Raw genomic sequence first — 103,743 nt, forward strand, 5'->3', positions numbered from 1 at the left:
ATGGTGGCTGTGTTCCAAGAGTGAGTGTCCTGAGAGAGAGAGCGCCAGGTGGAAGCCATATTGCCTTGATGACCTTGCCCTGGACATCTTCCAGCATTGCTCCCACTGCATGCCACTGGCCAGTGCACTCACAAGCCCCCATCCCTAAATTCAAGGCAGGAAGCATAGCCTCCATCTCCCAGTGGGAAGAAGGTGAGTCACATTGTAAGAGCACGTGGTGAGACAAATACATAGGTATGGCCATCTCTGGAAAATACAATCTCTCACACTACATCATCCCTTAAAGTGAATTAGACTATTAATGGCTCAATGGATTATCACTTTCAGAGAGATTTGCTTTCAACCAAGGACCCCATACCTTAACCTAAATAAGTTACTAAAAGTGGGGAGGCTACATCATTAAAGGTGGGAAGCATGATTTGAGGAAGAGTGCTTTAGTCTTTAATATAAAAAGACGTAATATAAAAAAGAGGGGGGGCTGGCCCAGTGGCACAGCAGTTAAGTTTGCACGCTCTGCTTTGGTGGCCTGGGGTTCAATGTTTCGGATCCCAGGCACGGACCTAGGCACTGCTTGTCAAGCCATGCTGTGGCAGGTGTCCCACATATAAAATAGAGGAAGATGAGCATGGATGTTAGCTCAGGGCCAATCTTCCTCAAAAAGTAAAAAAGACTCAAAGGTCTTTAATGTGGCATGCGAGGATGTCTCTGATCTGGCTCTTGGGTTTAATTCTTGGTTTAATTTTCCCAATTCTTGGGAAATTCCTTAAAATTCCCAAATTCTTGGGCTTAATTTTCCAATTATTCCTTAACTCACACCTTAAATACAAGGTATGCCAAATACAAAGCATGCCAAATTTCTAGAAGTTTTACCCAACATATTATCTTAAGTTCCCTAGAAGCAGAGCCAGAGACAAGGATCTGGGTCCTTGTAATTTACTGAGGGAGAGCTCTCAGAAAGAAGGGAGGGAGGGAAGAAGGAGAGGGCACAGAAGGGAGCTAAGCCATGATATTATCTCATTTAGAGTCCAGCTTTCGCCAGATCGCTAAAGCTGTGAAGTACGAATGACACCACAAGGTGATCCCCCTCTGAGGCCAGGGGGCTGTGTCAGTCAGTCATTGGCTGCAGGTTGGGGGAGGGGAGGCGGGCAGGCTGCCCACTTGGCATGGTGCCTAACCTTCGGGCCAAGGCAGCTCGCACTCCTGAGGGCAATTTTCCAGAGAAGGGGGAGCAGCTGCGAGCCTTTAGCAGCCCACATTAGCAGCAGCTGTGGGACGGGTGCCCTGGCCACCTAAAGGGGACCTGGGCCAGCCAGCAGCAGGGGCCGTCATGCACCTTAATCTGTTTCAAGGCCTCAGAGCCTGGCTCGCACTAGTCCTTTATCCTGGGATACAGCTGCCTTGCCTTTTCCTTGCTGCTCTCACCTCCTCCAGGAGGCTTTCCCTAACTAGCCGGCTACAGCCTCCCTTGCTGTGCTGGCAGACAACCTTGTGCAACTCTCTCCCGGCTCAGCATTAACCACATTGTCCTGGAAGTAACTGTTTATTTACCCGGCCTTCATCCGCGGAATAGAAGCTCACCAACGCAGGAACCATGCCCTGTTCAGCTTTTTCGCCCCAGGCACTTAGCAGAGTGCCAAGCAGAGCAAGCCTAAGTAAATATCTGGTGACCTGAACACCAGGTAAGTGACTGAGCTGGCAGTGCACGGCCAGCCAGCTCTGCTGTGAAGAGCTCTTCCTTTCCCGTGTGGTAGGAGGGAAAATGGGAAAACTAGCAACATATTTGGGACAAATTAAGTGATTTAGAACAAACTAGCTGGGGGGGGTGGTTCTTGCTACACCTAAGTATAAACATGGTTCTACCATTGTTACATTTTAAAGGACATGTTCTAACATGGTTTAAATATTGTCAATTTTTTAAAAAAATAGCCTTAAGAAGAGGGAAGAGGGGCTGGCCTGGTGGCGCAGCGGTTAAGTGCATACATTCCACTTCAGCGGCCCGGGGTTCGCCGGTTCGGATCCCAGGTGCGGACATGGCACCGCTTGGCACACCATGCTGTGGTAGGCATCCTACATATAAAGTAGAGGAAGATGGGCATGGATGTTAGCTCAGGGCCAGTCTTCCTCAGGAAAAAGAGGAGGATTGGCAGCAGTTAGCTCTGGGCTAATCTTCCTCAAAAAAAAAAAAAGAAGAAGAAGAAGAGGGAAGAATTATGCCATCTATGCATTAGTAGGACTAGAAATGTTTCTCTTTGGGTTATTAGAAATGGCTCGGTGTAAGAGCTGTGGAAGAATTTTTCACAGCACTAATACTCCCCAGAAGTCAAAAGGGAATCTAAAGGTAGTCAGTAGTATGGGCTACCTAAGAGGCAAAAGGCCTAAACCCAAGGGAAAGGAGTGAGATGAATTTGAGTAATAACTGCAAGGTGAAGCCTCCCCAGCGCTTGATGGCCTGGTGGATGTGGGGGAGGAGAGGCGGAGGGCTCCAGGTTGCCAGAGGCAGGAGAGGCCGAGGCTGGCCGTGGCAGGCACTGCCTTCCCCATCGCTGTGCTGGGAATCGCTCTCTGTGTATGACGTGCACCCCAGGAGCTCCACAGACAGAGTGAGGATGCTCTTGCCTTGTGAGTTCCTGACTGAAGTTCCTTACCACAGGGGCCATGGGGCGCTGGCCTCAGGGTGGTGAGGTGCAAGGAGAACAAGACAGAAGATGTGAAGGAGAAAGACCTAGATTCCGGGACCTCAGCCCAGAAGCTCCTACACCCTCGCTGGTGACAGGAAGTTACCCAAGTGGCAAAACTCACTGGGGAGCTTGCCTGGGGGCTGCCCTGGGCCAAGTTTCATTACCAGCTATTTTTATTTTTAGCCTTCATCATCTCTCAGAGTAACCAGGTCTATAAATGTCCATACAATTCGCTGCGCCTGGGCCTAGGGCAGAAGGGAGAAGCTAAAAAGGATTGTGCTAGGCCTTGTGCTGGGCACTTTGCTGCCCTTGATTGGCAGATGCCTGGATCTCGGGTGTCCCCGGTTACCTCCTAGGTTACTCACCTTGATTCTCGGGGCATCCCACCATTGCCACCACCCCTCATCAGCTCTCCTCCCACTAGGTTTTAGAAAGAGGGTCCCTGAGCACAGGTCAGTCAATAGGTGTCAGCAGGCAGATCCTAGCCAACCCATGTCCCACACAAGCCCACAGGATGGGTTATCTGAGGCCAATGTTTTGGGGAATGAGAGGGCAGTCTCAGGCCTGGGGCTGGCTGGGGCTGGTGGACTCACTCATGTGCTCCTCTCTCTTCTGGCTCCTCTGCGCTCTGCCGGGCAGCTGCTTCCAGGCTGGGCTGCTTCTAACGTGTGTCTGGGCTCCCAAGCACCCAGCACACACCCTCTCGTTCTGCTATTGTTCCTGTAGAGTGGGGAAAGAGAGCTTGGGCTCTGCAGTCAGGCAGCTGAGCAACTGAGGGACCTCAGTTTCCTCCCCTGGAAAAATGGGAAGAAAAACAATAGGCCTTACTCCCAGGGTGGCTGCCCTGAGATGAGGTATACAAAGCTGAGGACCTTGCCTTGCACATAGTACTTAAGAAATGAAGTCCTCACAACTCTAGTGTAGGCCCCCAAAACCTGCTGGAGGGAAGCAGCTTCTCCCCACTCTGAGGCTTATTTTTATACCCTACTCAGCCAGCTTGTCCCCTTGCAGGCAGACTGATTCTTTACCCTACTCTATTTCTCTCTGTGGCATTTATCGCCGTCTGACTTACTAGATATTGTTTGCTCATCCTCTGTCCCCAAGAGCAGGAATTTGGGCCTGTCCTATTCACTGATGTATATCTGGCTCCTGGAACAATGCCTGGTGCATAGTAGGTGTTTAATAAGCGTTTGTTGAATGAACTCCCCCTCGAAATATGCATCTCTTCCTTTGTCCCCTGTCTCAGCAAGTGGCCCCCTAATTTCCCTATTGCTCAAGCCAGAATACTGGTTCTCCTCTCTCCTCCCTTTTCCTCACACCCCATATTCAATCAATGATTGAGACCTGACTATCCTACCACCTAAGGGTACCTGGCATCCATTGCTTCTCTCCATCCCCTTGTCACCACTACAACTTGGCCTGTTTAGGTTAAGGAAATAGATTCCTAACTTGTCTTCTGGATTCCATTTTTGCCATCATCTAGCCCATTCTCCATGCTGAAGATAGGATGATATTACCAAAATAACACCTGCTGAGAAGCCTTCAATGGTTCCTCATTGTCCCAGGATAAAATTACAACTCCTTAGCAGGGCCTACTAGGCTCTGCCTGACCTGGCTCCTGTTCACCTCTCCAAGCTTACCGCTAGCCACCTCTCCCTCCATCCCATGCCCCCACCCCCAACTCCCCTACACTCCAGAAATACAGAACTTTCCTTTTTTCTTAATGAGTCTCTTTCAACATCTCTTAGCATCTCACCCACCTCACCATTCCCTGTCTAGAACACTCTCCCTCCTCCCCTGTACCATTCATCACCTCCGCCAGCCCTCCTTCACCAGGCTACTTCCTACATTTCCTGAGAGTGGCGGCTTCAAAGTCATATCCTTCAGGAAATCTTCTCTGTATGCCCCCCTGACCTCTCCATCCCTCTAGATTAAATGCTCCTTCTCAGTGCTCCCCAAACACCATGCATTTCTTCTCTTGTAGCATGTCATATAACATTGCATCTACTCTTTTACTTTCCCCACTAGAATGTAATCTACAAGGGCATGGACTATATCTATTGTTTTTATTTAACCCTTGTATAGAGCTTACTCTGTGCTAAGCACTTCTATAAACTCCTTACAAATATTAATGCTTTCAATCCTCCTAACAATCCTATGAGGTACTATTGTTATTACCGTTATACAGATAACGAAGCTGGGGCAGAGAGAGGTTAAGTAACTTGCCCAAGGTCACATAGCTAGTAAGTGGCAGAGCTAGGATTTGAACCTGCAAATCCAAGCTCTTGACCACTACAATATGCTGTTTCCCTTGTTCACCAATGTGTTCTCGTTGCCTGTCATAGAGAGGGTCTACCCAAGAAATATTTGAATAAAAGAAAGAATGACTAAACGAATAAAGAGAGTGGAAATAATAAAGTCCTTTGTGGGAGCAGCGTGAGGAAAAGAGGTAGCCACAGACTGAGACAGAGATTAGGTTCAGGAGTCAGAGAAGTTGAAAGCAAATAGTCCAAGGGGTAAAGAAGACGCCAGGGGAAGTGGCAGGTGATGAAAGGCAAGGCAGCGGGGGCAGGGGGAGCTCAGAAAGGCAAGTGACAAATCGCTCTGCAGTCGACAGAGGAAAATATAGAACAGACCATTGGATTTGGCCAGGAGCTGGCCTCTAGGGACCTCAGAACCGTTTCCAAAGAGTGCTGGGGAGAGAAACCAGATTGCGTGGACTTGAGGAGGGGGTGGGTGGTGGAGAAAGCAGACAGTGAGAGTTTACTCCCCTCGAAGCCATGAAAGGCGGGATTTGGAAGGGGGTGGTAGTCGGTTAAGCAAGTCATTTTGTCAAGATGTGGTCGTTAGGGCCTGCTTAAAGGCAAGAGGGAACAAATCTTTGGAGACTGAGAAGCCAGACCAGCCCTCACCAAAACAAAGGGTCTGCTGTATGGTGGTGGACCACACCACAGCCAACTACATAAAATGTAAACATGGGGCCAAGTATGCTAACTTTTGTTGTGAAGGGAATGAAGGCCAAGAGAGCAGTGCTTGGTAGGAATTCCTTCCTGAGAGATGTCTGGTAACTCCAGACATGAAGTAGAAAGGTCTGGAATGGGGGAGTGTGGTGCGGTATTCAAGTGAATTGATTTAGAGGCTACCAGTGAAAGAAAAGCAGATAAAGAGCAGAGACATGAAGAAGCAAGAGGCTACTATTTTCAAGAGCTCACGAGTTCAAAAAACATGAGAAAGCCAGAGAGAGGACAGGATGGCTAGTGCAGGTCATGGAGCTGCAATGCAAAAAAGAACTCTGTTAACTGGCCAGAGGCCTGACAGTGAAGATGGGCCTGAAATTTGGAAGCAGTTGGGAAGGGGATTTGGCCCAGAGAGCCAAACAGTGAGCAGTGGCCCGAAAAAGAGCCGTTTCATAAGGAAGCATGAGCAGAACAAAAGGGAGGCTGCAGAGGTGTCAGCTCAAGGGCTTGGCCTGGAGGGGTCTACTGGGGCCCAAATCCAAAAGGCCCTGCATCCGCAGGGACAGGGAACTGGGCCAGCCACTCTGCTCAGGTGGGGGATGGCAGGCAGGGCTAGGAGTCCCGAGGAGAGGAGCACTGAGAAGACAGTGAAAGAGTGGCAGCCACGGCTTAGTCAACACTTCTTTCACCAACCATTTTTGAGCATGTACTTCGCACCAGGCATTGGTTAGAGGCTCTGCTCACTCTCCAGGGATTTCCATTCCAGTAGCAGACAAAGGCAAAGCACAAATTAACCTACAACACGAGGGGCTGATGTTCTGTAGCGGAGAAAGATGTAGAAAGGGCCCTGAGGGTTTTAGTGTTGATGTGTGCCCAAAAACGCAATGAAGAGGTCTACACACACACTCTAGCATGATGCAGGGTCTCCTTTCCTCCAGGAAGTGAAGAAGAGAGGCTCATGCTGCGGGCTTGGGGTTGGTTTAATCTGAATAAGCCCATAAACGCACCAGTTGGTTATTTTTTGTATATTGTCACTTTTGTAGTTTTATAATGAGACACGGGTATTTTTCAGATTCTATATTTGCATCATTTCAATTCCATCTGAGCTTATGCCAAAAAAGATCAATAACATGTTAGGAAAAAAATACATTAAAAGGCATTCACCTGCATGGGGAGCACATCCCGCCGGTGGGCCGTGGGGTCTGCGTGCCCGGCCTCTGCGGCACTGGGACTGAGACCGTGTGTGCTTCCCCAACACGGGTAAATCATTTCCATAGTATTCACCTTGGAGGAACGCTTTTCGATTACTTTGTATGTAATTTTTTAACATAAACGCTTTTCTGATTATAAAGTAAAGTACACTCATTGTAGAAAGGCTGTGGGAAAAGCATAAAGAAGATTTTTTTATGTCATCTTAAAATACCATTTGTGAACTGGGGCATATCACAGTCCATATATATATATTTATTATATATAATATATGTTTACCATATATATTAATACAATATTTATAACTAAATTGATTTTATTTAAACAAATATATATGTTTATATATATAAATATACAAATAAGGACTATGATATGCCCCAGTTCACAAATGGTATTTTATATACATAAATATTTATTATAAATATTTATTCAATGTTTTATTTAATATTTAATTTACCATATTTGTTTATACATCTATACATAAATATTTATACATTCATAAATATTCATATATTCATAAACAAATTTCTACATTCACAAATATATATTTATTAAAATATATTTTAATATTCAATATAGTAAATGTATATTAAAATACTGTTATGTTTAATATTTAATTTATTTACTATTTTATATATAGATATTTGTAGATAACCATATATATTTTTATATTAATATTTATATTACATATTTATGTATTTATATTATATACTTATATTTATATTAATATATAATGTGTTATATATTAATATATAATATGCTTTTATTTTTATATATTATACATTTATATTTATTATATATATCATACATATATATGTAATAAAATATAAACTCCTAATCGGAAACCTTGTCCTTCTTCAACCAAAGGAGAACCTAAGCAACCGATCAACTCCTGCATTTCTCTGGTGGGCTGAAAGGGGTATATTATTACTTGGAGTCGACTCGAACAACTGAACTAGGCAAAGTTTGTTTCCAGGTAATAATCCCATCCCCACCTAGTGTTAGGCAGAATTCTTAGATGGCCCCCATGATTTTCACCCCATGGTGTTACCTATTGTGTAATCTTCTCTCCTTGAGTGTGGGTGAGACCTGTGACTCGCTTCTAGTCAACAGACGATGGCTAAGATGATGGATGGACTCTCATGAGCAAGTTACATTATATTAGGCTCCATCTTAGCTGACTGGGGTCAGTGATGTCCCTGCTGACCCTGAAGAAGCAAACAGCCATGCTGTGGACAGCCTATGGAGAGGGCCACGTGGCAGGGACCTGCACCTGCAGGCAGACCTGAGGGTGGCCTCCAGCCAGCAGACAGCCAAAAGAAATTAATTCTCCCCACATCCTGAATGAGCTTAGAAGTTGATTCTTTGCCAGTGGAGCCTCCTGATGAACACACAGCCTGGCTGACACCTTGACTGCAGCCTTGTAAGACTCAGCAGAGAATCCAGCTACACTACGCCCAGACCCCTGACTCATGGCAACTGTGAGGTAATAAATGTGTATGTTGTTTTAAACTGCTGAATTTGTGGTAATTTGTTACACAGCAATAGGAAACTAACACGTTGGCCCTGACCAGTCCTGAACTTTTAGCACCCTAGCCCACGTAGGCATTGCCCTTTTCCAATAATATTTGTATCAGAATGGAAATGGGAACTTCTAGTGTCTTTTTCATCCTCATTTCTCCATTAATTCCCACCAGGTGTATCCCACCAGACTGTCCTGATACGTGCCATGCATACTGCTATCTCTGGCTGAACTTTTTGTTCACACCATTCCTTCCAACCCAGAATCCTTCCCTTCCAACTTTGTGTCTCATCCAAGAAACCTTCTGAACTTCTAGAACCATTGCTTCCATTGCACTTTTTATTTGTATCATTTGTTCATCCCTGATTCATATACTGCCATGTGGCCTCTTGTGAAATCTTATTTTTCTGAAAATGTTATTGAATGTGTGTGTCTATAGTGTGTATATATAAAATACAAAGAATATATTAAAGATTATATCTATATCTATTTATATATATCTTCTGTTCTCAATGAAATTGTAAACTCACTGAAGCTCAGGATTCCACATTGTGCGGAGCATACTACTAGGAATACAGGAATATAGACCTCCCTATTTTAAAGGAAAACAGTATGGAGATTTCTCAAAAACTTAAAAATACAAATACCATATGATCCAGCTATGCCACTACTGGATATTTATCCAAAGAACATAAAATCAACAACACAAAGAGATTTATGCACCCCTATGTTCATCGCAGCATTATTCACAATAATCAAGACATAGAAGCAACTCAAGTGCCCATCAAGTGATGAATGGATAGAAAAGATTTCATATTTACATATATGTATATATATATAGTGGAATACTATTCAGCCATGAAAAAGACAAAATCATCCCATTTGCAACAACATGATGGAGCTGGAGGGTATTATGCTAACTGAAATAAGCCAGACAGAGAAAAATAAACATCGTACAATTTCATTCATATGTGGAAGATAAACAAACACATAGATAAGGAGAACAGATTAGTGGTTACCAGAGGGGAAGGGGGTGGGGGGAGAGTGAAAGGGGTAAAGGGGCACATATGTATGGTAACAGATAAAAACTAGACTGCTGGTGAGCACAATGCAGTCTATACAGAAACTGATATATAATGATGTACACCTGAAATTACACAGTTATAAGCTATATGACCTCAATAAAATAATTTTTTTTAATTGTTACATGAAGTAGTCAGCCAAGCGTGGTTGGCCACTTACTGAGCCCCTCCATAGAGCCAGACCTAAGAGCGTCCTTCATCGTTGCCCTAATCTCGCTGAGCCACACTTTACTGAAAACTGAATATGTCATCTCCCATAATTATTTCAAAGATTAAATGAAGCTAACATGGGCACTTGGCACTTCCTAGGTGCTTAATAAATGTGAGTTTACTCAGAACCTAGGTTGGCAACCCTCCCATGTGTAAAGGTAGACACAACAGTGGGTGGAATTTTCACAGGTAAGCCAATGCTTCAAAGAGCTCAATAAACTGAAGAAGCTTGTACATTACAAAAGGCCAGTTTAGGTAACTGTGTTTAAGCCTTAGTTTCCTTTCTAAGTAGGTAGATAGAAGTGGAATACAAAGCCAGCAACTGACTTAGAAATACTGATCAAGAGTGGGGAGAGTAGGTCTTGCCAGGAAAGAAGTGTGCTACTTCTGAAATGTCTTGGTCTTAGCCACTGGCAGGACTGATGGATTGCAGTTAGCAAAGCGTTTTCTGTGCAGCCTGTCCAAGCATCTGCTTCTGTACTTCTATACAACTGTTGCTCAAATTCACAATTCCTTTCAAATCATCTTTGAGAAGCAAGAGAAAATCCATCCAAACCACCCTAACTAAATATCCTAACAGCTTCCAAGTCCTTTAAAGGAGGGTCCCTAACATTTCCCTTTACCCCTTGCCTAGGTTCAAACTTCAACTCCCAGGGTTCGCCCAAGTCCCTCCCCTTGCCCTGTCATCTAATGAATATGCAAATACAACATAATTGGCAGCCAATGGCGTGGGTCCTGGTCACATGGTGCCGATGGTAGGTGAGCGGACAGAAGTTGTGTGTCGGTGAACAGAGACAGCTCTCAGTCTGGGGCGAGCGCTTGAGTGAGCGCGGACGGATGCTTGGGCAGTAGTCCCGGAGGCGGCGGCGCAGCGGTGGTGGCAGGAGAGGAAGGGGGAGGGCAGGGGAGGGACCCGAGGGCTACACACGCTCACACTTTCAAGTTCCCTTGGAGGGAGAGGAGGTGGGGCTGCAGAAAGGGGACGGGAGCAGTTCCATCCGTCCCGTCCCGTCTCCCCTCTTCCTCTTGCTCCCTGCACCCTGGCTCTGCGAGAGTTGAGGGTTCGGGTGGCAGTACGCGGCAGTGAGGGCAAGAGGGCCGGGAGAGTGGGGAGCGGAGCCAGAGGTGCGGGGGAAGATGCCCATCCTGCTGTTCCTCATAGACACGTCCGCCTCTATGAACCAACGCACTGATCTGGGCACCTCCTATTTGGACATTGCCAAAGGCGCTGTGGAGTTATTCTTGAAGGTAAAGGGAGGGGAGCGGAGAGATGGGGAGAGCTCCCGAGGGATGGGGGCGGTGGCGGATTTAGGTGCTTCTGTAACGTTTGTATCGCCCCCTCCTCCCTCCTTCCCTTCGCGGCCCCCTCCGTCATCCCTCGTCCCGCAGCTGCGCGCCCGGGACCCGGCCAGCCGCGGAGACAGGTACATGCTGGTCACCTACGACGAACCCCCGTACTGCATCAAGGTAAAGAGGCCATCACGGGGGTGGGGCGGGCGGGAAGCGGGAGCAAGTCGGCCGGAGCTGCTTGCCCCCCTTGCCACCGCCCGAGGCGGTCCTGCGTCGCCCAGCGGGGCGTGCGGGGCGAGGGGGGGCGCGCAGAGGGCGGGCGGAGTGGTGCAGTCGGCGGCTTCCGAGTAGCTGCTGCGCCCGGGGTCGGGGAGAGGGGACGGGGGAGGGGCAGCCCCGGGGAGAAACCGCAGGAGGGCCGAGCCGGTGGCGGCGACGACCGCAGCCGCCTCGGAAGATGGCGGACATTTTGCTTTTGTATGAGCCAGAGAGGGAGACTGAGGGCGCTGCTGAGATGGAAAGGAGGGAAGGGAGGGAGGCGAGGGGAAGGAGGGCCCGAGCCCCGGAGGGAGGCTGCGGGGCGGGCCCGCCCCTTCGGGGCGCACCACGCGCGGCTGCGGCCCGGGGGCCGGCGGAGCGTGCGACTCCGCCCCGGGTCCTCTGCGCCCGGCGCGCGGGCTTTCCTGGAGGCCGGGCTCCGCCTCCGACCCCTCCCTCCGCCCCTCCGCCCGCTCCCCGCAGCTTCTCCGTCGCCCCCTCTTCCTCCTGCCCCCCTCCCCTTCCTGCCGAGAGCGTGGCAGAGCCAGCCGCCGGCCTTCAAAGATTAGACGAGTGCTTTTGCGCTCCTGTGGTCTCTAACCCACCCCCGCCCAATGGAAAATGTGTCCGCTGAGCAAGCCTCCCAACCCCGAGACCCGGGGAAACTGTTTCAGTTCTCCTCCAGATTCGGTCCGGATAAGCCAGGCTCTCAGTGACCTTAGCTACTGTTAGTGTTTCATTGGAGACTCCATCGAAGCCGCGACGGGGTGGGGCGGGGAGATGCCCAGTCGCAACCCACACGGGGGCAGAGCTTTTTAGAGACCTGGCCTACCTATTTACATCGTAAATTAGGTTTGTGTTGGCCACGTTGGGATTTGTCCTGGGAAAAGAAAGGAAGGAAGGGGAGGACTCGACTGCGCGTAGTTATAATAGGCAACTTCGATGATCTGATGCACAGGATTCTGACCTACGGGAGGAAAGTACGGAGGACTTAACCTCCGTGGGATAGTTAATTTCTGTTCCTAATGGTGAGGAGATAAAGACCTGCTTTGCCTGCAGTGGCCCGATAAAATAGAACTCAGGCTGTTAAATCAGCCTGCATAAGTCCTGCTTGCGTACTGAAATTCAAAAAATATATTACCATAATCCTTGACGTCTTTTGCCAGACGCCCTCTTTTTCTCAGAATTGTCTTAATAGTGCTGGGGAGGCGCAGTCTGCCTGTGTTGTAAGCCGTTTCAGCCGAGTGAGGTGTTTTAAAAGAATGGAACCTACCCAACTGAATCGTTGGCCAAAGGGAGTGTTCCTTCGGAAATAAAACCAAAGGGAGCCTTTAATTTTGTAACTCGAAGCTTCGATTAGCCGTTTGACTAGGAGGTTCCTCTTAAAACTGTTTTGGTTTCCATGGTTTGTTTTCAGTTTTTGATTTATCTGTTTAGAAAAATGGAGCAAGTAGACATCTTCAAAATGCCATAAGCCTTTAAAAATGTCAGTTTCTCGAAAGGGCGTGACCATTTTTTCCACATAGAAAAGCAGATGTTTGTGCATCCCAAGCCTGAAAGTCTACACCCTCGGAGTACTGATACGGATAAGAACCCACCATTTGTAGTGTGGCCATTTGAATCCTCCTTAATTTGAAATAGTAAACAGGATAAATTGCGAAGCAATGTGCCTGTTTTTTCTTTGAAGGACTAACTTAACAGTTTTCTGAATGCCAAGACTCCAAGTTTAAAAATGGTTTTTGCTCTATGAAACTTTCATGGCAATATTTACGGATCTTTGGAAAGGAAGAAGAAAGTCTCACCCCCTCTAACAACCGTCCTACGTCTTTTGACCTAGCGTTGTAATCACAGTGTACATATGACTGCCTTCTGCTCGTTCCACCTATTTTGTCTCATGAATTTTTCCGGATTTCACATAGTCCTCATACTTAAACTTTTTAGTGGCTGTGTAACTTCTCCATGGCATTTTAGAGGCTCCAGATAGCTCTATGAACAGAGGGGAAATTTGGATTTTGTTTTTAGTGGAAGTTTCATCCATTGGTTCTTTTTATCCTGCCATCTTATATACTACATTTTCCCCTAAATGTAGTAAACTAGAGACATGAACGTTCTTCCAGGTTGAACTTGATCTTTTTGTCTTATGTAGGTCAGGTATGGGAAGATCCTTTCTGTAATACTTTTAATTACTAACCATTCCTTATCTTCTTATTTAGTCTTTATGCCTTTCCAAGGTTCTTCATGTTAATCTTAGGTGTTAACTCCATGTGCTAGGAAATGGTTCGTAACTTCAGTGATGGTCTTGGCGTTTTACTCCCTCTACCTGAATTACTAATGATATGCCAGATTTGGGTAGCCTTTTCTTTTTCTGAGTCTCTTGGCCACTCCCTCTTGCCCGCCTCCAGCTCTCCCTCAGCATGTGGTAACTATTTGTTCTTTTACTTTTAGGATCTAGCCATTTTGGAAGGTCTGAAATTTTAGAACATGTGGTGAATTTTCCTTAAAATTTAGTCTAGTCCTGCACTTGCTAATAGCTGGGCGCCGTAAACGTCTATTTTCTGTCACACTGCTTCTCAAATAGGTCTTTCTTTGATTGTCAGCAGGCATCTTAGTTCCTACTTAAAACTTCACTCTTCATTAGGAGCCTGGGGTTCTTTCAGCAAAGTGAGTTAGATGCTAGGATTTGTAGCTTATTTTTCTGAAGAATAAGTTGAAGTGTATTTTTCAATTTCTCTGTGGTTGGAGGCCCATTGTTTATCTCTTATCAAAATAACTGCTTACTTCTCAGGTCTTGCAAACAGTTTTTGCAAAAAAAAAAAAAAAAAAAAAAGCAAAACTTTTTTTTCCTGCTGGAAGATTTGATTCTATTGGTGTTGTAACAGGCATGAGTTGTGCATTTGGTTCGGAGAGGTTTTTTTTCCTAACAGGCATAGAACTGTTCCCAGTATATCCACTTACAAGCTCTGACAGTAAATCTTGTAGTGAAAAGTTACTGAGACTGGAATTTTTCACTAATATATACTGTTGAGAATGCGAATATAGTATTTCACCTGGGACTTACTAACTTCTTACTGCACACCCCTTAGGACATGGCTGTGTGCTCTTTTAAAATTAGTCATACCTGTTCCTTGCAGTCAGCTTTGCATGGATGGAATTAAGTTCGATTTGAGGACCAAATAAAAAGCATATGAAGTGCAAGCATTTTGTGCTACATCTGTTTCAAGTGTTGCTTCGTAGACAAGTTTTATAACTAGTGTCACAAGTGCTAACATTACATTTATATGATGGGATCTTTCGTGTGCGTAGCTAGGGTGAAACCCTGTTTAATATTTTATAATTTCCCTTGTATCCTTATAAGACTAATACACAGTTTTTAAAAGTGGAGTTTTTGTGTATGATAGTTCTTAATAGTTTGGCTGAGGTTCCGCTGTCTTCTATGTTTTGTTTTGCGATGAATCATAATTTCCTTTCATCCAGTGAATAGCAGAGGTAAGCTTGTCGCTGCTACTAACTCCACAGCAATTTGAGGGCAACAAGAAGAAAGCGAGCAATGAGACTGGGGTGTAGAATAATATAACTATTCAAAATAGTTTGATGTTTGAAGGCACTTTCTTAAAATGATTGCTTTTTTTAATGAAGGAAATGCTTTTTCACATACACCAAGTCACTTTTCTAGAAATAGCTGAAACACATGTATAAACAGTGGACAGAAATTTTTTTTTTATAAATAGGAAGAGATGTTTCAAAGGAATATCCCAAGCCTGTAATTTGAAAACATAGAGCATGTGAAAAAGTGAAATTTTCCCCTGAGTGTTGCCTTTTCACATCCTGTAGCTAGCTCTGCTTACTGGTATCCACATGCCTTTGTCAACATGTATCAGTGAAAGGCAGCATCTTGCCTTACAGATTTAGGAGGTAAACTTAAGCTTTTTATGATCTGTGTTCCAAACATTTATTGGTATTTTAAGTAAGAAAGAACTGTTTCATATGCCCATAAGTATACTTTATGGGCTTTATTTGGAAAAGGAGCGACTTTTAGAGGAGCTTTTCATTGTGATTGGAAGCTAAGGAAGTGCTTTTGGGTGAAACAGTAGCAACCTGGCCTGTGAGAACAACCTGAGACAGTGGAAGGTGCATTTAAAACTCAAAATGCTGGAGCTGGCTCAGTGATGGAGTGGTTAGGTGTTTGCGCACTCTGCTTCGGTGGCCCAGGGTTCGTGAATTTGGATCCCGGGTGCAGACCTACATACCACTCATCAAGCCATGCTTTGGTGGTGTCCCTCATACAAAATAGTGGAAGATTGGCCACAGATGTGAGCTCAGGGCCCATCTTCCTCACCAAAAAGAAAAAAAAAAAAAACAAAAAAAACCCCTCAAAGTGCCACAAAGGCAGTGCATTGACCTTTATGATGAGTTGTTTCTCCCCTGATCTTGCTTCCTCTTCACCTTCCCTATTGACCATTTGAAGCATGTGATGTTAAGTATTTTAAAATGAGAAAAGGGGAGAGAAAACCTCAATAAAATAAATAGGCAACCTACTGAATGGGAAAAGATATTTGTAAATCATATACGATAAGGGATTAATATCTAAATATATAAAGAACTCATACAACTCAATAGCAAAAAAGCAAACAATCCTATTAAAAAATGGACAAAGGATCTGAATAGAGATTTTTCCAAAGAAAATGTATAGATGGCAAATAGGCACATGAAAAGATACTCAATATCACCAGTCTTTAGGGAAATGCAAATCAAAACCATAATGACTTACCACCTCACACCTGTTAGAATGACTGTTATCAAAAAGACAAGAAATAACAAGTGTTGGAGAGGATGTGGAGAAAAGGGAGCCCTCATGCACTCTATGCATGAGCCACTATGGAAAACAGCATGGGGTTTCCTCAAAAAATTAAAAATAGAACTACCGTATGACCCTGCAATTCCACTTCTGGGTATTTACAGTCATGTGTTGCTTAACAACTGACATACATTCTGAGAAATGCGTCATTAGGTGATTTTTCACTGTGCAAACATCACAGAGTGTACTTACACAAACCTAGATGGTATAGCCTACTACACACCTAGGCTATATGGTACTCATATAATGGGACCACCGTTGTATATGTGGTCCGTGATTGAACAAAACGTCATTATGCAGCGCATGACTGTATCTGAAGAAAACAAAAACACTGACTCAAAAAGATAAACACACCACTATGTTCATTGCAGCATTATTTACAATAGCCAGGATATGGAAACAACCTAAGTGTCCATTGCTGAATGAATGGATAAAGAAACTGTGGTATATATACACAATGGAATATTATTCAGGCATAAAAAAGAAGGAAATCTTGCCATTTGGGACAACAAGGATGGACCTTGAGGGCATTATGCTAAGTGAGATAAGTCAGACAGAGAAAGACAAACATTATAGGATCTGTCTTATATGTGGAATCTAAAAAAACACAACCAAAAAACCAAGTTCATAGATGTTCTCTGTTCACAGAGAACAGATTGGTGGTTGCCAGAGGTGTGCATGGGGAAAGTGGTCAAAAGGTACAAACTTCCATTCATAAAATAATTAAGTCATGGGGATTGTAATGTACAGCACGGTGACCATAGTTAATAGTGCTGTGTTTCATATTTGAAAGTTGCTAAGAGAATGGATCTTAAAAGTTCTCATCATAAGAAAAAAGAAAAAAATTCTGCAACTGTGTGCGGTGACAGTTGTTAACTAGACTTACTGTGGCGATCATTTGGCAGTAAATACAAATATCGAAATTTGTCGTACACCTGAAACTAAAATAATGCTATATGTCAATTATACCTAAATAAATAAATAGCGAACGCTTACAGAGTTTTATCCAACCTATGAATTAAATATAGTTTGCTGGAAAGAATTTTAGGAGTGAGGTACCCTGACTGGTAGCTCTTTTCCTTTATACAAAGAAGATGGGGGGAATTAAAACTTTACTGAAAGCTTGTACAAATAACCCTATATCACTTACGTATATACCACTCTTTATCTGTACTTTTGTTTATTTGTTGTTTTGTTTTGCAGTGAATAAAATTCTCCTTTTAGAAAAGAAAGAAAAGGGGAGAGTTCTTGGTAGAAGACTAGATCTGTGGGCGAGGGAGTAATGCTATGTTCAGACTAGGCACCAGCTGGAAGATGACTGGGGAGTGCTGACGAAATACCGGAGCCCTGTCTGCCCTGTATGCCGAACCTCGCTTGTATCCATTCAGTCTTACTTGCCCTTCCCTTGTTTCAACCTTCATCATTCCTCATCTGGACCACTGTTACCGCAGCCACTCAGTTGGTCTCCCTACTTCTGGTCTTGCTCTCCGCTGATTCTTCTCCCCTCATCTCCACTAGATTGGTCATTCTTAAAATAAAATAAAATAAAAAGTCATTCCCTCCCTGAAAATTCTTCGGTGGTTCCCTATTACATTTCAGAATGAAATCCAAACTCCTCAGCCTGACCTCCAAGGCCTTCATGATCTTCTATCTTACTTTGCCAACAGTGTCTCTCCACTCTCGTCTCTTCCCCTGGGCCTCAGGCTCCAGCCAAAATGAGAAATTAGGCTGTCTTCTCCAAACTCCCTATGCGTCCTGCTTCTGTGCCATTGCTAATGTTGTTCCCTCTGCCTGGGACACACTGCTTGGCCTGACATGCCTCAATTCTGCATCCTCTTAATTCTACATCCTCAAAAGTCATCCTGCCCCTCTGCCCCACCCCTACTCCAGTGTAACAGCTTCCGCTATGATCCCGTAATACTGTCCAGACCTTCCCTATAGCAATAAGCATATTATGTAGTGATTGTTGGTGTTCACATTGGCCTCCCTAATGTGAGGTCTTTGAGGGCACTGTTTGAATTTCTCTGTGTTTGTACCTCGAGTACCTAAGGCAGTGCCTAGATTTTGGTAGGTACTCAATAAACGAAAAAAAGATTTCAAGCAATATGTAAGCATGAAAGCTGCCCAGTCTCCCTCTCCCTCCTGTTTCCACTGCTCTTTCCCCAGAGGGTGATCACTGTTAACAATCTGATATGTTTAATGTTTATTACAGCGAGCACTTTCACTTAGGTTCCAGTTTATAATATGGTAGAATTGTGTTTTTTATAAGACCAATGTACATATGTCACCTTTCTTTTGTTTATTGAAGTATAACTTAACATACAGCAAAATACATCAATCTTAATGACTTGATGCATTTTTACATATTTATACATTCATGCAACCACCACCCCAGGCCAAGATATAGAACATTTCAACCCAGAAAATGCCTCTTCTTCCTGCAATCCATTCCTCCCCTGCAGTTAGCTGTTGGTCTGACTTTTATCGCCACTGTAGGGATGTGATCAAAATGGTGTTTCTGGAAGATTACTCTGACAGTGGATTGCTACTACAGCAGTGTAGGCATTCATTTACCGTGTGTTCATTGAGTACCTTCTCTGGACCAGGCTTTGTTATAGGGGCCTAAGGTGACACCAAGAAAGACCTGGCCCAAGGAGAGATCAGAATAGTAAAAGACATGGTCTTAGTCATTGGAAAAAGGTGACTAGACTAAGGTGGGAGAGGTGTTGAGAACAGTAGACTCTTAACCAATGGATTGGAGGTGACGGAGGGAGGATGGGCAGGACATAGTGAGAATTCCTTTTATCTGGTCAAGATTGTAACTAGCTAAGACTGGATCATAAGAGAGCTTTGAAACCTGCAAGCTAGAGTTTGTACATTTCTCCTGTGGTGAAGAGCCGTGAGGTGGAATTGAAGAGAAACAGGGCGAAGCTTGCTGTCTGTGTGCTTGTTTGGTTATTATTACACAGAAACATACATTGAGGTGGGCTGGGGAGAGGGGAGAATGAAAGGTAGGGAAGACCCAAAAGATGTAGTTGAAATTGCCTAGTTTTGCTTTAGTACTGCCACTTGAGAGCTTTTGGCCTTGAAGTTGGGATTGGGGGGGAAGGATGGCAGAAAGGCAGGGCACCTGTAAGGAAAGGGCAAGTACTGTCCTTTTCAGTTTGCCTTTGCTTCAGGAAAATAATTAGAGCTGCTCAGGAGACAGGGCTCTTAGTTTCACAGAGTGGCCAAACATGGCTGCTGTTCCAGATCTCAGGGAGAAATTGCTTTCCAGAGAAGGGCAGGATTGAAGGCCCTGCTGCATGCCGGGAGGGCAGGGATGAAGAAGGGAACCCACTGGTTTAAGTCGTTAAATGAAAAACCCTGTGTAAACATAGCTTCCAGTTCGAGTGTAAATGAGAGATCCAGGCAGTCCATTTGTGTGCGTATTGGCAGCTTGGAACAGGCTATCTCCTGGATACAATGTTCTAAATGGTGATTAGGTTCCCAGACCTTCCTCCCCAGGAAAGCCTTTTTAACCCTTAATGTCACTTAGCCAAAGAACTATTGTGTTTGTTATTGTTTCTACTGGGAAGTGGATTTGGTGATTAGTTAAAAACACATCCTTCCTCCCTCCTTCCTCACAACTCCTGGTGGACTTGTGGTCCCGGTGAGGGGTGGGGATGCTGTAAGAGCTCCAGCAGATGGGGTGAAAGGCTGAGGTGGCAGTGAGGGTAGGCATGGCTCTTCAGATTTGCCAGTCATTAGTATTTAGATTGGCTGGCTTTATGCTGTTCAGTACAGCGTTCACTAGGCATGTGTGGTTGTTGAGCACTTGAGAGGTGGCTGCACTGAATCAAGATGTGCTGTAAATGTAACCACTCGATTTTGAAGACTTAGTACAAAATCATATAAAATATCTCATTAACAGTTTTATTGATTACAAGTTTAAATAATAGTATTTTGATATATTGGGTAAAATAAAAAATATTATTAATTTCACCTGTTTCTATTTTTTTTTCTTTTTTTCTTTTGGTGAGGAAAATTGGCCCTGAGCTAACATCTGTTGCCGATCTTCATTTTTTTTTCTCCACAAAGCCCCAGTACATGGCTGTATATCCTAGTTGTAAGTCCTTCTAGTTCTTCTATGTGGGATGCTGCCACAGTATGGCTTGATGAGCAGTGTGTAGGTCCACACCTGGGATCCAAACCGGCAAACCCCAGGCTACCGAAGCGGAGCACACAAACTTAACCACTACACCACCAGGCCGGCCCCATGTTTCTATTTTTTTTAATGTGGCTACTTGAAAATATAAAATTACCTATGTGGCTTGCACTGTATTTCTATTAGACAGCAGTCCTGGTCTATATTCTTTCTCAAAATATTTATGGTCTTCATGTCTTAGAAAATGTTTCTGAAGGATGATCCTTTCTCTCCATGTTCTGTTTAAAATGAACACCGCCGTGATGGACTCACTTGTGCATGAAAGGTTATCACACAGTTCAGAGTTGATGGGTTGATAACCCTTGGCCCTGGGCCAAAATATGAAAGCATCCCATTCTTGTTTGTATTGACAGCCAGTTTGGTTGCTTAGACCTTTGGATGCAGTTGGTAATCTAACTGGGTGGGTTAGAAGTTTTTTCCTGAGCTGAGTACAATAGAATATATATGTGAACTCCTACTGTAACTATGGGAACTCAGAATTCTGTGTGTAATATGTGTTCACCAGTGGCACTAAATGTTCCATGCTTTTAGTGTTATTAGAAATATGTAACGTGTCCCTTATTAGATTTACATAGTTACTTAGCCCAAGAATTCCCAGGAACGGTATTCATCAAGAAAAGTAGGATAAAGGAAAAGTTCTCTAGCTTGGCATAGTGTAAAACCCAAGAAACAAAGGGGGGTTTGTCCCCCTGCTTTTGTGGAGGGCTTTCCTGATGTTCCCTCCCTGGCAGAGCTCTTGTCTTGTATCCTGGGAAGTCATCAGTGGCAATAAAGGAGGGGGAAGGTCCAGGTCCCCACCACAGGAAGGCTCCCTGGGTTAGTACTTTCTCTAAACTCAATCCTCTTAACAGGGATTACAGAAGCGACTATGTTATTTGTTTGTTCCTGTGATGGCTCCCATTCAGGGAATAAATACGATGTTTAATTCGGAGGCTGGGTGAAAGTGCAGATATGCTGATGAATGGCATGTATACAAGGTGGAACCATTTTAAATAGCCTTAGTTTTGGATCCTGCTAAAACACATCTTGTAGTCACAGGTGTTATCTGGGTTTTGCAGATATGATTTGACTTGTATCTACTTCCTTGTAATAATGAACAATAATATAATAGCTTTCTAATAATAGCAGCTGACATTTACTGAGTAATGCTTATGTCCACAGCAGTGTGCCAATGAATGTAAAGTGCTTATTTCATTTATCTCCCTAACCAACCTAAGTCATGGATACTATAATTATCCCCATTTAACAGATAAGGAAACTGGGACCCAGAGAGGTTAAGTAACACAGCTGAATAGTAACCCAGGTCTGTCTCTATTCCAGAGTCTTCAGTAATGATCCACTTCACTCTCCTATCAATCATGGTAGAACATTCCTTTGAATAACTTCTCACTGGTATTTTCTCCTTATCATATATGTCCCGGAGCCATATTTTTTAGAAAGAATCATCGTGCTATTATTTCTAGTTGTTTGTGATATGAGTGCTTGGTATTATAGCAGACACTCAATGAATGACAATTATTACTGCCAGTGTTACCATTTTTATTATTTCTCTATTTCTAGGTTAATATCATGGTGTATTTGTTTGTGAAATACTTTGGCCTTTGATGTCCCATGGCCCCTGCTCAGGGACAGAATGGAGCTTGAGATAGCATGTATATGTTGGGGATGGTGTTGAGGCCTGCTGGCTGACACTGAGTGGGCCTTGTAGGAAGAGTGGTAGGCTTGACCAAGCAACTGGGGAGTCTTTGGCTGTCTAGTGACCTCCAGAAAGTGATTTGCCATCTTCACTTTCTCTCCTGATAAATGTTTTTCTTATAGGGAAAAGAAAGACATTCAGTTACTCCACAGTAACCATTTAGTTTCTTCTAATGCGCGAGCTTTCAGGGAGGCAGAAGTGGTTTTGTAAAAGGCCTGCATGCACCCTACCACCTTTGCCGAGTTTTATGTATCAGCCTGGGCCTCACCTAGTGGTGCAGTCCTCATTTCATCCATCTCTCCCATACTCCTCAAGCCATGCCCCTGCCATGGCCAGATAGCTTTTTTTGCTTCCTGCTTAATTAGGGTGGTATGGGGTGGATTTCAGAGAAGAAATGGAGATGCTACCAAGTCAGCCACTGGAGTCTTAACCAGAGAAAAGTTATATGAAGACTTTTGTGATGATGTGCCAAATGTTCATAGAAAAAATAGAGTTCTGTATCTTTTTTTTTCCCTTTTTTTTTTGAGGAAGATTGGCCCTGAGCTAACATCCATGCCCATCTTCCTCTACTTTACATGTGGCATGCCTGCCACAGCATGGCTTAACAAGCAGTTTGTAGGTCCATGCCTGGGATCCGAACCGGCGAACCCCGGACCACCGAAGCCGAATGTGTGAACTTAACCACTGCACCACTGGGCCGGTCCTAGAGTTCTGTATCTTAAACCATGTTCAGCTGATTATACTATTCATTAATGATAGTTGCTCTTTCATTATTTATATCCTGTAGGTCAAATATTCAGTAAACATAGTACCAAGAGCCAAACTCTGGATTTGAATGTTATTGAACAAAAGACTCAAAACATTTATGTTTGTGCAAGTAAGGAATAGTACTAGTGAGAAAAGTATATATGATTTATTAAGGTCTTAGGATTTACTATATAGCTAGTTGGGCCAATATTCTAATGTTTATTCTCTTTGGTCTTGACTACATTTGAAACTGTTAATATTCCTTCCTTCCAGAAATTTATCACCTCCTCTGTGTTGTTTCCTCACCCCTCTCTCTCATGATTCTTTCCCTATCTTCCAAATTCTTTCCCTTGGGGAATGCATCCTCCTCATTCATGGTTTCAGACATTCCTTCTACACTGATGCCTTTCCATCTTCAGTTTCTTGCCCAGGCATCTCTAGCTGACTATAGAACATCTCTACTTGGCTATCTGCCCTGCCATCAGCTCATAGTTAGCATGTCAGAAAGACCTCCTTATGGCTCTAAGGACCGTCCCCTCTTCCATCTTCCCCACCTTTTAGTCACCCAGGATTGACAGCTAGGCATTATTCGGCTTTGATCCTGTCCTTCTGTCTTTTTCTAAGGCCCATCTATCATCCCTTTGAAATGTCTCTTACATACGTTCCTTCAACTCAATTTCTGCTGCCATTACTTGAATCCAGGTCCTGACCTTTTATGCTTTGACCATGATAACAGCCTCCTATGAGGTCTCCCAAGTACCTCCCAAATTCCTACTCTCTACCCACACCAACTACCAACTTTCTAAAAAAGCTGGTTTCATCATATCACTCCCCCTCCCAAGCCTTCAGACTCACTATGCCTGTGGATGCCATTCTGAGCCCTCTGGCATCTTCTCCCTGGGGCTATATAAACGTATTTCCCATCATTTCCCCACAGGAGGCTTGCGCGTCAGCCAGACCTGTCTCTCCCACCCCCTGAGTCTGTTTCTCCATTTCTGATGCCAGCCCTTAGAACATGGGTTAACTAGAGGAAGGGGAGTTCCAGAGCCAGGAGAGCTGGAAGCGAACTGAAAGCATTCCATTAAGGGTGTGACTTGAGGGGAGGATGTGACAGAGGTGCTTTAAAGTGCTATTATAACGATGAGAAGATGCAGAAGGAAGGAGGAGGGAGCTGGAGGATGACCTTTAGTGGCTGATTAGCCTGAACTAGACCAAGATGTTTTGATTTAAATTGGCCTGGAGTTGCCTGGAGGCGCTGCTGTTTAATCAGAAGCCCCAGTCTCTGCGTTTTTCTCTGCAAAAGGGAGCCCACGTAACTAGACAGTAGACAATAGAATTCGAGGGAGAAGGTGTGGGCTTAAATGCAGCCATGGCTTTAGAAAGTTGGGAGTCCTTCTGTTTTGTTTCCTGTAAGAGAATGCTGAGGATGTGCAGAGAAAAGTTCTCTATTTTTCTCAAAAGCTTACATATGTTTATAGACGTTGTAAAGTCCATTTCGTAGCGATGTTTTTGGGCTGTCTGTTGGAAGTCAAAGCGTTGGTACTTTTATAAAAATCAAGTTTTAAAAAGTGATCATAGAACAGCCTGTCTGGTAGATCACACCATCCACTGTCATGTAATCTGGCAAATGGTGTCACTTTAGCAGCTCCATAAAGAATGCTGGACTAGGAGGCTGGAGACCCCGGTTCCTAGCCGCGGTCTGCTACTGGTTAGATAGATGCATGACCCCACGCAGGTCACTTAACCTTTTATGGTTTTGCTTTTCTTGTCTGTAAAATAAAGTGATTAGACTAGATTATTCCCACCGTTCCTTCCAAAAAAGTACAGGAGAGAATTGTGTAAGTGAAAGGCAGGAAGTGGAATAATTGACGCATGAATTCAGGGTGATTTCAAAATTGCTTTAAATTTTAGAAAACAGTCCTTGTATGGGTTTAATGTGCTATATCACACACTTACTGGTTACATCGGTAAGTGTCACTCCATTGTATTGGTAAATGTCACCCCATCTTATTGGTGCCCTTTCCGTTTGCTGCTAAGGGTTTAAGGTTCAGGACAGATTCCTATCACGGGTTACCTCTGAAGAGTGGAACGGAGAGTTTGGTGAAGAGATAGACTAACCTTGTATTTCTGTTGAGATTTTTAATAATGAATGTGTGTATATTAATGTTTATAATGTAAAAAACAGCTCATGAAATGTTTTTGAAAGAATGATTTTTAAAGATTGCTATATAATCTTTAGAAAGTAATGAATGGCTGTTCTGCTATCTCCTGTGTTCAACACTTTCTGCAGTGTTGCAGTGGCTTAGTCTCAGTCCTGTCTTTGTGTATTTTTACAAGGCACCTTTGTTAATTTTTATTTTGTGTATGTGTTCTCAAAAAATGTCTCCTATCGAACTCGAAGTCTAAACAATTGAACATGTGATCTGCACAGCAGCTTTTTTCCCTAATAATAGTTATTGGTCAGTAGCTGCCATTGAAATGGTCTGAGAGTGAGAGAGGGGACTTTTAACATTTCTATCTGGCTGAGTTTGGCAAATTCTTTGCAACTCAAGGGTATTTTTCCTCCAGAAACAGTGCATTTAGCTCTCAGACAAAGGAGAAAAGTTTCTAAAATTTGGTTTCTACATTTTAGCATCCTCTGGTGAAGATCCAGTTTCTTTTGATCTTCTTGTGCTTTCAAGTGAACTCTGAGAGGTGTGCTACTTCATAAGTTTATCCGAATTCCCTGGGGGAAGAATGGAAAACTCATAAATGCATTTTGCAGATATTTTAAACTAATCCTTATAATTGTTTATCCACTAAAAAAACCTCATACTAGGTATTTTAAAGAGACTGGCAATGCAAAATGGTGAACTTGGGATCAGCAGAATCAAACTGTGAATTATTCCTTTGCCCAGTTTACTTAAAAATATGTCGTCATGAGAGTCTGTAACTATCTGCTAAGAAAACAATTCAGCAGGCCGCAGACTGTCTAATAAGTTTCTGCAATATATTAGGGGGTCAGTTTCTTAAGAACTTTTTTAAAAAGTAGAAGACTCAGAGAAGCTAGAATTCTTTTCTGTGGGCTTGACTGGTAGTATTTCCTGAAGCATGTGGATGAAAATTGGTGGACTGGAGCACAGAATGATAGCGTTCAGTGTTCTCAGAGAGAGACGTGATATGATCAAATAAAATGGGCTTTGAGCATTCTAGCAAGTTCAGGACACTAAGAAGTGCCCCTGGGGAAGTAACTTTGACCACAAGGAATCCAAGAAAACTGGATATTCTTTTTTTTTTTTTTTTTTTTTGAGGAGGATTAGCCCTGAGCTAACTGCTGCCAATCCTCCTCTTTTTGCTGAGGAAAACTGGCCCTGAGCTAACATCCATGCCCATCTTCCTCTACTTTACATATGGGACGCCTACCACAGCATGCCTTGCCAAGCGGTGCCCTGTCCACACCCGGGATCCGAACCAGCAAACCCCGGGCCGCCGAAGGGGAGCGTGTGCACTTAACCGCTGTGCCACCGGGCCGGCCCCTGGATATTCTTAAAGCAAGTAATTTCATAAGAAAAAACTGTATTAGTACTCGTAAAGCACAGATAATAGAATTCCTCCTTTGAACCTAGAAGTGTATCAGTACCTTGAGTCAAGTGAGAAAATCACAAAAAGAGCAGAATCACACCAAATTGCTAGAGTATTAAGGGAAAAAAATTGCACCAGATAGGGTCAGAAAATATAATGCAAGAAGAGTTTTAAAAGGAGATACAAGAAGCAAGACAACTCCATTCTTTTCATGGTAGAGCGTCCTCCTAATGTGTACTTCACAATTTTGACGACTTCCTTTATAGGTGTACTAGCTATAAACAGTTTAAAAAGACATTTGAACAATCCAAGGTGATTCAGCTGTCACAGTGTTCTGTTTACCTAAGAGGGCAAGTAAACCTTGTCTTATATCTGTCAGAATTGGAGTCCATTTTAGTTGTGAGAAGAAAATTCTTGAAGCTGAACAGTTTTCACTTGCACAAATATTCCGTGTAAGGCTAAAGGGCAAAGGCCAAAGGGACAGTCGTTTGTTTCTTCAGGAGACGGAGTTGATTGGAAGAGCAGGGCTTCTTATTTTTCATGTCGTTCTGTCCCACCGGTCTGTTTAGCAACACAAGAACAGTTTGGGATGACAAAGATGGTAGAACGTGAAATTGGAGACGAAAGTCTGTGTGGGTTGAAAACTGCTGTTGCAATTGATTTATTCAAATTGTCTGGGTTGTTGCAGAGCAAGTTTCCCCTAAACTTGTGGAGAGCAGATGGAAAAAGGAAAATAGTTTATCTTTCAACAAGAGAAATGATGGCCCTGCTAAATTTAGACTCTTTGGCTTTAACTTGCAACATCTGGGAAAATACTCAAATCTGTTAATCATCTAGTTTGTAACCACCTAGAAGAAGAACCCAAGGTCCAGGATAGCCCTCTACATGGTATTAGTAAGAGCAAATATTAGTGATTCCATTTCCTTTAATAAAAGATTAAAAGTCTTGTCAAGGAGAGGGAAGCAACATATATTGTCTCTGGATTCCAGCGAGGCTTTTTATTCTCGTGAAGGGCTTGCTAACAGGCTAGGAAGCCCTGGACTAGGAAGAACTGAACTGCTGTTGGGGGAGTGTCCGAATGGGCTTCCGGGTGCAGGTGCCCAAATCGGGTCAGTACAGTGGCTCAGCACCAAGGCAGAGGGACATAGCGTGGGGTGCCCTTCCAGTCAGAGGTTCTGTCATTGCTGTGTGAGAGAGCCTGGCTTGTGGCAATCTGTAATATGGAAGGATTATTTTGCTCTTTGAAAAGATTCACTGCCATTCCCTTTCAAGAGCTATCACCCTAGAGAATTTTAGTGATTTGTTGATTGACAAATATCCGATTTTCATAGTTTTTAAGGGGTACTTCTCTTGTGGAAAGTTAGATGCAGCTGCCCTAAATATGTCTTTTGGTTACCTTGGATGGGGATAGGAATAGCATGTTCATTAAATTTACACGTTATACAAATCTAACAAGGTCATTTGTATTTTGGGAAAAGATCACAGAGGCAGAGCAGACGTTTGCAGAAAGGGCTCCAGCGCCACTCCCACATGCCCTTCAAGGACGGTTGATCTGCTTTTATCTCTTTTACTTGTTTTTCCTTCCTGGCAAGATTTCAATGGAGAAAAGGGTTCTTCGATTTTAAAAAATAAAAATAAATAAAAATCAACGAATCAGAGAGATGGTCTGGCCACAACGGGCTGAAGTCCAGGAAGGACAAGTATGAGGATGCTGAGATTTAGGGGAGCCACTGAGGGACACCCCCATCTTTCCCTTCTCCATTGAAACCAATGGAGAAATAAGACACAGGAGCCAGCCGGAGTTCTACATAACAGCTTTATTCCTGATAAAAGCTAGACTGGAGCTTGTAGCCTAGATGTGTGTTCACAAAAAGCTTCCAAACAGTTCACACGTTGACAGACCTCCCCTATAGGTGTTGGGCCAGAGTCTACCCCTTAAGCACCATATGTCAAAGAACATACCAGAAAATTAGAAAGAGCTTCAGCAACAGGCCTAGAGGGAGCATGCCAGTTTCTTGTTGCCAAACCCACTAGTCAGATAAAAAGATGCGAATAAGTGTGCAGAGGGTAGTAGAAAATATTTCTTTTAGGCTTTGCCCTTCTGAGGAAGGAGGTCCAAATTCTCTCCTTTCTGTGGTGATTTGAGTGGGGAGTAAATGGCTAGTGGCTAGTCAGTAGAGCTGGGACAAGAACCCAAGTCGTCGATAGACTGAAAGGCCCATACTTTTTCTGTTGGTATTCAAAGACGTTTCCAGTTGACTATACAAATTGAAACCAGACCTGAATGAACATATTTATTAAGACATGAGGTGTTTTCCTTCTGTAAATCAGAGTTATATAAAGGATTGGTACGAGGTATGGAATTACAGGATATGAAAATTGGAAGGGACCTTTGAGTTGGTTTTTCAGCATTTTCATTGCTTAGATGAGGAAACAGCCCCAGTAAGGGGACCACAACTTACTCGAGACCACTTGCTTTGCTACTTAGTTACAGCCAGGGATAGACCAGGCTCTTCCAAGTCCTAATTCAATGTTCCCCTCACTCAACTGCTTTGCAGTTAGACATCAGGGAAAGTAGGCTTAAATTAAATGAAATGGGGGCATTCCATTCAGCTTATGAACTTTTCAGCTAATATAGCAAGACGTGTCTCTGAGATGAATATGTGGAATAGGCAGAAGAATCTCTCGCAGAGTGGTTTAAATTGGTGGGCTCTAAAACCAAGCTACCTGGGTTCAAATCCTGGCTGTGTCATTTACTAGTTGTTTGACCCGGGCAAGTTGCTTATCCTCTCTGAGCCTCAGTGTGCTCATCTGTAAAATGGAAGTAATAATAGCACCTACTTCATGGGATGGTCATGAGGCTCAGGTGAGAAGGATACGTATAAAATGCTCTGCTTAGCGTAAGTGAGATCCTGACACATAGGCACTAATAAATATTACCCATGATTATTATTGATCATCATCATCATCATCATCATCATCATCATCGTTTTACTTCTGGAAGATTTTTAAAACTTGACCTGTGAAGACAATAAACTCTTAGTTTAGAATTTCACCCATTCTCGGTTACTTCTTTGTCCTAAACCTCTATTCTTCAGGTCGCCCAGGCTAGAAGTTTCGTAATCATCTTTTACTCTCTCTCCTTTAGGCCCATTGTCTGTCTGTCACCAAGTCCTGTCTTGTTTGTTTAAAACGTTTCTCGATTAACCCCTTCTTCTGCATTCCAATCCTAATTCAGGCCCTGATTTCCTCGGCCCTGGATTACTATTCAAGCACCCTAGCTTCTTTTTCCTGACAACAGTTTCTCCTTCTCTAGTCTATCCTATATGTCACTGCCAGACTGACCCCCCTGAGACAGTGCTTTGATCCTGTTTGCCCTGCCTTAGAATGGGTAATGAGTCTGTTGTCTGCCAGGCTCTCCTGCCTGACAGTCAGGTCCCTCTCCAGCATCTCTGTCCAATGGATCTATAATGCCAGCCATATGCAACATTTAACATTTGCTAGTAGCCACATTAAAAAGTAAAAAGAAACAGATGAAACTTTTAGTGATATATTTTGTTTCACTGAAAGTATCCAAAACATTATTTCAACAATGTAATCAATATAAAAATAAATGAGATTTTTTTTTTTTTGGTTCCAAGTCCTCAGAATCCCATGTGTATTTTACACTTAGACCATATCTCAAGTCACACTAGCCATGTTCCAAGTGCTCAGTAGTCACATGTGACTAAGGATTACTGTATTAGTACCACTCCAGAGTGTGGCTCGCAACCACTGTCACCCCCACAAACAAGACATACTAAGTCTTACTTCTTCCTGGTTTGTTAAAACAAAATAGGCTTGGTAATCCCAGGCCTATTTGATAGGGTTTGATCCCTTAAGCAAATGTGAAGTGTGCCAGTGCTTTGTAAGCTGTCGAGCTCCATTAGAACGTATGAGGGGGCCAGCCCCGTGGCCAAGTGGTTAGGTTCGCGCTCCGTTTAGGTGGCGCAGGGTTTTGCCGGTTCGGATCCTGGGCATGGACATGGCACCGCTCGTCAGGCCACGTTGAGGTGGCGTCCCACATGCCACAGCTAGAAGGACCCACAACTGAAAATACACAACCGTGTACCAGGGGGCTTTCGGGAGAAAAAGGAAAAATAAAATCTTAAAATAAAAAGAACGTATGGGAGTTGTTACCAGGAGTAAAGATTGTCCTGAGACAAGAGTAGGATATCTTTGGAGTAATTTGAAAGAAAAGGCTGTATTAAAAATGCAAATGGGCTGTCCTGAATTCATTTATGAAAAAATCAACTCCAGGCAACGAATGAAGAATGTAATTATCTTTTTGGAAGAAAGTTGTCGTAAGAATAAGTTTCTCTAAATATTGCAATTAATCTGTAGGCCTTTTTTTCTCTTCAGCATTCTGAGGAATGGATTTAGGGCCATTTAGCTCCTCTCTTGAAGGAGCTAGACTGCGCCCAGGCAGGTTATTGCTTTGGGTCGTCATTGTAGTCCATATACTTTGTAGTGCTGAGGTAGGAGTAGCATTCACATTTCTCGTCTCATCCAATTTATTGCAAAGAATTGGAATTGACCTAAAAACAGAATGCCAGTGACTCAGGTGCAGAAACGATTTGTAAAATGCTCTCAATCCACATTAGAAAGGAAATTTTAAAGAGCAATTATTCTGACAGATAGATTAGTAAGACTACTGCCAATCAGGACACATTATTTCCAATATTGATGAATTCTAGGGAGTTTGCTGAAGTGGTACCCAAGTCTTGTCCCAGCCCTTTACCAAATCAAGTAGTCCACTAATTTTTCTTTAGTCATGGCTTGAACTATCCTGTGGCTCTCAGGAGTTCAACGTTTGCTGTAGATGGAACTCTTAAGTTTATAGCTTAGAAGTAAGATTGCTAAATGAACTAGCTCTGAAAAAAAAAGTCAACTTTGTAAAGTGGCTTCCGGGTGAAGGACCCATTCATAGGTTTGCCCAGGCCAGAATCGTCAGCCCAATGTGTGACCCTTTCTCCCTCACCCATCCCTCTCATTAGCTGCTAAATCCTTGACTCCACCCCTGAAATACTTCTTTAATCTGCAGCCTCCTCTCCATCCCCACTGCCCTTGCTGAGGCTTGCATCACTTGTCTCATAAGCTGGTGCAGCAGTCTCCAAACCAGTTTCCCTGCCTCAAGCTTCAGCCTCCCCTCCACCCCACAATTTATTCTCCGACTCCCAGCAGCATGATCTTGCTAAAGTACAGATCTGATCATGCCACTCCCCTAATTAAAAACCTCAAGTTATTCTCAGGGCCAACAGATAAAATTCAAAATACTGACCATAATGTACGAGGCACTTTACAGTCAGAGCCCAACTTATCAGCCTTGCCTCCTGCCGTGTACCCAGAGCAATGATAATCAAATTACTTGCGGTTCCCCCGGAAGCCTATCCTTTTATGAACTCTCTGTTCTCTTCCCTTGGCCTGCCTCCTCCACTCCTCACATCAGAGTTGGGGAGCCCCATGGTCTTCTCTTCCTGCCGTTAGTGTTCCTCAATTGCCCCGTCTTCTGTAAGAAGCCTTCCCTGACTCTCTGGTCATTTGTTTTTTTCAGTGTCCATAACTGCATTCCTTAGTCCTTTGTGGCAGGACCTCCTCAAGGGCTCGTTTCTCTCTATGTCGCTCGAATGGAGCATTCTGCCCAACATCCATAGTTGGTCCATAAAAGTTTGTTGAATAAAGAATTGACGCTATCCCTCCCAAGTGTACACCTTTCTCTTCTACCCCAAAGAAGAAAGCTAATTTTTGATTTCAGTGTGATTTGTAATCACCTGCTGATATTTCTAGGTGTTTGGTGAGAACAATTTAAATTACAATCCTTCCTTTTAACTAAAGTTTAGTTTGTCTAGTCTAGGTAAGATTTTCCTTGGACCACAAAGAATTATTCTCATGCCCTACTTTCTCCAAGTACTAAAAGTCGTGTATATACAATCTGACCACAGGAACACATGGAAAGATTTTACCTTTAGATACTTTGACCTATAGGATATGTCAGGAATTTTTTTTTAAAAAAAAAAACTAAGCACATCTTTAATTTCACAGAGTCCCAGACTGTTGGACTGGAATGGATCTTAACCAGGACCACCTTCACCTTGTATGGTTATGCAGGTTGTGTACTGTTCAAACTTAGGGCACGCCGTTCTCATGGATTACAATGTGAATGACTCTCCTCCAGGCTTGTATCATGCACAGCCTTATACAGTATCTCTCTTTATCGAATCATTTTCAGATAATGAAATTTAGGTCCTAAGAGCCAACAGGTTTGCTCAAGATATTTCACGGTGGGGCGCAGGCAATGATCTGCCCCTTTTCAGCCTCTCAGTCATTCTGATGCAGACTGCTTCAGGAGACTATGAAACTAGAAAAGATAATTTTTAGTTGTATGGATAATAGACAATACGCCTTCAGCTAAACGTGAAGTGTAAATCATGTAGTTGATCTCTGTATTATTTGCTCTTGCTTCCCACCTCCAGCTTACTGGCCCGGCTAGCATGACTTCAGCATTCAGTGTATCACACTGCTGCCCTCAGGGCTACCAAGACTCAAGTGGTTGTCCCACGGAGTCGCCAAGCTCTGCTGTCTGCTCTCTCCCGTGCTGGCCTACTCCATGACCTGCTGTTATCTGCCGTCTTCTTCTTTTGGCTTCTCTTCTTGGCAACTTGTGCTGCTTTGTTTTTAGAGCCATCACTGAATAGTCAACGTGATCCTTTCCTTCTAGTCTACAAACCATTCAATCACAGCATGTGGGCTGTTGACCTTGAGTTTTTGGCTCTTTGCTGCTGATCACAGCTGCTGGGGGTGCCTAGGGGATGCTGCTTCTTTGCCAAAACTTTCTGGTTTCTTTTCCTTCTCCCTTGTTCTAGATTTGGGGCTTTCTGAATGCTTGACGATGCCAGAAGGGTTGTCTCCAAATAGTTGTGGCTCTATTCCTGTAATTCCCCCTTTGCTCTTGTTTAAAGTGAAAATGTTGTTTGGAAAGAAGAATCTTGGTTAGAAAAGTTCATGTAGATTAGACACTCAATATCTAATTGTCTCTATAAAGACAATGCATTTAAATAATTACTCCTTCCTCTCCCACTTACTCCAGCTCATCATCCGTATCAAACTCAGGTAAATATTGAGGTGTTTTCGTAGATTTGATTGAGTCTGAATAGAAAACTGGACTTCTTGAGCCAAAACCCTCTGACCATAACGGATGATTGCATTGTTTGTATCTTTGCTCTTGATCAGTAATGCTGATCTTTCTGCAACTGATTGCTTGCTTTAGTTCCACTTGATCAGTCAAGGTATAGAATAGAATTAGATTAAGGAGCTATTAATTTGTTAGAGGTTTGATACTTGCTGTTTAGTGGTTGTTTGTACTTTATATATTGTTCATTGTATAATCGGGAATTTCTTTGTAAATGTTTGGTTTTCAGGCTGGTTGGAAGGAAAATCACGCAACATTCATGAGTGAACTAAAAAATCTTCAGGCTTCTGGACTGACTACTCTTGGTCAGGCTCTAAGATCCTCATTTGATTTATTAAATCTCAATAGATTAATATCTGGAATAGACAATTATGGACAGGTAAAAAAATTTTTGAGTGAGTACAGCTAATTTCTTTTGGTGACTTGGGGTAAGAATTTAAATTTGGGCATGGTTACCAAGTTTTCTGCTACTTTTCATAACTTCCAAAAGGAGGTCCATATATCTTTTAAACACATACTTTAAAACAGTCCCTCTTTTGGGGGGGCTTGTATGTGGCTTGATCATAAAATAGTTAAAATTGCCTACTGATCAGATCGTCAGATATCTGAGAATGGGATGAATGCATTGCAGAGAAATATTGGAACAAGACAATTGAACAGAAACTTTGTGTCCTTAACTCCCTTGTCCCTCCCAATTCAATGAAAAAGCTCTAGAATAAGAGGAAGGCAGAATAGCATTTGCTGCTGCTACTGTTGTCCTTTCCTACTGTAAAAACTCTGCTCACAGTAACTAGAGTCACTCTCCAGGTTGCAGAGCATACGTCACTAATGTCCCCCCCCCCCCACCCCATGGCAGGATTGTGACTCAGGTGAATGGATTGAGGGGTGTGGATGATGCTGCCATTACAACCTCTTTAATATCTTTTGTGGTTACTTGGAAAGCAGAGGGAGAGGGGTATTCAGATGTTATAGTTTGGGTAGTTCCTGAATTATAAAAATTCTTCAGTTTATTCTGAATGTTACCTTTTCAGGGATTGTTATTTTGATACCTACCCACTTCAGTCCCTAATCTTTTCCTTCTCATTTATCCAGGCAAATTTTATCACACATTTGAGAGATCACTGGCAAGACAAATGTAAAAGTGTAAATACAATTTTATTACTTTGCATGGCTCTAATACTTTTTAAATGTATTTTAGGGGAGAAATCCATTTTTTTTAGAACCATCTATTTTAATTACCATCACAGATGGAAACAAGTTAACAAGTACTGCTGGTATTCAAGAAGAGGTGAGATTTCATTTTTTTAACTTTCGTTTAAATGGCAGAGAACATGCAGCTATTTCTGTGGGAGGCATAAATTTCCAGTTACGAATAAATTTGATCAAACCTTCCATCTTGGTAATCCTTGAAAGATTGCTTCATTTTCTTGAGTACATGAAAGAAAAGTGAACCCTTTAACTCTTTAACTTTCTTCAGTTTGGTACGGGTTGTTATGATGAAACTTTTCGAATTTTGCCTCATCAGCTTCATCTGCCTTTGAATTCTCCTCTGCCTGGAAGTGAACTAACCAAAGAACCTTTTCGTTGGGATCAAAGGTTATTTGCCCTGGTGTTGCGTTTGCCTGGATTGGCTTCTACTGAACCAGAGCAGCTAGGGAGCGTACCCACTGACGAATCTGCCATCACACAGATGTGTGAAGTCACAGGAGGTACTGGCAATATTTAATATTTCTAAAAGAAGAATTCAGGGCAGCAGAGTATAGTTTTTCTTAAATGCCATATCCAGTCTTCACATATTTTTCTTCGGAATCTTTTAACTCTGCTGCTTAAGCTCACCATTAGTGTGATATTTCCTGCCAATGTAGTTATGATTATTTCACGTTGCATTTTAGGATTTCAAATGCTTGTATTGTTAAATAGTATTTTATTTGTTCAGACGTGTCCTATTTGTTGTTCCTTCTGCTATAGGTCGCTCCTACTGTGTTAGAACACAAAGAATGTTGAATCAATGTTTAGAATCTCTAGTTCAAAAAGTTCAGAGTGGTGTAGTTATTAACTTTGAAAAAACAGGACCAGATCCACTTCCTATCGGAGAAGGTACAGTAGATAACTTTTTCTACCCTAAAGTGTTATAAAGGACAATGGTCTGAGATTGGGAAGATGTTAAACTAATCATAATAGACACAGTCTTCACTATCTACATTCATTCAAGCCGTTACAAGATCCACTCAAACTACCATTCATTCATTGCCTATGTATCGGTGTCAGGTAGCCAGATTCTGGTGACTTTAATTCAGTGTCAAATCTTCCTGAGAAAATTCTTCCTTTACCCCACCCGTTTCACATTACCTAGTCCGAGTCTTGGGATGACACTGAATTATTCACCTCTCTGTTCACGAAATATCTGGAGATTCACTACAGAGTGCCGCTTAACTCGTAAGCTGGGTTTGATCTTGTGAGCGCCAAATGTGCCAAGCTGTCTTTATGAGACCTGTGTTTGTTAGCACACATCAGCAAGAGACTGAATGTTTACCCAGGAACTGTTACTATTCTATAAGATCCTACTCCAGTATTTTCCTGGCCACTTTTGAACTGCAGAACCTTTTCTCTTCAGATGAGATTTTAAAGAAAGTTCAACGTCTCAAAATAGATGAAAGCCGAGCTACTTTTGTCTAGGGGAAGGGACTTCTCCCTCGAATCATACCTGCATGGCAAGGCTTACTCCGAGCACTGTTAGGCTGTTGCTTCTCCTCATTCCTGCCAGTTCACACACATACATACATGTGTGACCTAGACTCCATCATTACCATGGTGCTTGTCTGGTCTGATCCACGCATTTTAATTGCCGGGGCCACTGCCAGTGGTAGCTGCCTGGAGAAGCAAAGGGAACAAATGCACAGGGGCTAAAAGACACACATTTTTGCCTAAAGCAGTGGGTCCTGTGCTTCCTGACCTTTTTACTCTTTAGTTCCCAGAATCCTTTGAGAAGCTGTTGGAAAAATAGAGAGCCCTCTCCCTAGTAAAATAGACATAGACCACACACACACAATTTTTATTTAATTTCAGGAGTTTCTTGGACTCCAGTTTAAGAACACCACCATAGAAGGCTGAAGCTTCACAGTTTAAGTTAATTAAATTCATCATAAAGGAAGGACATGTTATACTATGAACGATTGACTGCTCCATCCATAATTTTGTATTCATTAATGTGAACTGGGACCTTTCATACTGAAAACCTATTGGACTTGATGTCATGTAAATAACTCAGGTTTTCTTTCTAGCTCCACTTCCCCTTTGTCCAGAGCTCTTTGAGATTCTGATGAAAGCTAAGAACTCTCTCCTCAGAGAAATGCGCATCCCCAGAATTGTGAGCTCAACTTCAAGGGGGTCTCTTGGTCCCTTGAAGCCGTTACATGTCCTTCCTAGAGCTCCATGGAGCCCAGTAAATCTCCTGGTCTAAAGTAATTACTTGTTTAAAGTAATGCCTAAATAAGTAAATCAAACGACCTGTCATTTAAGAAAAATGAGATTCAAATCATTAAAACATCTTTTACAAATGTAATTTAGACTAATGAATCGTTGCACTAAAGGTTGTGTAACTCTGCCTTGCCCTGTTTTGGAGGCAAATGAAATATTCTAGTTTAAATAATTAAAATGCATTCAGGATACATTATTCAGCATTATACCATGCCCAGTTTCCATGGAATTTGAAGGGTGGATGGGGAAACTATAATGAATTAGTCCTCAATAAACTAGATGCATTTGCTTTGTGTTCTGTCCCCCAACTATATACACAGATTGTATTGTCAGCATTCCTTCTATCTTTGAGGGAATTTGGATAGTTTTTATTTTGCCTTTGTGGTCATTGAGCCTCACTGTTTTATAGTTAAGAATACTTTTTTCATCTAATTGGGAATAGAAAGAAAATCAATGGAATTTATGACCTGTTTTGTCAGATTCCAAAAATGTAAAACTATACCAGGGAATGAACGATTTCATTTGCCTAATTTGGAAAAATAACTGTAGTGGTTTGCTGTGTTCAATTTATGTGTCCAAATCTCAGAAAATATAACACTAATTTTGCAGTAGTTTTCCATATAACTGCACATTTTGGTTGTAGTGAGGGAAGAGAGGGGTGGGATTTTGGGTTACTCATGGAGTAGATGAAAGAGTTGCCGCAGAGAACATTCAGAAATTTTAGTAGCATTGCTTTTTTCCTTCCATTTTTCATGAATCACTGTTTTGGTTTGGTTTTATACTTTGCTTTGAGCTGAAAAATTTGCACAAGAGGATCAGCTGTAAAAAGAAATTCATGCCTCCGTCTGTCTTTTGTTTCATTTTTAGATGGATTTATGGATTCATCTAGGACAAGCAGTTCATTTGCCGCTCAACCATGGCATAGTTGTCATAAGCTCATTTATGTACGACCTAACTCTAAAACTGGTGTACCTGTTGGACATTGGCCAATTCCAGAATCTTTTTGGCCAGATCAGAATTTACCTTCACTAGTAAGTGTCATAAAACAAAAAGGTAAACATCATCCTGGATTTTCAATTTGCTGATTGCAGTGAACCTTGTAAAATAGATTTGAGGCTTCTAGGCTATACCTTCTGTCTCTTGCTGGGAATCTAGATTGTACCTAAAAGCAAGAGAGGACTTCCTTTCTTTTCTGGCATTCTTTCTTCCAGTTGCCTTTGCCACTTGAACTGCCCTCTTTGGATGTTAAAGCATTGTTATTTTTGATGCTGTTGCAATCTATGACTTGGTTTTTGTTTCAGAGCAGCTGACTTGATTTACATAGTAAACACAATGTCTAAAAAGTGCTGACATTGATTTTCATGTACATCCTCAGGAAATTAGAACTTAGGTGGCACCTTGTATATGTTCTGGAAACATATTCAAAACAGAGATCGTTCTACTTCCTTTTCGGGAGTCATTAGACACCTAGTGGAACTTTGTGGACCCACTTTTCATCTTTTTGTATCAGTGGACTTGTGTTCCTTGGCAATGCACCTTTCAATCATGGGTAATTAAAGCAATATTTAAAAAATGATCTCTAAGCAAGGACTTGTCTCTTTGTTTACTGCATTTGGTAGAAGAGGTTTTGCTGTTGTAGTTGCTCCTAGGACCAGATGAATTGACATTTTGCGGGGGGAGGGGTGGTGTCTAGTAAAAAGGGAAACCATGTGAAACCCACTCTCACTTTCATCTTCCTCCCTCCCCACAGCCAATAGAAAAAGGCCAGAGTAATCCTTCTTGTGCGGGGCGTGGAGGCACAGAAAGGTCACTACTCCTCCAGTTTAGTGCCTTTCTGGTTCAGCTAATCTATATTCTGTCTGTTTTAGAAATTTCTGACATGAACCGTGTTTTCTCCTGGATTACTGTTTTTAGGCTTTTGCATTTTTTCAGGAGTAGCCCTGAAAGGCCTGAATGTCCAGCTGAAGAGCCATTCTGGCCCCTGCTATGGGGGAGACTGAATTTCCTCCTCCTTCCCTCTGGGCTCCAAGGTGGCACGCTTGCTGAATCTCAGTGCCCAGTTGCCCTCAGCCCCTTCAGCCCCCAGAGGGAATGTTTTAGTTCCGAGTTTACTTCATCATTGCTAGTGATGGGGCTTCGCTCATGTCTTCATCACTTTTTTATAGGTTTAACGCTAATGAGCCAGAAATATTTCTGAAGCTTAATTAAAATTAAAATCAGGAAAAGCTGCAATAAAAGACATTCCAAGTGACTCACACATAGCTCATGTTCCCATTCCTCCAGCTTTAAAAGCACATTTGAGGACTATTTTTCTCAGCTTCTAAAACATCGTGTAGGTTTGTAAATTATGAAAGCAAATGAGCATGTTTTTCCCTATTATACAGGGAACGGAGATGTTTTGTCATATTCATATCAGCCTTAGGGAGCTCTCCTCGAGAAAAGGTGGAGCCACGTCTCCCCCTTGTCCCTGAGACTTGTCCCATCTCCTTATCTCACCATATTACCCTTGCTGCCACCATTTCTCTCTGGCGCTCTCCATTCCCACAACCTAAACCTGTTAGTAAAATGGCTGCTCCATCAATCTGCTCTGGTACCGCAGGCACACAGGCCTTTGCAGCCCAGCCAAAAGCATCCCCAGCTCTAGCTGTTCAAGGCAAGCATGTGGGTGTGAGAAATGCTGTGAAAATTCAACTGGAAAAAAAACGAAAGTAGGCCCTGGAGCTGTGATTGGCTCATTTTCGCTCTCTCTTGCCCTTTCCATGCCTTTACAACTTTTTATCTTGCTTGTTAGTGGCTCTAGCTCTGTCATGACCTCATTGGAAAGCTTCACGGATTTCTTCTTCCCTAGCAGTGTCCGGACTATCTGTAACCTCATGGTACAAAGGGGAAAAGAGCAGGTAATGCTTGGAGGTTGCAAAGTGGATCTGAAATTCAGAGTTCATCCTGCGGATCATAACCACTTCTTAAACATATTCAAAGCAGTTTTACTTTTCACTTCACTGAAATTGTAGTTATGAGTGTTAGAATTTACCTTTCCTCTTCCCAGTGCCGAGTAGATGGCAGAGATAAAGAACTTGAGTGCCCTTGCCCCATGGAAGCCATTGGTGGTGCCTAGAGATCAGAAGCCTTCTTTCTCAAAACACTAGTCTGTATCTCAGTGATGGTTTAACAGGAATGAGAGCTCACTTGATAACAGACCATGTTTTCCCTTCTTGTTTTTTAGCCTCCACGAACATCTCATCCTATTGTGAGGTTCTCCTGTGTAGATTGTGAGCCAATGGTAATAGACAAACTTCCCTTTGACAAATATGAACTTGAACCTTCACCCTTAACTCAGTACATCCTGGAACGAAAGTCTCCACATACCTGCTGGCAGGTACTTATCCTTACCTGGTAACCAAATGTCTGTAACCACTCTGGGATCTGGGAATTGTTTTAAGAAGTTTCAAAGCTTAATCTGGGAATAACTAGGCTGAGTCTGTTAATAATGTTTCTCACAAATGCTATTAAATAAGCAATGGGGCCAAGCAAATCATTTCAGACTGATATGAATCCTTAGCCTCCTGTGCAATGCCGTTTAAGTCAGTGGAATCTGATGAAACCTGTGTATCTGAGGGTTTGGAGGACTCCTCTGAAGGCTGTCCAGGGACCCCAGCTTAAGAACCCCTAACCTAAAGGATGTAACTCTATTCAGCTATGGCTCTGCAACTGAAGCAAGGTTCTCAGCCCGTAGTGTGAACTTGACAGATTAGAAGTACAAGAGATTTTCGACAAAAAAACATAATCCCTAAAAGTACTTTGTGTCTTCGTGTAATGTGATCCAACCCTTCTTCTTGTAGTACAAACCACATTTGGGTGTGGAGTGGGGATTTTACTTGGATGAGGCAAATGCACACACGCTGGCTGTTCCAAGTGTTAGACTTCAGCCAGAGGGCTTGCTGATTTGTTAGCAGACTCACCTTTGGATTTCAGTTTGTAAAAATCCAGACATGGCAGTCACAGCATTTTTATTTGGATATAATAAGGAAGTCCTATACGTTAAGGATGTTTGTTCTATTTCTAAACCATAGCGCCATATAGCAATCAATAGTGGTTAGGTTCTATTTACACAAGGAACGCTTTCAGACTGCCATCTGTTTCATCCCCAAATGTGAGACTGTTGCTACTAGTTGTCTTTAAGCTCCTTGAATTCTCCTACGATGCTAAAACTGGGTAGGAAAAAAGGAACAGACTTAAGGCAAGGATGTAAAAGTGAAAGAAATAGAACAGTCTCAGAAATAGAATATCAAACGAAAGAAGGCAGACATAAAAGATCACATACTGTATGATTCTACTTTATATACATTCAAAAAGAGGTAAAAATGACTGACTTTGTTAGAAGTCAGGCTAGTGGCTTCTCTCGGGTGTGTAGAGTAGTGACCGGAAAAGGACATGAGGGAGTCTCTGGTCATGTTCTCTTTCTTGATTTGGGTGCTGACGATACATGCGCTCTCACTTTGTGAACAGTCGTTGAGCTATACACTTATAATTCATGCACTTCTTTGAATGTATATTTATATTTTAATAAAATACACCAAAATGTACTAGAAATGTAGAGATATGGATCATAGAATGCTAACTTAAAATCAAGATAGGAGGATTGAATTTATGGGTTGAAAAAAATTTGCAATAAAAGCAAATAAAATTACAAATTATGCTTTTCCCTTAAAATAAACCATCTTTTCTATATGGCACATTCCTTGTAAATCTTCTCCAAAGAAACTTAAGAAATTCTGTCTTTGCTCCCTGCACCATCCCTCAGACGTGCCATATGGCTTCCTCCTCTACCTTATGTTACTTTGGTTTAGAGTAGTTTTAATACGATAAATTAGTGGGAGTGAAAAAGAATAAGATGAGTCAGGAGCCAGGAAATTTGGCAAAATCATAATGGAGACTGGATTCTAACCCTAGCTTGGCCACCAATTATGTGGTCTTGGACCAGACGCTTAACTTTCTCTAGACAAGATGGGCTCTAATGATCCCTTGGAACCCCCAAATTCTGTACAAGGGGCTTATGGGAAGGAAGGAAGAGAAGGAGGGAAGAAAGAGTGAAAAGGAGTGAGAGAGGAACAAAAACCCAGTGCGTTTCCTTTCATGGGAATCATAGGTCTGACTCTTGATGGCTGTTATGTGTTTTTTTTTATCCTTTTTGACGGTTTTTTCCCCTCTTTTATTATATACACTTAGGAAATAGCGGGAAATCCAAAGTGTTTTATTTCAGTTTTCTGTTTCTATGAAGGTTCAAATTAAGACATCAGATCTAGTAGATGAGTCATGTTTTAGCACAACTCATTGTTCTGTGGAGTCATAAATTACGTAGAAAAGATTTATCTTTAGCTATAACTGAATATAGCAAGAATTTAGTGACCTGCTAGATGATACTGCTGGTACCAAGAATTAGCATGGTAGATGGATTCTGTTTCCCTCAGGGTTTGACTTTTGTCTTAAATGATCCTGCTTAAGGACTTTGGAAAAGGCAAAGGTCTAGGTCCGTAGAAGTATGTACTGATGCCCTGATTTGGACCAAGGAGTGAACACGGAACAGAGAGAAAACATGGTAGCTAGAGGACTCCAGCACAGCATATCAAGTGTATGAGACCTGACAAGATAATAGATATCAAATCAGGAATATCAATTCCAATAAGATTAATTAAAACATTAATCGTTTTTTTTTTTAAGGTTTTCCTTTTTTCCTTTTTCTCCCCAAAGCCCCCCGGTACATAGTCGTATATTCTTCGTTGTGGGTCCTTCCAGTTGTGGCATGTGGGATGCCGCGTCAGCGTGGCTCGATGAGCGGTGCCATGTCCACGCCCAGAATTCGAACCAATGAAACCCTGTGCCGCCTGCAGCGGAGCGCGCGAACTTAACCACTCGGCCACGGGGCCAGCCCCCTAAAACATTAATCTTTATTGAATGTTTGCTCTTCCAGCATAATTTACAAGAGAAAATGCCTTCCAAATTGAACCAAAGCATCTCCTTGCTGTCTCAAAATAATTAGCACCAGTGCCTGCCTTATCATAGGTTACTTAATAAATATTTATTGGGTGAAAAATGAATAAATGGGGAGGGGAATGGGGCATCAAAGGGAAGTACCCCAAGACTTAATAGTAGCGCGCAGGAGGAGTGTCAGCATGGTCTTTTAGATGGGCTGTGTTTTCGTGGGACCATGTTCCGTTTTCCTAAAAGTCCCCGCTCTGGTCACTACTTGTTCTTTTGAGAAGTCAGTTTGTTTTGATGACTGGTATCGCTTAGCCGTATGTCAGCCTTCTTTTCCACATGCTAACCAAGTAAATATTTGGGCGTTGTTGATGTTGCCTGTGGTCTCTGAATGGTTATTGCATAATACAGTTTCATTTCTGAATAGAATTTATAAAAGAATTGCAATCCGAACGTTCTTATTTAGTATGACGTATTTTGACGTACCCATAGGTTAAAAACACTCTTCCCATTTTTAAATTACATGCAGTTAAATTGCACCATAGATATATCACTGCATAATGTTGCTGCGAGTTTGGCTTTACATACAACCCTTATTGTCGTAACTGCATTTCTTCATGTTCTTCTCAGGTATTTGTTACTAGCAGTGGAAAATACAATGAACTCGGATATCCATTTGGCTATTTAAAAGCCAGTACCACTTTGACTTGTGTCAACCTCTTTGTGATGCCCTACAACTACCCAGTTTTACTCCCTCTTTTAGGTAAGTAAAGCATGTGCCATTTAATCATCTTTAATCATCATTTAATCAAGAAAAATGAAAAATAGATAGCGGACTAATTTTAAATGTAGTCAAAGAGTAATTGATATCAGGATGTATGAAAGCCTAAAAAGGATAGAATTTGCATACTGTTCTCTGTTTTGTTCATTTCCCTCTTGTTATTTTTATGTCAAACAGAAGAGACAACCTCTGGTGTGTGGTCTTATGCTGTTCTTTATGTTGCAGGCTCCGATGCTGTCACCCAGTTTTAAGTGCACTTGGCTTTTTCATAGACTGGTTGAGGCCAAAAAATACCATTAATTGGGATTAAAGCTCCAAGAATCTGGTGGCTTTCTTCAGAATATATGGCTTCTGTCGGGCTATGGGCTTGCATTTATTTTTCCACAAAAGAATATTCAATCCTCTTAGGGGCCAGCCCCGTGGCCGAGTGGTTAAGTTCACGTGCTCCGCTTCATTGGCCCAGGGTTTTGCCGGTTCGGATCCTGGGCGCGGACATGGCACCGCTCATCAGGCCATGCTGAGGCGTCGTCCCACATGCCACAACTAGAAGGACCCACAACTAAAATATACAACTATGTACTGGGGAGCTTTGGAGAGGAAAAGCAGAGGAAAAAAAAGAAGATTGGCAACATTTGTTATCTCAGGTGCCAATCTTTAAAAAAAATGCTCTTGAGGCATCTGTTTTAGGCAGAGTAGCAAGTTAGGAAATAGGTACAAGAGTAAACTCTGTGATAACTGGAGTTGTGGAAGCTGTGGTTTCCATGGCAAAGTTCTAAAAGGAGCAACTCCAGAAGCTGTTACTCAGATATCACTGAAAATGTGTGTGGAGACTTTTTCTCATTTAAAGAGCCACATCTGTTTAGAGAAATACAGTACCACGTGCTATCCTTCTAGTTGTAAAGTTGTGGACAGTTTTATTTGGTGGGATTTTTTTTTTTTTTTGTGAAAAGGATCAAATTTTTGCTAAGTTTTAATATAGTCCTTAAGAGCATAAGATTTTTAGTGCTGTAAATGCTATATGTATTAAATGTACTGAAAAAGAAATTCTTTTAAATGTTGCGGGTTAAGAAGGTTAAGAACGGGTCATCATAAATATGTTAGCATGATTATTTGAGATAGCCTATTTATTTTGAAGTCCAATCTAAAAATACCCTCTAAGAGGTGATTGTCACTGATATAAAATATAGGTGATGTCTTTCAGGTGAATAAGACTACCAATAAAAAAGTACTTGTATGTTGTGGATTTATTTACCACTTTTTCTTAAATATACTTTTATGACCTCAGTTTTCACAATGATAAAGTGAAGGTTTAGACTAGATACTCTTTACTTGACTGTTAGTATTCTTTTCCATGTTTTAAGTACTCTTTTTATTTTGAGATAATTGTAGAGTCAAATGCAGGTGTAAGAAATAATAAGAGAGATGACACCAAAAACACAGACAAGAGAAGCAAAAATAAACACATGGTCAAACTTAAAAAACTTTCATGGGGCTGGCCCAGTGGCGCAGTGGTTAAGTTCGCACGTTCAGCTTTAGCAGCCTGGGGTTCGCCGGTTCACATCCCGGGTGCGGACATGGCACCACTGTGTGCATGCCATGCTGTGGTAGGCGTCCCACATAAAAAGTAGAGGAAGATGGGCATGGATGTTAGCTCAGGGCCAGTCTTCCTCAGCAAAAAGAGGAGGATTGGCAGCAGATGTTAGCTCAGGGCTAATCTTCCTCGAAAAAAAAATTACAAAAAAAAAAAAACTTTCGTGCATCAAAGGACACAATCAACAGAATGAAAAGGCAACATATGGAGTGGGGACAATTTGAAAATTATATATCTGATCATTTTGGGGGGGGTCTATTTTCTGTTATTCCGATTGGGTGGTTCCTATTGTTCTAGTTTCCAGCTCACTGATTATTTCCTCTGTCCCCTCCATTCTGCTTTTGAGCCCATCCATTGAGCTGTTTATTTTGGTTATTGTCTTTTTCGGTTTTAAGATTCCCATTTGGTTCTTCTTTCTATCTTCTACTTCTTACTTTCTATTTCTTTGCCGAGCCTTTTTATTTTTTCGTTTGTTTCAAGCCTCTTTGTAATTGCTTGTTGAAACATTTTTTATGATGACTCTTTTTAAATCTTTATTGGATATTTTTAACATCTCTGTCATTTTAGTGTTGGCGTCTCTTGATTGTCTTGTTGAATTTGTTTGGAGAGCATCCTGGTTCTTGGTGTGATGGGTGATTTTCAGTTGAAACCTGTACATTTTCAGTAGTATGTTATGAGTCTCTGGATCTTATTGAAACCTTCTGTTTTAGCTGGCTTCCTCCTACACTCCTCTGGCAGAGATTGCGAGGTACCGCCTCATTAGTGCCAGGAGTGGGTAGAAGTCCAGGTTCCCCACTTGGCCTCTGTTGACACTGAAAGGGAAGGGGCTCCTTGTTACTGCTGTGTGGGGGTGGGAGTTCCGGATCCTCGCTCAAATGGTACCTCCCTGGCTGGGAGAAGTAGGAGTTTTTTGCTACTCTTCCCCACATGGTCTCCACTGACACCATGTGGGTGGAGGGCGGCCTCATCATCGCAGGGCGGTGGAAAAGTTCTATAGAACTATTATGGGCTGAATTCCAGGATCTCACCTTTGGTCTAAACTCAGCCTTCCTTCTAAATTATTATATGACAATGCCCCTTACTAGTGTATCTGGTCTCCCATTAGAAATTGAGATGTATAGCACTTTACCTGAGATGTATAAACTTGACCTTTGCTGATCTTGCAAGTCCTAGAGGTCAGATGTGGACCTGGCATAATGCTTAGGAGGAAGCAGTCAGTTCTTCCTTTGCCTAAGACCTTCTGTGCCTGAGTTGCCACATGCTGCCCATGCCCAGACTCCACAGTACTATGTAAGGTCAAATCCTGGCACTGTCCTGCTGGTCATCTCTTAGTCTGTATCACTCTATCCTTCAAATGCCAAGTTCCTCTTCTTTATGAAATATCTTCTGTCACCTGAGAGGCATGTATGACATTTGTCCCTGGTCCTCCTTAACCTGCTACATGGAGAATCCAACCCTGCCTAGAGCATCACCGTCCCTTTGCAAACATCCCAAATCAGAAACCCCAGAGACATCCTTGATTCTTCCTCCATCCCTAACCGCACACATCCATTTGAAGGCCATCTCATCCTTGACTCAGTTCCCACTCTGCCCTTTGGCTTCAAATATCCATTTCCAGGCTTTTCTATAACCTGTCTTTCAAGGAGCATAGGGCTTTTCACACCCTTTGAGGCTGGAGCTCCTTGTGCCTCTGAATCCCAAATTTGGGTTTTGTGTTGAGGCTCTGAAATAGACACTCTCAACATTTCCACCATTACGCCACTTTCTTGGTTGTGTGGCCTCCATAGTGGTTAAGAGTATGGACTGTAGGGCCTAGCTGCCCTGGTATGAATCGTAGCTCTGCTGTTTGCTAGCTTTGTGACCTTGGATAAGACACTTAACCTCTGTGTGCCTCAGTTATTTCATCTGTAAAGTGGGGATAATGATAGTACCTACCTCCAAGGGATTTAGATGGGATTAAATAATTGATACAGTTAGATTGCATAGAACTCACCTGGCAGATAGTAAGTGCTCGATAATGCTATGAGTGGTCTTATTAGTATTGTCATTATTCATAGCTATGTTATCTTAGTAGCTCTTAAGGACACTGCTATTCCATATTAAGGACATAATATAAAGATATAGGACAGTTTTACAGTTTTAGTGGGCAAGGCATTTAGTAAAAAGGCAAGTTAAGTCACATACACTTCACAATGTCCGGAAACATCACCATGTTACTGCATGTTACAAAAACTGCTCATAAAGGCAGCCTCTGTTTCCTCTTTATTCACTCAAGATTTCCATCAAAAATAGTTAACAAAGGTTTAATTATTTAAGTACTAGAACTTGCCTGGGATAGATAAGAGAGGCCTAACTGGATCCATAAGCATCACGTCAGTCGAGTGGTAACCAGATTATCGCAGTTGGTGAGAAGATTCTCTCTCAATTAGGAAATTATTTTTTCTATCAAGGGCCAATAACTACAGAAATTAAGGCCTTTGTAGCAACTTTTCTCTTTTTCTTTTCTTAACTATACCACAGTCAATTCGCCTATTTTTTTTAATTAACTGGAGACTTGTGTAAAAAATAAAATTCAGCTCCATATTAAGACCAGTTATAGTCAAGAGGAGGAAAAGAGAATAATAGAAAGAGGATAATTTAATGTGTGTTAATCACCAGATATCCGGTGCTTCATAGCTTACACCTTTTTTTTCATTTTATACAGTGTTTTCATGTACGTAATCTAATTCCTCAGAACAATCCTGTGTGGTAAGGCGGTTAGCATTAAACCGATTTCATAGATGAAATGGAGGCACAAAAAGGTGAAGTGGTTTCTCACAGCTCGCTCAGCTAAGTGTGTGGCTGAGCTTGGACTCAAACCCACATCTTCCTCCTCTTTGAAGCTGGCAATGGGGAGAAAGGAACTGGAAGAGAAATTATCAGTAGTTTTTGAGGTGTTGGCAGTATCATTTGACTCTCTTCTGCACTCTCATCTGTTCATCCTTCAAATGTTGATTGCTGATTATTTCTGATATCTTTACTGCACCATCCTCGAGACTCTATGTGAATGGAAATCTAATACCATGGAAATAATTTTCTGAGCTACAGAGATAGTGACTAAAGCAGTGTCACCCTAATAGCTCTCCACCCTTCATCTAGACTGTGGGAGATTTTCTTTCTTCCTCCTACCCCTGTTAAAAAAAAATCTGACAAGAAATAATTAGACTAAATTGGCTCCTGGGTGGAATCATTGCAATTGGCATTGTTAGAAATATTAAGACTGTTATTGACTCTCATTATCTAATCTATTTATATCTAAATGTCTCTCCAGTCTTGTGGTATTTAAATTTGTCAGTTTCCAAAATCTGCCTAATTCTCAACAGACTCCACATAAAGACGCAGTATAACAGAATGTTTCCCCGATTTCTTGTTCCTTTCTGTCAAAATATGAATGGTCTTTAAAGGACTTGCCTGCTACAGTGGGCCAGAAATCTCTTCAGATCCTTTTTTCCTTTGTTCTTTCTACCTTGTACCGAAAGAACAAAAGACCTACATTTTATGACTTTGTAAATTCATTTAAATTAGTTTCTGCAGGAATGAATCATTTATTATAGCCGTAAAAGGAAGAAAATATGTAGTCGCTTTCCTTAAGTACAGTAATTCAGAATTTCAAAGAATAGCCCTACTTGTAGAGAAGTTATGCATGTGACATAGGGATGGTTTTCTCCCAGGAAGTAAAGCATTTTGTTTAATAAGAGCCAATAACACCTGAAGAAATAAAATAGTGGATGAACTTACAATGTTTTTGGTATTTATAGTAAGTGTGGCAAGTTCATGTCAATGGGGCTATCAATTTTGAATTATTATATTAGAAAAATATTTTTTCTTACCCTCAGCAGAAATAAAGAGATGTTTTGGAAATTTTCATATAGCGTATATAATGCATTTAGATTATTAAAATAATTACATTTAAGTGTGAAAAGATGGAGGTATCTGCTTATTTAAGGAAAATATCTTTAGTTGTATTAATGCACATGACATTCAAGAAATGTATTTGAATTTGTGACAACATGGATGGACCTTGAGGGTATTATGCTGAGTGAAATAAGACAGAGGGAGAAAGTCAAATACCATATGATCTCACTCATAAGTAGAAGATAAAAACGACAAAAAAAAAAACACATAGCATTGGAGATTGGACTGGTGGTTACCATTGGGGAAGGGGGGTGGGGGGAGGGCAAAAGGGGTGATTAGGGTCACATGTGAGGGGATGCACTATAATTAGTGTTCGGGTGGTGAACATGATGTAATGTATCCAGAATTTGAAATATGATGTACATCCAAAACAATAAAAATTTAAAAAATAAATAAATAAAATAAAATATAAATTGAAAAAAAAATAGTACTTTACCATCTAAAAAAAAAAGAAATGTATTTGATTGGATGGAATTTTAAACTTCAACATCTCTACTTCCTTTTACTAGCGCCATCACCCAATTGTTAACCAACATTGAGAGATCCAAAGTTTGGTTCAAAATGCCTGACCATTGAACTCAAAGTAATGAATAGGGGGGAAAGACAGCTAAACAGACTATAGACTGATTAAGGAAAATCCAAAACATGATTTAGAGCTTGCCATCATTGCCCTGACGTTAGAGGCTTGGTCTTTGTTCTCATATACTTTGTAAAGTCTCTTACCGTGACTTTCAGCAAAAAGTATACACCCTCTGTTTATTTATCTATTTATTTATTTATTATTGAAATGTAACTGACCTATAACATTATTATCAGTTTCAGATGTACAACATAATGATTCAATATCTTTATATATTGCGAAATGATCACCGCAGTACATCTAGTTAACATCCATCACCACACACAGTTAAGATTTTTTTTCTTGTGATGAGAACGTTAAGATCTACTCTCTTAGCAGCCTTCAAATACACAATACAATGTTATTAACTGTAGTCCCCATGCTGTCCATTACATCCCCGGGACTTAATTATTTTGTAACTGGAAGTTTATACTATTTGACCATCTTCAAACTTTCGCCCGCCGTCCCACTCCTCTGCCTGTGGCAACCACCAGTCTGTTCTCTGTATCTATGAGTTCATTTGTTGTTGTTGTTATTGTTGTTTTAACGCCCTCTATTTAAATAAAAGAAATATTCCGTCAACCAGTGACCATCACCAGGGATTTCCCCTCAGGTGTAATTTACTACAGTAGAGTTACCATTATGTAACAAGTCAGAAGAATATTTCACACAGATCAGAGCCAGTGTTTTAGTATTATATTTTATGTAGTTCCACAGACAGAAGCGGAATATGTAACTTGAGAATTTTTATTTCATTTTCTAGAAAAATGCTATATATAATTTTGGTAAATAGTGCCAAGGAAGACAATCAAATAAACTGCAATGAAAGGTTCATCTAATGTAATTAAAACTTGAGATTTCTGGGAAATGGTATAATAGATGTGGGTTGCTTGATTTAGATCTTGGACTTTAGGGCTGGAATAATATACTATTTTATTTGGTTTTCTCTTACAGATGACTTGTTTAAAGTTCACAAGCTTAAGCCAAATCTGAAGTGGCGACAGGCTTTTGACAACTACTTAAAAACTCTGCCTCCATACTACTTATTAGTATGTATTTATATGTATATATGTATTAACTGTATCAATGATGATTCTTGTCACAAGACATGTCAATGAACAAAAACTTTATCTCTGATATAAAATAGTTCTTTTTATTTAGAAATACTTGTGTCACCATTGTCTTCTCAAATTATGTGTAAGAGCTTGGAGAAGTCATGGCGGCACAAAAGAGAATTGTTTTCTTTATTTTGTTTCCTTTAACTGCCATGGTTATGTTTATAAAAACACATCTATGTTTCTCTTATTAAAACAAACATTATGAAATTGTAATTGTAATTTTGGAATTTAAGGAAAAAAGTCTGGATTCATGCATTATATCAACTTCCCTTTTTAACTCTAGAAATTCTCAATATGGGGTTTCCCTCTGAAAAAAGAAATTCTGAAGACTTTATATTTACTTGTTACCTGTTAAATGTGTCCTAGACACAGTATAAAGTAGGGGCACTGGCGGGGGAGATCCAAAAGAGTAAAAAATTACTTGACCTCATTTGGGTTCTTACAATTTGAGGAAAATATTCATGATGATTTTGAACTGGTGATATAATTTAAATCAAGATGATCAAAATCGTTTCAGAGGTGGATATGGTAAATTTTAAGCCAAGTTTCTAGAGGTGAAAAGGCAGAATCTTAAATGGTACCATTGGTGTCACTGGGAGGAGAAATTGGGGTGTGTTAGTTTTTGCCATGGCAGGAATGGGGTGTGCAATAAAATGCAATGTGAACTGATTCTCTGACTTGGGAACTAAGACTGAAAGCAATTGACCTGTTTGAATTTGCTATTCCTTGCTCTTCTTATCCCACTCTCTTCTGATTGTTTTACTCTCTGCTCCTTACCTCTCTACTACTTTCATTGCCACTTTTTAATGTTCCATGTTTGGTTTTATGTGCAGCACCTTGACTTCTAAGAAATGAATCATGTCCCTTTGCCCCTTATAACTGAACTTTGAGTATTTTAAGATTTATTCTATTCTTACTGTTGTGTATTTTGTTTCCTTATAGCCATTAAAGAAAGCACTAAGGATGATGGGAGCTCCAAATCTGATATCAGATAATTTAGATTGTGGACTTAGTTACAGTGTTATCTCTTACCTTAAAAAACTCAGCCAACAGGTAGTATTGGTAAAAACAAACAAACAAAAATCCTTTGCCCTCAGAAGTGCATTTCCTTATTCTTTAGTGTAATTGTAATTTTTCAAATTAAATGTGTATATATTTCTACACTTTATGGATTAGTAATAATGTGATTCTCTATGGCTTCTAGCTTCACCATTAAACTGCAGTTAAGGGTCTGTCAGTATCATTTGATGCTGTGCCATTTCTCCTTTCGCTTGCCAGTTTGTCCTACCCACAAGCTGGTTGATATTTTGTGGCCTAAGAGGGGCAGAGGCTTAATAGAATTATCTCATGGGTCACATTTTGTCTATCTTCAACCTAGTTTCTCCTCAAATCACATTGGGCTAGAGCACCCCCCTTTTTAGGTCAGCACACTGAGGCATGGTGTGATGAAGTGACTTGCCTGAAATTAGTTTTTAGGCAATAAATATCCATATGCTTTTTCTTGGAGAGGGGGAGATGAGACCCGTGTTCTTCAAACTGGAGGGTGATAGGCCCCAAGGGCACCTGAAGAGTGGAGTTCGACCTCCTCTCTTCTTGCCCTCCATCTGTTCCTTTACACCCCCACCTCATTCACCATTATTCACCTTGTCCCTTGCCTGCCCCTCTCTATTAGTACCTCATCCTCCACTCACCCCTACTTATCATACTTCTCACCTCTACCTAGCCCATTCTTTCAGGATGGAAATGTTTGAGAACTACTGAGTTAGAGCTTTACTGCCATACAAATGTGTTATGTTATATGACAGATTAATGCAGCAGCCTTATTTTCTTCTCGTGCACAAATGTATTCCCAGGTAGGGAACAGTCTGGAGCATTTGCAGTGACTATAATGCTTCAAGTTGGGTATGTTTAGAAGTTGGGCCTTTACAAAACAGAGTAGTAAGCAGAAAAGTGTCAGATTTCACTAAAGAACAAAAATGACTCCACAATTTGGGATGCTGACACACTTTGCTAGGAACTGGCAAAAACTTAAGTACGATCTGGAGTTTACCAGTTCCTGCCAGTCCAGTGGGCTCAGAGATGCAAAAGAAAGTAAAGGCAAACCCAGATTTCTGATCTACCGAGTGTCCCCTTAGCCCCTTTTCCTCTCTGCTAATAGATTTTTGTTGTTGTTAATGTTTTGTTTTGGTTATTTATTGATTGATCTATTGATTTATATTTTTTTATTTGATGTTTACCTTAGGCCTTTAAGGCTGTGTCGGCAGGGTATGACCACAAGGAAGAATAGTGAACAGAGTTGAAACTCATGCAGGTTCTGGGATATTCTGGGGCACATCGCTTGTATAGTTTTATAAATGAGCTTTGAGGACCCTTTATGGAAACAGACCCTTCATTTGCTCTTATCCCTTATTTCATGTCTTAATATTTTTAGAAGATAATAAACATACTTAATTACAATAAGTAGAGGAAAATTAATGAATATCTCTAATCAAACCATGAGAAATTCAAAATTATTTTGGGCTTACTGGACATTGGTGGAATTCCATCTTTTAGAGAAAAAGAAAAGATTATTACTAATTTATAGCAGCTCCAATTACTAATTTAATAACTCTGTGTCACCAGTGTTCCTTGAACCATCTCAGAATGTACGTAAATCACAAAATATGCCCAATATATTGCTACAATACACTCTCAAGCAATATTTATCAATATGGTATAATAATGTCTATTAAGAGGACTTTTTGTTATTAATAAGAAACTTATTGAGTACATATTACAAATTATTTACTTGGTAATGTTTTTTAATTGAAATAACTCTTTTTTTTTTGGATGGTCCAATATTAAAAAGAAAGTTTAATTTTTTCCAGATATAATGCCAAAGTATGTAATCTGAATTTTAGCACTAGTTTGCCTTTATAAATTCCTTTATGTCTGGATCTGAAATGAATATGTTGATTTAGACTAGACTTTCTAGTAACAAAATGTAATTTTAAATGTCTGTGAATATAATTCTTATCCATGGTTTCCATTCTCTCCATGATTCAGTCATAATTTTGACACTAGACAAGAGAAAAAAATCTATTGTTATTTATCTTTGTAGGCCCCCCCCCCCATTTGCTGTGGTAGTACAGAGAAGCACAGGAAAATGTTTAATTATCCGTTTTTCTGTGATTTGCAATTGATAATTGTTCTGTGGGGTTCTTAAAGTATTGTCTTTCTTAAGTAGTAAAAACGACAGTGACAGTGTAGATCTTTTCATAACATACTATGTACTTTCATTTTAGACCAAACTAGAGTCAGAACGAATACTAGCCTCAGTGGGGAAGAAACCTCCCCAGGAAATTGGAATCAAAGTGAAAAATCATTCTGGAGGTGGCGTGTCGTTGACTCACAGTAAAAATTTTAGAAAACTATTGAAAGAAATAATCGGGGAAACTGTGCCGAGACTGACAGAACTGAATACCAAAGAATTTGCTGGCTTCCAAGTAGGGCTCTTAAACAAGGTAAATTGTAACATGAACAGTTTGTATTTGTTTGAACTTGTCTGACACGTTTATGCCTTTCATATTACTTTAGCTTTGAAATCATTACCATCCTGTTTTGGACTTCATCGTTATTAATGGGCCAGTTTAGGAATTGTCCTGCCAGAAGATGCCAATATGGGATTAAATGTACACGATATGTTTGTGGGGTGGTGATGTCTGTGAAAGAGAAAAGGGAGAGGGAAGAGGAGTAAGAGGGGGAAGCCTTCAGGCCGCAATGCTGATCTAGCATCCATGAGAGGAGTGGGGAACGAAGGAGGAATGGGTATGAAGAGCCTCAGACATGGGTGTAGCTTGTAGAAGGTCTTGGCCAGCCTGATAGGGATCTCTGGCACCAAGATTTCCCATAGAGGAGGTCCATGTTGGCAGAACTCACCTGGCCCTGACGCCCCCCACCTTTCTCAGTCACTAGCAAGGAGCAGCCTGGGCAGAACATGGCCTCTGCCCATGTGCTGCAGGAGATCCCAAAGGCCTTGCAGCTAACTGCATTCAGCTAACTGCGCTCCTTACAAGATCAGCCATTGCGTCCAGGAGGGAGATCCCAGCAGCTCACCTCCGTGGCTACCAGAGGGTAGATTACAAGCAGTGGACCTGCAAGGCTGCCACAGGCATAAATCTCAGGATTTGATGTTTTAAATGACATACTTCAAAAAGGATATTCCCAGTGGCTTTAGTGCTTTGTGGGTGTATTAGAATTCAGAACAAGGCCAGCAGGTGAAAATTTTCCACTGGGAAAATTCTACTCTATCCAATTGTATTGAATGTAGAGTTCTTCACTAGGATTTTAAGAGGGTTAAGAATTACGTTTCTATATTAAAAGCCACAGGAGTGACTGAAATTATTTGTTTCATTTCAAATAGGATTTGAAACCTCAGACATACAGAAATGCCTATGATATTCCACGTAGAGGTCTCTTAGACCAGTTAACTCGAATGAGATCCAATCTGCTGAAAACACACAAGTTTATTGTCGGACAGGATGAAGGTAAATGAGGAAAGTACTTTTTGTTGATTAAGAAAATGTCAAGCGTGACTTACACAAAGGTGTTTATTGCACAATGAGTAGGTTATTTTGCAATACTTTAATGTTTAGAATGCCTGTTTTCACTGAATCCTGACATCGCCCCAGGCACAAGTTCATTGTTCTCAGGCTTAAGGGAAAAGGTGCATTAATCAGTGAATATGTTAATCAGTGTGCTTTAGCTCTTGGAAGCCTCAGAGCAGCCCCGTGAGAGAGCTGCTGTTTTTATGCCCATTTAATGGACATGGGAACTGAGAGTGAGCATCTTGGTAGTTTGCCCAGGCTTGGTGAGTTGGAAAGTTGCAGAACCTAAGTCTGTCAGATTTTAGAAATCGCACACCTGAATGCTATCCCACCCGGTCTACTGTGATGCACTCACTCCAGAATTCCTCATTTACATGAAAAGAATGAACCTGATAGTGTCCAGGATAATTGGTGATAGTGTATAACTCCCTTTTACCATTTTGTTCATTTAATTTTACTTTATTTTATTTGTTTTCTGGGGTCGGGGGGAGATTAGCCCTGAGCTAACATCTGCTGCCAATCCTCCTCTTTTTGCTGAGGAAGACTGGCCCTGAGCTCATATCCGTGCCCATCTTCCTCTACTTTATATGTGGGACACCTGCCACAGCATGGCTTGGCAAGCAATGCATAGGTCCACACCCAGGATTTGAACCGGCGAACCCTGGGCTGCCAAAGTGGAACGTGCAAACTTAACCACTGCACCACTGGCTGGCCCCCATTTTGTCCATTTTAAACAGGGTCATTTGACCATTAAAATGAGCAAATTTTAGCCTGGCCAACCTCCTGAAATAGTGTGCCAAGTTTTGTGGAAAAGGAGGGACTTTTCTAAGAAGAGAGCCTATAGCTTTAATCAAATTCTCCAAGAGGGTAAGGCTTGGTTCTCTAGGTGATAAGAGAAAACCATGGAGCCTAGGCTCTTTGAAACACAGAACAAATATGGTGTTTTGAGTTGGGATGGTCGTATGACAGATGTCAGCCCATTCTCAAACCTTGTTTGAAAGGTAAGGGAATTGCTCTTGGCCTAGTGATTTGAGCTTGTAAGCAGTAGTGATGGTAGACTGAGTAATGAGTGGGATGAAGAGAGATGATTTTAGATCCTAGAATGCTACATTCGAGATATTAGACTATTGGATGCCAAGATACACATTGCTAAGCTAGACTCTGATCATGTCCTGTCAAAAGGACCATACACTTCAGCTGTGTAGCATCTGTTTCTTCTCTGACGATTTTGCAGATTCCCTTCATAGTGTTCCAGTTGCACAAATGGGTAACTATCAGGAATACCTAAAGACATTGGCTTCCCCACTTCGAGAGATTGATCCAGATCAACCAAAAAGACTGCATACTTTTGGCAATCCGTTCAAACAAGATAAGAAGGTAGGATACCTATTTCTATGTCTGCCCAAATTGTGATATTCGTGCTATAATTCCTTTCTTCTTGGCAAGATGAATATACATCAGAGGTTCTCCTTCTCTTTGTTTAAAAGATAAAATATGAATCCAGGGCTCTTTGTGAGTGGAAAGCAGGAGCCTCCTGATGCAAGAGTGTGTCGGTTGAAGCAAATAATAGCTGACATTTATTGAGTACCTAGTAGAAGCTGGTGTCTTAAATTGTCACATTTAATGCTCATAACTGTTATTCAGATGAGTATTACTATCTGCCCTTTAATAAAAAGAAATCAAGGCTCACAGTGGTCAAATGGCTTACCCTGAGTGACACAGATGATGAGAGTCAGGATTTGAACCCACATCTTTCCAGCTCCAGAGTTTGTATTCATTTCCACCTCTACACACTAATTCCTTTAATATTGAGATTGCCATTCATTTCCTCTCTTTCCATTATTCAGATCTCTAGTGCTTTATCTAGACAGTGATGAAGTGCTCCTCTTGAAATATGAAGTACTAGGTGATGTTGCTTTATTTGGCTCGTCCTACTAGAGATCTAAATGTGAGATGAGTGTGTGTGTGTGTGTCTGTCTGTGTGTATGTGTAAGATAGACTGACTTGACCATTGAAGCATGGAGATGAATGGGGATTATGTCTGCACTCTTGGAGGAGACCATTGGTATTATGGTGCAGACTCATGCAGTAATCTCTTCTGTAACCAAACCAGACTGTGAAAAGTATTCCACCTCACCCCAATCATCAATTAGTTGGAGTTTTTCTTAATCATTCTGTGTCTTGTTTTCCTCATTGTAGTACAAGGGATAATTATTACACCTAACTAACAGAGCTCTGTGGAGTGTTGAGTTAGCACATGTATGCCATTTAGAACATTACCTGACACGTAGTAAATGCTCAGTGAATATGTTTTCCCCCTTCTGTACTATTTTGCTTTGGAAAATGCCTTGGAGAAGCCATTTATCGTGATTTTATTCAAATAATGGAGTGCATATTCTTTGGTTATCCTTGGATGAGGGCAGCTTTTAGCTAACCTATACTGCCGGCTCTCATCTTTTATCTGTCCCCAAGAGTGAAAAGCCCCCTCCTTTCTGTCCAGCACCAAGGTGGACATATTTGAATCTCTGTGCGGTTGCCGTTAAGGGAATTACATTTTCCATCTCCCTGCCCTTCAGTATCTACATGCAGCATTCTGTACGGTGATAATCAATATTTCTTAATGAGTTTAAAGCACAAAAGCACACAGAAAGAAATTATTTCCCTTAGCAAGGGTTGATTCGGAATCATTTGTACTTCTTCAGAAAGGTAACTGGGTTTATGCCCATTTCAGTTGATGAGAATTGCTTATTTCCTAAGCTTTCTGGTTAGTCATGATTCTACTAGATTTGACCTTGGACAGCACCTTATATTTCAGTTTCCTCCTTGTTCCACTGAGACTGGATTAAAATTGAGTAGCATTTTCTGAACAGAGTCTGTGCGGGGCCTGGTAAATCTTTGGCCCATGATTAAGGCCTTTGTTGGTGATGTAACGCGTGATTGCATATGCCTAGGAAGAGTGCTTGCAGTGTCGTCTTTAATGGAATTTGTTCATTGATGTTTTTCAGGGAATGATGATTGATGAAGCAGATGAGTTTGTAGCAGGGCCACAGAACAAAGTGAAACGTCCTGGAGAACCCAACAGTCCTCTGTCATCTAAGAGAAGGCGGAGTATGTCCCTGCTGTTGAGGAAACCACAAACACCACCTACTGTAACTAACCATGTGGGCGGAAAGGGACCACCCTCAGCCTCGTGGTTCCCATCTTATCCAAACCTCATAAAACCCACCCTTGTACATACAGGTATAGAGTAGTGGTTGTGATTTCCTTATGGCTCCTAGAGGACTAAGACACTAAACAATTTTCTTTTCCTTTGTATTCATTTCTTTTGTATTCAGTTCTTGTTCATTAAGTAATCCATTACTAAACCATCGATGTGGTAGGTACAAAGGGCCCTGTGGGGAGCAGATCCTGTTTCAAGGCTCTCAATCTCTGTGAACGGGGAGAAGATCCATACTTACATGGTAGTTAACACAAGATGGAGCAATGGAGATATGCACAGGGTTGCTTTGCCAGGGCAAGGCCTAATGAGACGTGCCCATTTGGATTGCTGCACACATCGGAATGATAAAGCAGGTTCCCGAGGCAGTAGGAGCAAATGGGCTCAATAAGAAGATGGGTCTGCACTCGCTCTCTGTGTCCTCATCTCCTCTTCATGCTCTGCTCCAGTGCAGTCCGGCCCTGCCTCCTGCACACCACTGAAACAGGTCTCATCAGGGTCCCCAGTCTGCCACAGGTTGCCATTCCTTCTCAGCAGTATTTGACACAGTCGTTCACTCTCTCCTCTGTGGAAACTTTCTTGGGTTCCCAGACCCCACAAACTCCTGGTTTTCTTTTCCCTTTCATAGAAAGGGAATCCTTTTCATCCTCTTTTTCTGGTTTCTCCCCTTCCTTCCCGCTTCTAAATAATGCAGGGACCCAGCAAGGCTCCATCCTGGATCTGCTCCTCGTCACTGCAGTCTCTCCATAGGGGATCCCATGAAGGCCTGGGGCTTTAAAGAAGATGTACATGTCAACACCTTGGATATTTATACCTCTAGACTACAACTTGCTCCAAACTCCAGACTCAAATTTACCTGTGGACATGGTATCTCTCCTTAGGTGTCTAACAGACATATAAAACTCAGTAGGTTTCATGTGTTTCAGCTGAACTTTTGACCTTCCCTCTCTCCAAAACAGCTCATCTTGCAGCCTTCCCCAGTGCAGTTAATAACACCATCCAGTGGTGTGCTGGTAACGCTGTAACAGCCGACTGCCCACAGGTGTGGGGTTGGGAGGGTGGAGAAGCCCTGGATGGTAACGCTTGCAGATTTCCAGTGTAAATAATGCCAGCGTTATCGATGTCAGGCTATCAGCGTGAGGTCACTGAGCCAGATTGGGAAGAGTTGAACACAATCCACTCTCACGAGCAATTGTGCACTGGCACCTGCACACCCCTGGCACTATTTTTTACCCAGTGGTTCAGGTGAAAATCTTAGAGTTACCATAATTTCTCTTTTATTTTATCACTTCCATCCATTAGCAAGTCCAGGCAACTTGATGACCAATATAAATCCTGCATCCCACCGTTTCTCTCTCTCTCTCCAGTCGAGGCTGCCATCAGCTGTCACCAAGCTACTCCAATAGGTTCTTACCTGATTTCCCTGCTTCCCATCGTCACCTCATCTAAACCATTTTTTGACCTGCAGCCAGAGTGATAGTGTGGCCACAGAAATCAGATCACGCCATGTCCATCCTGAAAACCCGTCATCAACTTTCCTATCCTCAGAACAGAATCTGGACTCCCTACTACAGTCTATAAACTCTGCACATCTTGGCCCTGCCATCCTCTCCTAACTCATGTCCTGTGGGTCTCCTCCTTGCTCTCTTTGCCTCTGTCCTTTGCTCTGTGTTCCCGGCTCGTCCTCTCCTGCGGGCCCTGCGCTTGCTGTTACCGCAGCCTGGAACTCTTCCTCTGCCTGTGCACAGGCCGGCTCTTTCTCCTCCTCCAAGCTCTGCCCAAAGGATGTCTCCCCAGAAGGCCCTGCTGGACCACGTGGTCCATAGAGGCTCCCTCTCCTGCTGTCTGTCACATCCCTGCTTACTTCTTCCCTAACACGGATTCAGACTGTAACGATCTTGCTTGCTCCTTGTGCACTTCCTGTCTGACATCCCCATGCGAATGTGAGTTGCCATAAGGCTAGGGATCGTTTCTGTCTGTCTTGTTCCTGGGCAATCCCCCAGCTCCTGGCACAGTGCCTGGCACAGAGGAGATGAGGAAATGAAATAGAGGTGTCAGACTTGGAGTAAAAAGAAACCCACTTCTTTGACAGAAAAGAATAATGAGAATCATAGACAGACAAGGATTTTTGGTGACGGAGTGCATATAAAGCCTTCAGATCTAACGGCTGCCTCTGCTTTCTTAGAACTTTTGAGGCAGAGAGGGGAGAGGTTGAGGGCAGCCCACATCATCTGGTGTCAAGCTCAGTAAAGCATGCATTTTATAGGTGAATTATAGAAATCATGACATCAAGTGAGAATTGCTGCTTTTCAGCTTGTAAAGCACAAGCTGCCACTAAACCAGGAGTGCAGGATTTGAGGATGTTTATTAGCTGTGCCGTCTTACTTGGTTTCCATGTGTATTCATAGTGCCATGAAGAGAAAAAAGTGGTCTTATTGTATTATCTTCCTGAGCTCAATTTGAGGGGGGTCTCCGACTCCATCTGGTACATCCTCTTCTTTTATGAAACAAATAATTTCCTCAAAACTGAGGAGCACCAGGATCTGCCTGTGGGGTTGATAGAACACACCTACCTCACAGCTCAACTTCTTAATTTGATTTCCAGATGTTACTGTCATTCACGATGTCCATGAGGAGAAGACGGAAAATGGTCAAACCCCACCAGATGGCTTCTTGTCAAAATCTGCTGCACCAGAGCTGATGAATATGGCGGGAGATGGGGTTCCACCCAACCAATCGGATTCTCTGTCTGATGACTTCATTAGTCTCAGGAAGGATGGCCTCATTCCCAAACCTGGTGGTAATGCACTTGTGGGAGGAACCAAAAACTGCAGCATCTCTGTAAATGATCAGAAGGTCTCAGTAACGTCTACTTTGGGAGCTGTGCCAAATACATTACAAATAACTCCTGCTATGGCACAAGGAATCAATGCTGATATAAAACATCAGTTAATGAAGGAAGTTCGAAAATTTGGACGAAGTAAGTAGTGAAAGAACACCTATCAATAATATATTGGGAGGTCCCTCTCCTTCTATGATTCAGAATAGTTTCAAGCTATCTCTTTGGGTGCATTTTTGGGAAGTGTTGGGCTTTCACATAATTTAAAGTGATTCCTCTTGCTTTAACTAAAAAGACCTAGTACACATTTTGTCTCTTTTTCCCCCCTTACTTATTGTAATGGTTTCCTTTTGCTGCTGTGGCAAGTGACCACAAACCTTGTAGCTCAAAACTGTATTATCTTGCAGTTGTAGAAGTCAGAATTCTGAAGTTATTTTCACTGGGCTAAAATGAAGGGGTTGACAGGCCAGCGTTCCTTCTGGAGGCTCTAGGAGAACCTGTTTCTTTGCCTTTTCTAGCTTCTACAGGCTGCCTGCTGTCCTTAGCTCATGGGCCCCTCCTCCATCTTCAAGCTTGCAATGTTACCAGCTTCTCTCCTCTCTAACCTCTGCTCCCATCTTTCCGTCTTTTCTCTCTGACTCTGACTCTGCTGCCTTACGTCTATAAGGATCTTTGGGCCAAGTACTACCTTGGGCCTACATGCATAAACCTGGATGATCCCCCATCTCAAGATCCGTAACTTAATTACATCTGCAAAGTGAAATCTCTTTTGCCGTATAAGGCAACATATTCATGGGCCCCAGGGATCAGGACATGGGCAACTTTGGGGGCCATTATTCAGCCTATCATATTTGTTTAGTGTTTATAAGAGTTTCCTTAGTAGGTGTGTGCAGATGTGTTGATTTGAGTGTTTAAAATACAAACTATATCTAACTTTCCACCCATGAAGAATGTTTACTGAGGATGTGTAAAGACTGAATTTTACTTCCCATTCGTATTTTTTTAAATACTGAAGTTTTTTTCTTTTTAATATCTTCAGAGTATGAAAGAATTTTCATTTTGCTTGAAGGAGTGCAAGGACCTCTTGCAGTCAAGAAACAATTTGTTGAATTTACCATCAAGGAAGCTGCAAGGTGGGTATGAAGAGGAACTCTTTATTTTTTTAAGCAGTAGGGCCCAAGGCAGCATGGGCAGAGGAATAGGCTTTGCCTTGCTTTTCTCAAACCGTGGCCCTGCCTCAGAGTTAAGGCTGTCTCCAGAAGCATTGAGATTGATATTATCTGAGTCCAACTCATTCATCCAAGTCTGTGGAGCGTTCTAGACTCACCACAGTCTGAGGCGGCCTTGGGCCCTCAACTGGCACTGGTAGTATTTACTAAACCCTAGCTTTACGTGAGGATACATTTTCTATTCCCATGTAAACTGTCAATTCCACTTTGTACCCTGCACACGGTCTTACACATAAGTGCTTTAAGCATCTTTTGGTTAATGAAATTTCTCTTTATTTTTAGGTTTAAAAGACGAGTCTTAATTCAGTACCTTGAGAAGGTACTAGAAAAAATAGATTCCCACTACCTTCTCAACAATGTTAATCACATCAACAGCAGATCATTGTGTTAATGCAAAGGCCAAGGAGAAAAAAGGACAAGTGTCTGTGCTGTAGGATGGAACAGGATATTGTTGAAGCTTCCTAGAATGTTTTAGTCAAGAAGAAGCTGTGGAGCTTTTTTATTTTATGATTCTCTGACAGTAAAAGCTGGCTTTTGCCCTAAGAGTTTTCTTCGAAAGGATTAGTTTGTTGTTTCGTTGTTTCTTTTCTTCATTGAGGAAGGTGATGTTATAAATTCAGCAGATTAATTCCAGTAAACGCTGCCGGCCGTGCCATGGGCGATGAGGCTTCACTCATTTGAACTTTGGCATTCCAGGCATTTCCTGGGTGACCAGGGCCTGTGTTCAGGTGGAGCGCTGCTTGCTGCTCTTGCTACATCCTTTAGGAAGAATAAGTGTCCAGAATCCAACTGGTAATCTCGTGTGTGCCGAACAAAGTTTTCAACAATTCCTAGTTGTGCCTTTTAAACCATGCAATATTCAGGAGAGTTTGAATCAAAGAGTAAGAAAGCTGCTATTCGGGTAACTTATTTCTCTGTGGGCGGGGGCAGGGAGAGTCACCAAGCAATCTACCTCCAACTCTCTTCTATTTTGTCTAGAGACTTTACCAAGTGCACCTGAGGCTGCCCCAACCCCCGACATTTGTTCTTGCATGTGGCAACAGAAAGGCTTCAGGGAGACTTGTACATTCTGTGCTTTGGAAGCACTAAAAGAAAAAATTATGTGTATATTTCCTTTAATGTTTATACAAAGGTTTATATGGAGCAGTATTGTCATGTTTGTATTAATTTGCAAAAATTTAAGTGTACACAGAGATTTTGACTTTGCATATATAAAATAAATCATTTTATTGATTTTCACAAGTTCATTAATACTAAAGAAATTTCGAGTTTTGTCTTTCTTGTGATTTGTTATTCCTTTTGGGAAAAAAGTGCACACTGTTAAATTAAGATGGTAACATAAGAATTTAAATTTTCAGACATCCCTCACAGAACTGAGTGATGTTGGTGAAAATGGAAGAGTAGGGTACTCTGGGGGTCAATCCCTCTCCAGAAACACTGAAAACTGGAAAAAAGGGTCAGAATCAAGTTTATTGGAACTTGGGAAGATAGTCAAAGGTTTACAACAACCAAGTGCATGCTGAATCTGGAGAAAAGCCGTTCAACGTGATGGGAAAGTTTTGTGGCATTTTAACTTATTCTTGCACACCCTCCTCTCTGGCATAGCTGTGGTCTTATAGATGGCAGCCTGCGTTCCAAGTCGGGGTTCCTGGTTCTGGAGGGAGGAGAGTGGACCTTATTCCCAAGGAATTGTGTTCGTTCGTTTGAACCTGTCCGGGGGGGCTCCCTGAAGGACTGACACAAGGGGATGGATTGCTCTTGTTTCACCTGACTCCAAACTCTCTTAGGGTGGAGGCGTGGCTATGTGGAGGACGTGCCTCAAAATCATTGAAAGGCAAGTGAACAAGCTGCTGCTGCCGGCAGCAAGCAATAGACATGCCAACATCCTGGAAGGGAACATTGGGGAGTGAGATACTTCACAGAATAAGGGCTTTGGAATGCTCCCAAGTATACCTGGGTATCCAGAAAACCATGTGCTTGCCCAGCGCAGGACTCAGAGTCAGAAAAGACCTGAGAAGGCCGTAAGATTTCTCCTCTGGCTAATCTTTAGGCTCAGCACAATAATGGATAGAACAACTAGTCAGAAGATCAGTAAGGAAGCAGAGGACTTGAACAACACCATAAACCGATTAGGTCTAGTAGGCACCTATAGAACACCCACCCAACAACAGCAGGGCACATATTCTTCTCAAATGCTCATGGAGTATTCTCCGGGATTGACCATATAGTAAGCCACAAAACAAGTCTTAATAAATTTTAAAAGATTGAAATCATACAAAGTATCTTCTTTGCCATAATGGAGTCAAACTAGGAAGCAGTAACAGTAGTTGGACCCTCACCTCATACCATATACAAAAATTAACTAAAAATGAATCAATACTGAAATATATGACTTAAAACCATAAAACTCTTAGAAGGAAACCTGAGGAAACTTTCATGACCTTGGTTGGATTTTGCAATGGTTTCTTAAATATGACACCAAAAAGCACAAGCAACAAAAGAAAAATACAGATAATTTGACTTCAAAATTAAAAGCTTTTGTGCATCAAAGGGCTCTTTCAAGAGAGTGAAAAGACAAGCCACAGGATGGGAGGAGATATTTGCAAAGCATACATCTGGTAAGCATCTTGTATCCATAATATAAAAAGAGTTCTTTCAACTCAACAACGAAAAGACAATCTAAGGAAAAACAGGCAGAGAATTTGAAAAGACATATCTCCAGAGAACATATACAGATGGCCAAGAAGTACATGAAAAGATGCTCAACATCATTAGTCATTAGGAACATGCAAAATCAAAACCACAATAAGATAGCGCTTCACACCTACTAGGATAGACACAATCAAAAGCAGAAAATAACAAATGCTGAGGATGTAGAGAAGTTGGAACCCTCATACATTGTTAGGAACGAAGTACTAATGCATGCTACAACAAGGATGAACATTGAAAGCATTATGCTAAGTGAATGAAACCAGACAAAACAGGGCACATATTGTATGATTCCATTTATATGCAATATCAAGAAACTGGCAAATCCATAGAGGCAAAAAGTAGATAACTGGTTGTGAGGGGGAGGGGTGGGGGTGGGAAATGGGGAATGGCTGCTAATGCAGTTTCCTTTTAGGATAGTGAAAAAGTCCTAGAAACAGTTCTGCGATGGTTGCACAGCATTGTGAATGTACTTTGTGCCATTGAATTATCCATTTTAAAATGGTAAATTCTATGTGTAATTGACAACAACAACAAAATGCTCCAGAACAATCCAGCTGCCTTCTGACGCCACATATGGAGCAGAATGATTGCCCCTCTCAGCCCTGCTCAAAGTCCTGACATACAAAATTATGAGAGGCAATAATGTTTTTTTAAAAATTACTGACTTCTGGTTTCTGGTCCCGCATGTAAGGAACTTGGATGTTGCCACTTCATCCCAACAAGGAAAAGGCTGAACAGCCTGAAAAATCAACAACTCTTCTTGGAGCCGTAAGAGAGGGAAGGACGTAGGGCAAACCACTGCCCTCCAATGTTGGAGAGCCAGGCAGGCAAATAACAGGGAGTCATGGCTTACCGGAGCAGAGAGTCAGGATCAGAAACCACCATGAAAACCAGTGCCTGAGGAGGAAAAGCTGAACTATAATTGACAAATTGCTGGACACTCAGCGTGGACAAGTCTGAGAGTTAAAAACTCCAGCTTTTGGTTATTAAGGTGTCACTTCTTCCCAACTTGACATATAGATTCAATGCGATCCCAACCAAAATCCAGCAAGTTATCTTGTGGATATCAATGACCTGATTCTAAAGTTTATATGGAGAAGCAAAAGGTCCAGAGGAGCCAACACAATGTTGAAGGAGAAGAACAAATTTGGAGGACTCACACTACGTGATTTCAAGGCTTACTATAAAGTTACAGTACTCGAGACAGTGTGGTATTGGCAAAAGGATAGACAAATAGATCAATGGAACAGAACAGAGAGCCCAGAAAGAGACCCACCTAAATAGAGTCAACTGATCTTTGACAAAAGAGCAAAGGCAAGACAGTGGAGCAAAGATATTTTCTTCAACGTATGGTTCTGGAACAACTGAACATCCACATGCAAAAAAACAAATTTAGAAACAGATTTTACACCCTTCACAAAAATTAACACAAAATAGATCATAGAACTAAATGCAAAACTATAAAATTCCTAAAAGATAACATAGGAAAAACCTCGAAGACTTGGGATGGCAATGAATTTTTAGATACAACACCAAAGGCACAAGCCATGAAAGAAAAATTGACAAACTGGACCTCATTAAAATGAAAAACTACAGCTCTGCAAAAGACAGTGTCAAGAGAATGGGAAGTCGAGTCACGGATTGGAAGAAAATATTTGCAAAAGACCTATGTGATAACGGACTATTCTCCAAAATATTCAAAGAGCTCTTAAAACTCAACAATAAGGAAACAAACAAACTAACTAAAACATGGTTCAAAGACATCAGTCTTAGCAATACCTTTTCAAATACAATGTCTACCCAGGCAAGGGAAACAAAAGAAAAAATAAACAAATGGGACTATATGAGACTAAGAAGCTTCTGCAAGGCAAAGGAAACCATGAACAAAACAAAAAGACAACCCACCAACTGGGAGAAAATATTTGCAAACCATATATCCAACAAGTGGTTAATTTCCAAAATATATAAAGAACTCATACATCTCAACAACGAAGAAAACAAACAACCTGATCAAAAAATGGGCAGAGGATATGAGCAGCCATTTCTCCAAAGAAGACATACAGATGGCCAACAGGCACATGAAAGGATGTTTAACATCACTAATTATTAGGGAAATGCAGATCAAAACTACAATGAGATATCACCTTAAACCTGTTAGAATGGCTATAATTAACAAGATGAGAAATAGCAAGTGCTGGAGAGGATGTGGAGAAAAGAGAACCCTCATACACTGCTGGTGGGAAAGCAATCTGGTGCAGCCACTATGGAAAACGGTGTGAAGATTCCTCAAAAAATTAAAAGTAGAAATACCATACAATCCAGCTATCCTACTACTGGGTATTTATCCAAATAACATGAAATCAACAATACAAAGAGCTTTATGTACCCTTATGTTCATTACAGCATTATTCACAATAGCCAAGACATGGAAGCAACCCAAGTGCCCATCAACGGATGAATGGATAAAGAAGATGTGGTATATATATACAGTGGAATGCTACTCAGCCATAAAAAAGACAAAATTGTCCCATTTGCAATGACATGGATGGACCTTGAGGGTATTATGTTAAGCAAAAGAAGCCAGACAGAAAAAGACAAACACTGTATGATTTCACTCATATGTAGAAGATAAATAAACACACGGACAAAGCAGATTAGTGGTTACCAGAGGGAAAGGGGGTGGGGGGAGGGGAAAGGGGTAAAGGGGCACATATGGATGGTGACAGATAAAGATTAGATTATTGGGGATGAACACAATGCAGTCTATACAGAAACTGATATATAATAATGTACACCTGGATCGAGGGCCGCTCCAAATTAACATTTAAGAGCAAGCCTGCGAGTTCGCCGAGGACGCCAGGAGTCCGAGGGGAAGCCGGCTCGGTCCCCCGGGACTTCCGCCTTCAGGGGCGAGGGCCGCTCAGGTGGGTACCTCGGGCTGCGCTGCCGCCCGGCCCCGCGGCCCCGGCGCCCACCCTAGCCCAGCCCGGCCTCTCGGCCCCAGCTCGGCCGCACTGAGAGCATGATCCGCAAGACGTGCAGCCGCAGCGGCACGCTCCTGTCTTTGAAGGCGGTGGTGACGAAGCAGCCGAAGGGAATGTGCAGGTGCTGGTCTCTTCCTGTTTGGTGTAATTGAAGATGTATGCAAGAAGGTTCCTTTCATTTCTCCATCAAGGAAGATGCTGGCTTTGAGATGTGAATGTCTGCTCCTAATGAAGGTAGAATTGCAAGTGTATAAGGCTCCGAGAAAACAGCCCTTGGAGAGCATCTTTCTGAAGCAAAGGCAGAAAGACGTCCGCAAAGGTGCAGTCTCGATGTAGAGGCTGCCACAGCTTGCCCTAGAGGTACGCTTGATGTACATCTGCAGAGTGTGGGGCCTCAGCCCATGCTGCTGTGACAAGAGCTGGAACGAGGATTCCTCATGGAGAAATAGGTCTTTCTGTATACAGACCTTTTAGATATTAGAAGCCAACATGTATCCGTTGCTTTTAGAATGTGGGACAGCTGATTGCTTTGCTCCCACAAAACACTAGTAAAGTTCTAGAATTAAAATTGGGATTCCTCAAATTCGACATTTAGGTGTAAGCTGGACTGCAGAACAATAACATTGAATCCATGTGGCTTATCTATGGGATCAAATATAAAAATGCCCAAAGAATCAATAGATAAACTTCAAAGTGACAGAGTGGGCATGAAGACTAGACCCAAGCTGCTGATCAAGCTGGCACCACTCAGACTGAGGAAACGTGCCCTGGATTTTAGAATTCAGAGTGGAGGAAAGAGAGCATCAGGAGAGATTTATATAGGCCACTCAGGGAACAAGTGTTCAAAATCCCCAAAGTAGCTTCCAGTTCAGGAATTTATTGAGGATGATTTTCCAGTTGGAACAAATGTGGAAAACCTGATGAACACTTTCTCTCAGATACAAGTTTCTTAAATCTAAGCAATTCTATAAGAAAAGACAGTGGCGGCAGCCTTGCAGGCACAAAACTAAAAATGTCACCTTACAAGATCCCGTGGAGGCCCTATTCCCTTAGAGAGCTCTCACACAAAGCTCGGAATGCCAGAAATGTGAGGGTCAAAAGGGAAATGGAAATTCAGATTTTTTTACTGGACAGGAAGAAAAGTACCCTAAACAAGACCTGGTCGCTGGGACTGTCTCCACTGCAAATTTCAAATCTTTTCAAAAAGACTTCAGTGTCACAAGTGTCACTCTCTGAGAGAGGAGATAGTAAGTATGGGTGGGCTTTTTCTTCCAGATATAGTAAATTCATGGTACCAAAAAAACCCAATAATGTACACCTGAAATTACACAAGGTTATAAATCAATATGACCTCAATAAAAGAATTTTAAAATAAATAAATATATAAATGGACCAAAGATAACAGACATCTCACCAAAGAAGATATACAGATAGCAAATAAGTATATGAAAAGACAAACCATATCATATATCATCAAGGAAATGCCAGTTTAAAAACAACGAGTGGCCGACCCCGTGGCTGAGTGGTTAAGTTTGTGCGCTCCACTTTGGCAGCCCAGGGTTTCGCTGGTTCGGGTCCTGGGAGCAGACATGGCACCGCTCGTCAGGCCATGCTGAGGCGATGTCCCACGTGCCACAACCAGAAGGACTCACAACTAAAATATACAACTATGTACTGGGGGGATTTGGGGAGAAAAAGCAGAAAAAAGAAAAAGATTGGCAACAGTTGTCAGCTCAGGTGTCAATCTTCAAAAAAGAAAAAAGAAACCAACGAGATACCACAACACTCCTATTAGAATGGCCAAAATCCAGAACACTGACAACACCAAATGTTGACAAGGATGTGGAGCAACAGGGACTTTGATTCATTGCTTGTGGGAATGCAAAATGGCATAGTCACTTTGAAAGACAGTTTGGTGGTTTCTTACAAACTAAACATACTCTTGCCATACAATCCAGTGATCACTCTCGTTGGAATTTAGGAGTTGAAAGGAGTTGAAAACTTGTGTCCACAGAAAAATCTACACATTGATATTTATAGCAGCTTTATTCATACTCGCCAAAACTTGGAAGCGACCAGGATGTCCTTCAGTGGATGAATGGATAAATAAACTGGTACATCCAGAGAATGGAATATCATTCAGTGCTAAAAAGAAATGAGCTATCAAGCCATGAAAAGACATGGGGGAGAACTCAGTGCATATTACTAAGTGAAAGAGGCTAATATGGAAAGCTATATAGTGCATAATTCCAACTATATGACATTCTGGAAAAGGCAAAACTATGACGACAATAAAACGATCAGTGGTTGCCAGGGGTTGGAAAGATTGAGAAGAGGTAAATAGAGCACAGAGGATTTTTAAGGCAGTGAAAATACTCCATATGATACTATAGTGATGGATACATGTCCTTTTACATTTGTCCAAACCCATAGGATGTAACACACCAAGATCGAACCCTAATGTAAACTATGGACTTTGGGTGATTATGATGTGTCAATGTAGGTTCATCAATTGTAACAAATGTACCACTCTGGGATGTTGGATGTGGGATGTTGATAAAGGGGGAAGCTATGCATGTGTGAGGAAGGGGTTATATGGGAAATCTCTGTACCCTGTCAATTTTGCTGTGAACCTAAAACTGTTCTAAAAAGATAAAGTCTAAAAATATTCACCTACTGCAATGGACTCAATATTTGTGTGACCTCAACTTTCAAGTTGAAATCAGAGTTCCACCCTCCAGGACTGCGAGAAATAAATTTCTGTTGTTTTTAAGTCACTGAGTCTATGGTATTCTGTTATAGCAGCCTGAACTGACTAAGACACAATCAATAATGGTATTTATTTATGCTTTATTTGGAAATGTTGAACTGAGCAACAAGGAAATTGCAAAAGATAGAATTCAAAAGAGTTCCTATCTACAATATGTCAGCACAGAGAAAACTACTGAACTCTAGAAGCAGATGGTATGATGAGGCTTAATAAGGTTTAGTCATCGTCCTGCCTATATCAGTCAACTAGAGAAGCAGAAAAACTAGGGGATATATGTGTTATTGTTGTTGTTGCTTCTGCTGCTGCTGCTGCTGTTACAGAAAATTGGCCTTACCTATGTAATTGTGGCATGTGGTTAAGAAATGTGCATAAAAGTGCTGTCGCCTCAACTGAGGTAGAGAGGAAGACTAGCAAGCTGAAACCCACAAACATTATCTAGAAGCCCACAAGAACAGACAAAATACATCTCCATTCTTGTTGCCTCTGACCTCGGTGACAAGGGATCTGCAGAATCCAGGGCCCTGCTTCACGGAGCTAAACACAACACCTGGTCCAAAAGAAAGAGAAACTAAGGGAGAATCTAGGGGATGGCAGAGGAATTGTAGGCCCAGCCGCTGCTTCACGCTAAATGGTGAATTAAGCAGAGCAGCAACAAGGTGTAGGAGCTACAAAATGGTAGCTGCTTCTCTTTCACCACACTCTCCAATGCCCAATACCTGCCCTGTGGCACACTCTGACTGGAAACATACAGGAAATGGAAGTGTCTGTAATGTGAGTCACCTAACCAAGTCAACGCACCACAGAGGGCACCTCTCATCCTCTTGGTACCCATGAAGATCTCTTTAAACCATACCTAGTCATGAAACAAAATCCATAAGAAGATCATAATCCTGCCTAACATGATACAAGTTTCCCCACTTACAGCTGATAACATGTTAACCCTTTTCATAAAGAGGATACAAAGTTCAACCTTTGCCTTTAGGTCTTATTCATTCTTTTGCTGCATATCACACCCTGTTGTTAATATCCTTTATCTTAACTACTGAGAAATAAAATTAACTCTTACTAAGACATCTTACATTAGCAGCTAAGGGGGTGAGAGAGTGTCAAAATATTTGGTTAATATATATGGGAATGAATTCATATAAAGATAAAGAAGTAACACTCATAATTATTGCAGTCTGTGTTTCCACCTATGGTCATGTGGTTCCTTCTCTCGTTACCCAGTCCATGTTCCCTTAGCCCTCAGCAGGCACTTTGCCTGGTGATAGTGCTGTTCCTGGTAGGGCGAGCAAAACGTTCACTCCTGAGGTTCATGGGCAATAACAGACCTGGGTGAATTGGGTTGTTGTAATTTCCACTGACCTTAATTAGTGGCAGAGGTGCCCTCCAGGATCTCCTGCCTTCCAGACATACTCATCTTACTCCCACTATGACTAAGGGTCCCTGAATCAATCAAATCCCAGACTCGACTTAAAGATCCAAAAACTCATGTACGAAGGGGAGACTTCTTGAAGAAGGACCCCTCTACACTGAAAAGTTTGTATTAATCTTTCTTCCATTCATACCCAAAGCGTGAGGCAACCCTTTATTAGGGTGACTGTACATTGGGAAAGAGAAATAATCAGATTTCTTGGTGATTACAGGACCCCAGCTCTGAACGGGCACTAATTTCCTAGAGATGTAAATGTCATTCTGGTTCTTTTGAGAAACGTTTGACTTACAACTGGGTCTTAGTAGAGACTGAATGTTTGAGCATGGGACACGAAGGGCCTGTGCCACCTGAGCTGCGATCATAACCTTGGAGTTTTCTGACCCACAAAGTCACAGCAGTGGGTATGCACGGAAGAATCCGCTTATCAAATGGAAGGAATATGCACAAGCTCAGACTTGAGCAGGCCCTGAAGCCACAAGTACTTCTCATGAGGAAGCGGCCCCAGACCCATGGCTCTGTCACCTACTACATTAACAGAACAGAGCACCAGGTCAAGACTGTCCAGATTCCTGAGTTACAGAACGGTGAGATAAGAACTAATGAATGGGTGTTGTTTTAAGCCACTAAATTTGGAGCAATGTTTTTAAGCCCTTGAATTTGGGTAATTTGTTACACAAAATAAAAAACTAATACACTCTTTTAATTTGCACCCATATCCTCATGTAGATTTCACTAAAACCAGTTGGCTGGAGGAGCAATATGTGAGGCCTGGACTGTAGGTAGTTCTTTACAACATGCAGGCACTGCCTATATTAGTATTCTTCCAGAACAAAGAGAGCAGTGTATAAATAATTGACAGTCAGATTCAGTGGAATTATACTTAGTTTAAAATGCAGCATCTATGAAGGGGCACTTCTGGATTGGTGGATATGTTTTTCTATTCTAGTCACAAAGCCCATATGTAGTTGGCATTTGTTATTTGCTAACATTTAGGTCTCTGATCACTTTAGGTTAATTTTTGTATGTGGTGTGAGGAAGGGGTCCAACTTCATTCTTTTGCATGTGGATATCCAGTTCTCCGAGCAACATTTTTTGAAAAAACTATTCTTTCCTCAATGCATAATCTTGGCACCCTTGCACAATTCAATTCACCACAAATTAAGGGTTTCTTTCTGGACTCTTAGGTTTGTTCCTTTGACCTATATGTCAATTCTAGCACAGTACCACATGTCTTGATTATTGTAGCTTTTTTTTTTGAGGAAGATTAGCCCTGAGCTAACATCTGTCACCAATCCTCCTGTTTTAGCTGAGGACGACTGGCCAGGAGCTAACATCCATGACAATCTTCCTCTACTTTATATGTGGGATGCCTGCCACAGCATGGCTTGACAAGCAGTGCATAGGTCTGCACCCGGGATCCAAACCAGCAAACTCCAGGCCACTGAAGCAGAATGTATGAACTTAAACTCTGGGCCACCTGGCCAACCCCTTGATTGTTGTAGCTGTGTAGCAAGTTTTGAAACCTGGAAATGTCTGTCCCCTGCCCTTCTTCTTCTTTTTCAAGATTTATTCTGTTGGCTCTTTGGGGTCTATTCATTTCCATGTGAATTCCAGAATCACTTTATCAATTGCTACAAAAACCTAGCTGGGATTTTGAGAGGGATTGTGTTACATCCCAGATGTACTTCAGGGGTAACTAAAATTATCTGCCTCAGTTAAAGCAGGATCTGACACCTCAGGCGTATAGAAATGTTTATGATATTGCACATAGTAGTCATTTAGCATGGTTAACAAGAGGATCGTTCTGCCAAAAACAGACAAAATTTTGTTTAGGACATTTGTTGATTATGAAACTATCAAGTCTACTTGCAGGAGGGTGTTGACCGCGTGAGTAGGTTATTTTGTAATACTTTGACATTTAGAATATCCATTTTCACTGAATCCCTACATGTACCCATGTCCTCAAGCCTAAGGGGAGCTGTGTGTTAACAGCACATACACCACCCTCTCCCTGCTTTCTCTCCTGTAATCCTCAAAACAGCCCCAGGAGGTAGACACAGTTTTACGTCCATTTTGTGGAAATAGAAACTTCGAGGAAGCCTTTAAGTATTGCCCCAGGTTTAGCCAGTTGGAAAGTGGCAGAATCTAGGTCTCTAAGATTCCAGAGACTGCACACCCAAATACTATACCACACTGCCTACATTTATGAGTGCAGGAGAGAATTCCTCGTTTGCATGAAAATAATGAAACTGAGAGTGTCCGGGATAATTGGTGTCAGTTTATAAAGCCTCTTTACTCCATTTGGTTGATTTTAAGTGGGATTATCTGTCCGTTAAATTGAGCTGATCTTAGGCAGAACACACCCCTGAAGTTATAGACCAGGTTTTGTGTGCAAGGGGACTTTTTGGAGATGAAAGTCTGTAGATGTCATCAAATTATCCAAAGAGGTAAATGCCCGCTACCCAAAGTTCTCTGGATGATAAGAGAATGCCATAGAGGCTAGTTTCTTCCAAATAGGGAGCTGTATGACCTTTGATTGGGGATGGTGGAATAAGGAGGGTCAGCCCATCCTCAAACCTGGCTTGAGGCATGAGGGAGTTGTTCTGGACCTGGTGGTCTGAGCCTAGAGGCAGTAGCGCTGGTGCATTGAGACAGGACTCAGATGAGGGGAGATGATTCTGGATCCTAGAACACGATCTAGATCCTCGACATGAGATTCTAAATTCTGTTTGGTGCCATGGTACACATCGCCAACACAGTCTATGATCATGTCCTCCCCAGAGGACCGTCAGTTTGAGCTGTATAGCATCAATGTCTTTTCCAAGGATTTTCCACTTTCCCATCGGAGTGTTCTCGGACAAATAATCGACTATGCGGAGCATCTGGAGAGGGCTCCTCCCCGTCAAGAGAGTAATGCAGGTCAACCTAGAAGACATTATACTTTCAGCTATCTATTTCAAGAGGACACGCAGGTAGGAGAACTGTTTCTATTTCTGCCCAAATTCTGATATTCTTGGCATAATTACTTTCTTCTTCAAAGGAGAATATAAATCTTATGCTTCACTTCTATGTACCTAAAAGACAAAATACAACACAGAGATTCTTTTTCTTTTAAAGACTTTATTTTTTTCCTCTTTTTCTCCCCAAAGCCCCCCGGTACATAGTTGTATATTCTTCGTTGTGGGTCCTTCTAGTTGTGGTATGTGGGACGCTGCCTCAGCGTGGTTTGATGAGCAGTGCCATGTTCACGCCCAGGATTCAAACCAACGAAACACTGGCCCGCTTGCAGCGGAGCACGCGAACTTAACCACTCAGCCACGGGGCCAGCCCCAACACAGAGATTCTTATGTGAACAGAAAGTGGGAGGCTTTCTGATCCAGGAGTGTTGGTGGAACAGAAATAATAGTTGCCGTTTATTGCACTCGGAGCTGGTGACTTAAATGATCACATTTAATGCTCACAACTGTTCTGCAGATGAGTATTACTACCTGCCCTTTCTTAAGCAGAAATCAAGGCTGACAGTGGCCCAATGCTTTGCCCTGAGGGACACACCTGACAGGAGCCAGGATTTGACCCACATCTTTCTGGCTCCAGAGTCTGTATTCTTTCCCACCCCCCACAGTAACTCCTTGCTATCGAGATTACAGTCTACTTCCTCTGTTTCCATTATTCCAGTCACACGCTCTCCATCTACACAATGACTTAGTGTTCCTTTTGCAGCATGAAGCGCTAGGTGATGTTGCCATAATTGGATTGTCTAACGGACATCTTAATGTGAGATGTGTGTTGTGTGTGTGAGGGAGACGTGCTGACTCGACCATTGAAGCATGAAGACAAAGGGGATTCGACCTGAACTCGCGGAGGAGATCATTGGTATGAAGGCACAGAACATGCAGTAATCTCTTCTGCAGCAAAATCAGACAAAGTTATTCCACCTGACCCCAAAACTCCTCAAGTAATTGGAGTTTTTCTTAATTTTCTGTGCCTTGGTTTCCTCATTTTTAACAATGGAGATCATGACACTAACTCATAGGGCTTGGTGGAGGATCGAATTAGCACATGTAAAGCATTTAGCACAGTACCTGGGGAGAGTCAATGCCTAATGAAAATGTCCTCACCCATTCTGGGCTCCCATTTTCTGGGAAATGCACACACTTTGGGAAAATACTTTTATCACCACTGTATTCAGATCATGTACGGGCACATTCTTGGGTTATCCTTGGGTGGAAACAGCTCTTAGCTAACCTATTATACCCTTGATTTCAAGTTTTGTCTACCACCAACCCTGAAAAGCACTCCCTACACCCACCTGGCCCCAAGGATGACATTATTAGAACTTCCATAAGGTCAGAGGTGGGGAGATTTACATTTGCAATCTATCCTGCCTTTCACCATCTACACGTGTCATTGAATAAAGTGTTAATCAGTATTTGTTCATACTTAAAGCACAAAAGGACCAAAGAGGCGTTTTCTTTTTGTTCTCCCCCAGCGAGGGCTGAAGCAAAATGGTGTCTACTTGTCTAAAGAGAGGACCACATGTTTATCGCTTTGGTTGAGGAGAGCCACTCATTCCCCAGCGTTGTTAGTAATCACGGTTTTACCGTGTGTGGATTCGGACCACACCTTGTTTTCTACCTCCTCCTTATTTCACTTAGACCAGATTAAAACTGGACTGCATTTTCTGAGAACAGAGGGTGTGCTGGTTGATGGGAAATCTGTGGCCCATGATTAAATCTTATACTGATGGTCTAAATGCATGGCTGTGTGTGCATGTGAAGACTGCTTTTTCCGATGATTAGATTTTGTCTTGAATGGAATGCATTCACTGATGTTTTTCAGCAAAGGAGGAATGACGAAGCAGAGCAGTTTGCAGCAGGGCAGCAGAAAAAAAAGAAACATCCTAGAGAACCCAAGAGCCGTTCGTCATCTGAGGAAATGCAGAGTATGTCACCATGGTTAAGCAAACAGGAAGGGGGGGACCCCATCTCTAGGGCTCAGCCCTGTCAAGGGAAGTTTGCTGTCGTGGCCTTAAGGGTAGACAGATAGGAGCATGTTTGCAAGTGGAGGGGCAAGGCTCTAGTTAGCTCCAACCATTTGGAGTTCTTGTAAGAGTCAGAATAAAGCAGGTTCCTGAGGCAAAAGGAGCTGATGGGCTCCACAAGAGGACAGGTGCGCAGTGGCTCGCTGCTCATCATCACCTCCTGTTCGAGTTCTCACCTTGTGCCGCGTGGCTTCCTCACACGATAGGCCAAAGAAGCTGTTAGCATCAGGGTCACCAGTGTCTGCTGCACTTTCCCATTAATTTCTCAGTGGCATGAGATAGGCTTGCTCACTCCCTCCTCCAGGGAAGTCTGCTGGCCTTCCTGGACACCACATTCTCCTGGACTCCTTACCCCCTTCCTAGGGACTCTGTTTGCGTCTCCGTTTTCTCTTTTTTCCTCTCCTTTCCCACCTCTGAATATTGCAGGGACCCAAAGCTGGATATTGGGCCTTGTCTTTTCAATCCACTGTCTCCCTAGGTGATCCCACCCAGTCTCAGAGTTTTAAATGTGATTCACACCGCGAGAACGCTCACCTTTACACCTCTAGACCACACCTTGCTCTGGACCTTCAGACTGAAATACAACTGTGTGTGTGTCTCCAATGGGTGTCTACTCATGTCTAAAATACAACTGGTTCTACGGGTTTGATCTTCTGAACATCCCCCCTCTTCAAAAAGCCTCGACTTTCAGCCTTCTCTGTCTCAGCTAACAGCATCCCCAAAGGTGTAAGAACCTGCTGCCTGTGGGCATCGGGGCCTGGGAGCGTCGAGAAACCCCAGTATTTAGAGTTTGCACATATCCACAGTGTAACTAGTCCCACCATGGCCTAGTTGCAGCTGCCAACATGAGGTCACCGAACCACAATCAGGAAACATTGGCCACACTCCACACTTGTGAGCAGTTGCCAAACACCTGCACACAGCTGGGACTATTATCCACCCAGTAGTTCAGGCCAACATGCCTAGATTCACTCTTGATGCCTCTTATTATTCTTTGATTATTCTCTGACTTCCAACCACTTAGTAATTTGTTGCCCAATATAAATCCTGCACCCCACCGTTTCTCTCTCTCTCTCCAGTCGAGGCTGCCATCATCTGTCACCAAGCTACTCCAATAGCTTCTTACCTGATTTCCCTGCTTCCCATCATCACCTCCTCTAAACCATTTTTTGCCCTGCAGCGAGTGATAGTGTCGCCATAGAAATCAGATCACGCCATGTCCATCCTGAAAACCTGTCATCCACTTTCCTATTCTCAGAACAGAATCTGGACTCCCCACTGCGGTCTATAAGCTCTGCACGACCTGGCCCTTCCATCCTCTCCTAACTCATGTCCTGTGGGTCTCCTCCTTGCTCTCTTTGCCTCTGTCCTTTGCTCTGTGGTCCTGGCTCGTCCTCTCCTGTGGGCCCTGCACTCATTCCACAGCCTGGAACTCTTCCTCTGCCTGTGCCCAGGCCAGCTCTGTCTCCTCCTCCAGGCTCCGCCCAAAGGACACCTCCCCGGAAGGCCCTGCTGGACCACACGGTCCATAGAGGCTCCCTCTCCTGCTGTCTGTCACATCCCCGCTTACTTCTTCCCTAACACGGATTCAGACTGTAATGATCTTGCTTGCTTCTTGGGCACTTCCTCTCTGACATCCCCATGCGAATGTGAGTCGCCAAAGACTAGGGATCGTTTCTGTCTGTCTTGTTCCGAGCCCATCCCCCAGCTCCTGGCACTGTGCCTGGCACAGAGATGAGGAAGTGAAATAGAGGTGTCAGGCTTTAAGTAAATAAAATTTACTTTTCTGAGACAGCAAAGAGTGACGAGGAGGGTCATATACTGACAGAGATTTTGGTCGATGCTGAGCGACTATTAGACCTCTTGACATCGAGACTTTCAGCTTGTCAACTTGTAAAGGGCACCAAGGAGACATTAAATCCTGAGTGCCAGGGCTCTGTGAATGTTGCTTAGTTAAATATACTGTCCAACTAGGTGTCTCTATATATCACAGGGCCAGGAGAGAGAGAGTGGTTTATTGTGTGATCTTTCCCAAGCCCTGTTTGCAGCATCTGATATGTCCAGGTGGTAGCCCCTCCAGCTTTATGAGATAAATAATATCCTCAAAACTGTGGAGCACAGCAATGGCCCTGTGGGCAGGGTAGCATGCAACTACCTCACAGCTCAATCTCTTAATTTGATTCCCAGATGCTATTGTCACTCACAAAGTCCATGCCAAGAAGACGAAATGGACTCAAACCCCACCAGATGGCTTCATGTCGAACTCTGCTGCACCAGAGCAGATGAATACGGCGGGAGATGGGGTTCCACCCAACCGATGGGATTCTCTCTCTGATGATGTCGCTGGGCTCAGGAAAGATGGCCTGGCTCACAAGCCTGGTAGTGATGCCCTTGCAGGAGGAAGCAAAACCTGCAGCACCTCTGGAGGTGACCGAAAAGTCACAGCCACGTCTTCAGAGGGAACTGTGCCAAATACGTCACAAATAAGTCCTGCTATGGCACAGAAAATTAATTATAATATAAAGTATGAATTAAGGAAGGAAGTTCGGAAGTTTGGACGAAGTAAGTCTGTGAAAGCCATAGGTACTTTCTCTCTCTCTAGGTTTTAGAATAGATTCAACCCACCTCTTCAACTTCTCCTTTGGTTGAATTGGGTTCTTTTTAATGCTTTAGGACGGTTTGTCTTTAGTGTTGTCTGAAAATTCCTAATACACCTCTGAACAGTTTTTGTTTTGCTTGGTTAGTGTTGGCCGTAGTTGATTAGTAAGTCTGTGCAGGTGTTGTGAATTAAGGGTTTAAAACACCTCAGTATGTAACATCCTAGCCCACGAAGATGAGGACTGAGGCAGTAGATGCTTTCAGATTGAGATCTACAGCATCTTCCTACGTGTAGACATACTGACTTCTTTTCCTTCTCATCAGAGTATGAAAGAATTTTCACTTTGCTTGAAGGAGTCCAAGGCCCTCCTGCAGTCAAGAAGCAGTTTGTTGACTTTACCATCCAGGAGGCCGCGAGGTGGGTGTCAAGAAGAGCTCTCCCATCTTTTCCAGCAGCTGTGCCCAGTGCTGACCAGGGGTGGGAGCAGGCCCTGCCTTGTGTTTCCCAAACTCTGGCCCTCCCTCCTGGTTCATGCAATTTCCGTCGGCATTTACGTGGATATTCTGGAGTCTAGCTCGTTCTCGCAAGCCCATGGAACTTTCCTGGCTCCCCACAGTCTGGGCTGTGCATGGGCCTCATTGACACTCCTGGTATTTTGCTAGACCCTATCTCTCCATGAGGATGCATTTTCTGTTCCCATGTAGATTGTAGGCTCTATTTTTGTAGCCACCACCACTCCGTCCACATCATCGATGCTTTCAATATCTTCCGGTTAATTAAACGTCTCTTTATTTTCAGGTTTAAGAGAGTAGTCTTAATTCAGCAACTTGAGAAGGTACTGGAAACAATCCCACCTTCTCAACAAAGTTAATCACAAGGAAAACAGATAACTGTGTCCTTGCAGAGACCAAAGAGAAGCAAGGACACATTTTCTATGCTGTGTGGTGGAATCAGATCTTGCGAAGCCTGCTTGAAAGCTGCAGTCAAGAGAATTGCCTTCTGCAGGCTGAAAAAAGGCAGTAGACCCTTGCCATTTTGTCATTCTCTGTCAGTAAAAGCTGGTAAATAAGAATTTCCTGAGACAGTCTAATTTGTTGTGTGTTTGTTTCCTGGTTGGTTTGTTTTCCTCCCTGAAGAGAGGGATGTTCTTAACTCATGAAGCTAAAGGATATGGCAGTCCTGGTTCCTGCAGCAGGTCCCTGGGTGGAGCTGGGCTGTATGGCTGCTTTCTTCCACTACCCATTTCTTATTCCTTTTCCCTGAGACAGCACCTCAGCTGGTCATGGTTCTTCGCCTTTCAGGATGACTCAGACCTTAATTGCTGAAGGGTCTGGGCCATTAGATGTCCTGCCTTAAATTGGTTGTTGTCATTTCCCACTAACTTTAATCACAAAACATGAGAGTAGTAAGAAGCTCAATAGATGTATCAGACACGCTTCTCCTTAGCTCCCCGTGTAACAGGGGCCCAATTTCCCTCTGATTATCAGGTTCCCTCCCCCCAGCCAGCATGGGACCCCCTTCTGTGCCTCTCGATTGAAGGGATGAAGAGCCCAAAATGGCCAGCTGGCAGTTTCCATTCCCTTTCGATGGAATCACTGTGTGTTCTTTGGTGAAAGCATTTCTCCCTTTGGAACGAAGGCCTCTGGTTCAGCAAGGCCTGCAGCGATGGCGATGGCAAGCACATTGGGCAGTGCACCTCTAGGGGTAAGTCGTGAGAGAGGCACTTCTGTTTCCACGCCTTGATCTCAAGACCTGTGCGTCCTGACTATGGGAGCAAATCAAACCGTGTTGGATGCAGATCTACAGCAAATTCTCCTTCCTACAAGTCAGTACTTCTCCCATAATCTCCAGCCCTGCCACCTTGGCCACTTTGTCCTTGAGCCCATTGGGTATGATACAAATGCCAGAGAAAGAGGTGGGTTGACATCTACACAATGCATACTTTATTCGTTAGATTACTACCATACTGCTCTGCTGGGGTCATTCTCTGCTGAGAACTCTCATAAGACACGAATATCTTCACATTGTATGTCTATTGGGACAGATTTGTCACATACCTCTTCCCCAGACCTCCTTGTCACTAATTTTCAACTGTATACCCTCAAAGTCCCTGACCTTGCAGCCAATGAGACAGACACTGCCGATGCATGGGTATGCACTCGTACCTCTGGCCATCTCCCCTCCAGGCAGAGTGGACAACCAGGGGCACTGCTCAAGGTTCTTCCCTCTGGGAGGATTTCCCTTCACTGTCCTTCAGGGCTGTTCCCGAGTGGGACAGTAGTGCCACAGCTGTGCACTTTTGGCTTGTGTGGTAGGCAAGTGTATGGACTGAATGTTTGTGCACCACCCTGCCCCCATACATATCTTGAAACCCTAACCCCCAATGTGATGGTCTCTGGAAATGGGGCCTTTGGGAGGTGATTACGTGTAGATGAGGTCAAGAGGGCGTGGCCCTCAGGAAGGGATCAACGCCCTTATAGGAGGAGACTAGAGAGCTTGCTCCCTCTGTCCTCCACGTGAAGACACAGAGAGAAGGCAGCTGTTTTAGTCCATTAGGGCAGTTATAACAAAACTCCAGAGACTGAGTGACTTAAAAACAACAGAAATTCATTTCTCACGCTTCGGGAGGCTGGGAAGTCCAAGACCAAGATGCCAGCAGATTTGGTGTGGGTGAGAACTCACTTCTTGGTTCACAGACAGGTGTGTTCTCACTGTGTCCCCACGTGGCCGAAGGGGTGGAGGAATTCTCTGGAGGCTCTTTTATATGGGTGTTCATCCATTCATGAGGGCTCTAGCAAAGGCCCAACCGCAAAGTACCATCACACTGTTGTAGGGAGGAGTAGCCACCCCTCCATCCTCTGTTCCTCCTGCTCAACTCCAGGTGCCTGCCAAGGACAGTCCCTCCCAGCCCCTGAGCCCGAAAAGGCAGAGCTGCACCTCAAAGCACCACCACATTGGGGTTTAGGATATCATCTATGAATGTAGGATGGGGGACACAAATATTGAGACCATAATAGTGGCTGTCTGGAAGCCAGGAGGAGGGCCCTCACCAGAACCAACCTGCCAGCACCTTGATCTTGGACTTCCCAGCCTCCAGAACCGTGAGAAATGAACTGCTCCTGTTCAATGCGCTTGGTCCATGACACTTTGTTATAGCAGCCTGACCAGACTAAGACATCTAATTCTGCCCTCCCAGATCCCCAGCTCTCATGCTCCATGGAACACCACTAGGAGTCCTGCTGCTGCGGGATTCTGTGGACGTAATGAAGCCCCAAGTCAGTGGATCCTGAGACATGGAGATAACATGGGTGAGCCTGCCCCGCTCAGAGGAGTCCTTTAAAAGCTTTTCCCACCAAGGAACGGAGGAGCGGGTCAGAGAGGGTCAAAGCACAAGAAGCACGCGACACGGAATGACAGCTTTGAGGAGAAGGCAGTGCTCCTGAGAAGGGGTGGGGCTGGCTGCAGGAGATTACAGCGGCCCCTGTCTGACAGCTGCAAGGAAATGGGGATCTCATTCTCCAACCTTAAGGAGTTTGATCTGCCAACAAACTGAGCGAGCTTGAAGCGGATTATTCCAGAGCTTCTAGAGAAGCATTGGCCTGGCTGACGCTTTGTCTTGGCCTTGTGAGTCACTCAGCAGACACCACATGAGCCTTCCCAGTCTTTTGACGTGCAGAGCTGTGAGACAATCAACCTGTGTTGTTCTAAGCTGCTCAACTTGTGATAATTTGCTGTGCAGCCGTACAGAACCAACACTGCAGGTGTGGCCTGCCTCTTGTGAAGAAACAACAGCCAACCAGGCCTGAAGGTGTTTGTCTTTGTTGTTGAGTCAAATGTTCATAGGGAAATCCCCTTGAGGCCATCTTTATAGGTGTGAGGTGATATCTCGTTGTACTTTTTATTTGCATTTTTGCAATTATTAGTGGTGTTGAGCATCTTCTCCTATGCTGATGCCCATTTGTATATTACGTGGAGTTTTGTTTAATGAACACAGTTTCAGTTCTGCGTGATGAAAAAGTTCTGGAGATTGGTTGCACAACAATGTGAATATACTTAGCACTGCTGAACTGTGCACTTCAATATTGTTCCACGGTAAATTTAATGTTATGCATTTTTGCCACATTAAAAAAAATAAGACGAATTGAGGCAGGTGTAGATGAGAGCTACGCCCTCCCTCCTCTGAGAGCTCCTATCAGGGAGGCAGAGTGAGCAGAGAATGTTCGGGATCCACGGTCATGTGAACAATAGGCACCAATGGGAGACGTGAGCCAGGGGCAGCCTAAGGCTGTGGCGTCTGGGGAGTGGAAAGAACTTGGGGTTCAAGACAGACGTGGCTCCGAGTTGTTGCTCCAAGTGCGCCCTTATTTGCTCATGACCTGAGCTACTTAGCTAACCTCTTTGTGTTCCCATATCCTCTTCTGGAAACTCTGGCCTGTGACAGCATTGACCCCCGGAGCTTGTTGTGAGGATTAAAAAAATAATTCATTCAATATTTATTAGAAACTTCCTGAGCACCAGACACTTGTCTAGGTGTGAAATAACAGTGAACCAAACTCTGTTCTCATGGATTGTACATTCCAGTTGGGTTATGAAAACACTAGACAACCAGAACGACTGTCAGGTAATGTCAGTGCACTGAAAAAAAGTTGAAGTCAGGTGAAGAGAAGGAAAATGAGCGGATGGTGGTTTGAATTTGTTAGTTAGGGAAGGACCCTCAGAAGAGGAGACGTCTAACCTGGGAAAGGCGTAAAGGCCCTTGAGTTCTGGAAGGCCCAGCTTTCTTCAGAGTATCCTCTTCCCCAAGATCACAGCAAATGGAAAGACATGAGTCTTAGTGGAGTCTTTATGGGGTTTGCAGCTCAGGGCTGTGCATCACACTTGGGCATGATCTTTTCTTCCTGAACGTCTGAGCTGCTTCAGCATCAGAAGAGGAGGCAGCAATCATAGAGACTGCTTAACAGTCTCCTACTATTGCAGAAGGACGTTTCTCTATGACAAATCCATAAAATGCACATGTACACACACATGTACGCATATATGTGTGTATGTTTGTCATATACAATGTATATGCATATATATTTGTATATATACCTTTGTATTTGTATATACACATACATACACACACACATATATACACAAACACACATATCTCCTAGTAGTTCTCCTTTTCTTGCTGAAGGCTGACTGATAGAGATTTTGGGACTAGAGAGGTTCTAGAGAACAAGTACTAAAGATGAGCTCTGGGGCCGTCCCGGTGGCACAGCGCTTAAGTTCGCACGTTCCTCTTCTCGGAGGTCTGGGGTTCGCCATTTCGGATCCCGGGTGCGGATATGGCACTGCTTGGCAAAAGCCATGCTGTGGTAGGCATCCCATGTATAAAGTAGAGGAAGATGGGTGTGGATGTTAGCTCAGGGCCAGTCTTCCTCAGCAAAAAGAGGAAGATTGGCAGTAGTTAGCTCAGGGCTAATCTTCCTCAAAAAAAAGATGAGTTCTCTGAGATTGTTCTGGGTTTCTGGAATTGCCTCTTTAATCTGATTAGATTTAAAGCCATTAGTGACATTTATTCCAATTTTTAAAGAGGACTGGTAATCTATTGCAAGAAGTAGCAAAGAAGTTTCTCAAATTATTATGTTTGAGTACCGTCAATCAAGTCCCTATAAAAGGCAAGCATCTGAGGGAACAAGTACACGCTACCTATGAACATTTTGGTCAAAAGAAGGAGTATAATGGAGATGAGCGATTGCTTCTAAATCTGCTGAAGAACTTAAAGAAGAAAATAACGTGCTCAGGTCCTTAAAGTTCAACCTCAATGTCCACATAAAGGACGTGAAAGCTTCTATGAACTGACTACAGTTATCTCCTGTAACCCCAGGGCGTAGATGTGGGAAAACCAAATCCAAACTCGAATCCTGTGATTGACTGAATTACAACACAAGTTGAATTCCTAAATTCTCAGGGTCTCTTCAGTCAATGTTAGGGCACTAAGTAGAAATGAATGGGATCTTGAAAGTTGGAGTGGGACACAGATGCAGACTCTGATGAAGCTGGGTACTTTGAACCCCTAAATTCAGTGAGATGATTTGCCAACAGAAACAAAGCTTTCTTCTGTCTGAAGAGGTTATCTTCTCTTTGCCTGAAGGATCTGTAATAGTCTCACCTAAAGTTGCATCCTTGCAGGGCGTAGCTGATCGTCCTCAGAAGCTAGAGCCACCACCACTTGTTCCTTCAAAATCCTGTAACAAGCCTCAAATTCCCACAAGTCAAAAAGTGTGAGGTAAAGTATGACACTTGCAGAGGCACCAAATTCACCAAAAAGAACTCCGTAATTTCTTAAATCCTTATACAAAAAATCCTGGGGAATTTGTGTGGAAATAGTTCTTTAGGTTGAGGTATGAAGGTTGAAGGAAAATATAGTTGAATCAGACCAAAATTATCAAAATGGGCTCATTAAGCCGAGACTCTGGATTCAACGCTTTTGCTTCCGAGGTTAGGGAAGCGCCTCATAGTTTGCTTGGTTGGTGTCTTGGTTCACTCAGGGGGCTCTAAAAAAAATACCATAACCTGGGGGGCTTAATCAACAAACATTTTTTTATCACAGTTCTGAAGTCTGGGAAGTCCATGCTCAAGGCACCAGCAGATTTGGTGTCTGGTGAGGACATGCTTCCTGCTTCATAGATGGCCATCTTCTCACTGTGTCCTCACATAGCGGAAGGGGGAAGGGAGCTCTCCGGGGTCTCTTTTATAAGGCTAGTGCCATTAATCCCATTCATGACGGCTCCAGCTTCATGACCTAGCCATCGCCCAAAGGTCCCACATTCTAATACCATCACATTGGGCATTAGGATTTCAACACGAATTTTGGATTTTGGGGGGACATAAACATTTAGTCCATTGCAGTTGGTTGAGTGAAAAAAGTCCCAAAGGACTTAATTAAGGAGAAATGCAAGAACTTCTTTGGCGTACTGCAGAGGAAGAAGTCCAAAGGCTTAAGGAGATTGGAATGTTCGAGTGAATTTATCACATACGTTCACTCATATTGAAAAGTCCAGAGGATATGATTTCACCAAGGCTGTGGTAAACTGCTTTCTAAGGGGAAACCAGGAACCTGTGAAGAGTTCTGTGGCGACTCTTCTCTTCTCTATTGTCCAGAAATTCCTGTGGGCTTGCCATTGAGGAAGGGCCACGCCACACTGCCAAATAATTGTACTACTACCTGTTATCGCAACCTTCCCCAAATAGACCTATAGCCAATTACTAGTGTGACAGTGCATGTTGGAAAGTTAAGTAATCAGAATTCTAAGGGATTATTTGCTACCGGCTCTGAATTGACATTAATATTTGGAGAGCTAAAGCTTCTCTGTGGTTCACGGGTCAGAGAAGTGGCTTATGAAAGTTATGCGATCAGTGTGGTTTTACCTCATGTCTATCTCAGTGGTCAGTCCCCGAATCCTCTTTATCGTTATTTCGTCAGATGTGGAATGTATAATTCGAACAGACATATTTAGAAAATGACAGAATTCCCACATTGGTTCTCTGACTTGAATGAGGGCAATTATGCTAAGAAAGGCCAAGTAGAAGCCACTAGTACTACCCACCTATAAAGATAGTAAACTGAAAACAACATTTCACCCCGGAGGAACTGGAATAATTGCGGCGCCATCAAGAATTTGAAAGATGCAGGGTGGTGATTTTATGACATTCCTTTCAACATACATATTTGTCCTGTAGAGAAACAGACAGATCTTGGAGAATGACAGCCAATTCTGATAATCCCGACCACATGATTATTCCAAGTGCAGCTCCTGTTCTACATGTGATTTTGTTGTTTTAGCAATCAACACATCCCCAGGCGCCCGCTTTACAGTATTGATTGAGTCAACGTCTTTTTCCTCCTTCAATAAATATCACCACAAAGAGTTTACCTTAAGCTGGAAAGGGCAGCAACGCACGTCGACTTCCCACTTCAGACTTACATCAACTCTCCGGGCTTATGTCGTATTCCAGTCCTTGCAGACTTTACTCATCTTTCCCTTACACCAGCCATGACACTATTCGTTTGATTGATGACATCATTCTGTTTAAGAAGGAAGTAGCAACTAATAACATTGGCAACACACTTGAAAGACAGCATATGGGAAATAATTCCCAGACACAATCAGAGGCCTTCCAAATTAGTGAAATTTTTAGTGATCTAGAAGTCTGGGAAATGTCAAGATAGTGCACATAAGTGAAGAGCAAGTTCCTACATCTTTTTTTTCTTACCACTAAAAAAGGGACACAGCATCGAGTTGGCCTTCCAGGTGCTGGTGGTGACATATAACTCATTGTGGTGGGCTACTGTGATCCAGTGACAAGTGACCTGAACACCTGCTAGCTTGGAGTGAGGCCCAGAACAAGAGAAAGTTCTCTGATTCTACACCTGTGGCTTTATGGGAGGCTCCCTGTGACCAGTCGACTAGAAAAGAAAAGATATCACGCCTGATTTTCAGTTGTGACTTCACAATTTGCAGGCACCGGCTGTATTCTATTGCTGTATACCAATCAACACAAGTTCAGCAGCTTAAAACAACACAAATATATTCTCAAGAGTTCTATAGATCAGAAGTCTCTGCTTAGGGTCTCAAAAAATTGAAGTCAAAGTGTTAAGCATGCTGGGTCATTAACTGGAGACTCAGAGAAAAAAACTGCTTCTAAGCTCTTTCAGGTTATTGGAAGGTCTAGTTTCTTAATGTTGTAGGACTGAGGCCCCAGTTTTCTTGCTGTCTCTCAGCTGAGCCCACTCTGAGCTCCTAGGACCACACCCATATCTCCTCAGGTGCATCCCTCCATCTTCCAAGCAGTACAGGTGCACCATGGTCATGAAAGCAGGGATATAGATTATGCAGGGACCATAAACATGAACATCCACTCACCAAGAGTGATCTTTCTATACACACCGCTGACTGCTGAATCTACCAGCAACAGAGACCAACACGGAGCACCTGAAATGGCACCATAACCCTTAGTGGTCAGTCAGCTAGTTACCCGTTGGCAGGTTGATTTTTTTGCTACAAAAGTAATCAGGGAGAGAACAACTTTTTGTTTGTACTCAAATAGACATTTATTCTGGATATGGATTTTCCTTTTCACTCACAGTACTTTTTAGAAAACGAATATTTGTGGACTTAAAAAATGCCTTACCAACATCATGGATTCCACACAGCATCACTTATAAACAAATAAGTTACTTCTCAGGGCACGTGCTCATGGATTTCACTGGTCCTATTACGTTCCCCATCATCCTGAAAAGGCTGGTTCAGTTGAGCTGTAGAATGATCTTCTGAAGCCTCAGTTATGGTTCTACTTTGGTGGCAGTGCCTTGTAAGATGGGGGCAACATAATCTAGGAGGTGGCAATGTTCTATCTTAGGTTCCAATATATGGAGCTGTTTCCATAGTAACCATAATTCTTGTCTTCAGCAATGAAAGGGTAGAATTGTGAGGGCCTCCTCTTACTGTTACTCCTATGCACCCAGTAGCAAAATTTTACTTCCCATCCCCACAACTCTAGGATTAGCTAGACTATAGGTCCTCAATGCAAATAGAGAACTATTTTCAACATTGAAGCAAACATTGACTCCACTGAAATGCAAGTTGAGACCCCCAACTGACCACTTTGGATGCTCATGCTTCTCAATCAGTGAGCAAAAATTGGGTTCCTCTATGGTATGGCGTGGTGGAACTCGACTATGAAAGGAAACTGGGTCACTACTACACAGGGCCTAAGGAGGAGTATATGCAGAATGTCCAGAGCTCTTCTTAGAACTTCCATGTCTTGTGATTAATTAATGAGAAATCACAACCCAAGTCAGGCAGGATGACTAATGCCCCAGACTCTTCAGTAATTAAGGTTTGAGTCCTGCCTCCAGGCCAAGCACCAGGACCAGAAGAGGTGTTGCCTCAGGGCAAAAGGACCAAGAAATGGGAAGTGAAAGGACACAGTTATAAACACCAACTCGGACACTGTGACCTGTTGAAGAAACCACAACTGTTAATAGTATTTACCTGATGATTTTTTTTTTTTTTGAGGAAGATTAGCCCTGAGCTAACATCTGCTGCCAATCCTCCTTTTTTTGCTGAGGAAGACTGGCCCTGAGCTAACATCCATGCCCATCTTCCTCTACTTTATATGTGGGACACCTGCCACAGCATGGCTTGACAAGTGGTGTGTAGGTCCACACCCGGGATCCGAACTGGTGAACTCTGGGCCACCGAAGTGAAACATGTGAACTTAACTGCTGCGCCACCGGGCCAGCCCCTTACCTGATGATTTAATAACATTCCCCATCTTAGGTGGGAAAACAAAAGAATACAAACAAGAAATGGCCCATCCAAAGGAAATTCTCAGGGCAAATGCCTAGCTTTTACTAACAGAAATTTATAACATTAAAGTTCCAATGCTTTTGCTTAGCTTCTGGAAGACAATTTTCTTAACTAACACATGCTAGGAGGCCTCAGCAATATCCCTTTCCAACCCAAAAGACAGAAATCTGGTCATTATTTCTTATTGATCATGACGATAAGAGGATTATATGTTTGGGTGTGATTATCTTTATTGAGGAAATGGCCAAAGTCTATTTTTTCTAGTAACTTCTCAAGGTGCTTAATTAAGTCTTGTCTTTTAAATCTGAAAATAAAGAGACAAGTCATTAACCAAAAGATAGGCAAAGAATCTGTGATGCACTGTAGGGAATAGAAAGAGGAGCTTACAATTGACATGAGAATAGAAAATGCATCTGCATGGTAAGAGAAAATCTAACAAATGCAAAGAGTGAATTCAGGGTCCATGCCCACCTCAGACTCTGGTGTGAATAGAAGTCTCCTTGAACTTGGAAGAATGAGACAGACTCAGATAATATCAACCTAAATAACTGTGGAACACCATGAATTCTGAGTGAGGATCAGAGTTTGAGAGACACAAGGCAGGGCCTGTACCCACCCCTCACCCCAGCACAGCATTGGGACCAGTCGTTAAAAAAACTGGCGAGTTCCTCTTCACACCCATCTGACTGTTACCGGGTAAAGGTCTGTTGACCAATGTGCACAGAAGCCAATACCATGGCACCAGCTTTTGAGAAAAGAAGAGGCTTTCTTGTGAGGTCACCTGGCCAGGACGCAAAAAGCAAGGCTGTCAAATCTGTGTCCCTGATCCAAGGTTTGGCGCAAAATGTAAGAGGTTAGAGGGAACAGGCTGGCATGCGGAAGTGCTGGCGGGGCGGTTTCCATTGGACGGCTTTAAACACCGAGGGTAAGGTGTGGAAGGGGCTTCACCCTGAATCATCCTAGACAATGGACCTTTCGCTTCTGATGAGAGTCCGGCTTTCAAGTTCTGGTCATGTCCTGGTCCTTTGGTTCCATAGAGGGGGAGAATCTTTGGTTCTGGGTGTTATTTCAGGTCAAGATTTTCTCCTCTGCACGTGCTCTGGCTACATAACTTGCAGTTTTGGCTCGCTGACCCTGCAAGGCAGCTTTAACATTCTGTTGATAAGATGGGATCGGTTTAAACTAGTCTCGAGCTTTCATTGCTTCTTCCCCGATGGCAAATTCAACAAATTGTTTCCTCACTTCTAGGGGTCCTTGCACTCCTTTAAGCAATCTGAAGATTTTTTTTCATATTCTGGGGAAATTTTAAAAAATAAACCTTTAGTATTTCTCAAATGTGAAGAGGCGATAAAACTCAATTTTAGTGTACCCACTACCTCAGTAATCATTCTTCAAGGACTAGAATGTTACATAGTCTATGTGTTTTAAATGCTTAAATCAAGACACCTGAATATATTTACTAGTGAAACTCTTGTTAACAATAATCAAGTAAGAAAAAAAGTGGGTAAAATGTATATTGTGAAGTTTTAGTCGAAGTAAATATGAACCATCCTAAATTATGCAAAAACTCATTTCTGGCAATGGATGAGCTCCCAGAGGTAGGTTGAATCTATTCTAAATCATAGAATGAGGAATACTTCCCATGGTTTAATTGATGGAAATTGTTAGACTTCTTACTCTGTCCAAACTGTTGAATTTCCTTCATTAATTGATATTTTATATCAGCATTGGTTTCCTCTGGACTTATTGGCAATTTATTCGGTGCCAGTCCCAACACAGACATTGCTGTGACTTTTGAATCACCTGCAGAGAGATAGCTGGTAATGAATCCTCCTATAAATGCATTACTACTAGCTTTATGAGTCAGCCCACCTTTGCCGAGACTGGTTAAGTCATCAAAGAATCTAATTGGTTGGGTGGAATACCATCTCCTGCCATATTCATAAGCTCTGGTGGAATCGATTTTGATAAGAAGCCATCAGGAAGGGTTTGACCATGTTCCCTCACCTCCTTGGGATATTGTGAATGACAGGAGCATCTGGAAACCAAATTTAGAGGTTGAGCTGCAACTAGATGCATTTCAACAACCCCTCATGGACATCCATGTGCTCCACAGTTCCTAAAATTTTTATTTCGTAGCAGAGGGATAGACCAGATAGATATATCAGCCCTGAGAGATTCTCATGGGGACATCAGACAGTAAACACAAAATGAGTAAACAAAATAATGACAGCTTGAATTCATATTAGGGAAGAAGTAAGCAGGGATGTAACAGAGAGAAGGAGGAGAGGGAGCCTCTATGGACTGCATGGTCCAGCAGGGCCTTCTGGGGAGACATCCTTTGGGCAGAGCTTGGAGGAGGAGAAAGAGCCGGCCTGTGCACAGGCAGAAGAAGAGTTCCAGGCTGCGGTAACAGCAAGTGCAGGGCCCGCAGGAGAGGACGAGCCGGGAACACAGAGCAAAGGACAGAGGCAAAGAGAGCAAGGAGGAGACCCACAGGACATGAGTTAGGAGAGGATGGCAGGGCCAGGACGTGCAGAGCTTACAGACCATAGTTGGGAGTTCAGATTCTGTTCTGAGAATAGGAAAGTGGACGACGGGTTTTCAGGATGGACATGGCGTGGTCTTATTTCTACGGCGACACTATCATTCTGGCTGCGGGGTAGAAAATGGGATAGACAGGGACAAGTTGGAAAGTAGGGATATAAGCTAAGAAGCTATTTAGTAGTTTGCTGAGTGATTCGGCAGTGTGGACTAGAGGAACAGAATAGTGGTGGGATTCAGGAATGATTACAATATTTAGTGAACAGAAAGAAAAAAAGTGGAAAAAAAAGAATGAAGTTGTTGCCAATAAGGAGAAGAAAACCAGTAGAGTGTGGAGCATGAGAATCCAAGCAAGTTACCATGAAGGAAAGAGTGAACAACCATGTCAAATGTGGCTGAGAAATTAATGGTGGTGTCAGCCAAAGTTGGTCACCTTGATGAGAACAGCTCCAGTGGAATGGAGGAGGCAGAAGCCAGACTGTGCTTGGTAAGAGGAGGTGAGGACAGGCATCCTTACCATCTTCCAGCGACGTGACTGAGGCCCCAAGATGGGATTCTCCCTCTCCTTCCTGTTTCACTGATCGCAGGACCATACTTGGTCTTCTCTTAGATGATAGACTCTTGGGTTCTCCATGATGTTTCATTTTGTTTTCAAGCCCCACAGCAAACTCCTTTGCTTCATCAGCCATCATTTCCTGGAAAACATCAATGAATGTATTCCATTAAGGACAAAAATGCAACCATTGCAAAACTGCATTCTACATATGTATATACAACACGCATTTGCATCATTAATATGAATTGTATTAAGGGCCAAGTTTTACCATACCCCAACAAACACTCTGTTCTCAAGAAAAGCTACATAATTTTAATCTTGTGAAAGTGAAAAAAGGAGGAAGGTAACATACAAGTGTAGTCCAGAGGCAAACATAGTACGTGGTTAGTCAGAATGCTTGCAGAATAAGTGAATCTCACCAGCCAGAACTAAATAAACACATGATTACCCCTTTGAAGTATAAACCATTCTGTGTCAACCCTTCTTAGGAGAAATAATTCCGTTCCTTATCCCTATATGATTTAAACTCATCATTAAGCAATGTTGACTGACACTTTACAGAATGGTGAAGTTTGAAGATGGTGAAGAGGAGAGCAGTTGGAAATCTTTATTTCACCTACTTCCGATCCCACAGAGGTTCAAATATGTCAATCTAGGAGCCATGTGATGGGCACTATTCAATGCTCATGGTAGATAATGATAAGGTGTATCAATATGAAAGGTTAGCTTAAAGGTCTCATCATCCAAGGATCACCCAAGAATTGGCCCCACCATTATTTGAATTGAATGGTGATTAACTTCTTTTCTGAACCATTTGCATTTCCTTTTAAGAGGAGTGCAAAAAGGAGAAATTATTTTCATGGAGCATTTAACATCAGCCAGGTCCTCTTCTAAATGTTTTATGTGTACTAACCCACTTAATCTGCCACAAAGCTATAATTCTGGCAAGAACTCAGGGACAAGTTAAGGAAGAAAAGATTTGGGGGTAAATCGGAAGCAGCATTTGCAAAGATTCCCATAATCAATGGGATGGCTTGGCAGTAGCGGTGCCTTCTCCCAGATCAAAGGCAGTCAGCCTTAAATATAATCTGTTCATCAAAATGTCTTTACTTGGATGAGTACTATGTTATGAAAGGGTTGAGATGAACAAAGGGAGTGGTCAGCATTAAGATGAGCCAAACAGAGAAGTTGAAGGTCAGTGAAATCTGTAGAATGAGGACCCGTGTGCTGTGTTCAACAATGTTTAAAAGGAACCTAGGAAAAAAGGAATGAACAGTGAAAAAGCACTTCAGTTCTACATTTCTCACCCCAAGATTGATATGCTTGTTTATCAGTCAATCTCTTGCGAGATTTCTCAGTATAAATCCATCCTTCTGAAATGATCCTCTAGGAAACTACTAAAGTTGCATTTTGAATCCAAAATGTTGAAGACCATGGCCTGGACTAAAGTGAGCACGTGAAGAGTGAGCAGCACAGGAGGAGGCACCATACTCGAACCTGACTCCAGCACAACCGAGGAACTCAGCACTCCGTCAGTTCTTCATGTGCCGGCCTGGAACCTCACACTGTATTTGCCTATGTAAATACAGAAAGTAACACCTTCCCCTCCCAGAGCTGCACTCCAGTCTCTGAGTTGCTAAAACTGGAGTTTCTGCACCTTAGGGGGATTTTGGTAGACAGAATTTCTTGAAACTAAGATAAAAGTATAAAAAGAATGTTATCTCTTTATGATGAGATAAGAGGCTTGTATAATACTAAATGTTAAAGTGGTTGTTGCTAAGTGGTAGAATGACTGGTGATTTTCAAATGCATCTTGTTTTTTCTTTTTACTTTCCACAGTGAACACTGTTTTGCATAGGGTGCTTTCAATTGCAGGAACTTAAAACTCCACCCATTTTGGCTAAAATGACACAAGAAGTCAACAAATAAGTGAAGATTAGCATCAAGGGAGGTTTAACCCAGTGGGCCAATAATATAACCAAGAGCCTAGTCTCTTTAAAACATGCTTCTAAATAAATACTTACAATTGAACTGTAAGGAAAATATTTCATGACAAAATTTGGGGGATGCACTTAATGTGGAACTTAGAGGAAAACGTTTGGTTTTAAATGTTTATATTAGAAAAGGGAAAATGGCTTAAAATTAATGGGGGTCTGTCCACTTAGGACACTGGAAGAAGAGTACAATAAATCCAAAGAAAATAGAATGAGAGCTATGCCATGGTCTGAATGTGTGTGTTTCCCCAAAATTCAGATGTTGAAATCCTAACTCCCAAAGATGATGGCACTAGGAGGTGGAGCCTTTGGGAGATGCTTAAGTCACGAGGGTGGAGCCCTCATAAATGGGATTAATGCCTTATAAAGGCGGCTCCAGAGAGCTCCCTAGCCCCTTCCCCCACATGAAGACACAATGAGAAGGTGCTGACTGTGAACCAGGAAGTGGGCCTTCACCAGAACTTGCCCATGCTGGCACCTTGATCTTGGACTTGCCGACCTCCAGAACTATGATTTCTCTTGTTTATAAGCTATCCAGGTTATGAAATTTTGCTATGGCAGCCTGAACAGACTAAGACAGCTACTGAGAGTAAAGCAAATATTAATGAAATGGAAAAAATAAAATGACAGTAAAGATGATCAACAAAAGCAGAAGTCAATTGTTGAACACTAATAACAAATAGACTAACCTTGGGCACGATTATCACGAAAAAATTTATCCACAAATAAACAATATTGAAAATGAAAAAGGAGATATTACCATGGATCCAGAAGAGAGTTCTACAAAAGAGAGGGGAAATACTAACAACAACTTTATGTCAAATTTAAAAAATGAGACAAAATAGACACTTTTATAGAAAAATGAAACATACCAAAACTTACCCAAGAAGAAACAAAATCTGAATACTTCTGTGTGTGGTAAAACTTTTAATAAAAAAATGAAAAGCTTTCCTATTCAGAAGGCTTTCCTGAGGATTCCTTCAAACATTTAGGAGGGAAATAATACCAGTCTTACACGAACTCTTCCAGAAAATGGAAAAAAGGGTATTGGTTCCAAACTCGTGTTATGAGGCCACTATAAACAGCAACATCTAACAAGGACACTAGAAGAAAGTAAAACTAAAGGCCCAATTCCCTCTCCTGAACATAGACACAAAAGTCTAAAACAAATCATTAGCAGATGAAATTAAATAGTACATTAAAAAGACAAACATTGTGTGGTTGTTGGGTATATCGCTGGAAGGCAAGATTGGTTTAACATTAGAAATATCAATCAACGTAATGCACTACACTAACAACAAAAACCAGGGGGAAAAGACGTGATCATTTTAATAATGGGTTGGTTGAACACCTATTCATGATAAAAACTATCAGCAAGAATAGAATAGAAAGCAACCTCTTTGACCTAAAAAAGTGTCTACCAAAAAAAAAAAAATACACAAACACTATATTTAGTGGCAAAATAGCCAACATTGTCTCCTTGAGTTTTAAACAAGATAAAGGTGCCCACTATCTACTCAACAATGTATTGCAGTAGTGCCAGGAAAATATAATAAGTACCAAGTTTGGAAAGTAAGAAGTAAAACTGTCATAATTCACAGATGACATTTTTCTGTACGTAGAATATTCAAAAAGATGGAAAACAATTAGAGTTAATAAGTGAATGTAGCCAGGTTATTGGATATAGGGGCAATTATAAAAAACCACTTGTATTTCTGTATAATGACAAAAATAATTAGAAAAGGAAATTTAAAATACCATTGAAAATAATATCAAAAACATCAAATAATGAAAAATAAATCTAATGAAAGATGTGCTAGAGCACTATGTGGAAAACTATAAAACATCACTGAGAGAAAAAAGACCACAGTAAATGGAGAGAAAAACTTTTTGCATGGATTGAGAGTCTCGTTATTGTCATTATTGTCAATTCTCCCCAGAATGATCGTAACAACCATATTTGGAATTCTACCATGTTAATTTTGGAGGAAATCTGAAAGTTAATAATAAAAAGCAAATAGATGTCCAAGGGCTTAGAATACCAAGACAAACTTCAGGCAAATGAACAAAGTTGCAAGATATACGTTACCAGATACAAGACTTACTGTAAAGGTACAGTAATTAAAAATATGTGGTATTGGAGCAAGTATAGGCAAATACACCAATGGAACAGGACAGAGAGTCTAGAAATAAATCTGGAAATATACAATTGCTAGATTTATGACACTGGGGCCTGCAAATCATTGTGTAAATGATCATCCCTTGATAACAGGGGAAATACATATACAGGGGAAATAAATATACAGTGGAAAATAAATCTTAACTCTTACTTCATTCCATTCCATAAAAAGTTTATTTGAGATGAGTAGAAGATCTAGAAGAAAACTTAGCTTACTATCTTCATGGCTTTACAGTAGGCAAAGAATTTTGTTGAGGAAGATTGGCCCTGAGCTAACACCCATTGCCAATCCTCCTTTTTTTTGCTTGAGGAAGATTGCTCCTTAGCTAACATCTGTGCCAATCTTCCTCTATCTTGTATGTGGGATGCCACCACAGCACGGCTTGGTGAGCGGTGTATAGGTCTACACCCAGGATCCAAACCTGTGAACCTCGGGCTGCCAAAGCAGAGCATGTGAACTTAACCACTACAGCACCGGGCCAGCCCCAGGCAAAGATTTTTAAAAGAATAAAAGCACTAACCCGGGGCTGGCCCCGTGGCCGAGTGGTTAAGTTCGCGCGCTCCGCTGCAGGCGGCCCAGTGTTTCGTCGGTTCGAATCCTGGGCGCGGACATGGCACTGCTCGTCAGACCACGCTGAGGCAGCGTCCCACATGCCACAACTAGAGGAACCCACAACGAAGAATACACAACTATGTACCGGGGGGCTTTGGGGAGAAAAAGGAAAAAATAAAATCTTAAAAAAAAAAAAAAAAAAAAAAAAAGCACTAACCATAAAAAATAGATTGATTAATTAGACAATTAAATTAAGAATTCCTGCTCATCAAAAAGAGACTATTAAGAGAGTGAAAAAGCAAAATAGACCTGTAGAAGACACTCAAACTGATATATTTAAATATATGTATACATACATATATGTATTTATATCAAAAAACCTAGAAATCAATTATAAAAATACAAATATCTCAATAAAATATGGGTATAAGGCTTGAAGAGGTACTTCATAAAAGACATGTGAATGGCCAATAAAAGTCATTAATCAGCAGAAAATGCAAGTTTAGACATAATGAGAGATGACGTACCACCCACCAGATTGGCTGAATCGAAAGACTGACTATATAGCATGTGTTTGTGACTATGTGGTGCAACTGGGACTTTCATTCATTACAGGACCTGGATTCCCACATAAATGTCCAAGGCCGTAATTGAAAGGTTAGGTAGAACTCCCTCAAGGCTGAGATATAGAAATCAAGGAAAAGTACCCCACCCCAGGGCTGGGACAGAGCACCCAAGTTACTGCACCCCTCCCCAAAGATGCATTTGAGTGCCCGACTAAGACCTTCCTCCAAAAGGTGAGACAGACGACACCAAGGAGAATCCACTCCCTAAAGCGGAGATGGAGCCCCAAAGAAAAGTCCCCAGAAATGATCAAGGTAGAGGACCTAGGGAAGAGCAGCCACCCATACATAAGTGAGATGAAGGCCCAAGGAAACATCCTCACCCATGGCTGACAAGAACACTCAAAAGAGAATCCCCCTCCTGTGCAGAGATTGACCTTCCAAGGAATAGTCTCAGCTGCCCCACATTTTGGAGGGAGCCCGAGTAAGAGTCCAAACCCCCAGTGCCGAGAAAACACCCAAAATAAAATTCCCCACTCCCCCGCAGCTGAGAGAGAGCAGTCCCTGTCTTAGAGCACCCAAGGAAGAGCATCCCCATAGTACTGTGACAGTTCCCCCAGGACTGAGACAGCCCACCCACTAAGACAAGTAGAACACCCATCATAGTTGAGATAGAGCATGCAAGGGAAAGTGCCCCCTAGTGCTGAGCTGGTCACTCAAGGAGAGTCTTGCACAGGCTGAGATCAAGTCCCCAAGGGAAAGGAACCCAAGGGCTGCGGTAATGCACGTGAGGAAAAGTTCCCCTCACAGGGCTTGGAGAGAGTGCCAAGAAACACCCCCACCCGCAGGACTGAGATAAGCACAAAGGAAGAGTCCCTCCCAGAACTGAGATCGAGCACCAAGGACAGCCCCCTCCTCAACATGACTGAGATAAGGTGCCCAAGGAAAATGCCTCCCGCAGTGCTGAGATCAGCACCCAAGGAAGTGTCTCCACAGAGCTGAGGCAGATCACTCAGGAATATTACCACATCCTAGACTGAGAACATCCAAGGGAGAGACGCTTCAGGGCAGAGACTGAGCATGCAGGGCAGAGAATCCACTCCAAGTGTTAAAATCCTGACCTTCTTGGATGAGCCGGGAAACAACTCACAAAATGGCAGTAAAGTTGTAATAACTCACAGATGGAACTTTCTAAAAATGTGCCCTCTGGGAGTTACCTTCCAGGGTATGTGGGAGTGAGGTCCACAGGGAGGTGTCTCACCAGAAGCAGCCTGATATATTATTACTGCCCAAGGGAGGTGTAAGGGAAGTTGCTGGCCATGGGGTACTGCTGGCCACACTGCCCTGTACCAGCTGGGTGCTGGAGAAGCTGTCTGCGGTGCAGAGTCTGGTGCCAGAGAAGCCTCCTGCCCAGCAGGAGCCTGCTGTGCCAGCAACGCAGAGCCAGGAGGCAGGAGCTGGCCCTATGGTGGAGTGGTTAAGTTTGCGTGCTCAGCTTCGGCTACCCAGGGATTTGCAGGTTCGGATCCTGAGTGTCGACCTAGCACCGTTCATCAAGCCATGCTGAGGCGGCATGCCATATAGCAGAACTAAAAGGACCTACAGCTAGAATATACAACTATGTACTGGGGGGCTTTGAGGAGAAGAAAAAAAGAGAGGAAGATTGGCAACAGATCTTAGCTCAGGGCCAATCTTTATTTAAAAAAAAAAAAAAAGAACTAGGAGGCAAAACTCTTCCTCTGCAATCTCTGGCGCCCTCTACAGACAAACTTCAGTAACAACTGCCACAAGAATATAAAAATTAAAGGAAGCAGGACATTTTTTAAGAGAGCAGGCTAGAAGAGTGAATTCGGAGCTGAGAGGGGATAAATAAAAACCTGGCACATTATATTAACAGAGAAAGAGGAAGGTTATATGATTACCTAATCGACGCAGAAAACACGCGTGATAAAATGCAACAAATATTCATGAGGAAAAATTAAAAGCGTTTGTTAGAAAGATCTCTACCAGAAATCTATAAAGCACATTATAATAGGGTAGAAACATTAGAAGTATTCCCCTCAAAATCAAAGCAAGGCAGTAGTGTCCACGGTCATCCCTCCTACTCAGACCCGCACTACCGGATTCCTACCTTGCACCTTCAGATAGTGAATAGGGTGTTTACACAGAGTGAGCTCTCAGACTATTTAATTATGGACAAGCCCTGCTTTTCAGAGAGTTGCCAGGCAGGACAAATAGTGACAATTATCTGGGAATATGATGCTGGTGAGCTCCCATCCGTCTTGCCCCCTGGTGGCTGGTAGGTTGCTGGTGTTCAGAGCTCTTCTAGATGTGAGGTCACTGGTTTCAAGGCTACCACGGAGCTGAGGAGAGAGGGTGGGAACAGTGCAAGTGAAAACATCCCTAAGCTCACTGGTCATGTTGTGATCTAGCCATTTTTCGTGAATAAACGCTCTTCAGGTTGTTACAAGCCTTTGGTTAACTCCGGAATTCTGAAAGCATTTATTTTGACAGTATTTGCCAGTGTTCTCATTGCTTTCATGCAGGTATGGATTTTCACGGGCCTTACTCCACCAATCCAGAAGTGCCCCACCATAGATGTTACATTTTCAACTAAATTCAGAGAGTGTATTAGTTTTTTATTTTGTATAGAAAATAGCCCAGATTTAGGGGCTTAAAAATATTACCCAAAACTTAGTGGCTTAAAACAACACCCATTCTTTATTATATCACATTTCTGTAGCTCAGAATTTGACTTGGTGCTCTGCTTCAGTTCTTAAAAGGCTGAAATCAAGATTTTAGCCAAGCTCTGTTCTCATCTGGAAGATCTGGGGTGGAATGAGCTCCAAATTCATTTGGATTGTTGGCAGCATCCAAGTACTTGCTGTATGGGACTGAAGGCCTGGCTGTTTCTTGCTGGCTGTTAGCTAGGACTCACTCTCAACTCTAGAGGTCACCATCAGGCCCTTTTCAGGTGGCTCTCTCCATCTTCAAGCCTTCAAGGACACATTAAATTCTTCCCGTGCTTCAGAACTACCTCATCTGCTTGTGCTTCCAGCTGGAGAAAACTCTCTGCTTAAAAGGCTCATGAGAATAGGTTTGGCGCTCCCATTAACCCCACTACATGAAGGTCAAATGATTAGTAATCTCAGTTACATCTGCAGAATCACTTTTGTCCTGTCCCATAGTGATGGAGTAACACCAGAGGGCAAAGGTCATGGGGACCATCTTAGAATTCTTCCAAGCAAGAGAAAGTAGTTAATGTAGTAGGTGACAGAGCCGTGGGTTTGGGGCCACTTCCTCATGAGAAGTACTTGTGGCTTCAGGGCCTGCTCAAGTCTGAGCTTGTGCATATTCCTTCCATTTGATAAGCGGATGCTTCCGTGCATACCCACTGCTGTGACTTTGTGGGTCAGAAAACTCCAAGGTTAGGATGGCAGCTCAGGTGGAACAGGAGCTTCGTGTCCCATGCTCAAACATTCAGTCTCTACTAAGACCAAGTTGTAAGTCAAACGTTTCTCAAAAGGACCAGAATGACATTTACGTCTCTAGGAAATTAGTGCCCGTTCAGAGCTGGGGTCCTGTAATCACCAAGAAATCTGATTATTTCTCTTTCCCAATGTACAGTCACCCTAATAAAGGGTTGCCTCACGCTTTGGGTATGAATGGAAGAAAGATTAATACAAACTTTTCAGTGTAGAGGGGTCCTTCCTCAAGAAGTCTCCCCTTCATACATGAGTTTTTGGATCTTTAAGTCGAGTCTGGGATTTGATTGATTCAGGGACCCTTAGTCATAGTGGGAGTAAGATGAGTATGTCTGGAAGGCAGGAGATCCTGGAGGGCACCTCTGCCACTAATTAAGGTCAGTGGAAATTACAACAACCCAATTCACCCAGGTCTGTTATTGCCCATGAACCTCAGGAGTGAACGTTTTGCTCGCCCTACCAGGAACAGCACTATCACCAGGCAAAGTGCCTGCTGAGGGCTAAGGGAACATGGACTGGGTAACGAGAGAAGGAACCACATGACCGTAGGTGGAAACACAGACTGCAATAATTATGAGTGTTACTTCTTTATCTTTATATGAATTCATTCCCATATATATTAACCAAATATTTTTGGTTTTGGCACTCTTTCATCCCCTTATGTAAGCCTTATCAGAAGACAGTTATTTTGTACTACAGATTCTTGTACTTTCATATTAAGATTTGCCTGTGTTTTGGAACCTTTGCAAAACATACTTTCTTTTGTAATATACATGGTTGATGAGAAATTTTAAACATTGTTTTCACCTCAATGCAGAAATACTGTTGTTTTGTTTTTCTTTTAATGCTACCAAAATAAAATACATATTTTTCCATAAAAAAATCCCACCACAGCAGTACTCAAATTAATCAGAAGACTGAAATATTGGGCGGGCATAATTAGAATCATGCCTACCACACAAGTCAAAAGTGCACAGCTGTGGCACTACTGTCCCACTCGGGAATAGCCCTGAAGGACAGTGAAGGGAAATCCTCCCAGAGGGAAGAACCTTGAGCAGTGCCCCTGGTTGTCCATTCTGC

General features: G+C 42.4%; 2 protein-coding genes across 29 annotated transcripts; both read left to right on the top strand.

Annotated features, from left to right (window-relative positions):
• Window positions 1-10,379: 10,379 nt before the first annotated feature.
• Window positions 10,380-64,149, top strand: LOC103541166 (integrator complex subunit 6-like). 28 transcript variants are annotated; one of them, XM_070604811.1, is made up of 19 exons: window positions 10,380-10,413; window positions 10,821-10,906; window positions 11,048-11,125; window positions 33,730-33,879; window positions 34,699-34,788; window positions 35,026-35,209; window positions 35,469-35,597; window positions 37,845-38,008; window positions 40,201-40,353; window positions 43,584-43,716; window positions 50,853-50,947; window positions 51,959-52,069; window positions 54,301-54,519; window positions 55,419-55,542; window positions 56,837-56,979; window positions 58,608-58,710; window positions 61,425-61,799; window positions 62,698-62,791; window positions 63,170-64,149. In XM_070604811.1, exons 2-19 carry the CDS (start codon window positions 10,835-10,837, stop codon window positions 63,276-63,278), a joined length of 2,526 nt encoding a protein of 841 aa, XP_070460912.1. In that variant the 5' UTR covers window positions 10,380-10,413; window positions 10,821-10,834; the 3' UTR covers window positions 63,279-64,149. The 28 variants fall into 28 exon arrangements, 25 of the variants coding, with proteins under 25 accessions (XP_070460912.1, XP_070460903.1, XP_070460917.1 ...); XM_070604798.1 differs by having other exon boundaries at window positions 10,405-10,417; window positions 58,608-58,842; XM_070604810.1 differs by lacking the exon at window positions 10,380-10,413 and adding an exon at window positions 10,425-10,532.
• Window positions 64,150-75,490: 11,341 nt separating this feature from the next.
• On the top strand, window positions 75,491-81,500 carry LOC103541167 (integrator complex subunit 6-like). The gene is made up of 5 exons (XM_008507896.2): window positions 75,491-75,760; window positions 77,628-77,730; window positions 80,017-80,391; window positions 80,752-80,845; window positions 81,227-81,500. The coding sequence occupies exons 1-5, from the start codon at window positions 75,551-75,553 to the stop codon at window positions 81,297-81,299; spliced, it is 855 nt and encodes a 284-aa protein (XP_008506118.2). The 5' UTR covers window positions 75,491-75,550; the 3' UTR covers window positions 81,300-81,500.
• The last annotated feature ends 22,243 nt before the right edge of the window (window positions 81,501-103,743 follow it).

This window comes from Equus przewalskii, chromosome X, assembly GCF_037783145.1.
Source record: "Equus przewalskii isolate Varuska chromosome X, EquPr2, whole genome shotgun sequence".
NCBI classification, from domain to species: Eukaryota; Metazoa; Chordata; class Mammalia; order Perissodactyla; family Equidae; genus Equus; species Equus przewalskii.

Excerpts from the sequence above, each read along its gene's own strand:
- LOC103541166 (XM_070604797.1), top strand. The coding sequence starts at position 10,796 with ATGCCCATCCTGCTGTTCCTCATAGACACGTCCGCCTCTATGAACCAA. Across the intron at positions 11,126-33,729 it reads AACCCCCGTACTGCATCAAG|GCTGGTTGGAAGGAAAATCA; the intron begins GTAAAGAGGCCA and ends TTTGGTTTTCAG. Across the intron at positions 33,880-34,698 it reads GAATAGACAATTATGGACAG|GGGAGAAATCCATTTTTTTT; the intron begins GTAAAAAAATTT and ends AATGTATTTTAG.
- LOC103541167 (XM_008507896.2), top strand. The coding sequence starts at position 75,551 with ATGATCATGTCCTCCCCAGAGGACCGTCAGTTTGAGCTGTATAGCATC. Across the intron at positions 80,392-80,751 it reads AGTTCGGAAGTTTGGACGAA|AGTATGAAAGAATTTTCACT; the intron begins GTAAGTCTGTGA and ends CCTTCTCATCAG. Across the intron at positions 80,846-81,226 it reads ACCATCCAGGAGGCCGCGAG|GTTTAAGAGAGTAGTCTTAA; the intron begins GTGGGTGTCAAG and ends CTTTATTTTCAG.